General features: G+C 44.7%; 2 protein-coding genes across 2 annotated transcripts in view; both read right to left on the bottom strand.

The window, feature by feature from the left end:
- The window catches only part of LOC136579752 (proteasome subunit beta type-7-like), an 18,221-nt gene extending 1,477 nt beyond the window's left edge, over positions 1-16,744 (bottom strand). Inside the window, exons 1-7 of the mRNA XM_066579813.1 lie at positions 16,517-16,744; positions 7,763-7,856; positions 7,589-7,686; positions 7,111-7,251; positions 6,709-6,824; positions 2,428-2,486; positions 41-192 (exon numbers count right to left, since the gene is read on the bottom strand). Coding sequence (XP_066435910.1) covers positions 41-192; positions 2,428-2,486; positions 6,709-6,824; positions 7,111-7,251; positions 7,589-7,686; positions 7,763-7,856; positions 16,517-16,581 — 725 coding nt within the window. The 5' untranslated portion in view covers positions 16,582-16,744. The remainder of the gene's footprint in view (positions 1-40; positions 193-2,427; positions 2,487-6,708; positions 6,825-7,110; positions 7,252-7,588; positions 7,687-7,762; positions 7,857-16,516) is intronic.
- Positions 16,745-48,170: 31,426 nt separating this feature from the next.
- On the bottom strand, positions 48,171-115,819 carry LOC136580461 (complement C4-B-like). The gene is made up of 41 exons (XM_066581043.1): positions 115,700-115,819; positions 112,319-112,529; positions 111,893-112,079; positions 111,603-111,673; positions 106,241-106,323; positions 105,661-105,743; positions 105,185-105,272; positions 101,116-101,221; positions 100,309-100,432; positions 99,819-99,934; positions 98,536-98,688; positions 98,027-98,212; positions 94,862-95,044; positions 94,631-94,783; positions 94,399-94,522; positions 92,377-92,445; positions 91,464-91,670; positions 88,831-88,942; positions 86,045-86,115; positions 85,267-85,406; positions 84,123-84,335; positions 83,903-83,954; positions 83,632-83,721; positions 81,007-81,210; positions 80,526-80,601; positions 78,126-78,282; positions 74,345-74,446; positions 74,097-74,265; positions 71,080-71,246; positions 69,995-70,147; positions 69,448-69,507; positions 68,730-68,817; positions 66,005-66,161; positions 65,672-65,762; positions 56,126-56,200; positions 55,628-55,730; positions 54,402-54,491; positions 53,470-53,556; positions 52,283-52,366; positions 48,951-49,080; positions 48,171-48,610 (listed from the first exon to the last, which is right to left on the bottom strand). Exons 1-41 carry the CDS (start codon positions 115,771-115,773, stop codon positions 48,469-48,471), a joined length of 5,031 nt encoding a protein of 1,676 aa, XP_066437140.1. The 5' UTR covers positions 115,774-115,819; the 3' UTR covers positions 48,171-48,468.
- Between the last annotated feature and the right edge of the window lie 28,360 nt (positions 115,820-144,179).

Here is a 144,179-nt window from a genome sequence, read left to right as displayed (position 1 = left end):
TGTATGGCCACATTGCATTATCAATATATTATTATCTTACCTTGGTCCCTTGGTCTCGGTTTGTGTGTAACCCCTGAATACCTGGGCCCCTTCTCGCGTAATGACACATAGATCCACTCCACTGCCAGATCCGAGGTCGCACAGGATGCCCGCCGTTATGGAGTCTGTCACCAGCTGCTTTGCTTCCTCCAGCTGATAAAGTGGAAGGAGAGTAAATTAAATCTTACCGTCTGAATAGGAAAATCCCAGGAGCCCATACCGCCCCAGTATATGGCTATGATCACACAGATGGAAAATCTGATACGGATTTCAATGGAAATCGTGGCGATTCAAGTGCACATTTCCATTAGAGCTGCTGAGAATCTGTGTTTGCATTATCTCCATTCCATTATGCCAATATGTGTGCGGATAACCTGAAGCAGATACTACGCTCCTCAAGAAAAGTCATGTCACATCTTTTTTTTTCCCATGACGCTTTTTTCAATTCTGCATATGGAAAAATCTGCGCCATGTAGACTATGATGTAAATTCCTATTCAAATGAAAATTCCGCCAGCAGTCACTAATGCAGCTTATGATATGTGCTGTATGTTATATAGAGTGTAGTGAAAAAGACGGATCCAGCGCTATATCTCAATACTGTTGTCCTACAATAGCATACTTGAATAGAAAGGCATGGTAGCGCTACACAATGGTATGGTGCACGGACTCCTGGGGGCCCTGGTACATGGAATTTCATTTTATGTTGTGGCCACTGTAAGGAATAGAGAGTAGAACCCAATTACAAAGTTGAAAAAGAGCATCTGAGTAGCAGAAATCCACTTTCTGCATCTTTCTAAGTTCCGTGTACCCGCCATTATGTCTGATGTAAGAAAATCGTACTTGAAGTGGCCTCCTTCTGCTATTACACATGCATGGAGCTGTTTGACAGTGCATTCCATGGCTGACGCTATCATTGTGGAACCGTGTTAGTAAACGGTGGAGTCCGATGCAGTGCAAATGAAATGCAGATTACCAATAAGAGGAAGAACCAATCAAAAGACATGCATGTGTGGGTTGGAAATTGGCACAATCATTTTGGGGTTCAGCATTCTACTTGCCACGGTCACACTGACCACAACATGTAAAGGGTTAAACAGCGGGATTCGAAGGTTTCTCTGATCCCCGCTGTTTGAACAGGTACCAGGCTGTTATCCAATAGCTGAGCATCTGCTATTGAGGCAGTTTGGGCATCCAGGAGTATGAGAAAGTTGAGTGCCGGTCCGTGGTGACCATATTAGTTGCCACTGATGGAAAGGAATAATAATATCTTGACAGAAGGGGGCACTTTTTTATTTTAGGGGACTGCAAAAACAGCACATTGCACTTTGCTTCCTCTTGGTGACATGATCAGAATACAGGTGCTATTTATGACAGCCTGTATTCTATGAATGGACCGACCTCAGGAGCTGCTAGAAAGTGTGACGGACCATCACAGCAGTTTTCGCCCCTCTTAAGGCCTCCTTCACACAGGCGTTTTTGTACAGCGTTTAGCGCTGCCTTTTTTCAGCGCTGCGCTCAACGCTGTACCGCGCTTCTGTTCATCTCAATGGGGCTGCTCACACAAGAGACAAAAAGAAACGTCTTCAACGCTGCACTTTGAGAGTGATTCATGTTCTATCTTTGGCCGTTTTCAGCCCTGCGTCGCTCATTGAAATGAATGGGCAGCGGTTTTAGTGCTGCTGAAAATGTGGCACAATTTGGTACCCCTTTTAGACAGGGCTACATGCAAACGCTAGCTGCACTACCTTAAAAAAAAGCAGGCGCCGTCCGGGTCCCAGCCGCTGCTCTCCGGAGCTCCGGGCAGGCTGCCGGGCACTTGTCATCGTCGACAGAGGAGCTTTTGCTAGTGCTGAAAATGCAGCCAAAATGTTGTCAAAAATGCATGACAACCCTGCTGAAACTGCGGTAAACGCAGCGTTGAAGAACGCTGCGTTTCTGCAAATGCCTGTGTGAGGGAGGCCTAATTCTCTAACTAAAAGAACCTGAATTTGACTGACGATGCTATTGGTTATACGGGTAACAAATGTATACAGTTGCTAACAATGCAATTTCCAATATACAGTGTATCTAGATTGCGGAAGCTTTGCTGTAGGCTGTGTGCACACTAGCTGTGAGCGTGATTATCACCTAACAGGCTTGGGCGAAACTTGCATCGGACGGCACACAGAAAGCAGTCTGTGTGCTGCCCAGTTTACACGGCGGCAGCCCAGTGACATGCATTGAAGAATAATAATGGGGCCATGTGCTGTCTGTTGATTAACACGCACATCACACCGCCACAAATATGCTAATGTGAGGGAGGCCTTAGCCATAGCATAGCTCTTAGAGGTTTGCCTGTATAGGTGACACAGTACAACATACACACTTACCTATACTACACACATACCTGCATATTGGGTTTGAAGCGATCTTCTAAGATGGCGATGGCTGCGCTTGCACCGGATCCTGGAATCAGCAAGGGAGATGTATCAAAATTGGTGCACAATGAAAATGATGCATTTGCTCATAGCAACCAATCAGGTTACAGGTTTCATTTTAAAAAAGGCAATTTTTAAAATAATTGCTTGCTGTCAGTGAATATAAACATCATTGTTTACATCCAGAGATTTAATACTCATCCTGATGGAGTCCAGCTAATATATGTGCATGACTCATTAAAAGAGACAGCCCTTGTATGAAGGCTTATTCACAGCGTGCGAATTCAGTCCCTCTTTTGTATCTGTTTTCTCTAGGAAGATCTCTGGAAGGTCCTGGGGATCTCTGCAGACGGATCCGATAAAAGACACATTTCTAGACTCGGCCTGCTGGTTTCATAGACAGAACAGATGAGGTGGACCACTACGTCCTGGCCGTCATCTGAATATTCACTTATGAACATTCTTCCACTAAAGGGAATGTATCACCTATATATTTTTTACTAATATATGATAGTGGCCGCTGCAGTAACTTCCGGGATCAGTCGAGCAGGGCAGAGAGCGGCGCCGCTAAACAGAGGACGCCATTGTAAAGGAGTGTATTGCTTTTTTCTTTATTTTACACTTTTATCGTCTCTCTGTCATCCTTTTAAATCTCCGAAAACCTTTTTAACAGCATTTAGGGAGATGTTTTACAGCAGCCACATGGACCACATACACAATAGACACGAGCTGACCCATTAACGTCCATGGGAGGGTGTTGTGGGTGTGCTTTGTGATCTATGTGCAGGAAGAGGGACGAGGTGAGCTGCACTGTGAATGGTGGATCTTGTGTTGGCGCCCCTGTTGGTGGCTCCTGTGTTAGCGCACAGGACAAATGTCAAGCAGTTACGTGCCCAACAGTCGTTCCAATGATCATTGCTTATGTGCTTTCACACAGGAGCAATAATCGCTCATTGAATGGAGACAGAGCGTGCTAGAGATCTCTTCGGCCTCCCGTCTCCATTCCGAGTAAATAGGCAGTTGTTCATAGATGAATGACTACCTGTTTACATAGGCTGATTATTTTTTTTGAAATGTAGATGGTGACATCGAAAAAAAAAAAAAAAGCACCCCAAATTCTAAAAAAATATATATATTTAACATACTGTTGCAATGGCAAATATTCAGCCCCCATTGCAAATTAGATTTATTTGCTAAATCTACGAACTTTCAGCTGTTTGCAAAAAACAAACAAGAACAATTTAACCCCCAGCAGTTTAGGACGGGCTTGTTCTATTTACGTCTGTAGCTCCAGTTCTATCAGGGCTACCCACAAGCTTTTGGTGTCATTTTAAGACTAAGATTACTGGCTTTAAAATAACACCAACAGCATGTCGGTAGCTTCTAATCGAAGCTAGAGCTGTTTGAAGTGGGGTCGGATTGAGGTTGTTACAAAAAAGTAGTGAAATGATGAGGACTTGCTCATCTAATCACTCTATAATGTTTAACCCCACAAATGCTGCGATCGTTGCAAATGTAACATTTGTGCGCCTGTTCAGACGCCCCAGGCCTAGCGCATATACGCTGAGGCCGCAATGCCTTACCTCCCCCTCGCCGGCTCTCTGCCACTCTCCTCCCCTCCGGCTGTTTACAATGGTCTTGTCCGCATCTTAGCTCCACACCTGTCTCGCCCCCTCCCATTGCAAACAGAGAGGAGGAGAGAAGGGAAAGGAAGTTTAGCAGTCACGCGCTAAACTCCCTCCCACCTCCCTTCTCCGGCACTGTCATAGGCTCCCATAAGAATCTATGCGGCGGCCAACGTATTCCGGCTGGAAAGATAGTTCTAGGACTATCCTTCCTGCCCAGCGTAAAAGCACCCAACACTATATTTGCCAGCCGGGCACTTTTATGCCGCAGGAATACGCCTATGTGATCTGATGCATTGCAATCCAATGCATCAGATGGTAGCGTATATCGGCTGGTTGTGAAAACGGCGGCCAATATACGCTGGTGTGAATAAGCCCTGAATGCAATGTGCAATTGCTTTTTTACACTGCCCCAAAGCAATTGTGCGATCACATGTGACGTCTCGTAAACCGGGCGGGACTGCCCTTGTGAATATACAGAGCAGCAGAGGACCGAGCACTGGCGTGGGACAGAGCGGGTGCAGGGAGAGGTGAGTATCTGACTATTTTTTTTTTTAAACTCGTTTTATTGAAAATTAACAGCATGCCAAATCTTTCGTTCTACAAAATCACATATGGATATTAGAATCCCATAGAGAACAAAGAAAAAAAAAGGGGGGGAGAAGAGGTGGGGGAAGGGAAGAGAAAGGGGGAAGTTTCCCCTTGTCGTTATAGTGTATAGCCCTTGCAGTGTACTCCAGGGGTGCGAGAAAGGGAGGAGGGATGGAAGGAGAGATGCAGAGAGAACCTATGCAGATAATGGACATGTCATAACAGAGGCAGTACTAGACCATCCAGGTAATTGCCCACCTGTCGCTGTGATCTGACATGACAAAGTAGGTCCCGGATCCCCTCGCCCGTCTCCAGTATCTATTGATTACTGAGGTCCCCTTCGCAGAGTTGATATAACCGAGGAGAGCAGTCGCGGAGGGAACAGGGTGAGCGAGGAATCACACCATCGACCCCATACCTTCTGGAATTTTTCTGGGCATTTACGAGCCTTATAGACTAAGTTGTTGAAGGGAATGGTTGTGTTAGTGATCTTTCTCCACATCGCCAGGATAGGGCCCCTTCGGTCAATCCACCTCAGCGCAATTATCTTCCTAGCCAGGAACAGGACCTCTCGGAGAAAAATTCTATCATGGTGCTGCCAATGCTCCTCGTTCAGAATGCCGAAGAGGCAGACCTCTGGGGTGGCGGGAATCGGAATACTAAGAATCTCAGCTAGCAAATTTATAACCTCGCTCCAGTACGACTGGACCGTCGGGCAGTCCCAAATCATATGCCAGAAATCGGCAAAGGTGCATGTACATTGGATACAATGTGTTGTCGGGTTTCTGCCCATCCTTTGCAGCCGCGCCGGGGAGTATCTGACAATTTATTAATTTTTCTGCATGGGGAACATACTTTTACTAAAAAAAAATATAACTTGGACCCCCCGTTTTCCTTCAGTTATTTAGTCCCACTAGGCAAGTCACTATGCTGTGAATCTAAAACTGCAAAGCAATGTATTAAGCTGTGCTGAAGACGTCCCCTAATGGGCATACAATAGTGATATGCCTGGAGGTCTTTCCTACGCCTCTGACTGTCATAGCTACCCATCAGCATCCTGTGATTGCATTTGCGGGAGGCCGATGGTTGCTACTGACAACAGCATCTAGAGAATTAAATGACCAGGATCGGAGTTGTCTCTGATCCTGGCCATTACAGCGAGAGCTCAGCTGACAGTCAACACAGAGCCCTTGCTGTGATTATGCATCTGCAAGACCCATGGCATAAATGTCCTTCATGGAGGCCGGTCTCTGAGGTTCATTTACTATGCATTTGGAAAGTCTTCAGACCCTTTCACTTTTTTCATATTTTGTTAAGTTGGGGAAAACGTGACTTTTTTTAATTTGCTCAAGGCCCCATCATTCTACACTCAGTACTCCATAACGACAAAGTGAGAATAACATGTTAGAAATCTTTGTGAATTTTAAAAAAATAAAAAACTAACATTTTGCACTGACATAAGTATTCACACCCTGTACTCAGCACTCAGTTGCAACACCTTTGGTAGTGATTCCAGCCTCCGGTCTTCTTGGTATGATGCCACACAGTTTGCACCCCCCCGATTTGGGGATTTTCTGCCATTCTTCACTGCACATTCTTTCAAGCTCTGTCGGGTTAGATGGGGGCCGTCTGTGGACAGCCATTTTCAGGTTTCTCCAGAGTTTTTCAATTGGCTTCAAGTCCGGGTTCTGGATTAGCCATTCAAGAACATTCAGAGAGTTGTCCCTAAGCCACCCCAGTGTTGTCCTGGCTGTGTACTTGGGGTCATTGTCTTGTTGGAAGGTGAACCTTCTGCCCAGTCTGAGGTTCCTTGCACTCCGGATCAGGTTTTCATTAAGAATATCTCTTAAACTTTGCTCCATTCAGCTTTCCATCAACCCTGACCGGTCTCCCTGTCGCAGCCGCTGAAAACACCCCCAGCATGAGGGTTGAATAAATGTGATTGCAATTGTAAAATCTTGATTCATACAATAGGTCATTATTCGATGACACCTTCCCTTTAAGATATGATATACAGATCATCATGAGTCTCACCTAAAGCCGTGTAGGGAATGACGTCTGTGGATCCATGAGGGTAGATGCTGGTAATATGGGGGCCACGCACATCAAATCCCCCTATGATGATCGATGCTCCAATGTGACCTTGATATCTGAGAGGGAACACACAACACCAACCTTTATACACCAAGCATGATTTTTATATCATGGCAGATATATATTCTGGACAGATACAGGAGCACTAGCTCTCTCATAGTCTTGTACAGCACTTCACAGACAGCAGTTTGTGCTTCAGAGCTGTTTTTCCTTTTATAACTTGAAACAAGTTACAACCATTGTCAGACATTTCGAAGGTAATACAGCTGAGTTTTCTGGTCACCTGCCTACTCCCATCTATTATCTCCATTACTGACTATTCTTGCTACACCTCGTACTCACCTGAACAGCAGCTGCTTTAGCATTCGAGTTGCAGTGCACACACGAGGGGGTCTTCCTGTGGTCATAGCATGAACCGCTAGGTTGGAGGATAATAGTTGGGTCACATATTCAGCATCGGCGGCTACTCCAGCTCCACAACAACTAAGGGCAAAGAGGAAATAGGGGGTCATGTATTTCATGTAAGTGCTGGCATTACCATCAGGGCTGTAGAGGTAGCCCACCCAGTACATATCCCCTAGTAGGTTAGATCCTTTGCCTCTGTCGCCCAATGTGGGGGATTTGTCCAAATCTCAGACAGGCCCCTTTTAGGGCAGTGGGACCCTCAGTAGCGGACAATCTCAGATTCGGAGGGCCATGAATACCGTCTTTCTGGGAGTTATTGGGGGTCTAAGCTCAGGGACTCTTACTGATATTTATATGGCGTCCTACCGTAGGCGGGATATCTGTGAACAATGGCCCACCCTCATGTCATACTTACTATATGTTGTCGGAGATGTAGTGGATCTTGGCACAGTTTTTATCTGCCACAACCATGTCATCGGTGGCTCTTCTGTCTGCTCCTAGGACAACGCCATCCTATAGAACCAACCACAGGTCAGTTAGACAACAGCCTCAGTTAATGGGCAACTCAACCCCTGCCGCTCCATCCTACCGCGTATACGATCCCGGCAATGGTGGTCCCCGTCTTACGAGCTTTGGGTGGTTTGAGACCAAGAGCTGACGCATTTGCCTCTATGGAGCTGTTTCTGAGGATGTACAGAAGACACAAGGAAGTGATGCTCAGGTTTTATAACGTATATATTTTATAATCTCCATTCATGTCTGTAGGTTATTGCAAAGTTCTGCTGGTTGCCCTTGGAAAGTGACAACCGTTTGGCTACATCCGATCGTCAGACAATGACCAGTAAACTCCCACAGTGCACTGCTCTCTGATCACAGGAAATTGGCAGAATTCAATATTTAGCTTTATAGATGTGAATAGAGAAGAGAACATGATCAGTACAAGAGCATGAAAGGAAGGGATTTATAAAGTGACTGAACATCTTATGTATATTTATCGGAGTGATATTATGATTGCGGCTATAGCTTTCCTAGACTCCTGATTGGCTAATCTGCCTACCTAATCAATAATGCAGTAGTGGGAAGAAGTTGGCAGATTTGCCACTTGGGAGTTTTGGAAAGCAGCACCCAGAAGATCTAATAGGAATATTGGTTGTCCACCAGTTTTTCTAGAAATAGTCAGAGAAGGACGACTCAAGGCACATTTAGGTCTCCAGCATGTTTGGGTTCGTGTGATGTCTGTGTTAATTCATGGATAGCACATGGGCCAATTTAGCCTCTGGCCCGCGTGAAAAACTTGCATTTCATATTCTTGTCTGCATCATGGACAAGTATTAGAACATGCAATGTGCGGGCAGTCAGTGTATGGGCCAGCACACATACAGGTGTCCATGTGGTGTCTGTTGCAAGTTGCACTTGAACCTTTTGCGAGCAACTCGTCCACACAGCAAGTGTGCGCCCAGCCCTAGGGTTCTTTCACACGGGCGTCATTTTGACGAGATGTAGGCGGTCCAAAGAATTGTGTCTATTAGAACCAATGATTTCCTATGGGTTCATTCAGACAAAGGATTTTTTGACAAACCTAAAAAATTGCACGTCAAAAGATAGAACATAGGTACGTTATTTCAACGCCGAACATTCTTGGTGCGCTAAATAATAGGACATGTGGCAGTCTATGGGGAGTCATCCAAAAAGGGAGGGGGAGCGCTGCTAAACAATGACAGGTACCTCTAGTGAGGCACTTAAAGTAATGAAATAGCACTTCTGCCGACCGAGGAATTTCGGGGCAGCAGTGTTATTTCACCGCAACCAGCTGTCTGAATGGATGACAAAATCGCGAAGAAAAGCTGCGACTTGGTCGTGGGTATTCTTGGATCATCCGATTTGTGGCTGAGTTAGACATTTTTTTTAGCGCAGCTAACTCGGGGTCAAAATGACACCTATGTGAACTAGCCCTTACTGTGACTTTTCATCTATTTTTGGTAAAGTTGGGTGACAACCAATATAATCTATATTACAGCCCCCATTGTGATTTAATACCAATTCTGCCTAGCTATGCAGCGCTATATGATACAGAGGAACTCATGACAGTATGATAAGTCAGTTTTCCATTCAGGACAGCTGGGTATCAATGTTGCCTACAATTTCAGCTAAATTTATTTTAATCCAACCTTCCCAATAGCCTATAAACCAAAACTTCCCTGTCAATACAACTCCTTGAGCTGCATGTGACAATCTCTATTACAGATCTCACAAGGATCACACAACTTTCCTAGAGTCTTGAATGGCAATCTTGTCTATCACTACATGACTAGTCAGTGTCAATCCAACCATAGTTATAGCCAAACTGTTCATCATCCAGCTTTCCCAGAAACAGATATTACTAAAAAGGACCCAAAAATAAATTAAGATCTCAGTTTTGGGATATCAAATACTTCAGGGTCTGAGATTACCCCCATGATTACAATCGAAGCCCTGAAGCCACAGCAGCGTGTGAGCGGAGGCAGCAGCGTGTGAGCGGTTGCAGCAGCGTGTGAGCGGAGGCAGCAGCGGTTGAGCGGAGGCGGCAGCGTGTGAACAAGTCTATCTTCACTACTTCCACAAGTAAATTGTAGATCCCCATTAGGATGAGCTCCATGCCTGGCAATGCCATCCAGTGTGCTACTTGTGCAATGTATGCGATCCTTGATCAGCCGATCGAGGGTGCATACTGTTGCGCAAGATGCGTGCACGTCGCACATTTAGAAGCCCAAATTCTGGATCTAAATGAGCAACTGGCAACACTGACAGCCATTGACAACATGGAAAGGAGTTTGCTGCTCACTGAGCAGACACTCGCTGGGGTAGAGGTGGGGGCGGATGGTAGTACGGAAGAGCAGGGGGAGCAGGCAAGAAGCTGGGTGACAGATAGAAGGAGGCGTACAGGGAATAGATCCAGGGAGGCTGGTCCTGAACTGGCACAATCCAACATGTCTGCAACGTTGGCAGATGAGGGCGATGCCATTACAGAGCCAGCACCGCTGCAGTACGACACGCCCTCTGAACGCCAGGGGGATGACTGCTCCAGTGAGACGGGGAGTGCAGGGAAGGCTAGACAGGTTCTAGTGGTGGGGGACTCAATTATAAGGGGGATAAATAGGGCAATCTGCCATAAAGACCGGGATCGTCGAACAGTGTGTTGTCTTCCTGGCTCTCGAGTTCGACACATCGCGGATCGGATTGACAGATTACTGGGAGGGGCTGGTGAGGATCCAGCAGTCATGGTGCACGTTGGCACCAATGAACAAGTTAGAGGTCAATGGAGGGCCCTCAAAAATGATTTCAGGGACCTAGGGTCCAAGCTCAGGGCGAGGACCTCCAGGGTAGTTTTCTCGGAAATACTACCTGTACCTAAAGCCACACTAAAAAGGCAGCAGGATCTTAGGGAGGTAAACAAGTGGCTCCGGAGTTGGTGTAAGAAGGAGGGATTTGGGTTCCTGGAGAACTGGGCTGACTTTGCTGTCGGCTACAGGCTCTACCGTAGGGACGGGCTGCATCTTAATGGAGAGGGTGCAGCTGTGCTGGGGAGAAGATGGCTAGAAGGCTGGAGGAGTGTTTAAACTAGGGACTGGGGGGGGCAAAAAGAGAAATAGTGGGGTAGCCAATGTAACTAGCGACCCGGGTCCAAGCAAAGGGAATGGGGGTCGAGCAGGGGGTGGGGTTAGTACAGTTAGAACTGATAGATCAGCCATAAGTACGAATAGCAACAAAACAAATTTAAAAGACAAAAAAAACTATATAAATTGTATGACCACGAATGCAAGAAGTCTGATTGGTAAAGTGAGTGAGCTTGAAGCGAGAATGGCTGATGAAAATTATGATATAGTCGGAATTATGGAAACATGGCTTGATGATAAGTGCGATTGGGCGGTGAATTTGCAGGGGTACAATCTCTTCAGAAGGGACTGAAGGAACCAGAAAGGGGGAGGGGTATGTCTGTACATCAAATCGAACTTGAAGCCGAGGCTACAGGAGGATAAAGGGGTAGGAGAAGAACAGGTGGAATCTCTGTGGGTAGAAATACAGGGAGGAAAAAATAACAAAATCCTGATAGGGATCTCCTATAGACCACCAAAAGCAACAGAAGAAACTGATAACTTACTATTAAGGCAGATAGAGGAGGTGTCAAACCGCAATGAAGTAATTATCATGAGGGACTTTAATTATCCAGATATAACATGGGAGAACGAAACCTGCAAATCTCACAGGGGTGATAAGTTCTTGAGAGTAATTAAAGACAATTACCTGAACCAACTTGTGCAGGAACCAACAAGAGGGAGGGGCGATTCTGGACCTAGTACTAACTAACAAACCGGAACGTATAACAGGGGGTGCAGGTTGAGGGGCACTTGGGGAAACGGTGACCACAATATAATCAATTTCCAGCTGTCATTCAATAAGAAGCCTTATCAGGGAGCGACAAACAAACTAAACTTTAGTAAAGCAAAATTCGATGAGCTTAGAACTACTATCGGGAACATTAATTGGGACAACACCCTTAAAAATATCAGTACAGAGGACAAATGGGAAAAGTTTAAAAGTATCCTAATCACCTCATGTGAGCAGTTCATTCCCTTTAAAAATAAAAGAAACTCAACTAAAAGGAAACCAATGTGGCTCGACAAGACGGTAAGAGGGGCAATAAATGAAAAAAAGAAAGCGTTCAAACTACTAAAGCAACAAGGCAGCGAAGAAGCGCTAAAATCATACAGGGAAAAAAACAAAATATGCAAAGATAAGATCAAAACTGCCAAGGAGGAAGCAGAAAGACGGATCGCAAAAGAGAGCAAAAACAACCTGAAGCTATTTTTCAACTATATTAACAGCAAAAGGATTTGCAGGGAGAGCGCTGGCCCTTTAAAAAATAATGCAGGAGAGATCATTGATGATGACGTAGGGAAAGCAAATCTACTAAACACTTTCTTCTCAAGTTTATTCACAAACGAAAAGGAAATGCCACACGAGATGCAGGGGAATAAAATGAACCCATCACAAAATATCTCATACCTAATGCAGAAGGAGGTGCGGAAGCGACTAAAGAAGACTAAAATTGATAAATCGCCGGGCCCAGATGGATTACACCCAAGGATACTAAGGGAACTAAGTGACGAGATAGCTAGGCCGCTATATCTAATATTTCTAGACACTATCAAGACCGGTGTAGTACCATTGGATTGGCGCATTGCCAACGTGGTTCCAATTTACAAAAAAGGGAGCAAAAGTGGGCCTGGTAACTACAGGCCAGTAAGTCTCACTTCAGTAATGGGTAAAATTTTCGAGAGGATTCTGAGAGACGCCATCGATGAGCACCTCAAGGAGAACAAGGGAATAACTCCTCACCAGCATGGATTCATGAAGGGTCGCTCATGTCAGACAAATATGATCAGTTTCTACGATGAAGTAAGCTCTAAGCTGGACCAGGGAGAATCTATTGATCTCGTACATCTGGACTTCTCTAAAGCCTTTGACACCGTGCCACATAATAGGCTAATATACAAAATGAGGCCGCTCGGACTGGGCGAAAACGTGTGTAAGTGGGTAAAAAATTGGCCAATGATAGAAAGCGGAGGGTGGTAATAAATGGTTCGTACTCTGATTGGACCACAGTCGCTAGCGGGGTGCCACAGGGTTCAGTATTAGGCCCCACTCTGTTCAACATATTTATCAATGACCTGATAGAGGGGCTGCAAAGCAAAATATTAATATTTGCAGATGACACAAAATTATACAATATAATGAATGCAACGGAGGACAATGTGCGGCTGCAAACGGACCTGGACAAGCTGGGGGCTTGGGCAGAAAAATGGCAAATGAAGTTCAATGTTGAAAAATGTAAGACTATGCACATGGGCAGGAGAAACGGATGTCACCAATATTCGATTAATGGAGTACCGCTAGGAAAAAGTGATATGGAAAAGGATCTGGGGGTATTAGTGGATAGTAGACTAAACTGGAGTAAACGATGCCAGTCAGCTGCTGCAAAGGCAAATAAAGTCTTGGGGTGCATTAAAAGAGGTATAGGGGCGAAGGATGAGAACATTATCCTTCCATTATATAAGGCACTAGTCAGGCCTCACATGGAATACTGCGTACAATTCTGGTCACCAGTGCTCAGGAAAGATGTCACAGTGCTTAAGGGGATTCAAAGAAGGGCAACTAAACTAATACATGGAATGACGGGACTGGAATACCCAGAGAGGCTATCCAAATTGGGATTATTTACTCTAGAAAAAAAGACGGCTAAGGGGTGATCAAATAACTATATATAAGTACATGAGGGGACAATACAAGGATCTCTCCCATGATCTGTTTACACCTAGGACTGCGACGGTAACAAGAGGACATCCGCTACGATTAGAGGAAAGTAGGTTTCATCACCAACATAGAAGGGGATTGTTTACTGTAAGAGCAGTTGGACTGTGGAACTCTCTGCCGGAGGAAGTGCTGATGGCAAAATCCATAGAGGAGTTTAAAAGGGGACTTGATGTCTTCTGGAGAGGAAGGACATTATAGGATATAAATCTTAGGTTAATTGTCAATCCGGGTATACAGGCAGGTAGGAACTATTAGGGGTTGATCCAGGGAACAGTCTGATTGCCATTAGGGAGTCGGGAAGGAATTTTTTCCCCAAAAGGGCTAATTGGCTTCTGCCCTTGGGGTTTTTTGCCTTCCTCTGGATCAACACAGGAGGATAGACAGGCTGGACTAGATGGACATTGTCTTCATTCAGCCTTACATACTATGTTACTATGTCATTTGCCTACAACATTCCTATTTCTGAATCAACCACTATATATCTCAAAAATACTAATGACCACATATTCGTCCTTGAGTAAATTACATGCTCCGCCCCTGATCACATGACAGTCACGTCATTACAGATCCTAAAACATGCAGAGTCTGACAGCAGCCATGTGCTTACAAGATCTGTGATGATGTCACCGTCATGTAATCACTCACCAGGGCTCTGACCTCTGGCCCTGATCACATGCCAGTAACGTCATCACAGGTCCTTCACTTTATTAACAAGCTGCAGAGCCGGACAGTAGCCGTGTACTTACAGGACCTGTGATGATGTAAACTTGTATGGGAGGAGTCTGGGATTACATGACCAGGAGGTGATCAGTGTGTGCAGGACTCTGCTGTGCTGGTTGTGATCTCTGTTGTATGAGATAATTGTATGTAGCAGAGCTGTATGTCATGTACATGTAGCAGACCTGTGTGTGTGTGACGTGCATGCAGTAGACCTGTGTGTTTGACGTGCATGTAACAGAACTGTGTTCGTGTTTGATTTGCATGTAACAGAACTGTGTGTATGACGTGCAGGTATCAGAGCTGTGTGTGAATTGCGTGTAGCAGAGCTGCGTTTGTGACATGCGTGTAGCAGAGCTGTGTGTGTGATCTACATGTAGCAGAGCTATGTGTGTATGACGTGCATGTAGCAGAGATTTGTGTATGACGTGCATGTAGCAGAGATTTGTGTGTGTGTGACGTGCCAGTAGTAGAGCTGTGTGTGGTATGCGTGATGTGCATGTAGCAGAGCTGTGTTTGTGTGTGACATGCATGTAGCAGAGCTGTGTTTGTGTGTGACATGCATGTAGCAGAGCTGTGTGTTACGGCACTCTGCCCCCCGAGCGCCAGATGGGGTGCCCTGAACTTCCCGCACCCCACTGTCCCTGCTTACTTGCCTCAGCCCTGGCTAACCCCAGGCGGACAACTGGGCGGCGGTCCCTGTACTGGCTAGGGACCTGGCGACTACCATGATGGAACTAACTAATGGGGGACAGAGTGCCGACAGAAGAGGCAGGTGTAACAGACCAACAAAACTTACTAGGTAAATCAAGGCTGGAGGTGGAGCTCACAGACAAACGCAAGGATACTGACAAGCAACTAGGGCAGACTGGAACAGACCTGACTAGAGGCTAGCAGAACCAATAACTGGCAGTGAGCTCAGGTCACTGCCATCCTTTTAACTTCAAGCCCCCGCCCGGGGGCGGAGAGTGGGAGGAGCCGACTCTCCCACTGTGCATAAGGAAGGTGGGGGAGAGCGGGCGGCACCCTACGGGCGGACACGCCCACGCCGCCGCACACTGGCTGCCCCACGCCGCCGGGAGAGCCCCGACTGCAGAGCTCCGGGACGCCGGAGCCGACATCGGAGCGGTGCGCGCCGGTCGCAGGACCCAGCGTCGCCCTGCATGGTAACACTGTGTTTGTGTGTGACGTGCATGTAGCAGAGCTATCTATTATCTATCAAACACCGTAGAGGCACAACGACAGTGACGTCATCACAGGTCCTAAAGCAGCAGCAGGGCACTTACAACTCCAATCCCTCTCACTATAGTATATCAGTAAGTGGCGCATTACGCCACTAGAAACACTGGTACTATAATGTCCTAACAATTACTAGTGTATATATATATAAATATATATATATATACACACACACACACGGGGGGGCTATGAGGGCCGTACTAAAAGCCGGGCCGTACTCACCAGCAAGGAAGAAAAATATTCTAAACCACCTGTATAGAGGAAGAGTCACTCCAACTACATGTGTGATTTCATTACAGCAGTTAATAAAGAAGTTATGACCACTTTTGCATTACTTTTAGCACAACCCCCTATCTATCTATCTATATCTATCTATCTATCTATCTATCTATCTATCTATCTATCTAGTGAAGTTCCTTTACCTAGTGATCCAGAAAAAAACCCAGCAAATCTGGCATCAGCAAAAGTATTCCATGGCAAGATTGATAGGAATGAACCCAATAGACCTAGCCTGGCATCAGTGTATTCGGATTGTCCATAGTCCATGCATAAAGGGTACGGCAGCAGCCGCCATTACCATACATCGGCCGGTGGACATTTTGTGTGTGCAGAGAAAGTGAAACCGTTGGTAAGTGTAAAGTTCCACAACAGTGGCAGCATTATTAGTCAAATGTGCTCAAGTTTGTCCTTATGGCGTCACCTTTCTTGGTCACCTCGGTAATGGAGGGTTTGTAGGTGAGACCCTGAATATAACCAGTATTACACACGCTTCCTCTGCCGAACACATATGTGATATGTAAGCATTATGATTCTCTATTACAAGACGCTGCAACTGATTAGCTTTAAAAAGAAATTTAAAGGCAAATATAAACTACCGTATGTCCCTCCATCAGTGGCGCTCTAGACAGTCACCTACTTTGCCTACCCCTCATCCATGCCCTGTCTGTGCTCCGCCACTGGTGGTCAGTGACCGCTGTAAAGGTCCACATCACCCATAGTGGATGAAAAAAGTAACTTTTCAGGTCGAAGACTTTACCTGAGACAGTTCTCAAAGTTGAACCCTCCTTGTGGGGTGTCATATCTGGAGCTACTTGGCAGCATTTTGAGTGTTGGGTGTTCAGAGGTCTTCCGTTCGCCCCTCTTTCAGCTTTCCTGTCACTGACAGTCTTTGTTGTATGGGGTGTTAACCCTTTCTTCTACCTGAGATCCTTTCCGTGTCAGCTCTCTCTGCTCAGTCTGATTTCTCGTCTCTTCCCCCTCCGGTCTATTCTGCTTTCACTTTCATCTTCTTACCATTCACATGATAGAAGCTAAGAGTGTATGTATATTAGATGACACGCCGTGCTCCTGGACTAGGGCCCAAAGACTCTGGACTGATGTCAGAACCCAAAATACCCCCCCAATTTAGCACAGTCACCTGGGCCTGAGGCCAGAATACACAACAACTATTATTCTTTTCCTGGATGGGAATTTATCACAGAATTTTTAGAACTGTACATTAACATACTTAAATTGCATGAACTTCCATTTTTCTCAGAAGCAAAATGCCAACTGGAGGCTACACCCCGGGCAAGTCTGCCTCCAAACCCTACCCTCCCCTTATACATATTTAACCCGTTTGGACGCAGCCCTTTTCTTTTTCATTTTTGTTTTTTCCTCCTCACTTTTAAGAAATCATAGCTCTTTTATTTATCCATTAAAGGGGTTGTCCCGCGCCGAAACGTTTTGCTTTTTTTTTCAATAGCCCCCCCGTTCGGCGCGAGACAAACCCGATGCAGGGGTTTAAAAAAAAACAAAACGGATAGTACTTACCCGAATCCCCGCGCTCCGGTGACTTCTTACTTACCTTGCGAAGATGGCCGCCGGGATCTTCACCCACGGTGGACCGCAGGTCTTCTCCCATGGTGCACCGTGGGCTCTGTGCGTTCCATTGCCGATTCCAGCCTCCTGATTGGCTGGAATCGGCACACGTGACGGGGCGGAGCTACGAGGAGCAGCTCTCCGGCACGAGCGGCCCCATTCAGAAGGGAGAAGACCGGACTGCGCAAGCGCGTCTAATCGGGAGATTAGACGCTGAAATTAGACGGCACCATGGAAACGAGGACGCTAGCAACGGAGCAGGTAAGTGAATAACTTCTGTTTGGCTCATATTTAATGCACGATGTATATTACAAAGTGCATTAATATGGCCATACAGAAGTGTATACCCCCACTTGCTTTCGCGGGACAACCCCTTTAACTTAGCTGTTGGAGGACTTATTTTTGCAGGACACGTTGTATTCTTCACTGGTACTATGTAAGGTACCATATAATGTACTGCAAAATTGTAAAAAATTCAAGGTAGAGTGAAATAGAAACACAACGAAATTGCACCATCTGTGGGGGGGGGGGGGGGTTGTTTCTATGCTGTACACGCTTATGACATGATAAATTTATGACAAATGACATGATTATGTTATGCTATGGATCAGTACAAATTCTACGCTACCAAATGTATATACTGTTGTTCTGGATCAAAATTTCTCCAGCAGGAGTTGGGGTATTTTGTAGCCTCCTGATTGAAAACTGTGATTTATGTGCCTTTATGTGCTCCTTTTCAGTTCTTCCGATAGTGCAGTCAGCTTCTTAATGGCAACTGTGACTTTACCCGTGGGTCCTGTATTGTCTGGGATGTAGGTACAACAAGTCTCCCCTATCATCTTACAGACACCCCCTTTTCTGCTAATATCATATCTAGGGCCATTCTATTTTGAGAAGTCATAGTCGAGGTGGGCCCTAATTGATTGCCTAGTCTCTGTAGGGCGTCTCTAGTATAATTTATAAACCGTTGCTGATTATAAGAGATATAGTCAACATTTTTATTTACCGTAATGATTGGGAAAATGGACTCGAAGCCAGCCTCGTCAGATACCCCCCTTGTCTGTCCTATGGTGTCAATATACACCTCTGGATCAAAACTACTGCCTGGGGCCTCTCTTGTTACTCTATGGTAACTATTGGATGTAACCTCATTATCCCCAAGGTTGTCTGACAGGATGTAGAGGGGCATAAGGGCGTTGGCTAAGGCACACTCTCCTTTCCAATTACCTACCAGGCGGCTCCTCAACTTCATGTCCCCGCAAAGCCAATAAACATCTCCTAAGGACTCAACCTGGTTATGTGTCTATCCCACCCCCCCAATGTACTGTAGAAAGAGCAATATCCGTCGGTGAAGTTCCCTAAAAATCTCTGTCCACCCTGTCTGTTTGCATAGCAAGTGTAATTCCCGGGGTAGATGGAAATCCCCCTCCCCATCCCCTCTAACCAGTCCCAACAGGAGCAACGCCCACAGCATGACTAGGCCTGCTCCTCTGGAGGTGAGGCTTTCTTACAATGTAAAGCGTGGATCCAAGTAGGTTTTCCGTCCAGCTTCACAGCTGTGGCAGTAGTCAGGAGCACCTGGTGGGGACCATTAAAACGAGGCTTAAGGAGTATTGTCTAACAAATTCTTCACATAGACCCAATCTCTGGGGAGCAGGTCATGGGTCCCCGTGTCAGTCTCTGGATCTAGAAGGGAAGTAAACACTCAAGAATATACATTAGTTGTTTTATGAGAGCAATAACAGTTTGTTAAGCTACCAGGCTTCATCCGGAGATATCGTGGTAAATACAATCCTAACCTTGGGGCCAACCCAAAAAGTACCTCATATGGGCTGAAGCCTATTCTATCAGGTGTGTACGTTATGGAAAAGAGTACCAGGGGGAGGCACTCGGTCCATGATCTATTGAGCTCTGCCATGGCCTTCTGGATTGTGGTTTCTAAGGTACCATTTACATTTTTTGTTCTACCACTGCTTTGTGGATGGTACGGAGCATTAAAGGCCAGTTGTACCTCCAACACTTTCATTACTTTCTGCATCACTTCTCCCATTGAGGGAGTACCTCGGTCACTCTCAGTTGTCTCTTGTACTCTGCACCTGTATACTACCTCAGAGATCAGTTTTTGGTGGTGGAATTTGTAAGTGGGTATGCCAGACTGGCTACCCTGAAAACGGATCTACGCAGACCAGAACGAACGCATACCTGCCCACCCTTGGCAGTTGGAAGTAGTTTACTTGAAGACGTTGGAACTGGCAGTCAGGACGAGGGGTGCACTGCATGGGAGCTTATACAGACCTACCCACGTTGCTCTGTGCACAAATCAGACAGCCCTGTGTGCGTTTGGCTGCCGAGACGCTAAATCCTGTTGCAGACCAGTGACTAGCAACCACATCTGTCATAGCTGTTTTTGACAGGTGTGATTTTCCGTGGGGGCTGGAACCGTGACGGGATAGGGGCTTGTGGGAGACAAGGCTTGTTGGATACCATCCATTTATCTCCAGGTGTCTCTCTGCCCCTCTCGCTGGTTCCCATTGTTCCTTTTGCCCCCTTTGGTTGCCTGCCTTTGTAACTGAATCAACAGGTCATAATCCACTGGGGGTGACATCTGAGGGGTAACTATCGCCCCAACTCCTGGAGAATCAAGTGTGGGCTTCTGTCTAGCTGTCTTCACAGCCTGATCAGCCGGGTGATTTACGGTTGCCTCTTTTGTGCCATCCTTGGAGTGGCCTTTTGTTGCATTTTCAGGCCACTTTCTCAGGCAGCAAGCGGGCTTCCATTAGGGCTGGTACACCTTTTCTGGTTTTGAATTGCTTTCCTTTTTTTTCATTTGCTTTCAAGAATGACCTCGCTCTCCAGATGGGTCCGTGGTTATGAGCCATGCCATAGGCATAGCGAGAGTCTGTGTAGACATTAGGCACGTTCTCATGAACATGAGGTTCGGCTTTGACTACATCAAGCACTGACTGTAATTGGCTGAGCGCTCAGCCAATCAGCACAGCCCTTTCAGGAGGCGGGGATTTTTAAATCCCAGCCTGCTGAAAGTGCTGGACAGCAGTGTTGGGGAGCCAGCCGGAGGACGCGTTTGAGCGGCAAAGAGGTGAGTAAGTTTTATTTTTACTTTTTTTTAACCAGTTAGAGATGATTTTCATGGAAGGGCTTATATTTCAAGTCCTTCCCCAAAAATCATACTGTGGGGTTTGCCACAAACAACTGCTTTCAATGGGACCGGCAGCAGCGCCGATCCCATTGAAAGCAATGGGATAGTATGCTCTTCTTCTGCCACAGCTGTCACAGAGGATTCCTTTATCCCCGCGGTACCCGCGGGGATGAAGGAAACTCCTGCCACAGCTGTCACAGCTGTTGCAGAAGCCCCGCGGTATTCTCCTTATCTTTACAATAAGACCAGCGCTGCTGCCGCTGGCCCCGTTGAAAAGACTGGCTTTTTTATCACGCTGCAAGAGTGTTTTCACTTACTCTCGCAGCGCAAGAGAGAAAAAAACGCAAGTGGGTGTCAGCCCTAAGTCAAATAACTATAGTGAAATACATATAGCTGTGCAACAAACAGACATTTTACGCTGGCCATTGCTCATCTCCACCACACCATATATAGTCGAGTATAAGCAGAGTTTTTCATCACATTTTGTTGTGCTGAAAAAGCCTCCTCGACTTATACTTGAGTCAGGGAAGGGTTAAAAAAAGCAAACCTTCATATTCACCTCCCAGCCAGCGTCTGTGTCCCCAGCAGCGGTGCGGAAAGCTGCTTCAATTTCTGTGTTCCCGGTGGCGATGCTGCAAGCTGCTTGAATTCTCCCCGCTATTATCTCACTGCTCGGCTTTCAAATCCCCCGCCGTCAGGGCTGTGTAAGTAAGCGCTGTGATTGGATCGAGCACCAGCCAATCACAGCCGGCGCTCGATCCAATCACAGGGCTTACGGCGGGAAATGACAGGGCCAAGCAGAGAGGGGGGGGGGACTTGCGATGGTTTGATCGCTCCTGCAGTATGATGTAATTCCATAGTATTACATTATACTGCAATCTGGCAGGAAATCTATCAAGCCACGCCACAGGTATGGCTTGATAGGCAATCTGCATTTGCAGCCCTGAGGGATTTCAGAAGGCCCCCAGCTGCCATGGCAACCAAACGGCACCTTGCTATCTCATCATAAGGGGCTGGTCCGGACCCCTGAACATTGGTTGAGGCATTTATATGCCACTGCCAGAAATGACTGTGGCATTTAACCCTTTAACGACTGCCCCATCGGGAAACTACGTCCTCAGTAAGTGGGCTTTAATCCTAGAGGACGTAGTTTTATGCATCGTCTTTGGATTAATGCCCACTTGCCTGAGGACGTGACAGCTCCATGCTGTCGGTGCCCGCAGGTAGCCGACAGCATGGAGCTGTCATCCCCGGATGCGGGCAGTCCCCCCCGGTATTATAATCGGCGCTATCCTAGCGCCGATCGCAAAAAAGTAAATAAAACAGTGAAAAAAGTTAGATATTCAGCTGCCCTGATGGATCGGATCCATCATGGCAGCTGAAAATACTCACCCGCCTTCTCCCCGCTGCTCGCTGAAGATCTGGTCCTCCCGCACCCGCCGCCGGCCTTCTGCGCATGAGCGCCAGACGATGACGTCATGCGCACGCGCAGAAGCCCGGGAGCCCCCGGCAAATTTAAAAACTCCTGGCTCCTGAAGGTAGCCGGGAACCAGGAATTGTTACCGGGGACCGCTGTGAGCGGGCCCCGGGCACGCGATCGCCGCTATCCATTGGATAGCGGCGATCGCGAAAAGGTTAAAAAAAAGCTTTAAAAAAGGAAAGTTTCACCTCCCCTCATGGATCGGATCCATGAGGGGAGGTGAAAATACTCACCTCGGGTCCTCTGCGATGTCCCGATGTCCTGGGACCCGAAGTGCCTGTCTGCGCATGCGCGCCCGATGATTGACATCAGGCGCGTGCACAGAGGGGCTCGAGCCCCAGGAAATTTAAAATCCCTCTGCTCCAGGCTGCCATGTGTAGCCCGGAGCAGAGAGATGTCACCAGGGACATGATCACTGTCATCCAATGGATGACAGTGATCATGTAAAGTAAAAAAAAAAAAGTGTAAAAAGTAAAAAAAAAGTTTTAAAAAGTGAAAAAAGCTTGCATTTCATCTCCCCCCACGGATCATATCTGTGAGGGAGGATGAAATAACATACCTAAGGCCCGTGGATTTATCCGTGGACCTTACCCCACCTTCTGCGCACACCGCCATCGCCACAATGGCAGGCGCATGCGCAAAAGCTGTGATAATTTAAAATCTCCCTGCTCCTGGCTACAAAATTTAGCCGAGAGCCTGGAGATTTCACGGGGGCCGTGGTGAGCGGTTCCTGATCACGTGTTCGCCGTTATCCAATGGATAATGGCGATCACGTAAAAGTTAAAAAAAAGGTGAAGGTTCATCTCCCCTCACCGATGCGATCGTTGAGAGGAGCTGAAACTTTTACCGGAGGCCTCCGTATTTGCACCCCGACGCGATCTTCCTCCATGAACTTTCCCGGATTCTACACATGCGACCGCCGGCAAAACACCAAACACATGCGCAGGAGTCGGGGAGCACAGGAAAATTAAAATCTCCTTGCTCCCAGGCGACCAATGGTCGCCGAGAGCCTGGAGCAGTGACGGGTGGCCTCGTTGAGCTGTCCCCAGTCACATGATAAAAAGGTAGTGATCTACCTTAGGCCGGTCTCACATGACCGGATAGGAATTACGGATTCCGCATGCGTCTGATCCGTGGTATTACGCAGATTAATCGCATTGGATTACACAATTCCGCTCACATTAGCGGGTCGGAATTGTATAATCCACTCGCAGAAAAGAGAACGCAGCATGTTCTATTTTACCGCGGATATCCGCAACATAGAGCCCATTGTGCTCCATGATCGAGAATAAACCCGCTGCCCATACGCAACTACATTGTATACGGGCTGCGGGTACCCGCGTCATCGCTAAGCGACGGTGCGGGACATACAAACAACAAAAAAGGTGTACTGCGCATGACCGCCTGTGTGAGTAGGCAGTGATGCGCAGTACATTACACGGCCGTACGCAGGGTCACAGCCGGGCTCACAGATGGGATCCGCTGCATGCCTCCGCAAGCAGATTCCGCCTACGGCTGCGTGAGCCCGGCGTTATTCAGACCGCTACCTGTAATCCGTAATTTACAAGAAGCCCCGGGAACGCTCGCCTTCATGCAGTTCCAGGAGCAGCTTGTTGAGTGCCTTCTGTGTGAGACCGCCGCACCTCGGCAAGCTTACGGAGACTCACAGAACACCACTTTTCAGACCCCATACCCGCCACTGAGGTCAAGAAATACCCCCAAAAAGCATGAGAGGAGGGGGAATACCCGGTTTTATTGCCCCATGTACCCATCCCAACCAGCCTCCATAATTACCCCTGTCTTTGGAAATACTACACAGTTCACATTATTACTTTTATCTAAGATTTAGGGAATCCCGAAAAGAGTGCGGAGTGTGTGGGGGAGGGGATATTTTTTTAAGGTGTCAATTTTTATTCCGTACAAGTGGGCAATGGGGCCTGTAATTTATTCAGTTGTGCCCTGAAATCCAACGGGTGTTCCCTCCATTATGGGCCTAGCCATGTGTCCTGTAAGTAGATTAGGGCCACAATGGGTATGTTTTTGAACACGGGACAAACGGGGGTATCCATTTTGGGGTGAAAGTCTTCATCCCTATGTGTGCTGTACAAAAAAATAGTTTTTAAATTGATACAACTGCCAAAAAAATGAAAATTGTAATTTTTTTCCTACTGCTTTGCTTAAATTTATTCAAAAATTGTAGTGTAAAAATACACAGTACACCCCTAGATAAATTCGTTAGGGGGGTCTAGTTTTCAAAATGGGGTCATTTGTTGGGGTTCTCTGTCGTTTTGGCCGCTCAAGGGCTCTACAAGTGTGCTATGGGGCCTAAATCACCTTCATGCTAAATTTCTGTTCTGAAAGCCACCGACTACTCCTTTCGTTTTGGGCCCCGTTGTGCATCCAGACATAAGACTAGGGCCACAATGGGTATGTCTCTGAACACGGGACAAACAGGGGTATCCATTTTGGGGTGCAAGGCTTCATTCATGTGTGTGCTATACAAAAAAAGCTGTTTTTAAAATGACAGAATTGACAAAAAAACGAAAATCACAATTTTTTCCTTTTGCTTTGCTTGAATTCATTCAAAAACTGTGGGGTCAAAATGGGCAGTACACCAATAGATAAATTCGTTAAGGGGTCTAGTTTTCAAAATGGGGTCATTTGTGGGGGTTCTCTTTGGTTTTGGCCGCTCAAGAACTCTACAAAAGTGCTATGGGCCTAAAACGCCTTCAAGCAAAATTTATGTTCTGAAAGACACCGACTACTCCTTTCATTTTGGGTCCCGTTGTGCATCCAGACATAAGATTAGGGCCACAATGGGTATATTTCTGAACACGGGAGAAACGGGGGTATCCATTTTGGGGTGTAAATCCACATTTTCATGGGCACTATAGGAAAAAAATATAAATGACATATTTGCAAAAATATGAAATTTTATTTTTTCTCCTCTAAATTTAATTAATTCCTGTAAAAAAAACTGTGGGGTCAAAATACTCATGACACCCCTCAGTGGATACATTAAGGGGTGTAGTTTTTAAAATGGGGTCATTTGGGGGGGATATCTGTTATTCTGACACTAATGAGCCTTTGCAAACTTGGCTTGGTGCAGGAAAACAAAGTGTTCCTCAAAATGCTGAAAAGTAATGTTAAATTTGTACATCATCTAAATTATTTAAAAAAAACACAAAAGTTTTTCAAATGTGCATTCAGAATAAAGTAAACAGATGGAAACATATATCTTATAAAAATTTGTACAGTATGTTTGGACATATTTGAGATATTACAGTTGAAAATGTGAAAAAAATGACCAGTTTTTCAAAATTTTCCCAATTTTGGCGCTTTTAATAAATATACACAAATTATATCTGTTTTTTTTTACAACCAAAATGAAGTACAACATGTGGTGAAAAAACAATGTCAGAATCACTTGGATATGTAAAGCCTTTACGGAGTTAAGCTATGTTGAAAGACGCATGTTAGATTTCCAAAATTTGGCTCCGTCACTAAGGCGCAAACAGGCTTCGTCACTAAGGGGTTAAAGGTTTAATATCTGCGTTTAGTGGGAGCAATGATCAGAGCTATGGGTCAGAAACAGCCGAAAACCTGCTATATATGTGCAACACCCCTCAGGGGTACCCCGGACACTTGACAAATGTGGGGAGCTGGGAGGGGTAAGCGTTGGCTTGTCATGGTGGCACTTACCAGGCTCCTTTCCCAGAGGGATGACATGCAGCCAAGGCCAGAGCAGGATTGCAGGCCACCGTTGACACCCCTATGATAGAGAATGCCAATAAACAGAATGATGGGGGTAGTAGTTGTCACAGGTGACGCCACCGTTCCTACAGACCGATATATCACATGGTGGAGAATAAACATAGACACTGATTTCTAGTACCTCAGGTCCCCAGGAACGGTTAGGGCCCGGTATAAACTTAACTTGGAATAACTTCGGCAAAATGATTATTTACAGCAATTCAGGTACAATTCTTCACAGTGCAGGTACAGAAAGAAGGTTCAGATGTCAGGGAGGATACACAGAATGAAACCAGTCCTACAGTCCACGTTATCCGTCTGGTACTGCTCCTGGACTGGGAGCACTCCGGAGGAGGAAGGGGGTAAGGGTCACTCCACAGACACATTGGTAGTATTTACTTTTAGGATTTGCACCCTGCACTTGGAGATGTGTGGGTGTGACTTAGGAGAGTACTTTTACACGGTGATCCTGATTTCGGATGACCGCATAGGAAAACTTGTGAGTTTGAATTAGTACCTCTGAACTGTGTCTTAAAAAGTGATTACTTATAAAGCTCTCTCTTAGGCTTGGGGCTCACTCCACTCACATTCAAAATGCAGTCACTATGGGATATCTCTCCTTCTCCTCCATCTTCACCACAAGGAAGCTGAAAGTGTTTTCATGTGGCTCAAGGTTTTGGCACTCTCTCTGATTGAAGACCAGATGGAAGCTCCAACTGAACACAGATTGAAGACCCCTTTCCCGCTCTCAAGCACTCCTATTCATACCCTTACTCATACCACTTGACGTGACAGACTGATACATATACAGGCAGGCAATGATTTTACAGGAGTTAACCTCTCAAGCTGGGCAACACACACACACTGGAAATAACAAGACAGCTTTCCACAGTGCATCCACATGAGACAAACATGTATGACATTTATGGAGGGGACCAGGATAATGTTCTGAGACACTACATATGGAGCGGGATCGCCCCCACCCCTGATCCTCTCCATACAAACCCTAATTGGAGAGGCGAGGTGGGGGCACCACATAATTACGTAGCCCTTTCCCTGGGAGAAATAAACCGGGGGAGGGGTGACAGGGTGCCAGGGAGATAAAACAGAAGGGGACCTGTACTAAAATCTCCACTCCCTTTAGTCCGGAGCCATACTCCTGCCCTTCAAGACAATGATTATTACTACAGTCTCCAAAACTTGAAATTAGAGGGACACAGATTTAAAGGGATTGTACAGGATTAGGAAAATATGGCTGTTGTCTACCAAAAGACAGCACTACCCCTGTCCACTGGTTGTTTGTGGCATTGCAGCTCCCTTTACATTCATACTGCTGAGCTGCAATACCACAAACAACCTGTGAGCAGCTGCGACTATTTCTTGGTAGAAAGCTGCCATGTTTTTCTAATAGCCTACAACCCCATTTAAGCAAACCGCTGGTTTGGGGGCGAAATTCAGTCCCAGGATCAGAATGTGGAGGGGCTATATTACTCGTAGATGATCTTCTCAACAGTCTCTCCATTCTGCCACTTCCGGCTGTCATTTTCCTGCAGTCATGATGGCGGTGGTAACCCCACACCTTCAAGTATTTCACTTACTCTCTAGCTCTGGTTCGGCTGCTGCTGATGTAATCAGAGACTCTCACTCCTGATATCCCCATTGAGTGTCTCTGCTGCATGCAAGACATACAGGCTCGCCTCACCAGGAGGGAGGAAAGAGTCAGAGTCTCTGATTATGTCAGCAGTGGCTGGACTGAAGCTACAGTAGAGGATGAGTGAAATACTTGATTGTGTGGGTTGCTGCCTAGCTGGAGGTTAAGGGGTGGGGAGAGCACAAAGAGGGGGCACTATTATTATTATAGTGGGATACTATTAATACTGGGGCCACTAGTGGGATCATTATTGCTACGAAGAACACTAAGGTGGGGGTGGGTCACTATTAATATTGATGCCACTAAGGAGGACACTATTACTACAGGGGGCACTATTACTACTGGGACCACAAAGAGGACATTATTACTACTGGGACCACTAAGGGGGCACTATTACGATTGGGGCCACTATTACTAGTTGGAGCCCCTAGAATAACGGGGGGCAAAAACGTATGTTGTGATAAGCCATGCTTCTAACCACATGCCCAAATCACCGCCCCTTTGATCTTGGGCGGTATTTTTTTGTGACAAAGGTGGCAACACTACCTCCAACCTCCAGTCCAGAAACCTGGAGGGTCACTCTAAATACAGTTCTGTGTGGCCGACGCCCACTCCACTCGCTGACTAGAGATGGGGCGGAGGGGGAACCCAGGCTGGTGGGTCAGGCACAGCAGTCAAGCTTTCCTGATTTTAATTTGAAGTGTGTTTAATTAAAAGAAAACTCAGTCCATACTCCTCTGTAGCTCCGTGTCAGCTGCAATGGCCGTTCTATTACTCGCCGTCTTCCATGTTGTGGGATCATGTGACAAATACGTGATCACAGTAGTCAATTACTGGCCTCAGCATTGGTGAGGCTGGGAAATGTCAACACCAATCGTGTTCTTGTCACATGATCACACAACACAGAAGTCAATGTGGGACAGCGCGCTCATTACAGCTGCCGGAAAGCGACAGAGGAGGTGAATATGGACTGTTTTTTATTTTATTATGCAGCAAGCCAAACCAGACCCAGGTGTGAGAGCAGTGGAAAAGCAGCTTTTTGTCACGGTGGCGCCGCTGCTCTCCTCCCTAGAAAATATGTGTTTATGGTGCAGTTTCCACCGGTTGAAAAGGTGTACAGTCAAGTTCATGACGCTAGTCCGTATACAGACCAAATAAAATACAATGTGAAAAATTAAAACATTTCTTTCCCCTGAAGTATAGTGCGGTACTTTAGTGCAGGTAGTAAGTGGTGGGAAGGGACTCCAGGAGAATCAAAGGTGCAAAGATTGAACAGTTTATTGCTTCAAAATAACAAGAATCTTCAGCTTTCTTTAGTGTTCACTGGCCGAGGGCAGTGCTGGATTCCGTGCGAGATTCACTGCCCCGCGCGTGCCGTGGACATGAGGCCTTAGGCGGACTGCACAAGGGCATATTTGCATTGCGGAATCCAGTGTGGGCGTCTGCCTCCTCATTCCACAGCAAATACCTCCCATAGTATGCAATGAAAAACCGCTTTTTTCTGCACGCGGGCGGAAATCAATTGCAATTTTCTGCTTGTGGAGGAAAAATCGCAGCATGCTCTATTTTTAAGCGGATTTCGCGCAGACGGTTTGTATTGAACTCAATGGAAGTCGTCCGATGCGCGGCTTTTCCACAATGACATTGTTGAAAGGTCGCGGGTACCTGCGTCGTCACCTAGCGACGGCACAAGAAAAGCTTGGTTTTATGGCCTCTGCCACAATGCTGCTAGGGAGAGGGCGATCATTGGTCGTATGAATGACTTATACACCTAGAGCCAACCCTGTGGCCAGGTATTATATTAAACGGTCCAGAGGACTAAGTTGCCCCTGCCCCTCTGCAGTCAGGCATGATGAGCTAGTCACCACAAGACTTTGATTTAAGGAGAAATCATCTTTAAGGAAATGTAAGGGCATTTACACATGGGAAGGGTCCGCTGCAGATTTTCCATGTGGAGCAGCACTTACAGGAACAGCAAAATGGATGAGATTTAAACCAATCATATCTGCATGGGATCAACGCCAGAAATGACCTGCGTTGCAAATTTTAAATCCACAGTATTTCTAATTATGCTGTGGGCTTTCACCGCAGATCTTTGCAATGCATATGGTGAAATTTGCAAGACCCACAGCAATTACGCACTGCGAATTTTCAGCAGATAGGCTGTGAATTTTCCGCTAACCTGGACCCATCCCCTGTGAATGTACCTGAAAGAGGGATGGATCTGTTGCGCAGCCTTCCAGCAGATATGGTTGAGAAGCAGACAACTAAAGGGTTTTACTGGGGAAATACATTGATGGTGGGGCAGGCACGGAGTTCCCATAGGGAGACCCCGGACACCTGACATACATGGGGAGCTGGGAGGGTAGAGTGCTGACTTGCCACGGTGGCACTTATCATGTTCCATCTCGGAGGGACACACGCAGCCAAGGCAAGAGTAGCGCCATGGCCCACTCCTAGGATAGGGAATGCACGGCAAACTGGAGGCAGTGAGTAAATTGTCACACGTGACGCCACCGTTCCTACATATGCCGGTATGACCCTTGCGAGTAATAAATGCAGCCACAGACAGTATTGAGTACCACTGGTCTCTAGGAATGGTTAGAGCCCGGCAATAACTTTACATGAATGGTAATCAATTATACAAGGCAATTCAATAACAGTTTTCTCAGTGCAGGAAAATGAATACACTTCAGTAATTTCACTTGCGCACGGCTCTTATAGACTCCAAGACCCACATGTGTAAACAGAGACTATAGACTTGCAGTACCTCCACCCCGCTCTCATATACTTGCAGACGCGTGGGTGTGACAATTAAAGGGTGTACCTCTACACGGTGATCCAGGCTTCAGACAGCCATGTAGGAAAATGACAGCTTAGATAGTACCTTTGCACTGGCCTTGCACAAGAACAGTTTGACACTTAGGCCCCCTGTCTACGGGCATTGCGGTATCCCGCGGCTGATCTACGCCACAGGAGCAGGAGCCGGCAGACGGATCTCCGCTATCAGCCTATCTGATCGCAATGATTCTCCGCTTGTGGACAGGGGCCGGCATCCTCCATAGAAACGCTATGGAAAGCTTTAGATGGCGTTATTCGCCCGCGAATTACCACTGGCGGAATCACACCCGTGGACAGGGGGTCATAGAGATCTCACTCTCCCGGGGCTCATTCTCCTTACATCCAGTTTACAAGCAACACGGGAAATCTCTCCTTCTCTTCTATGCTTCAGTACATGAGGACTAAGGCCGGCTGCACACGGCCGTGACGGGCTCCGCCGCGGAATTCTGCTGTGGAGCCCGTCACGGCGCCCCCCAGAGACCCCCAAACTTACCTGCGGATCCGACGTCCTCGCTCCCGCATGACGCTTCGGCGTGACGCGCTGCAGCGTCATGTGACACGCCGGCCACCTCACATGACACGCCCACCGCATTACATGACGCGGCCGGCCATGTCATACGACGAGCCGGCTGCGTCATATGACGCGGCGGCGGTAGGCGATTTCATGCTATCTTCCGCTGTGCTACAGGTACCCCCCCATGTACTTGAACCTCCTGAACAGCACACTCCTGAAGGCATGGACTCTCTTTCCCCTCTCAAACACTCATATTTATAAACTCTTTCATACCACATGACATGATAGACTTGATACATTTACATGCAGGCTTTGGATTTTATTAAAGTTAACCCCTCAAGCGCTGCAGCTGTGCAACACACACACTGGATATGACAGGACAAGCTTTGCACAGTGCATCCACATAAGACAAACATGTATGACATTTATTGAGGGGACCAGGATGATATACTGGGTCACTGCTATGGCCATAAATGTGATTAGTGAGGTCTTTTTTCTTGTCTCCCCCACCAATCGACGGAATAAAGGGGCTGTGACTGGTACCTGCATGGGTCTGTTCTGCAGTACAGGGCACAGCCACATGTAGGATACGACAATAGACCTTCAAGGGTTGATTTGGTTTATTGGTGGCCAGAACCAGTGATAGGGCTCCTTTACATGACTGTATGCATATTTGTACGTGCCTCAGCATTGTGTTTTTATGGAACGAATGATGCTTTTTTGTGCATGTATCAACGTATTTTACTGTACTTCTCCCGCCCCCAAAAGGCATGTTCATTTACAGGTGGCAAAGGACGCACCACTTGAAATGGCTAATTAGTTCCAGATGTGTTCTTCCAGTGGAATTACACGGCGTATCATGTATCTCCTTGCATATTGCGGAAATTCACAGAGAAGGGCAGTTGAAGTCAACTAAATGAAGTGAAGCCCAATTCACAGACGTGACATACTAAAACTATAAATTTTTATTATCAGATAATTAAAACACGATTGTTGGGCACAACACTTACAACATAAATGGACCAGGTATACTAAATCACTTCTCAATATTTGTTATGAGGAGTGGTGTTCAGTGGTAGTGACCTGGAGTATGTTATGACACTCGATACGTATTTGATTTAAAATAACGAACACTCCACCAAAACAGGGTTCAAAAGACCAAAAGATAAAGAAGGTGGGGGAGTTTCAGAATATCAGACTTTTAGCTCTTTAAATCATATTACATATGAGCCTGTCAAAGTATTTTGAAAAAACTAATCCCCATTCGAAACCCGCGTTGGATCGTGTTTAGTGATCAAAGATCACCTAGAGTCCACGATTTTAGGTTCCGGTCAATTTGAACCCGAGATGTGTTATTATGGGAGTGTATTTTCTCAGGTGCTGAGTAAAAAGCAATAGATCACCTTGAGAAAATAAATACGCTGTACTTTCTCCTCTATAAGCTGGAAAGAATGGGTATCCGAGGCAAATTCTGTGTTCTCTGAAGAAGGCTATACCCCCAGTCCAGATAACATCTCGATCCGATCAATTTTCAAAGAGTTAACAAAAGCGTATAAAGAATACGTTAGATGTTGGTGGGAAATACAAGGTTTATCTAAATATGAAGAGCATAAAATCGTACCGAGGGGTTTGAGAATCTCTGTGTTTCCCCCAGTTCGCTGCTGCAACCCTGAGTTCCTCAAAGAATGGGAGACTGAAGCGACTAATTCTTCGCTTAGGCTTATTAACCTCCTGTTAGAAGAGGAGAAAATTACCCTTATAAAGGACCAGAAAGAACTGGAGGATCTAATAGAGAAATCAAAGGTCTTTTTGACGGACCCTGATTACTGCTCCCTAGAAAAAACTTTACAAGACAACATCTCTAAGTATACTCAGCATATTAAGGACAGAAAACATTCCTTGTTCATGAGAGACCTTGTAGACTTTAGGGAAAATAGGGCTTACTTTGGTACAAATAGATACTCTGGAACAGAGCCAAGCTCCTCAGAGACGGAACAGTCTGATACTGAGGGATCTAAATCTCATACATTAAATTACTCCCGTCTTAATCGAGTCCGCAATAAGACAAAAGGTCGGGGTCAGGGACGACCCAACCAACAACCACCTCAGGACTTTCCTATTTCCCAATATTTTTTACGGGGACGCAGAGATCAACCAACGAATTACTGACAATACCTGACAAGCTTGAACACAATCAAGCCACTGCTAGTAGTATATCAATTGACAAAGAAATGAAAATCGTCAACTTGTCCACACATGTACTAACTAGTCATGAAACTGCAGTGCTGAAGAGGGGGCTGTCCTTTGTCCCGACGACCCGCTACCAACCGTTCGTCTGGGCAAAGGACATCTCCCTCTTTGTCAGGAAATTACGCTGGAAAAAATACTTTTCTATCCAAGATGAGAAACTTGCCAATGATCTTGGTCTAGATAAATCCGATATTCCAGCAGTAAGGGTTCTTCAGAGTCTTGAGGATGAAATGATTACGCCCACGGCTAGTACCGATTGCAAACTCTGTAATAAATCCAACCCACCAGCCACTAATTGTCCTGAATTGGACTTATTTGAAAAACTGGTTCTAAGAGATCTGAAAAAAATTAAACCTGAGCACGGCAAAGCCCTTAATATGACAAGAGCAGAGAAGTCGGCTTTAAGGGATCTTGAAAATAATGAGAATCTCGTGATCAAACAATCTGACAAAGGGGGTAACGTAGTCCTGCTAGACAGGAGCAAATACATCCAAATGTGTATGGACCTCCTAAGTGATAGTACTACATACGCGACACTTAGAGAGGACCCAACTAATGCCTTCCATACAGCCCTCAACGGAATTCTGCTCAATGCTAAAGAATTAAAATGCATTAGCGACACAGAATTTAAATTTATGACCCCAGCAGCCCCGAGAATAGCAATCTTTTATGCCTTACCTAAGATCCATAAAGGCACTAGTCCGTTGAAAGGGCGTCCAATCGTATCCGGCATTAATAACATCACCCAGAATTCCAGTGTTTATCTGGACCGTATGCTGAGACCATTTGTCTCAGCACTGCCATCATTCGCTCAGGATACGATGGACGTCCTACGTCAAATTGAAGGAATCACAGTAGGCTCTGATACATGGGTGGCAAGTCTTGATGTCGAGGCACTCTATAGCTCGATCCCTCATCAAGTGGGATTACGAGCTATTGCGTATTTTCTGTGCCAGAGAGGAATACAGTACCAGGTCCAAAACAAATTCATTCTACAATTGTTAGAATTCGTGTTAACACACAATTACTTCCGGTTCAACAGGAGGTTTTTCCACCAGCTCAGGGGTACCGCGATGGGGACGCCATGTGCCCCCACGTACGCAAATTTGCTCCTGGGCTGGTGGGAAGAAAAATGTGTGTTCTCCACTGACAACTGCGCTTGGTCTAAATTTATCCTGTCCTGGATTAGATATATTGACGACATACTAATCCTGTGGACAGGGTCCAAATCACAGTTCTTTGACTTTGTCGCCTGGCTTAACAGCAATGATTTCAACTTGAGATTTACAGCCGACATCAACAAATCATCCATGACCTTTCTTGACATAACCATTGAAATTCGACCAGATGGTAAGGTCTCGACTAACCTGTATCGTAAGAAAACAGCAACTAATAGTCTACTTTCTCGGAACAGTTTCCATCCACAACCCCTTAGAAAAGGCATTCCCAAGGGACAATTCCTGAGAATCAGACGGAATTGTTCTGAGGAATCTACCTTTAATATTGAATGCCAAAAACTAAGGGACAGATTCCTACAAAGAGGCTACCCTACTCACATCTTGGATCAAGCTGAACAATTTGCACGCAATTGCAAAAGAAATGAGTTGCTAATCCCTAAAAAACGAAATGAGTCAACAGAAATACGTATTGTGGGGACTTACGATACTGGACAGAAAAGAATCTTAGAGATACTTCAAACCTACTGGGATATCCTTCAAAATGACAAAGATGTAAGCACTTATATTCCAGCTTATCCAAAAGTGACTTACCGACGGGGCCGGAATATCAAGGACCATGTAGTAAAGAGCTTTCTGAAACCATCAACACCACAAAGTAATTGGCTTTCACGCTCTATCCCCAATGGCACTTTTTCCTGTGCCAACTGTATGGCATGTAAATTTATCAAAAAAGGAAGTACCTTTATGTCAACTACAACAGGGATAGAGTATACCACACGAGATTTCATAAACTGTCTCTCCACCAATGTTGTCTACATCATCACCTGTGTCTGTCAGAAACAGTATATTGGTAAAACGAGGCAGCAATTTCGCCGCAGGATCCTGGCACACATTGGCAACATTGGTAGGAATTAAGCCACTTCAGTTTCCACCCATGTCTTACAACAACATGGCGGTGATGCTAACTGCCTGAAATTTCAGGGGGTGGAAATCATAAAGTCTGACGGTAGAAGAGGTGATATAGATTCCCTGCTTCTACAAAAAGAAGCAGGTTGGATCTATCGGTGTGACACGGTCCAACCAGCCGGCCTTAATGAACAACTGTTATTCAATTGCTTCCTTTAAGGAGTTCGGCTGTTGTTGAAAATTTGTGGTCTTTGCCTGTCTATCCAATTCATGCTTGTGCAAATTTTCTTTTTGGGATCATCCATATATATTTTATGACCCCATACTCATGGTTTTATTATTGTACTTTCCATTATAACATCTAATGCTTCTAAATCTAATGTAGCCTTTATCCTTATTCTATATCAACTGTATCTTCAGCAAAACTCCCAGAGTATGGTGCTCATATAACATCTTAAAGCAAACATTGGAACACACTTACATCCATTTTCTTGCATAAAAGACCTTAGTTTGCATATTTTATCTATGTCCTAACACATACTGAGCTTATTAATTCAAACAAATTGCAGAACTATTATGTGTCTGCCAGTCATAGAAGCTCCTCACTAATATTCCTCCTTGGCACAATTTAAAGCTAACTTAGTATTGTGGGAGATATCCTATATGTATTTTCTGTATTTTTGTCAACTGTGAATATACTGTATTTTGTCTATAATGGTTTAAACCTCTGGGGGAAGAAACATCGCCCCCCCCCCCCCACCTCCACCTCCACAAGAATTTAAGGAGCAGTGCCTATTGTCCCAAATACTGGTTAAACCAGTTCTAACTGGCAGAAACCTATCTAGAAATATCTTTGTCTTCGTCTTGGTCAAGCAGAGAGGAGAAACAGGATGTTCTTCTCATGAGACCAAATTCAAGAATGAACTGAGCTTGCTCACCGAAGTTCCTCCCAGATGGATGACATCACAAGCTACCCCCCAAATACCTCCCTCTGAGAAATGGCCTATCGGCTCGCTAAATACTGTAACTGTATTCCTAAATTACTTCACTTCCTGTGTTGAAACTTATTTAAGTTTTACGCGCGCTTAATAAAGGGAGACTCTTTTGGGAACACATGATGTAGGCTTGTGATCTTTGAAAGGCTCTCCAGGCCTGCACATATTATCTTAATTTGGAAACGCACAGTATATCGAAATAGCGAAAATTGCGCTAACAAATTTGGAGGCACCGCTGGGATAATGAAGATACAGAGATATGAAGATATTTCATCGTTATCCGGACACAAGGGGACTTCGAAGCAGAGACGGACAGATAATGAGCTCAAACAAGGTAATTAGTTATTCTTGTACCTGTCCCATCTCTCCCTCTCTGCTATGATCCGCCCCAGGCCGGGTGAGTTGAAATATGATAAGTCTGTATCAAAAGAACAATCAAGTAGATATACTGTGTGGTTTTAATGTTGTCTGTGAAGTAATGTTCTGAGTGTAAGAAGGTGTGAGCTATGGGGGGGGGGTTGTATTGTCTCTGTAGTAGTGAATGGTGTGAACAGACTGTGCAGGTTAATAAGGAACAAAGAAAGTAGAATAACTTGTTAAAAAGAAAGTAAAAAGGAAAGTTGATATAAGCAATTTTAGCTGAAGGTTATAGTAGTGATTAAAGTTGCTGGTGAAAAAAAAAACAGTAGAGTGTCCATGCGGTCAGAGAGTTTTCCATTGTGCAACATGTGGCTGAAGAGGTCTCCCTTTGTTATGTGGGGGGAGGGGTGCACATGGAATGCTTGCATTTGCCATGTCTGCATACATCAACTCAAGGGAATTTGGGCTTGGAGTAAAGATGTGGGCTAGCCAGAGATTCTGCTCCGATTATGGCTTGGCCAAGCAGGCTGTTGAGGTTCCACAATGTGGTGCCAAAAGTACAGATCTGTGCCATGAGGTGCAGGAGTAGAGAATCTCAATTAATTAAGGATTTTTCCAATTACGACAAGATGGGCAGGAGTGAAATTGTAAGTGCTTATTAGTGGTAAGCCAGACCTGTGTCGTGAGGTGTGGGAAAAATTAAGTATGACTCGCAAGCAAATTCAATGAGATGATGTTTGTAAACACAACTGGACACACAAAAATGGGTGAAGGAAAAAGCAAGTCAATGAGTTAAGGAAAGGGAGAAGGTTTAACAATGAACGGTGATAATGGTTGCTATCTGGAGTGGTGAATATAAGTATGTGGGTGGAAATGGGCATAAGTTGTATTGTGTTTGTCATTGGATAGCCTATTCTGAGCAAAATATGTAAAAACCGCGGTACATAAGAGTTTTTCTTATATATATACTTTGTTCAATATGGGAAGTCCTATGTACAGTAAATACAATCCCAGTTTCTACTTCACATGAGATACTTATCAGTCTGTATATGAGTGAGTGAAAACCCCAGTGTGTGTGAATTTGTGGGTATAAATGAAGGGCCCGTATGAGAGTTAGATTGTGTTATATGGTGTGTACTATCTGTAACCAGAAATGAAATGAGGCAAGAAAGACCAAACACTGAGCCAGACCACAGGGGGTGGAGCTAGGTGATGTAAGGAGATGGGAGGGAAGAACAATAGGAAGAGGTCCTGCTCCACCCTCAACACAGGCCAGCCTAGGAGAGAAGTGTGTCTCCATTTAAGTGGATGTTGGTATATAGATATGTATATTGTGGTAATGTATAGAGGGAAGGTCACTCTTAGACTCCATGTTAAGTCTCTCACTTGAACAAATGTAGGTGACCAAAGGAGGGGCATCTAATTTTATTCCTGAGAGTTGTTGTGTGAGATAATAGTCCAGGATTACCACAGTATATATATATATATATATATATATATATATATATATATATATATATATATATATATATATATATATATATATATATACACATATATATACACATATAGGTTCTTGGAGTATGTGGAGAATTTAAAAATATTGAGTTGTATTTATTTTGAATATCATTGAATTAGGATACGAAAATGAGATAGTTGTGTACTTGAGACACCTGATAAGTACTTTAGTCAAATTAATAACAAAAGTTCTATTTTAGAGTGTATCTCATTTTCCATTAACAACAGTATTTTACATGAAAATTGTTACATTTGAAAAATAAGTAAATTTTTAATGACAGAATTTGAGTATATCCCGAATGGTATCAGGGATACTAGTCCCTTAGTAAACCAGTAGTTAACCATCATTGGTGCAGTTGTCATGGTTGCAGATTGTAATAACAATATTTCCTATCCTGTTTGCAGTACGTTTTTGTGCAGGTACTGGAGGTGGTGTGGGGCCCCGTAACATCATGCTCCCTCAAGGGGTCATAAAATACTGTATAGAGTGCAAATTAAACATCTTTCAGCTTCCAGACTAACCAAGTATGAGACTGCCCTGCTAGCACCCTCACATATCGCAATCAAGAGGGGTATAGTTCCAAATGCCGTTTCATGTCTTTTACTGAATTCAGAAGGTTGAGAGGAGGGGCAACAGGCGCAGACCATGACATTAAATAGCAAGCACATGGTTGTACGATTGTTGGAAAATTTACTGCTAGGACCTTCCAAACTAATAAAATTAAAAAATACCTTTTATTAAATTCCTTTAAAAGAAGAACAAAACAAATACAAACAAATAAGGGGAAGATTAGGATTAAGAAGGCCACTAGTGACTAGTGACCAAACAGGTTGGAGTCGTATAATAGGACTCAACCTTAAAAAACGACAGCAACCGCCACTTCTGAAATATGAACAATGGGAAATCGAGTCATGTGATGAAGCTCAATTGATGTACAACATTGATCATAGATCCAGAAAAGTGATCAAATAAAGTAGAATCACTCTAAATCTGGTATCCTAATGTGCGTCGTATAGTGGGAAGGACTTGCACATAAGGAGTTTGCTCTTAAAGCAAAAATGCGCGTTACCCAACGCGTTTCTCCCAACTGGTGGGTTCCTCAGGGGTTACAATGCGCTAGTTCCAACCAAAAGGTTGGGTTGTGGCTAAATTTTTATAAAGTGTGGAAGCCACACATAGTCCAGGACTGATAATCATGGACCAGTGGTCGCCAAAATGATCTGTCTCTAAATGTAAATGCAATGCAGCGAAGAATTCCAGTGCACCGCAATTTACAAAAATCAGAAAAGAATGACCTATGACGTGGCAATGATGGTCACGGTAATGGTCATTAAGAGGACAAAATTATCCTCAAAGTACAAGATGAGATCAAAAAGAAATATATAAGCCGTCAGATGCTATCAATAACTTAAGCCCTTAAAGTCCTCAAGATAGATTTGCAGCTACCTAACTGATAAGAAACTATCTGAAGTTGCTAAATAGACTGATAATGCAACTCGAGTGAGTAGCTGAAGGGGACTAGCCCCTAGGTCAGGACAAAGAACTTAAAATCAAAGAAAATAAAGACAAAACGGCGGCATGTCAGTCCTTGTGGTGGAGTGACAGCATAATGGTGAGCTAGTCCAAGGAGCTTTAAATAGGGTTCATTAGGGAACACCTTTTGATGGGTGTGTATCCCCTGAGCCAATGAGAGGCAAAGTGGGAGGCGTACCACTCATGCTATGTAACCTAGGTAACAGGTAAACATATGTTTCATACTGAAGAAAGAGAAAAAAAAAAAAAAGGGATAACAGGTGCAAGGAAGGGGGCCAGCAACCGCTGCTGTAATGTGTGACTGATGTATCAAACCGATCGCGCTATACCGTCGCTACTAGCTCCGTAACCCGGAGGTATAGTAGATGGCATAGCGACGTCAGCGCGGGGGGCGTGATTCCGCTGACGACGCCGGAGGTCACATGACGCTAAGCGTCATCGACCGCGTCATGGTCACATGACGCCGAGCGTCACTGACAGTATCGTATGATACCCGAGGGGGCGGACCCCCCTCCTTGCACCTGTTGCTGGCCCCCTTCCTTGCACCTGTTATCCCTTTTTTTTTTTTTTTTTCTCTTTCTTCAGTATGAAACATATGTTTACCTGTTACCTAGGTTACATAGCATGAGTGGTACGCCTCCCACTTTGCCTCTCATTGGCTCAGGGGATACACACCCATCAAAAGGTGTTCCTTAATGAACCCTATTTAAAGCTCCTTGGACTAGCTCACCATTATGCTGTCACTCCACCACAAGGACTGACATGCTGCCGGTTTGTCTTTATTTTCTTTGATTTTAAGTTCTTTGTCCTGACCTAGGGGCTAGTCCCCTTCAGCTACTCACTCGAGTTGCATTATCAGTCTATTTAGCAGCTTCAGATAGTTTCTTATCAGTTAGGTAGCTGCAAATCTATCTTGAGGACTTTAAGGGCTTAGGTTATTGATAGCATCTGACGGCTTATATATCTCTTTTTGATCTCATCTTGTACTTTGAGGATAATTTTGTCCTCTTAATGACCATTACCGTGACCATCATTGCCACGTCATAGGTCATTCTTTTCTGATTTTTGTAAATTGCGGTGCACTGGAATTCTTCGCTGCATTGCATTTACATTTAGAGACAGATCATTTTGGCGACCACTGGTCCATGATTATCAGTCCTGGACTATGTGTGGCTTCCACACTTTATAAAAATTTAGCCACAACCCAACCTTTTGGTTGGAACTAGCGCATTGTAACCCCTGAGGAACCCACCAGTTGGGAGAAACGCGTTGGGTAACGCGCATTTTTGCTTTAAGAGCAAACTCCTTATGTGCAAGTCCTTCCCACTATACGACGCACATTAGGATACCAGATTTAGAGTGATTCTACTTTATTTGATCACTTTTCTGGATCTATGATCAATGTTGTACATCAATTGAGCTTCATCACATGACTCGATTTCCCATTGTTCATATTTCAGAAGTGTCGGTTGCTGTCGTTTTTTAAGGTTGAGTCCTATTATACGACTCCAACCTGTTTGGTCACTAGTCACTAGTGGCCTTCTTAATCCTAATCTTCCCCTTATTTGTTTGTATTTGTTTTGTTCTTCTTTTAAAGGAATTTAATAAAAGGTATTTTTTAATTTTATTAGTTTGGAAGGTCCTAGCAGTAAATTTCCCAAAGTTTTGACTGGGATTAGCTGCCCTTGTAAATTTACGATTGTTGGAAGATTAATGCAGAAGAAAGAGAAACTAGGGGTCCTAACAATAATGTTGTAACTGCCATGATTAATGTAAATCTTGAGTTTTACTCATAGATAGTTCCAAATATCGACGAAATGGACAAGTAAAACAGGCTATGCAGTGGTAACCGACAGAAAGAGGTAATTGTACAAAAACCACTCTTTCCCTCCTGAGACACTCAGTTACTCAGGAAATAGATGTGATGGTGCTCACTGAAATATGTAAGCTGGCTGCAGGTAAGACTGTTTGTGTCTGCACCGACTTAAGGTACACATTGGGAATCGTACACGATTTCACATCTTATGGGGCACAGTGGAAGTTTCATGGGGTCCTTGAGTAAGCCAATCCAGAACGCAGAAGCAGTGTCTTTGTTCTACAAGTTTTTAGCTCTTTCCGCACAGGTGACTTATCATCAAGTCCAGGCTTATGCCACAGAGACAACCACTGAGGCTGGAAGGAACCAGAGAGTAGGCACCGCAGTAGCCTGACTTCCCTTGAATGAGGTAACGGCTGGTAACCTGCTTGCACCTGAAACAGGTATAGATATTTCTCTGTTGCTTGAATTACAGGAACAGGCCTCAAAAGAAGAAAAAGGAGGAGTGGAAAAGCGAGCGGAATGCTACTGGGGTCTGGCAGAAAGGTAAAAGCCTGTGCCTCCCCTGCACGCTGTACTCCATGATGTCACACCTGATCCCTGAGCTAACCCATTCATCCAAGGAGGTAATGTGTGGTATGGTGTCTTCTGCTTGGCTTACCCCAGGGTTCAACACTGCTGCAATAGGGTTTGTACAGGGATGCACGATATGCGCCCGTTACAATCCAGGCCAATTGGTCAAGGTACCTTCTCGATGCGAGCCAGACTATCTGTATCAGTGACTGTAGGATGATAGCATACATCTACCAAAGGTAGGTGTTTGGAGTTGTTGGTTTGCATAGACCTCTTTTCATGTTATTTGGAGGCGTGGCTTGAGAAATAAAAAAAATAAAATGAAAATAATTTTTAACACGCCAAAAATATGACCTAAGAATATGTTTTATGAAAGTAATTTTGAATATTTAGGTACACCAGAAGTAATAATAAATAATAAAGGTAAACATTTTATTAGTCATTTACTTGGTTAGAACCACGCCTAAATATAAGACTAAGTTGAGGCCCTATGAAGGTTTTGTTTGGTAATGCTGCTGTAATAGGCCTATGCTTATTACAGGCCAAAAAGGAGGGCCTTACCTCCCAAGTGAGTGCCTTACATCAGGAGTTATATCATCTGTCACTCATAAATGTGTATTCTCCGTGTTTGCAGATCAAAATGCAAAGAATCCTTTCAAGTGCTGTTAACCACTACGATCACAGTGAAACTTCAAGAAAAGCTAATTTGGGTTCATGTCAGACATTGAATAAAGATAATCAAGGAAGGAGACAAATGTGGCCCATATCCTTCGTTATATGTAGGACCCTTGTGGTCATTGGGCTGTCATTTCTCTTCTTCCTTATAAGGGTAATAGAAGACGTACATCATATGAAGAGGGTTATACTGTTTCATATGTAATGTGTAGAGGCGTAACTTGAAGCTCCCGGGCCCTGATGAAAAACTTGGAACCGGACCCTGAACTATAATGCTTTACGCATAGTACTGGGTTCCCTATATGAAGAAGAGAGGCCTTATGGGCCCCAAAAAGGCTCCTGAGCCCGGGTGCAACTGCATCCTCTATAGTTACGCCCCTGGTAATGTGTCAAAGATCAGAAAAATGTCAACAGATGCAATAAGGTAGCAGTAAGTGTACCAATATTTCAGCCATATTGTGTAATCAGACCAATGTTAACATGTAACAAACAATATAACCTGAGATCACACTTGGAAAGCCAGTCACATTCAACATGTTGTATGTCATCTAAACTATGAACAGGGTGGCTTATGCAGAAAACGTGGAATAAAGATCAATCTTTCAGGAGCCATCTACCTAGAATACCGTTGGGAAACTGTAACGTGTTGTGAGGTATTTTCCTTATCCTGGATATCACCCAGCAGTAGGAAGGGATAAGGCAGGAGGCATTTCCCATGGCGGAGGTGACAGCTAGGGTCCCCTGTAGGCGGTAGGGAAAGGCCCGAGAACACAAATAGGAAGGAAAAACCATCCAGGAGAATGAAAATACGCACAACAAAGGAGGGAATTGTGGGAGATATCCTATATGTATTTTCTGTATTTTTGTCAACTGTGAATATACTGTATTTTGTCTATAATGGTTTAAACCTCTGGGGGAAGAAACATCGCCCCCCCCCCACCTCCACAAGAATTTAAGGAGCAGTGCCTTTTGTCCCAAATACTGGTTAAACCAGTTCTAACTGGCAGAAACCTATCTAGAAATATCTTTGTCTTTGTCTTGGTCAAGCAGAGAGGAGAAACAAGATGTTCTTCTCATGAGACCAAATTCAAGAATGAACTGAGCGTGCTCACCGAAGTTCCTCCCAGATGGATGACATCACAAGCTACCCCCCAAATACCTCCCTCTGAGAAATGGCCTATCGGCTCGCTAAATACTGTAACTGTATTCCTAAATTACTTCACTTCCTGTGTTGAAACTTATTTAAGTTTTACGCGCGCTTAATAAAGGGAGACTCTTTTGGGAACACATGATGTAGGCTTGTGATCTTTGAAAGGCTCTCCAGGCCTGCACATATTATCTTAATTTGGAAACGCACAGTATATCGAAATAGCGAAAATTGCGCTAACAGTATCTATCTAAAAGATCGTCATCTATAGCTTTACTGTTATCTAAAGATAATGCTTTATTAAAATTGTAAATCATATACACCGGGTTCCTGGATCCGCAATGATTCCATACGTCATGACGCCGCACTACTGGCAATACCAATCTAACGTAGCCCAAGACCGGGCACAAATGTAGGCACGTTCACTGACGTAATGACGTCACGCGCATCACCCCGCCCGACCAGCGGTGTGACGCGGTCCAGCCACGCCTCCAAGGACATACTCCCGGGACGTGGGCACGGAGGGAGGCACGCCCATCGACGCAATGACGTTACACGCATCATCCCGCCCTCCCGGCAGTGTGACGCGCCCCAGCCACGCCTCCAACTATACACCCCCGTCCTTTTACTTACCCGTAGCGATCCACAACTGGAAGTTAAGTATCTTGGATAGAAACACATGCAGGAACGTATATGCCGGTTATCTATTTCGTCTAGGGGCGCGTCTCTATTTAACCAATTGGTGCCTAATAACTATGAATGATCAGTCAGCCGCACGTGGCTAGTATTTACATAATCCAGCAATTTCATTGGAGGAACCCACTTGGGCCAACACCTAGGAGGTGTTATACCATATATATTCAGCTCAGGACTCAACTATCTTCACTCCCTAGCCTACCATCAAGGCGATGGGTTATGCTCTCTACTATGCTCCTGCAGGAGCTCTTTTTTTCTTTTTACTAGGGTTCTATCTCTCATTTGGGGGCGCTCTGAACTAACCTCTGTGTCTAAAAGCTATTATTGTGGGCTGTATTCCTAATGTTCATCTTACTTTCTTAAGTACTAGCCTACTTATTAGACAACTAGGTGGGGGTTGTAAGACATATACCTATGTCTCATCCCTGTAATCTCTTTTACCTATAGGGTTAGCATCGGTCTGTTATGCATTTCAGATGATAGGACTATTGTGTCGCAGTCCCTCAATTTGAGCAGTAGCCCGCCACGATCTATCAGAAAGCAGGAATTAATTGTACTTTCAGTTAGGACTCACGTATCTGAAGATAGGTTATTAAGCATTTTTTTACCTATCCGTACTGAAATTAAGACTAAGAGCTCGCCGTCTATTCCAGCTAATCTATCCTCTATGATACTCTAGGAATAATAGCCTCGTCATCTAAAGTTTGAGTACTACTGTATATCTCCTGATGATCCACAATGATTGAGTGGTGAAACGCGTAGAGTTCAAGTACTTATTTTTCATCTGAAAGCAGATACCATTATTGCATTATTATCTTGTAGCTGGTTATTATCTCCCAGCTTATGGCCGCCTGCACACGAGCGGGTCGGATCCGGCGGCGAGAATTCTCGCCGCGGGACCCGACCCGAGAGCCTGCAGTGATGAGCGCGTACTCACCCGTGCCTGGCGGCCCCGGCTCTTTCATGTGCTGGCTGCGGCGCAGCCGGCGCATGCGCAGACCGGAGCCAGCGGCCGGGTGAGTGCGTGCCCCGCACAAAAATAGGACATGCCGCGGTTTGTTTGCCGCGCAAGATTTCGCGCGGCCAAACCGCGGCCGTCTGCATAGGAGTGCGTATTGTTATGCACTCCTATGCAGGCTTTCAGCGGCGGAAATCCCGCGGGAAATCCCGCCGCGGGATTTCCGCCCGTGTGCAGGCGGCCTATAGAGGAGAAAGTACAGCCGTATTTATTTTCTCAAGGTGATCTATTGCTTTTTACTCAGCACCTGAGAAAATACACTCCCATAATAACACATCTCGGGTTCAAATTGACCGGAACCTAAAATCGTGGACTCTAGGTGATCTTTGATCACTAAACACGATCCAACGCGGGTTTTGAATGGGGATTAGTTTTTTCAAAAGACTTTGACAGGCTCATATGTAATATGATTTAAAGAGCTAAAAGTCTGATATTCTGAAACTCCCCCACCTTCTTTATCTTTTGGTCTTTTGAACCCTGTTTTGGTAGAGTGTTCGTTACTTTAAATTAAATACGTATCGAGTGTCATAACATACTCCAGGTCACTACCATTGAACACCACTCCTCATAACAAATATTGAGAAGTGATTTAGTATACCTGGTCCATTTATGTTGTAAGTGTTGTGCCCAACAATCGTGTTTAATTATCTGATAATAAAAATTTATAGTTTTAGTATGTCACGTCTGTGAATTGTCCTTGCATATTGCGTGAGCATTTGCGCACCCCCCAATGACTCTGGGGACCTTTGGTGAGTAAATGCACAGAAAAACAGAGCATGCTGCGTTTTTTGCGTGACCAAAATGTGCAGGAAAATCCATGCGTGTGAACAAACCCACTGAAATCAATTAGTTCTATTCTCTGCGTTTTGCACGTGTAAATTTTGTGTGTGCAGATATGCCCGTGCGAAGGAGCCTGTAGGATGATGCGCTATGGACAAATCCAAATTAACACCAACATTGTGTGCCTGAATATTTCACCTGTGATTTTTACATGGGACTGCAGGTCAGCCTTTTTGAAACGTGTGAGTAGCCCATAAGGAGTTAAATTACAGTTTGCTTCTGCTATATCTGCCTCTATTTGCTGGGGTGGAGATATAAATTACTTCTGGCCTTGGTACACACACTTGTCCCGCAGGGGGTTTCCAGAGAAGTTGCTTTCAGTTTGGAACTAGGAGGAAATGTGAGCTGAAGTATAAAGTCTGCAAAGTGACTGTGTGTATAGAAAGGAGTAGATATAAATGATGTGTATGAGAGGGGTGCTGTACCCCACAACCGCCAGACTGTACATAGGGAAAGTGATACCTGTATGGAGGTGTCACAGGGCTGGATCAAGATCTGTGGAGATCTTTGAGAAAAACATTATGGAGGGACATCCTTCCTGAGATGAAGTATCCCAAAAATTTCTCCATGCATTAGGCCGGCTGCACACGGCCGTGACGTGCTCCGCCACGGCGCCCCCCAGAGACCCCAATACTTATCTGCGGATCCGGCGTCCTACGTCCCGCATGACGCTTCAGCGTGACGCGCCGCAGCGTCATGTAACACGCTGGCCACGTCACATGACACGCCCACAGCGTCACATGACGCGACCGGCCGTGTCATATGACGCGCCGGCCGCGTCATATGACGCGGCGGCGGTAGGTGGGGAAGCGGTTTCACGCTATCTTCCGCTGTGCTACAGCGGAAGATAGCGTGACGGACGGCTTCCATTGACTGCAATGGAAGCCGTCCGCGCGTACACCCGCGGCAAATACAGCATGCCGCGGGTGAGGTCGGGTGATTTCACGGTGCAGAATTCAATAGAACCTAATAGCTGCGGGCAACGCAGCGGATTTCCGACGCGTATTACGCGGCGGAAATCCGTCCGTGGGAAGGAGCCCTTACCCACATAACACCGCCATACAGTGCTCACATAATACCGCCATACAGTGCACAAATGCAGAATGAATTTACGTGGGGTTTTATCACTACCCCAAAATGATTTCTAGTGGCTGGGCCTGGCTTAAAATAAAGAAAAGCATATACTCACCTCTTGACAACCTGGGACGCAGCTGAGCTGTTCCTATGGCCCTGACATAGGCTTCTGGGTGCATGGGTCGATGGAATTCGGCTGACCACTGCGGCCAATCAGAGGCCACAGCGTCAATCTCAAAATCCTGGCATCATGGCGCCCAAGATGTGAGCGCAAATGCCAAGATTGGCCATAGCAGTCAACTGACTTCCAATGCTCCATACTCCCGGAAGCCAAGAGAGCTGCTCAGCGGCGTCCCGGGCTGCTAAGGAGAGGTGAGTATATGTTTTTTTATTTTACTTCGGGCCTGCCTGCTAGAAAATATTTTAGGGTAATGATAAAATAAAGCTTAAACATCAAATCAAGTTCTACAACTTTTTAGTTTGTTGTATGTTTCAGTTCCTCATGGTGAGCTCCCCCTGGTGTCCATCTGCTGGCGGCTCACCTCCTGTTCCCATATAGCAAAGACTGAAATTTACACTTGCTGGCATAGATTTGCACTATAGTTTATGCTGATTTCTTGGTAAAGAATCACACTTAATATGTTGGGCTTTAGGAGTTCTGCCCCTCCGCTAAACCCCACCCACTTTCTTGAAAAGTAGTGATAACAGCCTAAAAGCAAAAAAACATACGTTTTTGCATGAAAACATTCACCAAAATCTGCATCTTTTTAATGATAGAAAGCTAGCACAAAACACACATGAATATTGTATTTTAATTGTATTTTACATTGTATTTTAATTGACGATAAAAGATATTTAATTACTTGATAGTTTATTAAAGAATTTTAAGTCCTTCCAAGTAAAATACTGAAGAATATCAAGATTAATACTGATATCTTACTGACATAATATTGTTGGTTATACCATACCACCATGTGGTCCTCCCATATTGTTACCTTATACCACTATGTTGTTGGATCATACAACCATATGGACCCCCCCATACCACAATTTGGTCACCCAATACCATCATGTGGTCAAACAATACCACCATATTGTTACCCCATACCAGCATGTGGTTCGATCATACAACCATATGCTCCCACCATATGGTTACAGCATACAACCATTTTCCCGGTACGTATTCATAAACTCCTTCACTTCATTGCATGCATTCCGGTTACGAGTAGCTTTACACGTTTCTGGTCCAGCCAGTTCCTCCACCCATGAGTTGCTTTCTAATAAGTATCTCATTCTGAAAGAGAAAAAAGTGATAAAAAGGCAACGAGTCAAACACAGACCAATACATATGTCCATAAGGAACTGGGGTTCCATTGTAAAGGTTAAAAATTAAGTCCCTTGAAGTTACTAACTCTAACTTCAACTCTAACCACCTGTTACAACTCTACAACTCTAACCACCTGTGCAGGAGGTCCTGATGTGTTCATCTTATCTTCCACACCACAGTGCAGGTTTTCAACCCTGAAACCTGGAATGGGCCCTGTTCTCCAGGGGCCCCATAGCAGCCACCCGAGCACTTCTCTATATTACATGGATTATAGAACCATCAGGATGACTACGAGGCCACCACTCACCGTCCTTCCTCATCCTTGGTTTGTCCATCTTGACCCATGATCAGATACTCCTTCTTACTAAGTCGCATTTTGCAGGAGGAGCGTTGATAAAAGTATCGGGTGTCTCCTTCTTCAATCTTCTCATCGGAATCTAAAGGATGGGAATCAAAGGGAATGATCAGCAGGGACAATATTTGATGACGCTCGCAACATCCTGTTGTGTTCCAGTTCCTCGTCTCTGGTTTATAGTTATTCATCAGCTCACGGGAATAAGACAGCAGCAGGAGAGGAGAAGGATTGTACACAGCAGCACAAAATATTTCAGGAGAGGAGTGTACCAATGCTGTGACCTGCTCCTTCATATGAAGAGTACTGTATAGGATGGGGACAGCGTCATAAAGAAGAGAATTAGGGAAAGGGGAGAGTCGGGGCGGTGCTGGAAGACTCCATCTACAGAGTGTTGATTCGTCACATGAGGGTAACGTTCATCTAACAGAAAAGAGTACACAAAGTTCGGCAACTTTCTAATATACTTTCTGTTTCAATTTATCACCATTTTCAAAATCTATGCTTGCTGTCAGTGAAAGAAAACATTCGTATTTATATACTGAACAAATCACCCTTAGGCCCAATGCACACAGCCATGGCGGACTCTGTCGCAGCAGAGTCTGATACGGCACCCCCCAAAGACCCTATACTCACCTCTCTGGATCCGCCACAGGTGACACATCTGACGCAACGACGCACATGCGCAGTACAGCGCTTGACACATCGGCAGTGGGCAACGACGCGTAATCACATGATAATTCTGCTGTGCTCACAGTTAGGCCCGATGCACACGGACGTATTTGCACTGCGGGATCCGGAGCTCGGGATCCTGCAACAAATACAGCCCATAGGACATGCATTGAAAAATGCATTTCCATGCCCACAAGCAGAAATCAACTGCGATATTCCACTTGCAGGATGGAAATCGCAGCATTTCCTATTGTCGTGCGAGCCTCGCCACGTCTGACAGCTTTGCACTGCGCATGCGCGGCTGTACACCAGCCGGCACGTCCGTAGAGCAGAGACAAGACGCCGGGCAAGTAAGCCGGGGGTCACTGCAGGGGCACAGGGTAGCATCCCGCTGCGAGGATCTCGCAATCGGAATCCGACCTGCCGGTCTACATTCAGTTTTAGGGTAGAGGCCACATTATCCTGTAGTCACCTGAGTTGCTCAGTGTCCCACTTCAGCCCGCTGCAGACATTACTTCTCTCTGGTACCCCTTGTACAAGAGCCCACCACACAAGAGGACCTACACGGGGACCCCTGCTATCTCTTTAGGGCGCATTCACACAGCCGTATACGTATTTCAGCCCATGAATATGCAGCGTAATCTTGGACCGAATATGCAGATACCTGCCTATTAGCAGCTTTTTTAGACATGTAAATACACAGCATATTTGCATACGTAAAAAAAACTAGATCCCATTTATTTTATACGTAAATTATGCAGTGAATACGGAGGGTTTCTGCGTACTTACACATGCCCAGTGATTTGACTCACTCTGTAGATCTGGTCTGGCCGTTGTTAATATAGTCATTGACTTTTACCCCTCCCCTTGGCGTTTGCAGTCCAGTACGCTGCTAAGATGCTGGGGTCAGAATCACTGATTACATTTGCAGTGGCCAGACGGAAGCTAAAGAGTAAGTTAAAGTACCTCATGGTGTGGTTGCTGGTGGTATAGAGGTGGGAATGGCATAAAGTGGGGTCATTATTACTACTGGGGTCACTGAGATGGGGCACTATTGCTATAGGGGACACTGAGAGGGGGTACTATTAATATAGGGGACACAGAGGGGGTACTATTAATATAGTGGCCACTGAGAGAGGGCACTATTATTATAGGGGCCACTGAGAGACGGGGTACTATTACTATAGGGGACACTAAGAGGGGGCACTATTACTATAGGGGACACTGAGAGATGGGGCATTATTACTATAGGGGACACTGAGAGATGGGGCATTATTACTATAGGGGACACTGAGAGGGGGCACTATTACTATAGGGGACACTGAGAGGGGCACTATTACTATAGGGGACACAGAGGGGGCACTATTACTATAGGGGCCACTGAGAGATGGGGCATTATTACTATAGGGGACACTGAGAGGGGGCACTTACTATAGGGGCCACTGAGAGAGGGGGCATTATTACTATAGGGGACACTGAGAGGGGCACTATTACTATAGGGGACAGTGAGAGGGGGCACTATTACTATAGGGGTCACTGAGTGGGGGCACTATTATCTTAGGAGCTACTGAGAAGGAGTACTATTACTACTGGGGACACTGGAATAACAGAGGTAAGAATCACACGTTGTGGCCTAAACCACAACCCTTTTGCTTTGGCCAGTATTTTTTTTAACTAAAGGAGGCAACCCTATCAGGGACAGAAAGTAAGAGTCTGTAGTTCCAGCCAGAAGAGTGAATGCTTGGTGGAACAGGAGTAGCCACAACTGCCTGAGTAAAGGCGACATTAAAAAACCATCAGGCGTTCATGTAAAAGACTGTCCACGTAGCGGACGAACCTGGGTCACGTATTACTGCAGGCGTGTGAGCGGGCATTACGTCCAATTGTAGAGGTCAGAAATGTTTGCAACATTTAAAGAAAAAGTGCCCTTCTATGGAGAGAAGGGATAGATATATATATATGTACACACACATACACCATGTACAGTTAAGAGGTTATGTGCTGCAAAAATTGGGTTGCCCCCATCAGTTTCCTGCCGCTCCATTACAACACCATATCCTGCGATTACACCGGTGTCATTTGGACATGATCAGTGTGGGTTTCAGACTCTGCTTGTGAACAGGAATATTTTTATTTACTAACGGTAAGCAGGCAACATGAAGACAGCAAGGAACAGAAACATGAAGCACAATAGAAAGTTACAGAACTTGTTACACACTGATTCAGCTGGAAGCACTAGATAGAGATAGAAACCTCTTCATACACTGTCAAAGTGGTTCCGCCCTTGGTCAATAAAAAGGCTCTCAGGGGCTCCATGTGTGTAGTCAGAGCCGTCCTTATCTATGTGTGATCTGTGCCATCACATAGGGCGCCAGTCACCAACTCTTAACTCTTCAGATGCCTCGATCAGCTTTTAGAGATCCCAACAGTCCCCCCACGTAATGAGATTGCAGGCTGCTGTCCATGTGCCTTGACAGTGAGGGGCTTCCTGAAAGCTCCCAGGAAAGCCACTTCTTTCTGCCCATTGAGATGTGCCGGTGGCAGGTCTTGATAGATCGCCTGCAGAAATGCCATCAGTACAATATAGAGCCCATTAATTACAGCCAGTGACTTACGTTTCTGCAGAACTTCCTTAATCTGTACCGTGTAGACAGTAAATGCGTCCTCCTCCCTTTCGCCCACCACAATCACGTGGTATCCTGGATTTTGGAGTAGACATGAAATGCTGAACTGTATTAATATGGTAAGAGTATACATAGCCACAGTCTGCTACAGTGGTCTACAAACTCTACGAGTACTATAACTCCCAGCATGCTCTGATAACTGCAGGTATAGGGTATTAAAAAATAAGTTTTCTAAACTAGAACTCTCTAATGTAATATTCTCACAGGAAGTGCTAAAGGGAATGACTAGATGTCAATTTTATGACTCGCTGCTATATTATAAATGGCACCCATATTCTGCTGCTAACGCCTGGCAAGGGAATCATTTCCAGGCAGCTGTATTATAATCCGTCATCCCTGCATGTAAGGGGATCAATTTTAATAATAACATAATAGAAGATAATAGCTCACAGTTCAATACCTAATATACACTGAATGGCCACTTTATTGGAGCCCCCCCATCAGTAGTGTGTTGGACCTCCTTTGGCCTTGAGAACTTCACTAGGTGATGAAATCGTTCTGCAGGAATATCGGCCCATACGGACAGGAAGCTTCTTGTAGTTGCTGCAGATTAGATGGAGGCACTGACATGTCCTATCAGCTGACAGGAAGGGGTCATCAATTCATGCTGCTTGTGCCAAATTCTGACCTCCCATCAGTGCGGTGCAACAGAAATCTGGATTCATCTGACCAGGTGATGTTTTTACTGCTCAGTGATACAATTTTTGGGCTCTATTGCCCACTGGAGTCTTATTTTTCTGTTTCTCTTACATACAATGGGGCTGGAACTGGTTGTGTGCTGTTATAGCCCACGCATGCTAAAAATGATGAGTTGTGCATTCAGACACATTTGTTCATTAGAACGATTCTTGACATCCTCCTCTAACGACCCGGCATCGTTGGAAGTCGCTCAGATCACTGGGTTTTCACATCTAATGTGGAATCACACTGAAACAGATCCACAGAAAACTTGTCATGTGTTTTTTTGCTGCACTCCGCGATAATTTCCATACAGGGAAGCGCTAACCATGAAAGGACCGGGGACTCTAAAGTGGCCACTCAGTGTAATGGCTCCTTACTGGTTCATAGCTTCTACTTCTAAGCTTTCAGGACTTTCCTCAATTCTACCCCCATCTCACCGAATACCACTCTAGGGTTGTAACAGGCAAAGTCTTGACGGCCGCTTCCTTTCAATTTCAGAGAGAATTGCTTTGTGGGACAGGAACCTGTTTAGTAAGAAGAAATAATGAGCAAATCTTTCACCATTCTTTGTAGAGTCTTATATTAAGTCAGCAGAATATCCATAGACTAGGGATCTTTTGAACATAAGCTTGCTCTTCCAACAGATTTCCATCACTGAGAGCCATATTATAAACTTGTTGCAGGAAACATCATGAGAAAATGCTGTGTTATTTTATTTTGCTGACTATCTACATTTAAAACAATTTAAATATTTCAGTTCTGCCATTGACCACTAGAGCAGACAATAGGCTGATGCTTCTGCTTTCTGTAGCTCACTTGTCAGCTTTGCTGTGTAGACTGGGACAACATGAGCAAAGTCATCTCATGATCATTGGAGGGTGGAAGAGGTAATAACAACTCTGCTATACTACTGGAGCCCTAGCTAAGGCAGAAAAGTAACACTTTACACTATATGCACGGACATGCCTCTGTGTGCACCTCCCCTGTACTCCATCACTTACTGTAATTTATCTGAAATTGACTCAATTCATTTTCAGCTGCTATAAAGCGGGCACAACCTGCTCTACAATCTATGCAGACCATACAGAAAGGAATGTGTGTCTTCAGAATGGCCGACCCCAGTCAGTTTTATCACAGGGTTTTCTCCACTTTTACTGTATCAAAAAGTGGTAAATTATTACGCATGCCATATTTATGCTGCAATTTGTGACTGTCCACAGCTCTCAACAAAAATGTGATTGGAGTTCAACTGGAGGGGCAGGCTCTTGCGGATCCACAAGTTGGCGCAAATTATAGTGCATATCTGCGTCTGCTAATAGCTTACAACATGGCATATTTGCAAAGTGCTGCAACTCTGCTGTACACATACCTTCTGCACACTGACACACGTCCCCTGAGCAGAGCGTGCTTATTGAGCTGGATTTATCTGGACCCCCGTAGAACAATCTGCATGCAATATCTGCAGGAAAACAATGGTGGTATATAGTAAACCTTTAGGACAGTCTGCTTGGCACAGGGTGACGGACAATAATTGCCCATAGAGTTACCTAGACAGTTAATCTCAATGGCCACTTATGAATTTTAATTTACTTCCAAACTGAATTAATCTAAACACCGAATCCACCAGCAGAATAGTGAGTGCAGCTCTGGAGTATGATACAGGAAGTAACTCAGGATCACCACAGGATTAGTAATGTAATGTAGGTATACAGTGACTCCACAAGCGTATAGTGAGTACAGTTCTGGCATATAATACAGGAAATGAAGGCTCATTTACATGCAAAGACAATGTTTCAAATGATTGAAAAATTGACAGTTTCAGCGATCATTTTGCATGACATGTTAATGGACACTAATGCCCATTAACACTTTATCAGCTTCACTTGCATCTAAATGAGCCTACAGGAGCTGCTTGCAGAACACAGCAGGTGGTCTGAGCTCTGCAATCAAGCTCCTTTATTCTCACAGGGGGTGTCAGCTGAATACAATGTAATCAGCTGCTCCTGTGGAGAACACAGCAGCATGGTCCCTGCTATATCTCTCCGCCTGAAGGATGGATTTTATGCTCACCTAAAAATCATTGTTCAGCAGAAGAGTGAAAGACGAAGCATTTACACACAACGATTATCGCTCAAAAGCCATCGTTTGAACGAATTTTGAGCGATAATCATTGTGTACAAATGGGGCTTAACTCAGGATCACTATGGGATAAGTGATGTAATGTATGTACACGGTTACTCCCCCAGCAGAATAGTGCATAAAGCTCTGGAGTATAATAAAGTATGTAACTCGGGATCAGTACAGGATAAATAATGTATGTACACAGTGACTCCAGCAGAAGAATAGTGAGTGCAGGTCTGGAGTATAATACAGAATGTAACTAAGGATCAGTACAGGATAAGTAATGTATGTACACAGTGACTCCACCAGCAGAATAGTGAGTGCAGCTCTGCAGTATAATACAGGATAAGGAATGTAATGTATGTACATTGTCACTCCATTTTCTATATAACCATATCTATATATAATCTACAGAATGGTGCTCAAAGATGAATATGCCCTTTACAAACTTTGGTTATAGAAAACTTCAATTACCTGGCTCATAGAAATCATATAAGATGGCAGAGGCTGGTTGAAGGGGAGAAATCTTCACTCTCTGGACTGCTTCGAAGGTCACACATTCTCTGATTTTGGAGACCTTCAATAAAGAAAGATATTAAAGTACAAAAAAATATCTGACCAGAAAGATGACTCGAGATGGAGAACATGGAAGCATGAAACAAGGAATGATAGGGGAGAGATCTATGTATGCTCACACTGATTTATGGTGTTATACCTGGTGCAGGATCTGAGGGGGTGGAGCCTGGCAAGGACCCTCTCATCAGGGAGTCCTTGTGCAATGCTCAGGACCCTCATACCAGGTATCATACATTGTATAAGTGTTATTTGGAGTGTTCCTTTAAGAACATGACTACAATATTGCAGTGGATTTCCATGGGCCAGAAGGAACCTTTTTAGACCATGGACATAATTGATCATTATCCCTATATCTATAGAGAACGTTCATTTTTCCTTGTAGATTGTTCTTCAGACCTTATCGAAGTACATGATGAGTCTTCCAGCCTGGATCTCATAGTGACTGATGTAATTCTCAAGACCATCCTTCAGCTGAAAGGAAGAAAAAAGAGAATGAAAAATACCTGTATACCATACAATCAGAGAGACAAGGTCGTCCGCTAACACAATAATCATGTGTCCCAAATATAAGAGGCATGAATAATACTAGCACTAATGATACTAGCTCACAGAAAAATACCCTTATTTGTATAAATAAAACTTTTATTACACATATATAAAAAAAGAAAATAGAAAAATAAGGCCCTAGTGTATCCCTATTGCACCACTACCTATATGGAGCACTTGCCCTGAATCGGGCAACCTCGACCACCAACGTATCACTGTTAACCCCTAGAAATTCCTATAATCAGAAAGGGACAAATACACAACTAGAGGACAGAGAATAATGACTACCAGATAAAGTCAAATAGTTCAATACATGCAAAAAAAGTATCTGAATACATCAAAGGAAATTGATTCCCAACAAACAGACGCAATATCAATAGTTATATCACAGTGGTAAGAACTACCCAAGATATGTAAACAGAACTTGTATTACAAAAAAGGATCACAGTCACAAGTCTAGAATACTTATAATACTTGTCCAATGTCAAAAGCACATTCCAGACACCAAATCCCTACAAGTTCCATGATAATTGTCCAATGCAGGTACCAAACTGTAAGTTCACACACATTCTGATGCGTTTTCCCCAGTGAATAACGGGTTCATCAGGGAAGCATTACAAGGACAATCCGACAAAGGTAGCAAAAAGGATAATGCCTCCTAACTAGAGATGAGCGAACACCAAAATGTTCGGGTGTTCGTTATTCGAGTCGAACTTCCCGCGATGTTCGAGGGTTCGTTTCGAGTAACGAACCCCATTGAAGTCAATGGGCGACCCGAGCATTTTTGTATTTCGCCGATGCTCGCTAAGGTTTTCATGTGTGAAAATCTGGGCAATTCAAGAAAGTGATGGGAACGACACAGCAACGGATAGGGCAGGCGAGGGGCTACATGTTGGGCTGCATCTCAAGTTCACAGGTCCCACTATTAAGCCACAATACCGGCAAGAGTGGGCCCCCCCCCCCTCCCAACAACTTTTACTTCTGAAAAGCCCTCATTAGCATGGCATACCTTTGCTAAGCACCACACTACCTCCAACAAAGCACAATCACTGCCTGCATGACACTCCGCTGCCACTTCTCCTGGGTTACATGCTGACCAACCGCCCCCCCTCCCCCCCACAGCGCACACCAAAGTGTCCCTGCGCAGCCTTCAGCTGCCCTCATGCCACACCACCCTCATGTCTATTTAGAAGTGCGTCTGCCATGAGGAGGAACCGCAGGCACACACTGCAGAGGGTTGGCACGGCTAGGCAGCGACCCTCTTTAAAAGGGGCGGGGCAATAGCCCACAATGCTGTACAGAAGCAATGAGAAATATAATCCTGTGCCACCACCATCAGGAGCTGCACACGTGGGCATAGCAATGGGGAACCTATGTGCCACACACTATTCATTCTGTCAAGGTGTCTGCATGCCCCAGTCAGACTGGTAATATGTACCTTAACAGTAACCGCGTTGGTGGTAATGTGGTGGTGACTGCGGACCTAGTAGCACGGTTGTATTTTGTTGGTTTTCGGAATGCGGCCAGGATTAAGTGGGCCGTGGCGGGGGGATGGTGTGGGGGCTCTCTTGTTGTGTCGGTAAAGGTGAAATTCTTGGACTGCCACCAGACGAACCAATGCAAAGGCATTTGCCAAGAATGTTTTCCCTGTTGGAGGAGGAGGGGGATGTTTTTGAGGCACTACGTGTCCTCTCCACGTGTCCGTGGTTATATGCACCTTAACAGTAACCGCGTTGGTGGGAAATGGCCTCGCCGCCATCATGTCTTTGGGAAGCCTCTGTTTCTACACCCCAGAGACATACCATTAGCAGCGGTATAGGCAGAGCCCAGAATTCGTAACATTTCAGCCGTAGCATTAGGACAGGCCCCACTAACATATCAGTAGCAGCATTATAGGAGGAGCGCAGTCTTCGTTCCATGTCAGCAATAGTAGCACTCAAGACAGGCCCCAGTAACAATTCCGAAGCAGCAGTATAGCGGGAGCGCAGTCTTCGTTCCATGTCAGCAATAGTAGCACTCAAGACAGGCCCCAGTAACAATTCCAAAGCAGCAGTATAGCGGGAGCGCAGTCTTCGTTCCATGTCAGCAATAGTAGCACTCAAGACAGGCCCCAGTAACAATTCTGAAGCAGCAGTATAGTGGGAGCGCAGTCTTAGTTCCATTTCAGTAGCCTTAGTATAGCCAAGGCCCAAGTTACATTTATGTAGCTAAAGTGTAGGCCAACCCCACACACCTTTCTGTACCATGAGTGCAGGCGAAGAACATACAAATTGCTATGATTACACTGTAGGTGAGGGCCCCAAAAAATTGGTGTACCAACAGTACTAATGTACCTCAGTAAAAATTGGCCATGCCCAACCAAGATGGCAGGTGAATCGCTTTGGTTAATGTGGCTTAAGTGGTAACTAGGCCTGGAGGCAGCCCAGTGTAACGAAAAATTGGTTCAAGTTAAAGTTCCAACGCTTTTAAGCGCATTGAAACTTATAAAAATTGTTCAGAAAAATTATTTGAGTGAGCCTTGTGGCCCTAAGAAAAATTGCCCGTTCAGCGTGATTACGTGAGGTTTCAGGAGGAGGAGCAGGAGGAGGAGGAGGAATATTAGACACAGATTGATGAAGCAGAAATGTCCCCGTTTTGGATGGTGAGAGAGAACGTAGCTTCCATCCGCGGGTGCAGCCTACGTATTGCTTACGTATCGCTGCTGTCCGCTGGTGGAGAACAGAAGTCTGGGGAAATCCAGCCTTTGTTCATCTTGATGAGTGTTAGCCTGTCGGCACTGTCGGTTGACAAGCGGCTACGCTTATCTGTGATGATTCCCCCAGCCGCACTAAACACCCTCTCCGACAAGACGCTAGCCGCAGGACAAGCAAGCACCTCCAGGGCATACAGCGCTAGTTCAGGCCACGTGTCCAGCTTCGACACCCAGTAGTTGTAGGGGGCAGAGGCGTCACCGAGGATGGTCGTGCGATCGGCTACGTACTCCCTCACCATCCTTTTACAGTGCTCCCGCCGACTCAGCCTTGACTGGGGAGCGGTGACACAGTCTTGGTGGGGAGCCATAAAGCTGGCCAGGCCCTTAAAGACTGTTGCACTGCCTGGGATGTACATGCTGCTCGATCTCCGCACCTCCCCTGCTACCTTGCCCTCGGTACTGCGCCTTCTGCCACTAGCGCTGTCGGCTGGGAATTTTACCATCAGCTTGTCCGCAAGGGTCCTGTGGTATAGCAACACTCTCGAACCCCTTTCCTCTTCGGGAATGAGAGTGGGCAGGTTCTCCTTATAGCGTGGGTCGAGCAGTGTGTACACCCAGTAATCCGTCGTGGCCAGAATGCGTGCAATGCGAGGGTCACGAGAAAGGCATCCTAACATGAAGTCAGCCATGTGTGCCAGGGTACCTGTACGCAACACATGGCTGTCTTCACTAGGAAGATCACTGCCAGGATCCTCCTCCTCCTCCTCAGGCCATACACGCTGAAAGGATGACAGGCAATCAGCCGGTGTACTGTCAGCAGCGGGCCAAGCTGTCTCTTCCCCCTCCTCCTCATCCTCCTCATGCTCCTCCTCCTCCTCCTGTACGCGCTGAGAAATAGACAGGAGGGTGCCCTGACTATCCAGCGGCATACTGTCTTCCACCGCCCCCGTTTCCGAGCGCAAAGCAGCTGCCTTTATGGTTTGCAGGGAATTTCTCAAGATGCATAGCAGAGGAATGGTGACGCTAATGATTGTAGCATCGCCGCTCACCACCTGGGTAGACTCCTCAAAATTACCAAGGACATGGCAGATGTCTGCCAACCAGGCCCACTCTTCTGAAAGGAATTGAGGAGGCTGACTCCCACTGCGCCGCCCATGTTGGAGTTGGTATTCGACTATAGCTCTACGCTGTTCATAGAGCCTGGCCAACATGTGGAGCGTAGAGTTCCACCGTGTGGGCACGTCGCACAGCAGTCGGTGCACTGGCAGCTTAAAGTGATGTTGCAGGGTGCGCAGGGTGGCAGCGTCCGTGTGGGACTTGCGGAAATGTGCGCAGAGCCGGCGCGCCTTTACGAGCAGGTCTGACAAGCGTGGGTAGCTTTTCAGAAAGCGCTGAACCACCAAATTAAAGACGTGGGCCAGGCATGGCACGTGCGTGAGGCTGCCGAGCTGCAGAGCCGCCACCAGGTTACGGCCGTTGTCACACACGACCATGCCCGGTTGGAGGCTCAGCGGCGCAAGCCAGCGGTCGGTCTGCTGTGTCAGACCCTGCAGCAGTTCGTGGGCCGTGTGCCTCTTATCGCCTAAGCTGAGTAGTTTCAGCACGGCCTGCTGATGCTTGCCCACCGCTGTGCTGCCACACCGCGCGACACCAATTGCTGGCGACATGCTGCTGCTAACACATCTTGATTGCGAGACAGAGGAGGAGGAGGAGGAGGAGGAGGAGGAGGAGGGTGCTTTAGTGGAGGAAGCATACACCTCCGCAGATACCACCACCGAGCTGGGGCCCGCAATTCTGGGAGTGGGTAGGACGTGAGCGGTCCCAGGCTCTGACTCTGTCCCAGCCTCCACTAAATTCACCCAATGTGCCGTCAGGGAGATGTAGTGGCCCTGCCCGCCTGTGCTTGTCCACGTGTCCGTTGTTAAGTGGACCGTGGCAGTAACCGCGTTGGTGAGGGCGCGTACAATGTTGCGGGAGACGTGGTCGTGCAGGGCTGGGACGGCACATCAGGAAAAGTAGTGGCGACTGGGAACTGAGTAGCGCGGGGCCGCCGCCTCCATGATACTTTTGAAGGACTCCTTTTCCACAACCCTATACGGCAGCATCTCAAGGCTGATGAATTTTGCTATGCGGACGGTTAACGTTTGAGCGTGCGGGTGCGTGGCGGCGTACTTGCGCTTGCGCTCCAACAGTTGCGCAAGCGACGGCTGGACGGTGCGCTGAACTACACTGCTGGATGGGGCCGAGGACAGCGGAGATGAGGGTGTGGGTGCAGGCCATGAGGCGGTAGTGCCTGTGTCCTGAGAGGGGGGTTGCATCTCAGTGGCAGGTTGGGGCACAGGGGGAGAGGCAGGGGTGCAAACCGGAGGCGCTGAACGGCCTTCGTCCCACCTTGTGGGGTGCTTGGCCATCATATGTCTGCGCATGGTGGTGGTGGTGAGGCTGTTGGTGTTGGCTCCCCGGCTGAGCTTTGCGCAACAAAGGTTGCACACCACTGTTCGTCGGTCGTCAGGCGTCTCTGTGAAAAACTGCCAGACCTTAGAGCACCTCGGCCTCTGCAGGGTGGCATGGCGCGAGGGGGCGCTTTGGGAAACAGTTGGTGGATTATTCGGTCTGGCCCTGCCTCTACCCCTGGCCACCGCACTGCCTCTTGCAACCTGCCCTGCTGATGCCCTTGACTCCCCCTCTGAAGACCTGTCCTCCTGAGTAAGCGTTGCACACCAGGTGGGGTCAGTCACCTCATCGTCCTGCTGCTCTTCCTCCGAATCCTCTGTGCGCTGCTCCCTTGGACTTACTGCCCTTACTACTACCTCACTGCAAGACAACTGTGTCTGATCGTCATCGTCCTCCTCACCCACAGAAAGTTGTTGAGACAGTTGGCGGAAGTCCCCAGCCTCTTCCCCCGGACCCCGGGAACTTTCGAATGGTTGGGCATCAGTGACGATAAACTCCTCTGGTGGGAGAGGAACCGCTGCTGCCCAATCTAAGCAGGGGCCCGAGAACAGTTCCTGGGAGTGTTCCCACTCCTGAGCAGGTGTCATTGTAGTGGAGTGAGGAGGCTGGGAGGAAGGAGGAGCAGCAGACAGAGGATTCGGATTTGCAGCAGTGGACGGCGCAGAACTGCGGGTTGACGATAGGTTGCTCGAAGCACTTTCTGCCATCCAGGACAGGACCTGCTCACACTGCTCATTTTCTAATAACCGTCTCCCGCGTGGACCCATTAATTGGGCGATGAATGTGGGGACGCCAGAAACGTGCCTCTCTCCTAATCGCGCAGCAGTCGGCTGCGACACACCTGGATCAGGAGCTCGGCCTGTGCCCACACCCTGACTTGGCCCTCCGTGTCCTCGGCCGCGTCCACGTCCTCTAGGCCTACCCCTACCCCCTCAGCATGCTGTATTACCAGTGATTTGATTTCACAGGCAGGAAATAAATTGGCGCAAGACTGCAGGCCAAATATAATTTTTTCCCTTTTTTGAAAACGAAAGGCCCCACTGCCTCTAGTGAATGAATAATCTAAGTTTAATAACTGTGCTGTGGCCCTGCTAATGTGTCACAGAACGTGAGGGTAGCAGAGTTATTATAACTCTGGCAGAGCTGGTAGTTTTTTCCCAATTAAGGAAAGCAAATGGCGAAGCTAGCAGTAAAACGTAGCTGGGTGCGTCTGATTTTTAAACGTTGCACACGCAGCCGACACGTACACACAGCCCTTAGGACGGACAGAGGCAGGACAAATAGATTTTTTTTCAGTTTTTTTCCACCAAAAGGCAGCACTGCGTATATTCAATGAACATGAGAAGTTTAATAACTGTGCTGTGGCCCTGCTAATGTGTCACAGAACGTGAGGGTAGCAGAGTTATTATAACTCTGGCAGAGCTGGTATTTTTTTCCCAATTAAGGAAAGCAAATGGCGAAGCCAGCAGTAAAACGTAGCTGGGTGCGTCTGATTTTTAAACGTTGCACACGCAGCCGACACGTGTCCACAGCCCTTAGGACGGACAGAGGCAGGACAATTCACTTGTTTTACAAGCAAAAGGCCGCACTGCGTATATTCAATGAATAATAACTGTGTTGTGGCCCTGCCTACACAATTCTTTCCCTGCAGTATCAATGGAGGGTGCAATGCTCTGCAGAGGCGATTTTGAGAAGAAAAAAAATATGCAGCACAGCTAACAGCAGCCAGCACAGTACTGCACACGGTTAAATATGGCCCTAGAAAGGACCGTTGAGGTTCTTGAAGGCTACACTCACTCCTAACACTCTCCTTGCCTATGCAACACTTCTGTCCCTAATGCCGGGTGCAACGCTCTGCAGAGCCGATTTTGAGAAAAAAAAAAATTGCCACTGCTAACAGCAGCCAACACACAGCTATCAGTGGCCCTAATAAGGACCTTTGGGGGTCTTGAAGCCTACACTAACTACCAATTCTTTCCCTACAGCAGCTCCGGTACAAACAGCACTGTCCCTCATCTAACTCACAAGGCATCTGAGGCGAGCCGCGGGAGGGGCCGACTTTTATATTAGGCGGACACCTGATCTCCCCAGCCACTCACTGCAGGGGGGTGGTATAGGGCTTGAACGACGCAGGGGGAAGTTGTAATGCCTTCCCTGTCTTTCAATTGGCCAGAAAAGCGCGCTAGCGTCTCAGGGAAGGAAGTGAAAGTAACCCGAACACCGCATGGTGTTCGTTACGAATAACGAACATCCCGAACACCCTAATATCCGCACGGATATCAAGTTCGGACGAACACGTTCGCTCATCTCTACTCCTAACCAATACTTACGCATATTAATGGGTTTTCCATGAAAATAGTATTGATGATCTATCCTCAGGATACGTCATCAATAGCTGATCGGCCAGGACAGCTGATTGGTTACCCATTGAAACACCGGTATACACTGGGGTCAGAGTGAAAGCCACTGTTTCGATCCCTGTGCAGCAGCCTGTGCTTGTGATTGCAGGTACAGCTCACACTGAAAAAAGTGAGAGCTGCAGTTACAAGCACAACTGTGATGTCAACTTTGATAGCCTATGAGTTTACACAACCTAGAGGCTCAGTTAGAGCAAATGTGGACCAATATGCCTCAGGATATCATACTGAACCTGTATGCCTCCATGCATCATATCTTGTATCCAAGCTAGAAACGGCTCAACAGGGTACTAGTGCCTTCATGCCCACCCGTATCACATCTTGTATCCAAGCTAGAGGAGGTACAATAGGGTACTAGTGCCTTCATGCCAGCCCATATTACATCTTCCACTGAAGCTAGAGGCGGTACAACAGGATAATAGAGCCTCCATGCCTGCCCATATCACATCTTGTATCCAAGCTAGAGGCGGTACAACAGGGTACTAGAGTTTCCATGCCCGCCCGTATCACATCTTGTATCCAAGCTAGAGGCGGTACAACAGGGTACTAGAGCCTCCATGCCCGCCCGTATCACATCTTGTATCCAAGCTAGAGGCGGTACAACAGGGTACTAGAGCCTCCATGCCTGCCCATATCATATCTTGTATCCAAGCTTGAGGCGGTACAACAGGGTACTAGAGCTTCCCTGCCCACCCGTATCACATCTTGTATCCAAGCTAGAGGCGGTACAACAGGGTACTAGAGCCTCCATGTCTGCCCATATCACATCTTGTATCCAAGCTAGAGCCGGTACAACAGGGTACTAGAGCCTCCCTTCATGGGGTCAGTTTTACGCAATAAATTATCCTTTTGCTCTGATATTGTATTTACTTATATCAACATTACATTTAGGGCTTCTACCCACTAGCTTTTTTTAACGCTGCAATATCGTTGCGTTTTTTTTCAATGGGACTTTCTTATGTTAAAATCGCATTGCACAAAAATCGCAAGTTTGTGCTTTTGCGATTTTTGTGCGATGCAAAAAAAATGCAGCGATATTGCAGTGTTAAAAAAATCGCAAGTGGATAGAATCCCTTACACAGAGAAAGTTTAATTAGATTTTAACAACGTCTTCTAGGTGCTTGATTTTTTTGACAATAAGGCCTCCTGCAGACGGGTGGAAATTCTAAAAGCAATCCTAGGCAGACAGCTGTGATTTGGCCGCGCGAAATCTCGTGCGGCAAACAAATCGCGGCATGCTCTATTTCTGTGCGGGGCCCGTATCCAGGGCCGCGGGAGCAGGTGAGTACGCACTGCTCTCTGCAGGGGCTCAGGTCGGGTCCCGCTGCGAGAATTCTCGCAGCCGGATCCGACCCGGCCGTCAGCAGGCGGCCTAAGTGTAGATAACAATGCTTTAATCCGACTGCTGATAATACAGAAATTCTGCAAATCTGCCAAAATCCGTACTTAGAGAGATATTTATGAAACCGTCTAAAAGACAAACTGTCTCAGCTCAGCTTTATGCTGAGGTCAAATGAAAGCTGCTCTGTAATCGATTGCTATGGACCACAAAAACAGATTTTCTTTTAGACAGTTTTCATAGATCCGCTCCATAGTGTCCAGGACTATAACATTGATGGAGTATTCTTATAATCTCCAGGAGCGCTGGTCCACCTTTATCATTTATATATGTAGAGCAGCTCGTCCCATTCCCTTACGGTGCACTGCGGCCCGTGCACTGTACTGACAAGTGGACGTCCCAGAAGTTAGACCCCAGTATTAAAACATTGATGCCCTATCCTAGGGGTATGCTATCATCCTGGAGAAGCCCTTTAACTAGCACTCATCAGTCACCTTGTTCAGATCTTCAGTACTGGGTTCGAATCCACTGAGCATAGTAATGTCTACGATCGCCATCCCAGTTGTAGCGGTCTCGGATTTCCTCCTGGAAATACAGTTTCAATAGAAACGTTAAGAAGCTACAATAATCCCAGCTTTTCATGTCACTGCATGATTGGATCTGGTAGTCAGAGCCTGTAGATCAGCACATAGGGGTACAGTACAGGCCTATAGACTACCGCTGGTTCTGCATTGCAGCTCAGTTTCAGCTGAGAGACATGTGACAGCACCATATAACTACAGTATATGTATGGAATATGACAGTAGAAGGATCACAGCCGCTCTTACCCGAGACACACTTCATACAGGACTTTCATGTCTTTTTCTTTGGGCTGAGAGACTTCTCTCCGCGCTCGGCTCCTCAGGTCATGCCAGTCAATGTTTCTCCTGGGTTCATCAGACACAACCTCGTCCTCATCATAATCATAATCATTTTCTTCATCTTCTGCAGAGACACAGTGTAGAGGAACTCATGATTCAAAGGGTTTATATAAGACAAGAAAAACGAATTACCGAAACAGCGCTTCTCTTGCTAACGGGATGTGTTTGGTATTGCAGCTCAGCCCCATTTAAGAATAACAAACTGCAATACCACACACAACCGGAGCGGCACTATTTCTAGAAGAAAGCAGACATATTTTTTATAATCTCATACAAGCCCTTTAAGAAGTCAAACATTAAAGGCTTATTTCCATCTCAGCAGGTTATCCCCTATCCACAGGTACATCTGGAAATGTGTGGAAAGCAGAGGCTTCGCATGTGTAGCTCTGCTCTATTCACTTCAATGGGACTGCCAGATATAGTCAAGTGCAAGCACTCGGCTATCTATAGTGCTCCCATTGAACTTAAAGGGGTTGTCCCGCGCCGAAACGGGTTTTTTTTTTTTTCAACCCCCCCCCCGTTCGGCGCGAGACAACCCCGATGCAGGGAGGTAAAGAAAGCTCACCGGAGCGCTTACCTGAATCCCCGCGCTCCGGTGACTTCTCTACTCACCGCTGAAGATGGCCTCTTCCTCCGTGGACCGCAGCTCTTCTGTGCGGTCCACTGCCGATTCCAGCCTCCTGATTGGCTGGAATCGGCACGTGACGGGGCGGAGCTACACGGAGCCCCATAGAAGACTGCAGAAGACCCGGACTGCGCAAGCGCGGCTAATTTGGCCATCGGAGGGCGAAAATTAGTCGGCACCATGGAGACGAGGACGCCAGCAACGGAACAGGTAAGTATAAAACTTTTTATAACTTCTGCATGGCTCATAATTAATGCACAATGTACATTACAAAGTGCATTATTATGGCCATGCAGAAGTGTACAGACCCACTTGCTGCCTCGGGACAACCCCTTTAATTTAATGGAGGCATACATGTATGGCCTCTACTTCCCACACTTTTTGATGCGCCAGGGATCAAATCTCTGGATCAGTGGGTGTTCCAGCAACTGGACCCTCACAGATCAGCAAGTTATCCCCTATGCTGTGGATTGAGGATAACTCACTTGTTTGAGGGTGTCCGACTGCTGGGACAGCCACTGATCCCCAGATTTGATCCCCGGTGCGTCCAGAAGTGTGGGAAACGGAGGCTCCCTTCTATTCACTTCAGTGGTACCGTTGGAGATAACCAAGTTCAAGTGGTTAGCTATCTCCAGTGCACCATTGGTGTGGATAGAATGGAGATGCACATGCGTGGCCTCCGTTACCCACAATTTGGGACGTGCTGTGCCTGTAATCTCAGGATCGGTTGGTGTCCCAGCAGTCAGACCCCCACGATCAGCAAGTTACTCCTTTACTTAGGTAAACTTGAATAAACAGGTAATTACAGGTATCCTTCATGGCAGCAGTTACAGGCAGAAGCTCAGAGGTTGGGCGGCAAAATACACGGGATCAATATGGCCCTATAGTCCACATTATCTATATGTCACCGGTCCTGGACATTAAGTATACTCCGGAGGAAATAAAAAGACAAAAATCTCTCCACGTACTCTCTAGCAAGAAATCACTTAGAAGAAGGCTTAGCTTAGATGCACACCGCACATTCTCCGTGTGGGTGTCACAATCACGTACCTCTGTGCGGTGATCCTAATGGCGGACGCCCACACAGGAAAAATAAATCCCTGTAGTGTGAACAGGTACCTGGTTTAGTGAATTAGGATTTGTTGCGCTCTCTCTCTGGGGGTGGGGGTGGGGGTCACTCCTATATCATCCATACTCCAGATGCTACGGGTAGTCGTTTCTCTTCCTCCATCTTCACCAACATAGAAGCTAAAGGTGCTTCCATGCGGCTCTATATTAGTCCCGGCAGCAGGTAAGATGGAACCCTACTCTAACACAGATTGAAGAAGACCCCTTCCCGCTCTCAGACACTCACTGTTAAAACCTTCCTTGTACCTCATGACACAGTAGGATAGATACATTCAGCAGCAGAGCAGACAGGCAATGATTTTAAGGGATTTAACCCTTCAGACGCCGCAGCTGTGCAACATACACACAGAAAATTGATATGACAACTTTACAAAGTGCATCCACATAAGACAGAACATGTATGACAATTATGAAGGGGACCAGGATGACGTTCTGGGACACTACACTTCCGTTACTGGCCATCCAAAATGGTCGCCACAATCTTCAGATTAGTTAGTCCCCACAGTGCATTAATAGTGTTAGATTAACAATGCACTACGCCCACTCCTTGATTGGCCACAGCTGCTCATGTGATCAGCACTGGCCAATTAGAGAAAAGTTCGTATTAGGTAGAAAATTGGACGGACGAAAATAGGGCCCAAAGCCAGCAGATTGGTGGGGCAGTACAGAAGAACAACTGTAAGTAATATACCCTTCTCCTCCTCTGGGTCCAGGACAGAATTGGTTGCTTTAACAGGTCAGTCTTGATTCTGGCACTCCAGTGTGGGGAAAACTAAGAGAGTGATGTTGTGTAAAAGTTTTGGCACCTCTAGATAATTGAGGCCAAGCTTTAGTAATAAACTAGTAATGCACAAGGTGTCGCTATAAAAAAAAACTCACCTTTAATATTACCATGGACGTTTACTGCAAGCTCAAGCTGCGAGCAGGTTGTGTTCTCCACTTGGATGATGTTATACATCTTCAGAACCTGAACGTTAAAAAGTGGAAAGCAAAACACATTATTTCCCGCAACCTTTCTAATGAGACATTTCAAGAGCTTAAGGAAAATTCTATTTTTTTCAGTCTTTACTGCAGTTCTTGCATTCTATTCCTCCTGGCTCTATCGTCTTTCAACTGGGATGTGCCACTATCAGTCCCTTGGGCCCCCACAACACGGTTGCCTAGCTCTGCTACTGTATATATGTTATGAGCTTGGTTCTGAGACTGTATTGATGTACTCAGCTTCGTTCTAGTGCTGTACTTATATTATAAGCTTGGTTCTAATGCTGTACTTATGTTAAAAGCTTGGTTATGATATTGTAACTACAATATATACCAAGGTTGGTTCATGGTATGTTAATGTATGGAATTCTGGTGCTGTATTTATGTACTGAGCTTGATTCTGGCGCCGTATTTATGTTCTGTATCATAGAATGGTAGAGTTGGAAGGGACCTCCAGGGTCATCGGGTCTGACCCCTGCTCAGTGCAGCATTTACTAAAGCATCCCAGACAGATGCTCTGGTGCTGTATTTATTCATGGAGCTTAGAAAGGGGGTGCTTAAAAAATTCAGAACATCTAAATGGACACCATATAATAGGTTTTTTTTCCATACTTACTTTTAAGACACCAGTTCCTTTCCCAGACACTTTCACCTTAAATTTAGTTCCAAATGAATTCTACAAAACAAAGAATAAACAGTGTCTCATATTGTCATATCTTACTTGTGAGCTCCTGACTCTTAAGGACCCTGTAATATTACAGACAGTATTAAGGGGTTGTATAAGAAATACGGCTGCTTCCTTCCAGAAACAGCTCCACTCTTGTTCACTGTGTTTGGTACTGCAGCTCATCCCCATTCACTTGATTAGTAACAGCTGCAATACCTGTCACAGCCCATAGAATAGGATAGGTTTTGGAAGAAAACAGCCATCTTTGTCAAATCTTATAAAACTCAGTACGGTTATCTTCAGTGTTATTAAAGGGGTAGTACAGTCAAAAAGAAATCATGAGGCTTATGGAGCGGACTATAAATTAGCAGTACATGCACTGTCCTTTCAATGAGTTCAGGCTCCTATTAAAAAAAAGGATCCTTTCCATATGAAAAATGAGCCTTATCCGCAAGCTTTTATTCTTATCTTTACTTTCTCCATCCACAGATCTCACCAGCTCCTCCTGAACGCTGTCGCCGCTCCGCAGTACGCGTTCTAGCTTCAGAGATCTTTGCAATGAGTTGATTTCCACCAGAATTTCATTCTCGTCACTTGTGTCAGTCTTGATCCAATATTCAGACAGAGCTTCCAGCGCCATCACTGTGTCCTGGAGAATAATAAGAGGTCTTATTCACGGTTAATAGGGTTATGGCTCTTTCAAAATCTTTTTTTTGTTAAGGCCCATTTGCACGCAAAGCAATCGCTCAAAACCTGCTAATTAACACTAATGTCCATTAGCAGCTTATCACCTTTATTTCCATGTAAATGAGCCTCCAGGACCTGTATGTAGAGAACAGTAGGTGGTCTGTTCTCTGCATTCAGCTCCTTTGTTCTTCCGTGGGGCTGCAAGCTGAATACAATTTAATCAGCGCTCCTATGGAGAATACAATACCATGGACAGCAAACACAGCATATGCTCTGTGTTATCTTCTCTCCGGCTGAATGATGGATTTTATGTTCACCTAAAAATCATCATTCAGCCGAAGAGTTAAAGATGGGAGCATTTACATAAAACGATTATCGCTCAAACGATGGCTTTTAAGCGAATTTTGAGCGATAAGCGTTGCATGTAAATGGGCCTATAGAAGGTTCTGTGCTGATCAACTATAATCAGTATGGCAACTTGACTGCAAGTGTTTGATTTCCCTGCAGCACCCTCAGTGGTAAAATGAAGCACTACACAGCTTTTATTGAAATCAATGAGTGGTCCAAGTGAGAAATGAGTGGTCGAAATGAAATTTTCAAATGCACGCGCAATACGTTTCGCAATTGCGCTGGAAAAAGAACACATCTGGAGCTCATTAGACAAATTAGTCATTTCAAGCGGTGCGTCTTGGTTTGCCATGCGCAAATGAACATGCCTTACGTGCAAAAAGTACAGTATAATGTGCCGATGCACGCACAAAAAAGCATCTTTCCCTCTTTTCACAGCTTTGGATTCTGAATAATTTTGTGAATACATCTGGAAATAATGACTAAATAGACTCCAATGTAAATTTTCCTCCTATTCATTAATATTTGTAATTTCTAGAAGGTAACCTGGGTAGACTTAAATCCCCCGCCGTAATTCTCCTCCTCTGACAGCCAGACGTACATCTTCTTGGCACTACGTAGGTCGTTTTGGATCAGGGCAGTAAGTAATGCGTATGATGTGGTCTCAACAGCAAGTGCCGTCCCCTTAGGTCCAAAGTGCAAATTATTTTTATCTATGAACCAAAAATGAGAATTATCAGCATTTTACATTTTGTTTTTTGAGTCCCTTTAAATGTCAGAACAGACCTTTAGGGTGCGCTATAATCCTATGTATATCTTTTTACACTGTACTTGTCTACTGTGACCAGGACAGCCATGGAAGCCATAAGTACAGAGGAAATAATCCACCTTAGGACAGATTCACAAAGCTGTACCGAGACTTGCCCCGGTGGAGCAACTTCCACCAGACAGTACATGGAGACTTGTCTATGTGCTGTCTGTTCTACATGGACATGCAGCTACTTTTTATGTGAAAAATCCTCCATGTGTATAGCCTCATGAGGTTTGCTGTCCATGGAATACACGGCTGAAAATACAGGCATGTGAACGGCCCTTACACTGACAATTGTCGCTATTGGGACTAACCCCCCTTATATCACTAGGACACTTAAGATAACATAATCACCCTCTAAACACAGCAACAACTCTCTTTTTCATGAAAATTAATGATAAAGTGGTACGAGTCAAGCTTTATTGCTGTCACTTTATGCATAGGATATGTGTCTGTGCACTGTGAGGAAAGCTGTTCTATCTGCCTCTAGCACAGCAGGAAAACCCAGCACACTTTCAAATGGCAATAAGCAGTTGGATCCTATCCAACCAATTGGCTGATTGTAAACATTATATATATATATATATATATATATATATATATATATATATACACACACTAAATTATTGCATTAGGAATACCTACTAAATAACGGGTTGGTTCACCTTTTTGCGTAATCAAGGCTTTCAGACGACAGGGAACAGATTCCACAAGGTGAAGATCATCCTACATATTCTACTAAACCCATGCTCACTGCAACAGCTCCATCAGTTGGTGTATATTTTTTGAGGATATGTGGCAGCAGATCTCGCAGTCCTTTCTACTATATCCCAAACATGTTCAATGGGGTTACAGTCTGGTGAGTTTAGGGGCCAAGACAGTGTGGAGAATTCATTGTCATGTTTCTCCAACTACTCTCTAGTGATCTGAGCTTGATGACATGGAGCATTGTCATGTTGAAAGATGGCACTGAGATTAGGGAAGACTTCCTGAAGATATGGGTGCAGATGGTCAGATAACAGTTCCCTGTTGCATTCACTATTCAAGGCTTGTGGTATGATGATCTATGGTCCTATGCCATGCCAGGAAAATGCTTCCAAGACCAACACCACTAGCATGTTGAATCCCAACAGTACACCCATGCAATATGACTTCATGCTGTTTACACCAGATGTGGACCTCGCCATCCGTATTGTTCAGCAGGGAGCAGGACATGTCACTCCAGGTGACCTTCTGCCATATGCCCAAGATCCATTGACTTCTTTCCTGGGCTCATGCGAGGTGTTGTTGGCGATGACGTGGGGTCAACAGGGGCACCCTTGTCGGTCTTCAGCTATAAACTCCAGTCAACGCAATGTGGAAATTTGTCTAACTTTCCCACAGTTGTATTGCAGTCAGTTGATCCATTGGGGGATGTTGCTTCTAGGACCAACCACACGTGGCCTGCTGCTGTGTGATCCTCTGTTATATGTCGGTCCATGGCTTAATCAGTCTTGGAACAGTCTTGGTGCAGCATCTCATAGGGGGACCCCGGGCACATGGCATATGCTGGGAAGGCAAGATGCTGGCTTGTCACAGCGGTACTTACCACGCTCCCTCCTGGAGGGATGCACGAGGCCAAGGCCAGGGCAGTGCTGGGCCTCTTCAGGACACCCCTAGGATAGGGATGCCCAATAGATGGTAGAACAGGGAAAGAGTTTGTCACTGGTGATGCCACGGTTCCAGTACCCACCGGCATGTACATCGGCAGGGAAATAATTGAGCAACATACAGTGATAGAGCACCTCAGGACCCGATCGGGGGCCTGGAACAACTTTACTTAATGTAACTTTAGCAATACACAAGGTACAGATTACAGATGTGAGAAGTGCAGGAATTAGATAAACTAGAGTACATCCACATGGCAGACACAGACTTCAGGATACCTGTATGTGACTAAATAAAGATGCGTACCTCCACTCAGCAGGATCCAGACTTCAGGACTCTGGAGTGTGAACAATGAAAGTAGAGTACCTCCACCTGGCAGTCCCAGACTACAGGACGGTCGGGTGTGAAACAATTAGGAATGAGTACCTCTGCACTAGGTCTTGGAAGAATGCACGCACTTGCTGCTTACTCTCTCACTTTGGGGGCTCACTCTCTCTTCATAGAAGCAGGCACTCTGGGAAATCTCTCCTCCTCTTCTATCTTCAACACACGAGGACTGAAGGTGCCCTCATGTGCCTCTGTGCTTTACTCTATCAGCTCCAGAAGATGACCCTGCATTAGAATAACCTTCCTGCTCTCTAGCACTCACATTTATAGCCTCACTCACACCACGTGACAGGACATATATTGATACATTTACCAGACAGTCTGCTCACACTAGACATTAACCTCTCACTTGCTGCAGTTGTGCAATACACATAACAGAATGACAAGATAGTTTTGCACAGAGCATCTACATAAGACATTACATGTATGACATTATGGAGGGGGCCAGGAAAGCATGTACTGGGCCACTATATTGGTATCATGGTTTAAGAACAGCCAACAAGTGTGACTGCTTCAGAAATACTGGCGCCACACTTCCAGGCTCCAACAATCTCCCACTGCCAAAGTCACTTGTTTCCACATTTACCAATAACTGCCAAATATTGCCTTCTGCTGCACAGAGGCGAAGACAGCACAATATCTGAGAGCAGATCAGGACATGGCCATGACCTGTTATATATAATGTGTACATCTCTGTCACAATGATTGTTCTACTTACTGAGATCTTCCTGGGCAGTAAACATGAGTTTGGTATATGCCTTATCCTTCAAAATGGAGTCACTAGAAGCAAGATTGAGGGCATAAGCAGTGATGGCCAATGGATATGGGTTTTCGATGTTCTCCAGTGTGGATCGGAGGTAGTCTATGGCTTTACCGATTCTGCTTTTCTGTAAATGATGCAGATAATATGACATACAGTACATGTAAATTTTCCTATAAAAAGCGAAGTACTGATTGCTAACATACCACTTCGATATCATCTTCAGGCATAGCATCCTTGGCATGATGGAGAGCCACCAAGACATAGGCCGTAAGGGACACATCTGCAGTCTTCCCCGCGATACCACCCTATGAAGACAGTGGTTATGACTTGAGAGCATGAACAAGCACAGGTCTCGCTCACGTCTCTTAATAAGTCTGGCACATCTTTGTATGCTACTGCAGTAGATATGCAGATTTTCTATGTTAATTATAATACAAGTGTCAGGCATTGGAGGCCACGCCTTTTTTCAACATGCCACACCCAAAAAGTCAAAATGATTGCATGACTGTAGCATGTGCTATAACTTAAGTCTTTTTTACATCACAATTGGGGTGCATAGACTGTAATAAACTGCCCCTATGTCTATGCAGGAGATTTGGACCTTCAGAAAAATGGATCTCCAACTATTTTAAAGAGTACTTGCACTTTTTTAAATATACAGAATAGGCGGTTATAAGCATTTTTGCAGTTGGTTTTATTAGCCTATGCCCTACATTTTTCTAGCGAAATTCCTTTTCTGCTATGCGGCTAGATGGAGATGGGGCTGAAAAATCCGTTTTCACCTAGCTGTATACCTGTAGAGGGCGCTCTACCCAGCTGTGTTCACTCTAGAACAGCTGCAGACACAACTGTTCCCATATTACAGTTTATTAATAAATGTGTATATTATATGCTCCCTATGTGTCACACCACCTCCGGTGTTTTACTGCTCTCCCCACTTATGCTGTAGGTTGGCATTCCCTGATGGAGCGCTGTGAAGGAGAGAAACCTTTCTATTCTGCAGACAGCTTCTCTCCTCACAGCGCCCGCTCCCCGCCAGAACCAATGCACTGACTGAGCTCTCCGTGCATCGGATGGTAACATGTAGCAGTGTACACCCAATGCACTGAGAACCTTGCCAATGCATCGGGTCTAGCAGTGAGCGAGTGCTGTTAAGAGAGAAGACCCTTCTGCGCAAGGGCGTCTAATCGGGCGATTAGACGCTGAAGTTAGACGGAGCCATGGAGACGGGGACGCCAGCACAGGGAAGGTAAGTGAATAACTTCTGTATGGCTCATATTTAATGCACGATGTATATTACAAAGTGCATTAATATGGCCATACAGAAGTGCTTAACCCCACTTGCTTTCGCGGGACAACCCCTTTAACATATTATATGTACCTAGAAAATGGTACTAATAAAAATACAGCTCATTATGCAAAAAGCAAGCTCTCATATGACCACATTGACAGAAAAAAGTTATGGCTTTTGAAAAGGGGAGAAGAAAATCCCTAAAAAAATCGTTGTATCCTTAAGTGTAAAATAGGCCATGTCCTTAACCCCTTCAAGACCAAGGAACATAAGGGTACGTCCTGAAGCGTCGGTGTATGTATGAAGAGAGGTCGTGGGGTGACCTCTTTTCATACAGCGCGGGCGTCAGCTGTTTATTACAGCTGACACTCACGGGCAATAGCTGCAAACGGCCGTGCGGCCTTTCGCGGCCATTAACCCTTTAAATCCCCCGAATGATGTTCAGGGGTCCCATACGCCCCCCCCCCCTGCGGTTAGCTCAGGGGAGCCGTGCAGGTGTCATGGCAGCCGGGGGCCTTATGAAAGACCCCAGGGCTGCCTTAACAGACTGCCTATCAAGCCATTCCTGTGGGGTGGCTTGATAGACTGCCTGTCAAAAAGCAGTATGAGGTAATGCTGTAACATTACGTCATACTGCAGGAACGATCAAAGCATCGCAAGTTGTAGTCCCCTAGGGCAGGGGTGTCAAACTCATTTTCACCGAGGGCCACATAAGCCTTATGGCTGCCTTCAAAGGGCCGATTCTAATTCTAAGACAGTATACTAAAAGTGAACCGCATGGTGGCCCGATTGGTAATAAGGTCCTGCATAGTGTCCAGTAGCACACACTATTATACATACATATATATTACATACACACAAACATGCACTATTATTATACATATGCGCATACACGCACAGGCGCACACCGCTGGGAACATATACACACAGGCGCACACCGCTGGGAACATATACACACAGGCGCACACCGCTGCGAACATATACGCACAGGCGCACACCGTTATGCGCATACACGCACAGGCGCACACCGTTATGCGCATACACGCACAGGCGCACACCGTTATGCGCATACACGCACAGGCGCACACCGTTATGCGCATACACGCACAGGCGCACACCGTTATGCACATATACGCACAGGCGCACACCGTTGGGAACATATACGCACAGGCGCACACTATAATGTGTATATACGCACAGATGTGCACACATATATATACATACAGATAATTTATATACATACACACATATCTACACAGACATATTATATTTATATATATATATATATATATATATATATATATATATATATATATATATACACACACACATACATATGCACACAAGGACACTTCTGTATTTTTATACACATTTCTATACTTACCTGCATCCAATATGGTCTCACTGGCAGGTATACCGGCCGCTCCCAGTCCTTCTTGGGGCCCTCCTGCATACTTAAGCCCCTGATGTCTCCTAGGCCTGCAGCCATGAACAGAGGGAGGGCCGGTGAGGGGAGGTCAGCGCTGACTGGCTCTCACTCTGCAGCTCCTCCTCCTCAGCGTCGCTCTCCTCACACCAGAGATCATGTTCTCTGCACTCTTCTTCCCTCCTCCGCGGCTGTTGTCAGTCTGCTATCGGCACTCCTCTATTACTGTCTGCACTAGACAGAACAAGCCGATAGAAGATCACCTACTGACAGCAGCACGGAGGAGTGACGGAACGTACTGCACAGCCGGCGGGCCACAGAAAACGAGGCGGCGGGCTGGATTCGGCCCGCGGGCCTTGTGTTTGACACCTGTGCCCTAGGGGGACTTAAGACAAAAGTGTAAATCAGAGCAATAAAGTTTTATTTATTGTAAAAAAAAAAAGTTATAAAAGTTTAAATCACCCCCCTTTTGCCATATCTATAGTTAAAAAATCAAAATCATGAAATAAAAATAAATATTTGGTATAGCCGCGTCCGTAAAAGTTTGATCTACCAAAGTAGCACATTGTTTTCCCTGCACGGTGAACGTCGTACAAAAAAAAAAAAAAGAACGCCAGAGATGCACTTTCTCAGTTACCCTGTCTCCCATAAAAAACACAATAAAAAGCAATTAAAATGTTGTATGTATTTCGGATTGGTACTAACGGAAACTACAGGACATCCTGCAAAACTACGTCGATGGAAAAATAAAAAGGTTATTGCGTGCAGACGATGCAGCAGAAAATAATTGAAAAAAATGTCTTTGAAAAAAAAAGATTAGTACAGTAAAAAAAAAACTATACAAGTTTGGTATCCTAGTAATCGCACTGACCCATAGAATAAAGATATCATGTCATTTTTGTTGCAGTTTGTGCGCCGTAGAAATAGGACGTACCGAAAGATGGTGGAATGTGTTTTGTTTTTTTCATTTTACTCCACTTAGAATTTTTAAAAGTTTTTCAGTACCTTATATGGTACAGTAAATGGCACCATTTAAAAATACAACTCGTCCCACAAAAAACAAGCCCTCATACAGCGACGTCGATGGATAAATAAAGGAGTTACGATTTTTTTGAAAGGGGGAGGAAAAAAGAATCATCCCCAGACAGGCTAAACAGTTGAAAATGTCACATTTTGTACCATGGAAGACCGAGACATGGAATGTGAGTGAAAGAAGAAGAAGCAGCCTGGAACATTGGTAGACTAGAGTACAAATGTTCAGTGTTACCATCATATCTTGGTGGATCACTGGAGAAGTCTCCAGGAAAGCTCCAGTATCAGATTGTTTAGTGGTGAGGTATGTGGCAGATTTGCGGATTTCTTCCACGTCAACTCCAATATATTTACGGCACAGAGACATGACTTTAACCACAAACGCTGTCAACCTAAGATACATTAAAAGTTGTGTTCTGTTAGGATTGTGTCACATCAATAGACAGAAGAATATGGTTTGCTGTCCTATTCTGGAAGCATGATGGATCCATTATAAGTCAATCTATTAGGATCTGTTGCACAATGCATGTGTTATACCCATCATGATACCAGTAAGAAATGCAAACCCATTACGTCAATGTGAACAGAGGCTTACTGAAGTCTACAGCCAAATAGGTCAACCATGCCTCATTATTTGGAAGGGGATGTTACCTTGAGTGTTGGTACTGGACAGGGGATGTTACCTTGAGTGTTGGTACTGGACATGTACATATTAGTTATAGAGCTGGACCTGAAAGCGGTTACTATCTGGAACATAGCGATCACTGGGATTAGTGAAAAGTTGTCCTATAATATACATTGGATGTCCACTTCATTAGAGACAACGGCCCTCTCATGATTCGAGTTTTCCTATATGGAAATTAGAGCCATGACTCCAGAGTGCAGCATGAAAGCGCATGACAAGTTTTCCATGAATCAGTTTCAGTGTGACTTCACATTAGAATTGGAAGAGCCAGCGATCTGAGCAACTTCAGTACTAGACTAGCCAGAGCCAGGATTTCACTGCTAACCTTGTGGGGTTTTCTCATTGCTAGGTCTGGCAGACGTGGGCGTCGCTCTCTGAATCTGTGATTGCCTTTTTTCCAGCACTTCCATGGTTAAATTGGTTCTGCTTCTCCCACCCAGCTGCAGATTGCTTGTTTTCTATTCACAATGATATAGATGCCTGCGACCATACAGCCTGTGCTACAGTGTTATTGTGTGAGTCCTCTCACGAATGCATGTGTCACAGTCGCTTCTACTGTTCTTCTATTTTCAGTTGGTGTTTAGTATGCTGTCAGCTTGGTACTTCCAGTTGAGATCTGAATTTGCTCGCTCACTCCTAGAATCTTCAGATGGCTTGGTGTTATCCAGTTCCTGGCATTCTGGTGACTAGTCCTAACAGAGTTAATCAGTGCCCAGGTTCCTGCGCAGGGCCGCCCTTGTCAGGACGAATTCTCTGCTGTTAATACGCAGGGACTTTCCATCTCCTGCTCCCAGCATAGGGCTAGATTCCCTAGTCACCTTCACTTTCCAAGTCACATCTTCAGCTGTGAGTATCCTGGTTTCCGGAGTCGGCTGTCAGCCTTGCCCGTCTGATCCATCTACTGGTTGGGCGACACAGTGGATCCACATTAGCCGTAAAATCCCAAACACTTGTGCAGTGGTGTGGAGAGTATAGTGAGATAAGTATGACTGAAAAAAAACATCCAGCAAAGGGGATCCTATGGATAGAAACAATGCATAGCTGAAAAGGGTCAAAGGAGGATGTCAAGAATCATTCTGACGAGTAGGTGTTGCACAGCCAAGTAAACTTCAGCTGAATACATCACTGGTGTTCCAACTAACGGGTCTGAATGCACAACTCGTCATTCTTCAGAAAGGATTGGCTATGACAGCAGACAACCAGTTCCGGCACAATTGGTGTCTAAGAGAAACAGCAAGATTCCAGTGGGCAAAAGAGCAAAACAATTGTATCACTAAGCAGCAAAAAAAACAACACTTGGTCAGATGAATCCAGATTTCAGTTGCTCCATGCTGATGGGAGGGTCAAAATGTGGAATTTGGTGCAAGCAGCATGAATCGATTATCCCTTTCTGTCAGGCTGGTGGAGGTAAAGCAGTTGTGTGGGGAATGTTTTCTTGGCACACCCTGAACCCTCTGATATCTATAGTTGGTTGCCACTGGTTCTGAAGGCCAAAGGAGGTCCAATACAGTACTAGATGGGTGTCTCCAATAAAGTTTCCATTCAGTGTATTGTGTATGTCTTGAGTTACTCTAAGACTAGCACTAACTAAATCGATGTGCAAAGTCATAGGATGTGCTATACACCCTAGATTCACTTGCAAAAAGATATTGACTTTACTAATCAGATATCCAGGTTGTGTTCCCTGGAGTATAGGTTGTAAATAACATGTAGGAATGCAAGCGGTCTAGATGTAATCAGGCATAACACAAGTCGTGGCTGAATCCTAGAACCTTGTTGCTTATGATCTGGAGCAGTACCATATTTATATATAAAACTTGATGATGTCATCAGTAACTTGCCACTTAATTTTGACCCTTTAAATACCTTAAGATTCTTTGGATGGATGTGAGCAGTACATGCACTCTGATACAGGAGGAATATAGAGGACTAGAGAGGTCCCCACCTTACCAAGTACTACTGGGCCAGGAGAGCCATGCACCGTAGGATCCATCTGGCTTCCTGTACTGCAAAATCCTCGAGTATCCTGGGGGAGAAATAACAGTCTATCTGTAGAATTCAACCATCATTTATATAGCGTGCTGTAGGTTCTAAAGATCTTTAGGTTTTCTTAAGGAAACATATCAATTACAAACAATCCAGCAAAAAACACATTTTTTGTGGTGCATCCTATCTCCAAATTAGGAATTTCTGAAGCTGGACTACTAAGAATGGCAGCATCTCTTCTTGTGTTCTCATTCTGTGATCTTGACAATAGGATGGGGAGGAATTACCAAATAAATTAGAATTTAGTTGGGGGAGTATTACAATAAAATCACCCAAAAGCGTTGGAAGAATGTTTCTGTTCACAAGTTATGGTGGCTATGGAAGGTCGAACAAGGTTTTAATTCTGCAAGATTATATCACATTCTATAGAACGAGCTCAGCATACCATTCCTCATGTTCTGAAGCCCTTCGTCCTTGCGGTCAGGTGGTAGCAGCGTCCACTTATTTGTGTGATCAAGGTAACGCAAGGCGTAAACTCCAGGAGCCGTGGAAACCATTGTTTGCTCAGCGCAGCCATATGGTACCCGGATCAGTCTACTGACCCCATCACTGCTCAGGGTGTTGTTTATAGTGTTTATCGGAGAGTCCACTGTGATAGGAAATAAGACATGAAAACATGCAAAATGTTACAGGATTAAACCAAAACAGGGGACAATAATAATATAGAAGATTGTTCAAAGTCATATTCATCGCCATGAATTAGTACATTAGGCCAAGATCTAAATGGGTCTGAGAATGTGCTCAGAGCTGTGATCATTTCTCTCCAGGTCCAGCTTTATGTTAGATGGCACCCTGTGCAAAAAAATCTTTGATCCCCCCCCATATGAAAAAACTAAATATATATTGCACTAATAGGCAGTCTGCCTGTGTTCTGTATGTGTAGAAATCAGCAAGATAGCAGCATACTCACACCAGAACAGCTCTGTGAATAAATATAGCACCGGAGCCAAGTTCATATCAGAAATACAGCACCAGAACCAACCTCAGTAGATTGATACAATACCAGAACCAAGCGCATGACATAAATAAAGCACCTGAATCAACCTCAGTACATAGATACAATACCAAAACCAAACTCATAACATAAATACAGCACTAAAACCAAGTTTGATACATAAATATGCCTGAATATAGCACCAAAACCAAACCCATAACATAAATAGAGCATAAGCTAATTTAAGTGCATACCAGAATCAAGCTCATATAATAAATACAGCACTAGAACCAAGCTTATAAAATATATACAGAATCAGAACCAAACTCATAACATAAATAGAACACCAAAACCAAGGTCCGTACATAGATACAATACCAGAACAGGGCTCATAACATAAATACACCAAGCTCTGTTTATAAAGACAGCATCAGAACTAAACACATAACATAAATAGAGCATAAGCTAACTTAAGTACATACCAGAATCACGCTCATATGATAAATACAGCACCAGAACTAAGCTCATAAAATATATACAGCACCAGAACCGAACTCATAACATAAATAGAACACCAAAACCAAGCTCCGTACATAGATACAATACCAGAACAAGGCTCATAACATAAATACACCAAGCTCTTACAGGATCAGAACCAAACTCATAACATAAATAGAGCATGACCTAACTTAAGTACATAGATACTATACAAGAATCTAGCTCATAACACAAACACAATACCAGAACCAAGCTCATAGCATAAATACAGCCCCAGAACAAATAGAGAAGCAGAACTAAGCAATTGTGTCGTGGGGGCACCGATGGGCTGACTACGGCACCTCAGAAACTTAGAAGGAATGAGACAGAACCAGGAGGATGATGATTTATGTACCTTCACAAGACGCTGCCACACAGAGCAAGAAGATCATCTGGCCAGACAGACCTAAGGTCCTATATGCGCCTGGTACCCCTCCCCCTACAGGATGGTGGTTGGCATCCTCTGTGAGTACACAGGTTGTATGTATCTAAGGCCAGCCATGATTATCTCTATAGATAGCGGCTCATATAAAGAGCATCACAACATACCATAAAAAAAACAAAAACCCGCGCATAGTCATGAGGCGATGGGAGTGATGGATAGAAAAAATATGGGAGCTTAAAAGACAGAATGAAGATTGAAGTGGTTTATGCCCAGTATGACCTTTAGAGGACTGTGGCACACCATTGAAAGGATACAAAAGTAAGCAATCTGTTATGCAGCAAGTGTGCACCTAGTGATTTGGCTTCAGGCTACTAGTGAGGGCTGTACCCAAGGGTCCCCTGGTTTTCACTTTTTAACCCCCTTTTTGAGGGATTTGGTTTTCACCTTAGGGGCCCCTAGGCCATTACCCCAAAAGTAGTCTCAGTGCGGTGGCAGCTGACAAAGGCAGGTAAGAGGCACCATAGAATGGTACTGGATGGACAGGCAGAGTTGTAGTCAACAACACAGGCCAATGTCAGGAAAGGTGGAGCTCACACATAAATGGAGAATCAGTCGATCAGGGCAGGTGTTAATCAGGAAAACGTGGTCAAGGTACTAATTGAGGTCAGGAGATGAGAAGTTGGGAAAAATGCATGAGCAGGCACAGGTCAAAACCAGGGGTCAATCACGAAACAAGAGCACCTTGGCAGAACCTAACGGAACCTATTAATCAGACACTCTCTAATGGGGAAAGGTGCCTTAAATAACCCGTGAGACACTAGGATAGGCCACGGACAGGATAGCTGGGTGTGCATGCTGGACCTACAGGCAGTACTGATAGCTAGAAGGACACTGCAGTGTCTGCCATACAGAGAGGAAATTGGGCGTTGATGGCCATGACATGCAGACAGGTAAAGGCGAAATGTGGCACTGCTGGCTGTGACCAGTAGCTATGACACAATACTTTTAAAATTTGGTATCCTCTCTTGAGAGTCAGTGACTATCTGTAGGAGGATGACAGAAATCAAAATATGACCAACACAGCAACATGCATAATGATAGAAGGTGTGAATGTAACACTGGGAATGGTTTCCAGTCCAATGACCTTCACTCACCGCTAATCTTGATACTGGAGTGGAAATGTCCATCAGGGATAATATTTGAAGGCAGCTCCTCATCGATTGTGATCTCACGTCTTTTACTGTCTACAAGATGTATGAGAATATAACGGTAATAAAGGAAGATACATCCTAAAGTTTAGGGTTATTGAAAATCTTCATGGAAACTCGTGTACATTGGTCTTGTTTGCTTTACGAAACTGCAATTTATGGGCTGGAATTGGGGAAAGTTGTGAAATTGAGCCAATACCCAATGTCCATGTCTTACCTTTTGGATCTACCATGTGAGAGTTCTCTTTTAGGACTGAGACGCCTTCCCTCTGAGGAGATGAAAATATATCATAGTTAATCTCAGTAAGGAGATACTAAGGAAAAACCTGGATAAAATTATGCATTTGCAGCTTGCTGTTTATTGTGATCTGTAACGTTGACACAAGACTCAAGGTAAAATTAATTACCAAGTAATGGAAGATAATTAATCATCTCACCAAAATTTGAAGAGGTTTTTTCACAATGTCAGCTATTCCAAATGGTCCTAGAGCCTTCACGGTCACCATAGGGTTTGACTTTCCAATGGGCACCACAACAAATGGGACAGATAAAGCGGAGTGTGCCGGCACTGTTACTGTTTGTTCTACAGGGTCTCCTTCGACTGTGACGGCGCTACATAGTTCTTCTGTCTTGTCCAGTAGTACTTTAACCTGCACCAGGACAGGGGAGCAAAAAGTTCTGTAAAACTAAACAAGGCAAGGGCCATCATGGAGAAATATACATCCCCAGAGGTGTAGCTTGAAGCTCTTGGTCTCGAATGCAAAATACCTCTTATATACCGTAGGAAGCTCCTGACCACCTAGGAGTGCACCAAGGGTCAAATGACATCAAGTCCTGACTGCTATCCACTTGATAACCAAAGACTATGTAATAGCCCACTGGATAAGCATGGAATATACATTAAACTGCTAGCTCACTAGGGACTCTACAATAACCCCGTAGTGCGCCATAAAATGTACAATAACCTATCAAATCACCATGGACTATACAATAACCCACTAGATTACCAGGAAGTATACAATTACCCACCAGATCACCAGGGACTGTACAATAGCCCCCTAAAGCATCGGGAATGTACAATAACCCACCAAATTACCAGGGACTATATATTAACCTACTAAATTACTAGAGACTGTATATTAACGCCTAGAACACCAGGGACTATACAATAACCCACTAGAGCACCAGTGAATGATGCACCAGATCACTGGAGACTTTACAACAAGTCACTCGGCTACCAGGTAGTATACAATTACCCACTAGATCACCAGGAACTATGCAGTAACTCACTAGATCACCAGAAACTATACAACAACCCACTAGGTTATCAGAGATTATACAATTATGCACTATTCAACAATGCAATAACCCACCAGATCAGCAGGGATTATAAATTAACCCACCAGACACCAGGGACTGTACAATAACCACGAGATTAGCATGAACGAAACTAATTGTTAAAATCGGAATATCACGCGTCAGCCAAAATATGCAGCATTTTCTTGACATATGACCAACCTTCTGCATTAGAAACCACATGGTTTATAACAATGATGAGCACTAGCACCATCCTGTCCTCACCTTCAGATCCTCTTCATAGTAATTATACAAGACAGGCCTGAGCTCCATCTGCTCAAACCTTTTCACAGAATATGGAACCCGAAGATGAACATGGAATTGCTTGAAGACTTTCACTTTGACGGGGTCAGCGACACAGAATCCTGTGGACATTATGAGCACATGAGAACGCCTGGAGGATCAGCGCAGCTCCTTAGGCCGCTCTCACACAGGGGTTTTTACAGTGTTCTAATGGGTGTTTGAGCCTCCATTGATTTCAATGGGGCTTCTCAGATGAGATTTTAGCGCAGCGTTTCTAACGCCACACTAAGCGAACACTGTACGTTCTATTTTAGTGCGCAACACATCACCCATTGCAATGATGGGGTGCGTTAAAAACGCTGTTAAACATGTTTACAAGCGCCTGTATGAGACTGGTCCTATAGTATTCAAAACTTCATTCATAGGGCTTTTGCCCACTAGCGTTTTTTTTTAATGCTGCGATATCGCTCCGTTTTTTTCAATGGGACTTTCTAATGTTAAAATCGCATCGCACAAAAATTGTAAAAGCACAAACTTGCGATTTTTGTGCGATGTGATTTTGACATTAGAAATTCCCATTGAAAAAAAAGTAGCAATATCGCAGCATTAAAAATAACGCTAGTGGGTAAAAGCCCTTATACATATGGCGATGTAACCAGGAAATTGAAACTTTTCCGTTTTTGGATTTTTTTGTAACAAATAGACTTAGTGACAAGAGACAAGACATGAGAAAATGGAGTGCTGGATATTATTGTCTTACCTTTTCCTTCAGACATTCCGATTCCTTGTATCTCCCATGTGGTGAGAGAGTCATGGACAGATAGAGTTTCACTATTCGAAGAGAAAGATGTATAAATCACATTATCATTTTTTCCACTTGTATTACATGACAGGTAATGATTTTTAACTTATGCATTACTATGATTTTGGCATGTAGTTTTAATCTTCTCGTGGAGTCTGTGACGGAGGTTTCAACAGAGCTTCCAATGCAAATGTGAACCTAGATATCCATTGTCTAACTGGCAGAGTTCTTCTATTAAAGAATATATCAAGTTCAAAATTGATACCACCATTGAATGACCACTGTATTAGAGATTCCCATCTAGTGGCATATTGAACCTCATTTGGCCTTCAGAAGTGCAGAAATTCATTGTAGTGTAGATTCCACTAGGAATATCGGCCCCTGCGGATAGGAAGCTTCTTGCAGTTGCTACAAATTACATGGCGGTGCTGACATGTTCTGACCAGCTGACAGGAAGGGTTCATCCATTCATGCTGCTTGTGCCTAAGTCAGACCTCCCAGCAGCATGGTGCAACAGAAATCTGGATTCATTTAACCAAATGAGGTTTTTCCGCTGCTAAGTGATACAATTTTTGCGCTTTTTTTGCCCCCTGGATTCTTCACTTTTCTGTTTCTCTTAGACCCAATGTCCACAGGCGGACCTGATTTGCAAACACATGTGCGGAAGATCTGCAATTCAAGCAGCCCATAGGTAAACATGGGCGTCTGCAGCGGAATTAAAGCATGCAGATTTTATTTGCAGATCTTTGGGTCCGGAAAACAAATGCAGCATGCTTCATTTTAGTGCGGATTCCATGCGGATGGCTTCCATTGAAGTCAATGGAAGCCGTCCGATCTGCGACCCGTCCGCAGCTGACACAGGAGTTCCGTAGTACAAAAAAATGAAGACCGGGACAGCACAGGTATGTGCAGGTAGGGTTGGATTCCGCTGTGGGATCCAGGGTCGTATTCCGCATGCGGGAGCCCACAGTGGAATCCAACCCACTCGTGGACATGAGGCGTTAGACAACAAGGTGAACTATCCGTCCACAGGATTCCCTTTTACTGTTTTTTTCCCTCAAACACACCATCAAAAAAGTCTAGCACTGATAACCAGAAGTTTCTCAGATCGCTGGATTTTCCTATGTAATGTGGATTCACACTGAAACTGTCCCCTGGAAAACTTGTCACATGGTTTTATGCTGCACTCCACACTGTAATTTCCATACAGGGATGTGCCAATCATGGGAGGGCCGGGGGCTCTAATGAAGTGGCCATTTAATGTATATTGATATTAACATGAATTACCTGTTTTACAAGATATTAATCTGACCATAAGGGCTTATGCACAAAACCGTATTATGGATCCAAGGTTTTTATTTTCCCATGGATCCATACAAAGTCCATGAAAATACAACAATGGCATGGAGAATCTCTTCCCTAGATGTAGCGCATAGAGTGACTAATGTAAAGCCAAATAAGGTCCATACAAACATTGCTGCAATGTGTGTGAGCGCTAAGAGTCATCTAACTGAAAATGGCTAGTATCCTAAATGCAGGGCTGGCTATAAGGGTGTGTGGCCTCCACCATGAGACACCTCATCAATGCCCGGGGCACTAGAAATCTGCACCCCCGATGACACTCTTGGTGCACAAATCTGTGGTTTTTTGAATGTAAAGTGTTAATTTTGCATTTCTGGGCACTGTTCTGTGGGACTCTATGGCACACAATAAGGTCACTACTCACTAGTAAAAGGTATTGCACACGGTACCATCCAACCTAAGGTCAGCCCATGCTTAAATGAGACATTTTTTTGTTCTTTTCTTGTCTTCTACATTCTTGAGATGCGTTTATAAAAACTGTCTAATAAGATGTCTTTGGTGCCCATAGCTGTCAATCAAAGCTCAGTTTTCATTTCTGAAACTGCTGTGGTATAAAGAAAGCTTCGCTTTAATTGGTCGCTATGGACAACATAGACAATTTTTCTTTTAGACACTTGATAAATAAGGCAAACTGAATCTTCTAGTTCGTTTTATATCTCCAGCTTACCTTTTGTTTCCCCACTTGTGGCCCAAGCGTGTGCCCCTCTCTTTATTCCTTAGACACCCAGCTTGGAGTCTGCTCTGTCAGTGGCTTGGAAGGTGCACGCTTTTACATGTTCGCACTCTTAAAGGACCAATGCACATTGTATTAAATATTCCCTTAGCTATATCAGACACCCTCCCCGTAAGGAGTTTTTGGTCTTGCTGAAGATGGTATCCAAGTGTGTTCTGATTCTCTGGTCTCTGACTTCAGCTATTCCTGACTGTGTTCCTGTCTCCACTCCTGGCCTTGTCTCATTATACTAACCATGCTTCTATTTGCTGCCTGCCCTGACCTCTGACCTCTTCCCTGCTGAACCATTCTGTGCATGCCGACCTTCAGTTTGTTCCATCTTCAGAAGTTCTGCTGCTTGCCCCTTCCCAGATTGTCTGATTATGCTCCCATGAACACGCTCAGCTAACGCGTTTTGGTCTGCTGCATGTGAGCAGCCATGTTACTGGGGAGTGAAACTTACATCCTGTCTGGTGGAGGAAAGGGTGAAGACTGGTGGTTACTCCAGTGTCGCCTATGGATTCGGCCCAAAGCCAAACAAGTGTGTGGCACAGCAGGTCCACATCTGCTGATCCTGAAATACTATCCAGAGTGACCACTTTTTTATTGGTCATTAGGACTAAATTATCCAGGATGAAGAATGAAAAAAATCAATGAATAAACAGCATACGTGTATTTTTTGTTGACGGTGACAGTTCTCCATAACCAGCTTTCTGGAAAAGATGAACGGATCTGCACCTCACTTTCATCTGTGAATTCGTCCTCCTCTTCCTCCTTTTGTGCTGTAGGGAGAAGGACAATTACATGGTGATCGTTAGGGTACGTTCACATGGTGGATTCTTCTATGGAATTTTCTGTGAGTAATCGGCCTGTAAAATCGCAGCAGAAATCCCTGTCAATGGTTAAATTGCATGTGGAATCTCAAACGTGTTTCCTTGAGGATCCGTGTGCAGAAGTAATATGTCACAGACCGGGCCAAATGAATAGCAGCAGATTTCTACTGCGATTTTACAGGCTGATTTCGCATGGAAAATTCCACAGAAATATTTTTGGAAATATGCCCAGTTGGGACAATGTTCGTCATGTTAGACCAGGACTTCAGATCCTTACCTTACGAGTATAAATATGCACATAGAGACAACTTTAAAGGAGTAGGACCAAATTCACCTTTTATCATCTGTACATTGGATAGAAGGTCTCACTGCCGAAAACCTCAACAATGCTGAGAATGGGAATCCCATGTCCCCTCTCCTTCTCACCGTAGCCTCACTGCAACCCCCAAAGTGAGGAGGAGACTGGAGTGTTGGTTGAGCATGCACGGTGCTGCTCCATTCATTTTCAGTGGGACTGCCAGAGATAACCAAGCACTTGTGCTCTGCTATTTCCATTAACACCATTGAAATGAATGGAGCAGCACTGCACATTCTCGACCACCACTCCATTCAATCTCCTTCTCATTGCGGTGGGTACAGTTCCTGTAAGAGCTATGGTGCATGATGGAACAGCCTGGCCATAGATAGGCCCCTGAAGTGTGCCCAGGAGTAGTACTAAAACTACATATATGGAAGCAATGCTGCAAAGGGAGAGTTGGTCTGACACCAGAGGTCTCAGCGGTGATAGGGGCCAATATTAGTTCTCAGGAAGAACAGAAGTAGAGTCTGTAGATAATCAGAAGCAGCCAAACACAAGAGCAAGGGCACCTGGTGTAGGGAGCAACTGACACAGAGGGAAGTACCTAAGTCAGCTATTGCATGCAGTTGCTATAATTTATATTCATACAGTTGGACTGCCACCTCTGTTACCCACACCTATTTCCAGAACAGGGGTCTCTTTGGTGAGATGCCCACTGATGGAGAGTGAATGAAGAGGTGATTTCAAAAGTGTGGAATGGGAGTTCTGCAAATGGGTGCGGGTCATAGATGGGGATCCTGCATATATCAGACATTTATAGCAGAAATCCCATAAATGTCTACAATTCAAATACTCATCTCAGTGTAACTATGAGTTGGATCTTGTCATAAGAACTCCAGAACTAGACAAACCAGTCTGGTCACATTTAGACGTGCAGTTGAGGTCCCATTACATGATAGAGCTATGTGCATGAAGTCTGTATGGAAAGAAAGGCTTGGCTCTGTTGACCCTTGAGCCAATTCCACACCTCCATGCTTGCAGACAACACAGTTCTTCTGGAGAGGGAAGTTCTGCACAGGTTACCACCACCCAGTAACAAAGCGGATGGGACAAAAGAAAGATAGGCCTTCTTTTTCCAGTGGCCCAATGCAACTGCATGGTCTGCTTCTTTGGGACCCCAGTGAGTAACACAGAGCTGTACAACCTCCATATGCCACCAAAGGACATCGCCATTCAGAACTATCAGCACCAATCAGTCCTATAAGACTGTTTAAGGGTGCGACAACACTATTCCTTGCAACTTGAAACTTGTACAGAGCTGTATATGCTGGTGTGCATGAGCCTATATCTGCAATGGTCTAGAAAAAGCTTGACTGTATATTATGGATCTAGTAATTAAAAGACAGGGTTAAAGTGCCCCTCCGGTTTTGGGACAAAATGCAGTTCTGGGACTGTAGGGGCGGATTGTATATTATCTGCACTTGTTCTTCTCTGCTATCTGTCTAATTTGCTGCTTTAAGGTCCCATTTTTGTCATCTGACATGTTCAATGTTATGTTCATATTACCTAACTCCCACAGTGCATAAGTAGTGTTAGACTATTAATGTACTATAGCTACTCTGTGATTGGCTAGTACTGCTTACATGATCCTGACCAATCAGAAAATAGTGCTCAGTATGCTTTTAGTTAAATAGAAAATTACAATGCCCGTCTCTCTCCTCTATGGTCTATTACTATGGGTGGGAGGGGGGTAGATTTTTTCCTGTGGATGTTTCTTGAATTGATTGTCATAAATGTTTTTGGCCAAAGTACAATTTGATATGTGTAATCTTATACTACCCTTTGACTGATTCTTACTGTTTATATTTCTTTTATGGTTATTATAACTTTAAAATTGTACAAATGAAGAATTAAAAAAGAAAAATCTCAGTGGTTCACTCGGACGGCTAAACAAATGGGACCGGAACTGATGGGGAGCGGACTGGAAGGCTAGCAGAGATAAACAAGTGCAGGTAATATACCGCCCAACCCCTCCGGTCCCGGGACAGAATTTTGTTCTGAAACTGGAGGGTTGCTTTAATATACTCTTATCATATACATCTACCATAATGTATACAACATGGAGTCTAAATATGTTATATCCATTTGGAATAAACCAGTAACATTTCTTACTTCTTCCAATAATATCCGTTTTTTTATTCTGTTTGATCTTTTTGCGCAGGTCTTCAGCATATTGGCAGCACTCAAGGAATGCTTTTTGGCATTCACTGGATTTTATGCGGTTAGCTCGAATTTCGCACTTTTTTTCCATACGAGCAGGCAGTGCCTTCATTCCAGTGATACAACATTGTTTGAGCTGCTGATTTTGGAATTGGTTTGCTGTGGATAGAAACAAGACAAAGCAGTGGAGTCAACTAAGAATAAAAAGAAAGTGCCATATAAGTGAATGAAAATGTGGGAATTTCAATTATCATGAAGGTTGCGGTTTTGGGGTCGTTGGAGACTACACCGATTTGTCAAGCGTCAACAGGTATTTATGGGGTACTTTTTCCCTCCCCATAGACATCAATGGGGAAAACACACCAGAGTACAATGATAGCATGTAGCAGAGTGCAAGCAAAGACAATGTCAGATTAGTTCTGTTGTGGTTTAGTGTGGTGGTGTACATAGAAGGGGGGCCCCATAGCAAAGATGAAAATGGGTCTCAGGTATAGTTTGCCACACAGGACAGAAGGGCTGATGTTTCTTTCCCCCTTTTCTTGCCCGCTGTGCCAATCCTTTGCCCTCTTATTTTCTAATAATGCTGTCCCTCTGGAGAGTGGAGTTCTGTACAGGTTCTCACCCAGTAGAGTAGGAGATGGGGCCAACCAGTACTGGGTCCCCACTCTACAAGGGCTCTTATAGCAACCACATGATCTGCCTCTATGGCATGTATACTCCTGGTTGGACGCTATTGCCATGTCAAAATCTGACCCTACTCTGGTGGACCAGTCCAAACCTCATCCACAAAGGCCAAGAGAGGATGTTAAAAACTGTCCATTTCAGGACACATAACTACAGCAGGACTACTGATTTCCAGATTTACCTTTCTGGTTTGCAAGTGCATTAAAATCCAGGGACCTTTTCTTCCTTGTAGAAACTTTACAGCCAAGTTCTATGAGAAAATAAAAAAATATAACCTTTGCAAGAAAATTCCTTGCTTGACATTGTCATCTTTGTAATATTTTTGCTACCTCTTAGGCTGGGGTCACACTTGCCGCAGCGAAAAACTGCAAGGTGTCCACTTCAAAACCCACGGTACTTAGCCGCATGCTTTTCTGTTGTGGCCAGCGCTCCCATAGAGAGCAGCGTGTCCACAATGGAAAAAACAAGCAAACATGCTGCGGCTGGGGATTCCGCGCCGCAGCACTGGCTTCTGCCGGCTTTGCTACGACGGATTGGCCTTCCCATGTGGACGTGATTAGTGACCGCAGGCGGATTTGCCGCAGCGAAATTTCACATGGAATTTTGCGGCAAATCTGTCCTGTGTGAACCCAGCCTAAGTGGCGATTTATATTGTGCATTGTATTAAAAGAAAATTCAGTAAATTACCTGTGCTACCTGGAAACTGTTAACAAGCTGCTGTTAATTGGTTTATGCATGAATATGCTAATCAGATTATTTGGACATAAGGTGTAAATAAACATCAGCTATTCATGTGTTCATGTGCCAGGTTGTCCTGAAAATTCATATAAAACTATAATTAGATTCATGGGCAGCCTTAGCTACTCCTTGGCAGCAGCTTGTAGCGGGTCACCCAACACTGGTCTTCCCGGCCAGATGACCTTCTTCCACTGTGCAACAGTCTCTTGTGGAGCCACATGAATCCTCCTCCTCCTGGCTCTGTCTTCTCCCTTCTGATGGTTCTGAGGTGCCGCTGTCAGCCCATCGGCGCCCCTGCAACCCAATTGCTTAGTTCTGCTCCTGTGTTTATGTTATGAGCTTGATTCTGGTATTGTATCTATGTGCTGGGGTTAATTCATGCTGTGTTTGTGTTTTGAGCTTGGTTACTGGTGCTGTATTTATGCTATTGGCTTTATTCTGGTGCTTTATTTATGTTGTTAGCTTGGTTCTGGTGCTGTGTCTACGTACTGAGCTTGGTTCTGTGGCTGTACTTATGTTATGAGTTTGATTCCTGCATCAATGTACTCAGGTTAGATTGTGCTGTATTTATGGTACAGCATTTATTCCCTTAGCTGTTCTGGTGTGGGTATGCTGCTATTATGGTGCTTTCTGTGGTGTGTATATATATATATATATATATATATATAGTTTCATTTCTTAAGACACAGGCACTAAAAAAATTCTGCATTAACCTAAGACCGGAACTTATTTGATACAGCAACAGACCTGCTGGTTGATAGTTTTATATAGCAGCAGATAGAGAAAGTGATGACTAGATATTACCATATCTATCAACCTCCCTTAATTCAGCAGGACAGTCCTGGATTTCTGGGGCTATCCCACCGTCCCAGTCGGCAGGAGGGATTTCTCACAGCCGTGACTGAGAATGGAGTAAAATAAAAAATAGCCTATACACACCCCTTTCACTCCTCCTACTGCTCCAGTTCATGCGATCAAGTCCACCACTCACTTCCAGGAAGAGCAATTTGTCTAGCATGTGATTGCTGTGGCTAATGACTGGCCCCAGACTTACCAGTAATCATGCAATCTGGAAGTAAGTGGGGGATCAGATTGGCATGGACCAGAGCGGTGAGGGGAAATGAAAGAAGTGATAAATTGTTTTTCTATTTCACTACATAAAATGGAACATAATGGAGCGGAGGCATTGTATATTATTATTAAGGGGGACTTGTCGGGGCACTATTACTGTGTGGAGGTCACTGAGGGGCACTATTACTGCAAATGAATACAAAGTGTGTGGCTTAGCATACAATAGGCATAGCCTAATGAAAAAAAATTTGCAGCAGTGTTGCAACGTGTTGCGAGAACTGTCTTTTTTTCTGTTTTTCAAAAGTTGGAGGTATGAATTATTACAACGATGTTGAATTATTCATTTGATGTCAATATTGCATTTATTCTTATGGCTCCTTAATCATGCAATTACCATTCATGTTACTGTAGCCCGCAGAGGAAACAAATGCTAATCCTGCATCCATGAAAACAGATTTATAATCCTTTCCACTTCCAGGAGAGCAGCCCAGGTCATAGGCATTCATGACCTTAAAAACCTGTAAGACATGCAGTAGATCATACTCAGCAAGCAGCTGGAATATCACATTATAACATAAACCCAACGACATCAATACAACGTGATGCTAGGTTTAGTATTGACCTACCTTGTTAGGGGTCAACTTATTCTTTGAGTTCAGTAGGTACACGGCCGTGTCTACTGCAGATAAAGCTACGGACGTCTTATCATCTGTTTCTATTGTGAGCTTGAAGGCCCCTCCCGGTTGTATACTGTCCGCCACATTTGTTCTAAGTTGCAGCTAAAAAATAGATACATTTTCAGTAAATATACAGATAATTTTCACATGGGATGGAGCACCTGAAGATGTCGGTATTACCTTGCCTTCACAGACATCAGTAACATCTATCCAAACGGAATTGGCCACAATCTCAGAGCCCAAGTAATAGTAGGCAACAATTCTGAAGGAAGGAACCATTTTGGCTGTAACAACCACATTAACCACCATGAGATTTGCTCTGTCAATGGACTTCAAATCAAGGATCTGACCTTTGTTGAGAATCTAAGAAAAGAGATATCAAAAACCAATAAATCATAAGATCTTAAAGTCATGATCAGACATGAATAGGCTTTTATGGAAGAAATAATATTAATAATCCATTATCCCAAGAGCAAGAATTGGGGTCTACATTGGGTCACAGCAGGTAAATGCAAACACATGCTCTAAAGCAGGTAGAACATGTGACCAAATGTGAAGGGTGGAATCACAGAATCATACACCTATCTACTTGTAACTCTTAGAGCAGACTAAAGTCTGGGGCAGTACCGTTTCTCCTTGTTGAGAGCACCATTGTGGGTTAGGGACTTTTATAGATTATACAAAGCTCGCTGGGAAAAAACTATGAAAATAAGTTTGTGGCCTCCATATACTCTTGTAGCACTCTCCACTCAAAATATTACCCTTTGGACACAATTATTGGCCTCTCACTTAGCCAATCAGAACTGTACTGTATACTGATGAGCGTCAAAAACCTAGAAAGCTACATGGGTACATGGAAACTGTAGTTTGGTGTACATCCTAAGGGTGCGTTCAGACGAGCGTGTTTTGGTGCGTGCATACGCAAGCACAAAAACACGCTTGTATTTACAACACTGCATTCCCTATGGTGTGTGCACATGTCCGTACTTTGCAGGTGCGTGCCTGCAAAGATAGGACATGCGTGCACCATAGGGAATGCACGCATTGTTTTCAATGAAGCCGTGGCTGCTGCCGGCGGCTCCATTGAAAACAATGACCTGCTGGCTCCCTGCATTCCTTTTCAGGGAAGGACTATACATATAAGCCCTTCCCTGAAAAAGAAAGGTTTTAGTGTAAAAAAAAAAAATGCAGGCATTCTCTTCAATGGAGCCGCTTCTGCTGCCGGCGGCTCCATTGAAGACAATGGTCTGTGGCACACCTGAATTGTTTTTCAGACAAGGGCTTTACATATAAGCCCTTCCCTGGAAATCAATTAAAAGTGATTTAAAAAACAAAAAAAATACTCACCTCCCTTTAGCTGCGGGGCACAGCCTCGTCTTCTCCTGCTGTCCCCTGCACTGTGGTGCTGATCTAGTGCTCAGCCAATCACAGGCAACTCTCCCCGAATGACAGACAGGTGAGAGTTGCCTGTGATTGGCTGACCTCAGCCAATTACATACAACTCTTTCAGCAGGCGGGGATTTTAAATCCCCGGCTGCTGATAGATCAGCAGTTCAGCACCACAGTGCAGGGGACAGCAGGAGAAGATGCGGCTGTGCCCCAGCAGCTGAAGGGAGGTGAGTACCTTTTTTAAAAAATTTTTTTTACTATTTTAAAAGGCTTTTCAGGGAAGGGCTGGTCACAGCCTCACCAATCAAAGGCAGCTCTCACTCACACCCATTCATGAATTCATGAATGGGTTAATGAGTGCTGCCTCTGATTGGCTCAGCGCAGGGACCAATCGGGGGCAGCTCTCAGCTGGCTGTCATTCATGAATTCATGAATGGGTGTGAGTGAGAGCTGCCTCTGATTGGTGAGGCTGTGACCAATCAGAGGCAGCTCATTCAGCAGGCGGGGATTTTAAAGCCCCGGCTGCTGAATACTACTCAGAGCAGTTCAGGAGAACTGCCGGCCGCCGCGGCTGAACTCTGTCTGCCGGGACCAGGTGAGTATATATATATTTTTTTATTTTTACACATTTCTGGATGAATTTCCTGGAAGGGCTTATATTTTTAAGCCCTTCCCGAAAATTCATCGTGCGATCGCCGGCAGCCCATTGCTTTCAATGGAGCCGGCTGTATTGCCGGCTCCATTGAATTCAATGGGCAAACATCGTTCTTCTCTGCCACAGCTGTTACAGCTGTGGCAGAGGAGAATGATTTGTCTAGTATATGTTCTCAATGGGGTCGGCGCTGCTGCTGCCGGCCCCATTGAGCGCATATAGAGAAGAGAACAGGAATCGCAGATCGCAGATAGGTGCAATCTGCGATTTCTGTTCTATAATTTATCGGACGAGCGCACAAAAAGCGCTCATGTGTCCGATACCATTGCAAAGCAATGGTTCTATAAAATCGCCGAACGTATGCGCATGCACAAATCGTGTGAAAAAACGTCCGTCTGACTGAGGCCTTATGGTGCTGTCCACAAATAGGAACATTACCCCCTGAACCCACATTGCTTGTCTCTCATCTAGCCAACTAGAACCCTACTGTACACTGATGAGGGGCAAGAACCCTGAAACATCGTATTCTGGTTTGACGTATATTCCCAGTCATGTTGCAAGGCCTGCTAAAAGGTTAGATATTGACTCATAGGGTAGGTGTTGTCCAATAAGTGGCACTGGTGAGGATTATTCTATCACTCATTTGCAAGAGCAGACTCATAAAGCAAAGGGTATGACTTTAGGTGATTTTAGAAGTATGGCTTACTAGATTCCAATAGGAATCCTTGCTCCCAAGATTGATCAAGAAATTATTAGTGACCTCAGAATATGTGTTTTATTACCAAAGTGGACTCACCCACAGATCAAGAGATGATCTGTAGTCCCAAAACATGTTATATGGGATCATCAATAAAGTTCTGAACTTTACCACCTTTGCTGGGAATACTGATCCATAAATTCACTTTTGAGATCTGGCACAGTAGACCGTACTCCTCAAGTATTCTGAAATTGCAGCCTCAATTGTTGATTGGTCCTAGGACCTAGATGTTGACTATGAAGAAAATAGTAATTCTTTTAATACTACCTCTGGTGACCTTATAAACTTGATACTAAAGGGAAGCTGAAGTGAGCAGAGTCACCACTAAGTCCTCTAAGATGGTCCAACAATCCTTGTGTGCCAACTGGCTTTTGGATACAATTAACAGGGATGAATCCACTTAAACAGCTATTGTCCACAAACATTTAATGTTACTGCTGTGGCAGTGCCAGTCAAGGATTTCATATTGTCCAGGAACAGGACTGAGATAAGTGGCCATTAGGGATTAGAATTTATTGTTACATGCTATGATCCATTTTCCACTCACCATATAATAAACTTTCTTCACTTTTTCAGGATCAGATGTCAAAACCATCATTTGGGCCTTTAGATTTTCTCCGGGGCTCAGTATTTGGTTTGGGATCTCCAGGTGGAGGAAACTATTTGCTTTTGAATTATAGGGAGTAAGATGCAGCGACTCCTCCTGATGGGCACCATCACCTCCTGCTGTAACCTATATTAAGTAAACGCATAATCAGGTAGTGACCAATATTACACAATACATTAAGAAATATCCCTTTAGCCAAGTCTCTCCTAGATTATGACCCTCAAACAGATCCCAGCAAAGTACCATCAATGCTATAACTATAGACCGCACTGCCTAGTAAAAGCACAGCTGGAGCACATTACATGTACCTCCTAGAACCTGGCATGTCTCTTCTAGAGTACAAGGAACTAAGCATGAGAGCCCAGGTTCTAGAATATGCACAGCACTGTCTAATACCCCTTGGACAAATGTCAGTGTGGATGAAGGATAATCTGTACAGGTGTCATTACCTTAAGTTCAAACTTATGCTTGGTGTCTATGTTGATCTGGAAGATAGTTCCTCCATTGTTATCAGATATAGAGGAGCTCTGCTCAACATTGGATATGAAGACCTTGACCAGGACACCAGGAGCCGGTGTGCCATCTGTATGAATGACCTCTGCCTGTCAACATAGGTAAAGAGATCTGAAAACCATTTACAAATGCCCCATTCTTTTCACATAAGCTTCAATTACCTTGTTGAGGTGCTAATATATTAAATTGACCAAATTTGAAGATTTCAGAAAGGACTATTCAACTATCTAATGTGTATCGGATTGGCAGACAAAGTGCTGTTGACTGAACGAGTGCTCGGATAACTAACGTGTATGGGCGCCTTTAGTCATGTGATCTAATTGTCTATTATTACTTCAGGTCCTACTAGATGAATTGTAAAGCTGGCCATGTACTTCAAATAGCTGTTGGCCAACAATTATTACTCCTAATCCAAATTCCGCGGGTTAGTTTAAAAGTTTTAATGTTACAATTACATACTTTGCTACTGTTTCTAACATGGTATTAAAGTCGTTAGAAGGTAGGGGAGGGGGGCTAAAGGGGGAAATTAAAAATTGAAGGGTATATGCATGGGCAAGGTAATGCAACATACACAGAAAACACTACACTGGAAAGCTTAAGTGGATATTTAAGGGCAAAAGTCACCAATGTAATCAAAACGTGTATTAGGTGACCAAATTTGTGAAACTGTTTTGACTTGTTCATGTATGTTCTTCTTCTTGAATGCCAATAAAAAAGAGTTCTAAAAAAAAAAATACCTGAAGCTACCTTAGTTTGTTGTTGTGTGTTGCTGGACTTTTGATGGGCATCACTGAAAAACCAAATGAGTTTAGTGTAATCCCTCAGTTAAACTGAGCATTCATTTGTTCTGCATGGGAAGAGTGCAGTAAGCCATTACCAGACTCTACTGGCGGTGGATTATCTCAAAAGCATTGGGCATGTTGAAATCCAGCAGCCCTTCTTTCCTCGGATATTTGCTGTCGGAGCAAAGTTGGGTCACCCCTACACATTTGGGGGTGGGCAGGTCCCACCAGAATCAGTGCATTTGGCCAATGTTAATCTAATGTGTATGGCTATCTTTAGTTTGGATACTATATTACTGGACTCATCCCAACCATATCATAGTTTTACATGTTTGGGTTTATGCTTTGATTTCATGTCATATTTTATCTTAGTAGACCAGTAGAGGATGACTTCACTGTACAGTAATGCATTAGACAAATAGGCTTCAGCCTCTTACCACAACCGTTACTGGCGTTCCAGGGTTAAAATATCGTTTTGTTTTGGATAAATCCAGGATATAGGGAGATTTCACAAATTTTACATAGGTGATCTCCTTCTCTTCTAAAGTTCCAGCTATGAGAATAGGGGACAAAATTACGCCTGTCAGTCAAATCAAAACAGGCTGCAGGAGACGAGAAACAACAAACACAGACATTTAGTTGAAGGGGTTGTACCAGAGTAGAAAAATATGGCTGCTTCCTTTTAAAAACAGCTGGACCTTTTCATGGGTTGTGTCCAGTTTTGCAGTTCAGCTCCATTGAAGTGAATGTGGCTGAGCTGCAAGACCACACTAACCTGTGGACAAGGGTGGCGCTATATTTGGAGAAAAGCAACCATATTTTTCTAGACGCGAAAAATCCATTACTGCGGGGAAGGGGGGGTGCAAAAAGAGATATATGTATAATAATTAATGCATGAATTCTGGGTATGCAGTAACTGAGACTTACAAGCTTTCTCCATCACGCTGACTGCAATGTATAAGATGGACCCCACTAGGTTTTCTTCCGGTTGGCTAATCTTCTTTACAATGTCATCTTTACTAACCACAACAGTGCCTTCTCCCTTTGTCAGCTGGAAGACATGAAGAACAAGATATCGACAGTCCAGAAATGGTCAACAAGCTTTAATTTTCAGAGTAACAGGGGTGGTTCACTTTCTACAATACCTTTTTATTCTAAAGGATCAATGAAAATAAGCTGATCACAATATATAGCTCACTTCTGGAACCGCAATCAGTGAGCTGCATTCTGTGAAGAAACCTGGCAGCAAGTATTTAATTTCGCTGCAGCACCCCCGCAGTAGAAATAAAGTATTACACAAGTCCCGTTGGTACTAATGAGCTGTGGTGTAATTCTTGAATGTTTTGCGTCCTATAGGGAAAGAGACACTCCTTATAGCCACTTTCTTCTCAGTGCAATACATGAGTTCCAGGAGAAACCTCAGCTCTATCAACTCAGAATTCTCAAATAGAATATTTGGGTAACAGGTTTTCAAAATCCAACATCCCCTTTAAGAATTCAGTAATATGGTTGTTAATTAAAAACATTTACAACATATGCTCAAAGTTTAGTACGGGATTTACTTTTTTTTTTTAACCATTTTAGTGTCTAAGCTATGATTAAGTTGCACGAAATTTTGTAATAGTCATTGGTTTCCCATTTGCCACAGCCTATTATTAAAATCACTTAAAAATGTATTTCTGACTGGATAATACTTTGTCGATATGGAAATAAGTTTCTGAGAACCATAATCACCTTTATATTCTGCTCCAAGCCTTGCAGTATAGTCTTCTCCCCATCCTGACTTATTATCCCCAGGCGTACATACGTGATGCCCTCCACAGACTCTCCATACACATATCTGGATCAATCAGAGACAAAAGGCGATAGTCATGAAGATAGATAAAAGTATGGTATACAAAATACAGGGCATTAGAACGCTACAGGAGATCGTGTGTATCAAATCATTATAGATGAGCTCTAGTGAGTTTTTTTTGTTCTGCACTCAATTTTTGTTGTAATCAAAATTATTCACCCTCCATTGCAAATTAGGTAGCAAAAGTTGCAAAATTTCAACTGTTTGCAAAAAGAACTCACTATCGGGATACCGCCGGTTATCACGGCCGCTCCCGTTCCTCCAGTCTCATTCCATCCTGATGAAGCAGTCTAAACTGCAGAAACGCGTCGATAGGGATGTTTAGTCTAGTGAGTTAATTACAATCAATTTCAGACAGTCAGCAGTAGTGTTAGCTGGCTGCCCGGTACCATCTGCCGGGCGACTACACCGATGCCGAGCTAGCCAGCTAGATATCACAGCAGGGACTATCATACCCATTTTATTTAGGGGAGATCTGCAGTGCGCTATAGGCAGTCAAAATAGTCTCTATTAGCGCACAGCTATTTAAAAACACACGGGGAATATTAACCCTAGGTGTGCTGCATCCCAGGAGCATAATAACCTCGGAAATGACTCTGGGGCCATGATGTGACACAGAACATAGAGCCTCGGGGGAATTAAATGTGTGCTCTTGGTAATAGCCCGCTTTTACATTATTAAACCCTTCTCTTCCGCATTTGGTTTTTATCTCACCTATGCGAGGAGAGGAAAATGAGGGTTGATTTTAGTGTGGACTAGTGGTCTTAATATTCCTACAGACACCTACTCTATTTGTGACACATGGGATATATTAACCCTTTGTGCTCTGGACATTGCAAGAAACAATTGCACATTATCTGGGAATAATTAACCCTTTGTGCTCTGGACATTGCAAATAACAATTGTACATTATCTGGGAATAAGACACTGTTGTACCCAAAAACAACAGTATGAATTATTGTTCTCCAAACCTACATTAGGGATATTAATCCCGATTTAGCCTTATCCCCTGTGATTTTTCAGTATCATTCATCTATTGGGGGCTGTCTCTGGAATTTAATAAATATTTAATAAAAGCTCAATAAAATTAATAAAATCTTTGTAAAAGCTAACACTAAGCACCTACCTCTCTATCTCCTTGTGATAAATATCTCAAATTGGGGATTTCAACTATAAATAAGGGGGTGCATTATTGTACACATCAAGCATAAGGAGTACACTATCTGTCTGACTCTCTGAAAATTAATATTATCTGAGGGTCCCTCTCATTGGGGGGACCGCAAGACTATACCTGATCATTCCTTGGAGATCACTATCTCACATACAATCCAGAGATATAATAGGTGTTTTAGTGCTCAGGTATCTGTGATAATTGGTTGGTCTCTGGAATACGGGTTTCCAATGAGGAACTAAGGGATGCCTTAACAAAGTTCCCATAGGTTCCCATTTGTTTTGTATATGTGCTGTTCTGTCCACTTTAGATTTTAAATTTTCTAATAAAGTTAGTAAGTTTTAATTTTATTCTTCTTCGGTGACTGCCGTTTGCGAAAAGAACAATCAAACTATTTAAATAGTTCAACACAACTAACATAACAAGTGGTTTTTCCAAATTCACCACAAAATATCACTTCTAATGACTGTTGCAGTGTTAGAATTATTCAACCTCCTGAGTAGAATCCCTCATAAGAGCACACATTTGCAAATCAGCTGTTTCCAACAGTTCTGGCTTGATAGGTTCATCAAACACCTGAAAAGTAGGGGTCCTAGAAGTCAGCAGTGTATCCAATAATCATATAACCAGTAACTAGACTAGTGTAGCTAGAAAATGCAAGATAAATAGATCATAATTGCCAACTTGTGAGAAGGGTCATCAGGTAGATTCCAAAAATAGCAGTGTGATATAGAGACTGGTAGGCCATCAGCCATTTTGTGTGTAGTTAGAATGTAGCTACAAGTTTCTCAGTTCACTGGACAAGAGTGGATGAGGACTTTCCCTTCTTCTTTGCTCCTGTCTTCATCTGTCTGTTTGGTTTAGAATTAGCATGGGGGATACCAAAATGTGTGACCATTTACTTGGTAATAAAGTCTGAGGAAAAATAATTCACCTAGGAGCTGGTTCCCACAGACGCTGTGGCTCCAGCATTCAAATTAGGGGAAAAATCTTTTAATAAGGATTATTATTGGTTGAGTGAAGGTCCTAGCCTGATATGGATCATATTTTTAGAACCATATGGGCCAGCTGAATAAAACGCATCTAAACTCATTGAGGTGTGGAGCCCAGAACAACCAAATGGTGTATCCACGTACTTGGTCATAATTTACGTGTCACTTTGGTATCGCTGAATAGATAAAAACATGACTGGAAATATGCCAGGCATATATATTCCCAATTGGAGGATCTCAATGGAGAAATGGGGAATTATGGTTTTTCCACAGGTCCATATACATTTAATCCACCCTTCTCTGAATGACCTCAGAGGGGGCGGGAGGAGGTGTATTCTGGGGAAACTTTAAAACTAGGGCCTCAAAGAGACCCAGTTGTCAGACATTCGAAGATACACAACAGCGTAAGGAGTTTCCCGTTGCTTCAGTGACTGCACAAATCAGAACCTTAGGCCGAACATCCCAAATCTGGTACCTTCTTTATCTCTTCTTTGTTTTTTTAAATACTGTTTGTTGTGTAAATCTATAAACCCCATCTCCACTGTAACATATATATATATATGTATATATATATATATATATATATATATATATATATATATATATATTTAGCACTAGTCTTTTTCTAGAACAAATCTGCAATTTATTAGTCGAACATTGTCTATTTTAAAACGAACCTAACTCTGAAATTTGTGTTCGTAATTCATAGTCTGGGTTCCAGCTTACCTTTAAGAGCTGGTGGTGGCAGCAAGTGTGTGTGGGTATTGCATAGAGCTGGAGACGTTAGACCAGTACAGGGGGTGATTTGAGCTTTCGTTCTGCATACGTGGGACAGCTGGGTACAAATCTACCAGTATTCTAACTTCTCAGTGCTTGCAATCCCGCTAGAGTGATTGATCGAGGCTCTGCCGTGACAAGTGTTCACAGCAGTGAGAGCACTTGGAATACTCGATCAGTGACAAATTGGTGATAGAGGCGGGATCAATCGGGGTTTCCCTATCTCTCCTCTACTGCCATCCATGACAAATAGCATGCATAAAATTTTTCCTTTATGCTCCATTCATTTACACTGGACATGCCTCATCATATAGCATATGAATCAGAAATAATAGATATGAGTCACTTCAGCATACCCAAAATGTGTGTAGGCCCTAAATCAGACCCCTAAACAAATACACATTACAACCAGACACCATAAATAATAGTCTCTTGGACATTTAGGAGACTTTGCAACTACAAGGTAGATAGACTGCTGGATAGATGACAGAATAGCCTGGGCAGGGAAGGTGCATGGTGTGAGCTGTCTAGGATCCAATATCATGCAAGTCCTAAGGCATGAGTCCCTTGTGGTCTCCTTATATATCGGGCCTTGATAGCCACCATAAGAGGAGGATGAACTTTTACCGTAAGAAACTTTGAGCTAGACATTATCACCAAAATTGGTTGCTCACTAATAATTGTTAACCTGTCTAAATACATGTGAGTCCTTATTCCAAAACTGTGTTTAAAACCTTTCCAAGAAGAGTAGAGGCCATTACAACATCACAAGGGTGGGTAATGGACTCCACATTAAAGGGGTTTCAAGCGCACCATTGTCCCTCAATTTATTGGAAGTAGGGGTTCCAACAGTTAACCCCCCCACCGATCAGATATGCCATCAATTTCTACAATGGAAAAGCCCCTCTATAATTTTGCAAACGGACAAACAGGTACATCTGGATATGATGAAAAGGTGCACTCATATTTGCTTCCATGTACTATGTAGAGTTATTAAGGAGTCGTTACCTGGCTTCAACTTTGATTTTTAATTCTTTTTTAAAGAGCAGAAAATAGGGAAATTCTGGAATGATCTTCACCTCAAAATTGGGCAGAACTGCAAAAAAATGTAAAAATCATTTATCGAAGAGACAAGTGACCCATAGACAAGTCAGCGATGGATGTATCTACTGACTATGGAGTCTTAAAATGAGTGGAGGGGTGCTATAGTGGACACAGAGAAGTATACATTGGGTGGCACCTGCCAGGGATCTCATCATTAGGGTAAGGCTGGTGACACCAGAGCTTATTCTGGCCACATTTATGCATCTATAATATGAGATGATTGGTTTGGTCTGACCGCAGGTTTCCTGACCCAAACTTTAAGCATTGTAGAGTTCAGTTCAAGAGACCCGTGATGAAGCCGGGACACGTTCACGTGTCACCAATCTAAGCCCGACCCATGTATGGCAGCAATACTCTACAGTAGACTTTGGGAAACTCACCATACTTCTTTACTTCAAATTCAGCTGAAGAGTTTGATTCTGGAGCCGAGTTATAATATGCAGAAATCTTCCACACCCCGAGTCTGAGGGAGAAAATAACACAATTCAACCAGCAGATATTTAATATATATAGATATGCTTCAGTCTGGACATTGTTTTGTTGGGATGAGATAGTTTAGGATAGGATAGACAGATAGATAGAAGTGCAGAGTCTCCACTTTCCAGAAAAGGCAACTGCAAATGCTGTACAGACACTGAGCAAGAAGGGAATCATCAGCAGCATAAAAATATTGCAGTTGTGAATTATAGTTTGTGCTTCAGTCAAGACATTGTATTACTGATATTTATAGATATATAGATAAAGAAGCATAGAGTCTACTCTTTCCAGAAAATACCAATGTGAATTTTGTACAAACATTGAACCAGAAGGGATTCCCTAAAGATGTGAGTTTAGGAGCATGAAAATACCAATGAAGTTGTGGATGAAGAAGAACTGTCACACATGAAGTAACTCTAGATGAGTGCAAGATAAGTCATGTACTGGAAAATGCCTCATATGTAAAAGAATTGGATGACTCACGTTGAGATATCCGGAATCTGGATCTTTTCTGATATTATGGACGCCATCTTTTGAAAACTTGCTACTTGTATGCCCTCGGCATTCTGGGAGATATCAGTGGCAGGAATAGAATTCAAAACATAAACGATGAGTTACAAATGTGGAAAAATGGAAAGCAAGGAAAATAGGAGGCATTTTCTATGGGTTCAAGATTAAATAAACACTGCTGATACTGGAGAATGGAGAGAAATAGGCCTATAACCAGTGTGGCAAGAATGTGCACAGAATGGCCTGCAGGGGGCTGTATACAAACCTTATTTGTACTTAATGTTTACTAATCAACAGGGACAGCTATGTGGATGTGTCTGGAGGAGCTAAAATTTCCACACACTTTCAGTCCCATGCTGCAAGTGTGGCAGCTGAGCGCTGGCCTATGTGGGAGACAGCGGGAATTAAGATGTTTTGTCAATGGCAGCTCTACTGTCCCTCCCTGGAGCACTTAAGCATGGCCCAGCGGCACACAGTGGTAAAAATACCTGAAATGGTAATAACGGCTTGCCTTGAAATGCCCACATGACTCCAGTGCCTCTTAGAGAAACGAACCATCGGAAAATCAAATAAAAGAGACCGTAACAAAGTGTAGTTTAAACCGGAGGAATACGTTTTTTTATTTCACATTTTCCAACTTTGATTTTCCAAGAATAAACTGCAACAGTCTTAGGTACAATATCCCTGGCACATGTTTTCTGGTACAATCTCCAGTACACTTGCATTAAACAGACACTACTCCCTTGTAATACAGTCGTCATCAGTCTCAGTTATCTGATGGGGAATTACTGGGAGAGCATTCCTGACACAGAGGGGAAAACCTGAACAGTCCTTCATTACTTGTTACGTTTTTCCCTCGCTGACTTAGCAGCTTTGGTGGGGTAAACTCTCATGCCAGACTTGTCCTCCAACTTGGAGTAGTGGAGCGATTCCTGTACCCCCAAATTCAGTGGTTAAGCAGGGAAGTATATGACATTCCTCGCCAACGTCTTCTCCCTGAGCTGAATCTGACTTCAGGTTCCTGGAGGGGTTGCATCCCATGGCTAATTAGGCATGTGCCCGGGTTTAGCCCAGACAGAAATGCCAGAGCCTCAGCCTGCATCACACATGTCCTCCTCTACCGACTATATCTCTCCAATCCCTCTGCCCTCGCCCCTGACCTATACCCTGACCAATTACGCCACACTGAGCAGGTTAGGGTGATGGGTGTACAGACACCATACAGATGACAAAAACCAACATCCATACAGACATATACACACAAAGGCAATCCACATATGGTAGACAAGCAAGTGTTAGAGGGACCCTTACTCTGGGTCACTACACAAGCTGGAGCTGGAAACCAGAGCAGTGCTTCTGCCAGAAGCCAGAGCTAGGTAAAGCTCTGAGAGGGAGCTAGAGTTACTCCCCGAGAGGACAGCTGTGGTACGTATAGTGACGTTTGGCCACGGTGTAGTAGTTAGTGAGGAACTACTGTTGAGTTATCTCCTTGATGGGCAAGTGTTTATTATTTTCATAGCAACAAGTATATATGCTGCCAGTGCTTGATGTGTTTGCACTGGATTTCCTTGCTACTGCTGAAAAGTCAAGTAAATAAAGCTAATCTGGCTTTTACATGGACTGAGTATACCTCTGTGCAGTCACCGATTCCAACACCCCATGCAGACATTGCCACACCAGGCAGACCACTGAACTGCCTCATGCCATCGTTGTAGCCAAAGTAATAGTAATACATAAAAGTGACAAACGATATTTTGCCCTTTGTAAATGTTCCCAACAATTTGTGCAGCAATTGCAGAATTGACCAACAAGTGAACAACAATCACTCTGTGAGCACACAAACAATAGTCAATCTTATGCTTTAGTTACTATTTCCAGTGACTACTCAGCCAATAGTTGTTACATGTAAAACCACCCTAACCCTATAGATTGTGCGCCATTGTGAAATCCTAAAAAGCTGGCTGGCAACCCCAGAGAGCTGAAACGATAACCAAACTGGTCAGCACCCGCATCACCGGGTCTTCTGAAACTACTGCTAAATTAAATTTTGAACAATGTGGCAGAAGTACACGACTCAATAACCAATGTCTACTGGTATTTTAGAAATTTTGGGCCACATGTACATTGCCATATTATGGATCTGTGTTGCACCCATAGAAACATAAGGCCCAAATGTTACCTCCTTACATATCTAAATTTGAGAACAGATATATGTACTATCACTAGCCATAATACGGAGGTGTCCTGCCTTAGAAGCATTACTTGGGACTCTCTAATATGGCAATAGGTGGACTACGTATAAGACCTTTGGCTGATAATAATGATCATGGTAGTTGGATTATATTTGGGTGATAACCGGCTCAGCGTCACTCTCTGAGCAAAAGTAAATGAGAGTAGTCTCAAAGTCAAAGTTTATTTGAGCAACAGAGCAGACAACAAACAAAACCAGTCCAAAGTCAAATAAGAGGTCACAAGATAGGAATACTCAGTGAGACAGCAAAGCAACCCACTGGTTTTGGGACTAGAACAGGAGGGGAAGGAGGCTGTACTACCTGCAGATGTTCTTCTCTGCCATCCCTTCGTTCCACTGGTTCCAGGTCCCGTTTTCGATCATTCAAGATGGCTGATGCAATTTTCAGACTATCTAGTCTCCACAGTGCATTGCTAGTATTAGAGTACCAATGCACTATACCTGCTTTGATCGACCAGAAATGCTCACATGATCAGTGCCGGCCAATCAGAGAACAATGCACAGTGTGCATTAGGTAGTTAGAAAATTGCAGCAGCCATCTTGAATCGACAAAATAGGGCCCAGATGCAACAAAGTAACTACTACAAGTAATATACTCTCTCCTACTCCTCCAGCCTTCAGACAGTATTTTATTCCAAAACCAGAGGGTTGCTCTAAAGATCACCTCCAGAATGTCTCACCATTATAACATACTGCAAGTCATCATCAGTGGGTCTGTGCTCTGATACTCCATCCTTCTCTAGGATGTAGCTGCTATAAACCTAATAGAGCACAATAGAGCTTTGGCCCCCAACTGAAGATGGTCAATAGACTATAATGTACGTCTATAGGGCATCTTAAAGGGGTTGTCCCGCGCCGAAATGTTTTTTGTTTTTTTTTCAACCCCCCCCCTGTTCGGCGCGAGACAACCCCGATGCAGGGGTTAAAAAAGAACACCGCACAGCGCTTACCTGAATCCCCGCGCTCCGGTGACTTCTTACTTACCGGTTGAAGATGGCCGCCGGGATCTTCTACCTCCGTGGACCGCAGCTCTTCTGTGCGGTCCATTGCTGATTCCAGCCTCCTGATTGGCTGGAATCGGCACGTGACGGGGCGGAGCTACACGGAGCTACACGGAGCCCCATTGAGAAGAGAAGAAGACCCGGACTTCGCAAGTGCGTCTAATTTGGCCATTAGACGGCGAAAATTAGACGGCAACCATGGAGACCAGGACGCCAGCAACGGAACAGGTAAGTGAATAACTTTTGATAACTTCTGTATGGCTCATAATTAATGCACAATGTACATTACAAAGTGCATTAATATGGCCATACAGAAGTGTATAGACCCACTTGCTTTCGCGGGACAACCCCTTTAAGTTCTCCTAACTGAAACTAAGGAAAGTGAACGGAAGCTAAAGCTCTATGGAGTACATCAGAAGTCTTGTCCTAGCAAATGATAGGAATCTCAGAGCCTGGACCCCAATCATGAAGACTTCCAGTATGTCTCTATGATATATCAGAGGTTATCTGGAACTGGAGGGATACTTCAATGTGTCTATTATATGTTGTACTCATTTTGTTAGGAATAATTTGGGTTGTTCCAAACCACATCAAGTCATCTCATCACATCATTGCTGCTCTTCCTGTGATTCTATCAAATGTATAAACTTAGAAAACCCACCAATTCTTCAGGAAGGTTCCTCAAATCTGTTCCAATCAAGGTAAGAACTCTAAAACATCTGTCTACAGATGTGTGTCTCTTCCTTCTGGCTTGATTAAAATCCCTGGTTCTTCCATTTATTTATAGGGCAGCTACCTACAGGTGGCGCTAGACAGACAGTTTTTTTCCTTTTAGAGTGGATCTAATTTGCATACCTTTTTCCCCAGAGAGCACTGCCTGGCCTATATAACTCCATACATCCAGCTAGTGGTCTCCCAAATGAGAAACAGTTCCTTCCAAAAGCTAAAATCTGCTCAGTATGAAGAGGCTTAAAGGAGTTGTCTGAGTTATAGATTATAGATAAAAGCCTTTCTGTATGCAGTAAAATAAATAGTTACATAGTCACCTCTCCCCCTCCTGCTGGGTCCCTGCGGTTCTTCGGGTCTCCCCTGTGATGTCACGTTTACAGGGTTCCCCAGTCTGTTTACTGGATGTTACAGGCGCTGCAACCAATAACAGAGCTCAGTGATCGATCGCTGAACTTTGTTATTGGCTGCAGTAGCTGTGACGTCCCGTAAATTGGGTGGAACTGTAGGCTGTAAAAAACACAGGCGCAGAGGATCGAGCACAGGCGTGGGACAGTGGGGAGAGGTGAATATATCGCTATTTATTATTTTGCTGCATGCAGAAGGGCTTTTACCTATAACCTACAACTCGGAGAACCCCTTTAATCACTTGACAAATCTTTCCATATGCAATAGCCAGATATTTAGAAGTAATTAATGGTCTCCAATCTAGAGATGGCCTCATATATCTCAGTATATACAGTTAAAATTTTCACATTGTTTTACTTTTCCACATTAAAGGGGTTGTCCCGTGAAAGCAAGTGGGTCTATACACTTCTGTATGGCCATATTAATGCACTTTGTAATGTACATCGTGCAATAAATATGAGCCATACAGAAGTTATTCACTTACCCACTCCGTTGCTGGCGTCCCCGTCTCCATGGCTCCGTCTAATTTCAGCGTCTAATCGCCCGATTAGACGCGCTTGCGCAGAAGGGTCTTCTCCCTCCTGGTCGGTCCGGGCACGAGCGGCGTTCTGGCTCCGCCCCTTCTACGCGTCATCGCGTAGCTCTGCCCCGTCATGTGTGCCGATTCCAGCCAATCAGGAGGCTGGAATCAGCAATGGACCGCACAGAGCCCATGGTGCACCATGGGAGAAAACCGCGGTGCATCATTGGGAAAGGACCGGCGGCCATCTTTAAAAGAAGAAAAGAAGATGCCACGCGAACTGGGAAGGAGGTAAGCGATTTTTGTTTTTTAAATTACAAACGGTATTGATTTTAACGGGGCAGAATGCGGGGGTAGGTTGAAAAAAAAAATTGCATTTCGCCGCGGGACAACCCCTTTAATGAATGTTCTAAATCTATGACTACTCACAGACACGGTGAATGTGGTCAGCTCCACGGTGGGTCTCATGACGTGATCCAGAGTAAAGACCCGAAATTTAACTAGAGAGAAATCATAAAGGTATGAAAAATACATGATAGATATGAGATAGATATTAGATTACTAGATAGATAAATAGATAGATAGATAGATAGATAGATAGATAGATAGATAGATAGATAGATAGATATGAGATAGATATTAGATTACTAGATAGATAGATAGATAGATAGATAGATAGATAGATAGATAGATAGATAGATAGATAGATAGATAGATACCTGTTTCCTTGGGAGTATATATACTCTTTTCAGTCTGGATGAAGATGTAGCCTTTCTTGTAGGATACAGGTATGGAAACAATTTGAGGTTTCGTAAAGATAGCGTCGCTTTTTACTACCAGCTGAACATAGCGGCCGCTCTTCTTCTGCTCATTCAACTTACACAATGCGGCCATCTGAGGAGTGAGCTATAGACACAAGGCAGGACTGAGTGATACTGGAGACATACAGTGCATATAGCTGCCTAGACATAAGAAATCCCACCTAAAGCCTGGGAAAACTGAAAACTGGTGACCACAAACCCTATAGGATCTATACTGGTTGTCACCTGGCCAGCTCAATCCTGTGATATTTTACATTCACGAGAATCAGATAGTTTCCCTCATGTACAGACAGCAGACACGTCACTAGTAGTGGTTGTCTTTACCTCTATTGTCTGTTTGGTGATGTAGTTGCTCCTTTGGTTCAGATTTACAGTATATCGCTTGGAACAATCTATATAACTTATCTGGTCTCGCAGGTATATTTCCACTTGGACGTCACTATTGGCAGCTGGTGCGCCCTGGGGCCACTCCACTTGCACCCACACATCTTCCCCCACACCTAGGTGCAGAAGACGAGGGGCAGTAATCAAGAACCTGCAAATCAGATGGAGACAAGTATTACCAGTTTGTTTGTTTTTTTGAAACATTGGGTTTTTATTAAGTTTTAACAGAATAAATGCTAAGTAAAGTTGAAAAAGAAAAGAAAAACTGTGGTACGATTCTAGGTAATGGTATAGGTTGAAACCATTATATAGCGAGCAAAGTTAGTAATCTGGGTGTTAGATATAGATGGTCAAGAAAACATTCCGTCCTGTGTTTAAGAGTAAACATCGGGCTATCAATTTAGGAAAACAATAGTAAGAACTTTTTTAATTAAGGCCAAATACATACGGCGGAAATTCCGCAGTGGGATTTCCCGCAGAATGACATAGGATTGCATTAGATAATGCAATCTGATGCAAACAGCTGCGATTTGACCGCGTGAAAACTCACACGGTAAAGAAATTGGGGCATGTCCTATTTCTGTGAGAGCCTCGTACAGGCCCACACAGAAACGTCACTGGTGACACGTGGGCTCTGGTATGCGCAGCTGTGCGACAGATGGTGCAGAGCGAGATGCCGGAAGGTGGTGAGCGCCAGGTCACTGCAGGGGCACGGCTCACATCGGAATTCGACCCGGCTGTCCGCAGGAGGTCTAAAGGGGGTATTGTTGCTATTAGGGCTTGTAATGTGGGGTATCTTTCTATTTGAGGCTTCCCTCTACAAGAAGACAAGTGCAGACCAAACATAAGTCACCAAGACAATCAGACTACTCTACAGGTCCACTTCACCCTCTTACAGTCTCTCCAACAGTTGGGTAGCCTTGTGACACTGTTACTATTATTGAGCACTATGTGATACTTCTTATTCGGCACTGTATGACACTTTATTATTGACTAGCTTGTTACCTGCGACTTTGTCCGCGTGGAATTTGTATTTTTTTAATCTAATCTGTGTTTTCCTGTATATTTAAACATAAAAAGTTGAAATAGTGAAAGGAATGTAACTGCAATCTGCTGTCAGCACAGTTCTTTACACAACATTTTGGTCTTGTCATCTTTTGCTAGGATATAAAGGTTTTGTGGGCTGTATACACGTGTGGACACCCCACACAGTTGCACATGAGAAAAACATGTTTTTTCTAAATGTACACCTGCTACCTTAAGTGTTTGCCCTTGAGCCTTATTGATCGTCATCGCAAATGCTATTTTTAGAGGGAATTTGTTATACTGCTGATGTAAAATGAAAGCTGCGCTGTGATTGGTTCCTAGAGTTCAGCTTTCATTTCTTACACAGTTGTGGTAAAATAAAAGCTGTGCTGTGATTGGTTGCTATGGGCAACACAGATTTTCTTTAAAATCTCAATCCATGTAAATGTGTCTTTGGTTAAGTTTTTAATCCCAGGCAATTCCAGGAATCCCTGCCACCTTAATAATCGCATACGTGCAGCAACAACGTCTGCCCCTACATGTTTGCCCGTTTGGGGGGGCCTGGCTTGTGATGTGCGCCCCCTTCCCTTCCATCGCACTTAATAATCGCATACAAGTGGCAACGACGTCTGCTCTCACGTATCTGCTCGATTGGGGAGGCCTACCATATGATGTGCACCCACTTCCCTCCGCCTCGTCGTACAGTGCGATGCCGGTGGTAGAGTGGAGGTGTGCCTGCGAATCACCAAATAAATCTGTCTTGTCACGTTCCTTAGAGGACTCTATACATTTTTGGGATAAAACGTAGCCGATGTCCTTCCTCAAGATGCAAGCATCTCCCTGGCAAATTTCATCACAATCGCTTCAGCCGTCTAGCCGTGAAAATGTAACAGACAGACAAAAGTGACTTCTGCATTCATAATATTAGTATGGATTGCTACATTGACACTGACATCACTGGGCGTAGTGTGATACTTTATTATTGGTCAGTGTATTTCACTGTTATTATTGGGCACTGTGTCACTCATATTATTCAGCACTCTATGACACATTATTAGACACTATATGATAGGCTGGGCTTACACGAGCAGATTCCAATTGTGGAACTCGCAATCGGCACCTGCATGGAGGATCCGAGACAAAATGTGGGCATTGAAAAGCATGTACTTTCGCTTTTTCGCTCACACTTGCAGATACGAATTGTGTATTACGCGAGCAAAGGAAAAATCGCAGCATTGTCTATTTTGCCGCAGACGGCCTCCGTTGAAGTCAATGGAGGCCGTCTGACCTGTAGCCCATACGCAATTAACATTGCGTATGGGCTGTGGGTACCCGTGTCATCACTTAGCGACGACGTGGGAAATACAAACATTGGAAAAAAAAAAATGTATTGCACATGACCAACGGCAAGCCACCGCGGTCATCCGCATTACAGAAAAAAGAGGTACGCGGGCTGACCGACTGGGCTCACACCAGATGCGGGCATCCCGCATGCAGAATCTGATCCGCCCATGTGAGCTCAGCCTTCCTCTTATTATTGGGCACTGTATGACACTTTTTTATTGAGCACTATATAGCACTGTAATTATTTGGCACTGTATACACTTATCACTATTGGGCACTGTATGTTACTACTATTATTGGTAAGATGCGACAGTTGTTATTCAGAACTGTATCATGCTGTTATTATTGGGCATTGTATGACACCTAATATTGGTCACTGTATGTCACTAATCTTATTGGGCACCATATGACACTTTACTATTGAGCACTGTATGAAACTGTTATTATTCAGCACTGTATGTCAGTGTTATTATTGAGCATTGCGCCATACTGACATTATTGGGCACTGTAAGTTACTATTATTATTGGGTGCTGTATGACGCTTATAATTGGGCAATATATGACACTTATTATTGAGCACCGTGTGACACTGTTATGATTGAGCACTATATGACACTGCTATATGGACGCTATTAGACTGACTTTCTAAACAATGCTTTGTTTCTCTGTTTCCAAGGAAAGGGTAGAAGTGCTGCTTCCAGCCAGGGGTCCTGAGATCAGTTCTCTGGTACTGAATTGTAACACAGTTTACATTGTAAATTGTGAGCACATTTATTAGTAGAAACCTATTTACTAGAACCAATAGAATCCCCATAAAGAGATAAAGTAACATGAGGGAGGAAGAAGATTTGTAGGGAACATGAAGAAAATGCATATAGAAGAACGCCATATGATAGTTAGCACATGGTCAGATAACACATATATAAATGATAAAACATATTTAGGACTTACGACGGACTTTGCGCGTCACTGATAGAGGATATGGTCGCCCATAGGAGAAAGCACAGCAGAGCAGATCTCCCCATGGTGCCGGACCTGGGACTGAGGCAGAGAGAAGAGCAGCCAAATATTTCAACAAGGGAGGATGGGCTGAGATAAGAGAAGATGAGCAGAACTTTGATAGGAACTAAATAGAAAAAGGGAAGAAAGAAAAAAAATCCTAAAAGTAGAACATGCTGAACCTCCAGATTCTTACATCGGATGGTGCATACTGGCCACTTCTCATCTTCGTGTTGTTTGCTTCCCTATATAGATTTTGCAAAAGCTGCATAAAGTGAAAATAAGTATTTCTGGCTGGAAGATCTATGATGGTTAGAGTATGGCACCAGGGGCACAGAAGCAATCAGGGGTCATGGTCATGGGGTATATGAGCACACCCTAGGCACAATAAGGAACCATTGGGCTTCAAAGCAAAACTTGTAAAATTGTCCCTCTCTATCTGACCGACATCAAAAGAAACAGACCTCATGACATGATGAAAATTATTATGGTCTTTACTTTTCTTCCATTACTTGACCTCTCTATGCATAGTGATCACTAGCTCTCTCACATGTAAAGCTTGGAAAGGGCCCTTAGCTGCAGGTCCCATAGCAACTGTTGTGTTGTTGCAGGAGGAGGTGCAGGAACAAAGGGATCCGACTGAGCAAGAGAATGAAATGAAAAGTAATTAAACTTTCCCTTAGATTCTCTAGACAACATAATTATTCCTTCTTAACGATTTCTCTAACATTTTACTAATGTCGATGCAGTTCTTTAGAAATACAGATTATAGAATATAACTTGCAGCATGTCTATATAGCTCCCACACTCCCCAAGTGGCTATTTTACCTTCCCCTATGAATATATCCTAGTCTGTAATCAGAAGCATGAACAACAGATATTTGTTAACGGTCCAATGCCCCTGGTGCAGCTCCTAACTCCTGCAGCAGGCCTGCTGGCTAACTATTGCCAACTCCCTGTGTGCACACATACAGTGCCAAAATCTGTTCAGAGGTCGACATCACTTACAGTTTGTTGTTTGGAAATTACTATTTCAACCAAGTTTAGCAATTCCACAGCATTGTCTGGGAGGATAGGGGTAGGGGTGTAAGTGCTGCTCTCTGCTCCTCTCTCCGTCCTAAGGCTGGTGTTGTTCAGTTCTCCAGGCAACAGCTTTCTTGTATCTGTCTAGTGCCTTCTCTCCTCTCAGCAGCTCCTGTAGCCTTCCTTTCAGTCCCTGTGCCCCATTATGCAGAAAAAATTGTCTCTTTTGTAGCAAAGCATCAGCCAATCAGCTTGTGTGCATTGGGCATCTACTGTTGTGCCAACATTTGGCACAAATTTGGTGCACACTGTGATTTTGGTGCAATTTTTGGCGCACTTTAACAGTCTACCTCTATGACATCAATAGCCCTTTAGGGCGAGTCTTTTACAGTGTCTCCTACTCTGGTAGGTAGGTTGCAGTTCCACACATGACCTGTGGAGGCTGTTTAGTTTACTTTTGGCCTTGCTAAAGTAGCAATAGATCCTCTCGAATGTTATGGTACATTCACACATAGTGGGAGATCCACAATAAAACCTCAAATTCTGCATTAAAATTTGCACTAATGCAGATTTTCTTGCATATTCACAGAAGACTTCTCCTTTTCTAAAAGTGAAAGGTTGAAATCTGCTGCAGATCATCATCAAAATCCGCTATGTGTAAATGTATCCTCATGGTCTTTTGACATGGGGAAATCAGAGCATAAACGAGACCGGCAGTCGAAGAACAAGTTTGCTCTTTCGTCAGCTGATTGTTGAAACATTTACACAGCCGATAGGTACATTAGTACTGGTGTCTAATTATGTTGGCCCCCTAATTCATGTGTGTGATAATCCAGAGTATTTGATAATCCAGTATTTAACAGGTCCTATTGGTGCTGGATTAATGGGATTTCTGAAGGAAAGAAACACCTGCAGGGAGATTGTGGTATTACAGGGCAGACATTCAGCTTAATTAGGCTGTTTAGGACTTCACTCTTGCGGACTTATCCTCAGGATAGATCATCAATAGTTGATCGGCGGGGGTCTGCAACCTGGGATCTCTGACGGTCAGTTGATAGCCCCAATGCACAGTTGTATCTCCGGTGCATGTACTCTATAGAGAGAAGACTAAAGCAACGCTCTTCTGACATTTATGTCTTGCAGCAGGTGCAGGATTTTGGATCTTGGGCAATAGTTCTTAGTTTATTTTTGGTTCTGCATTGGAGGAGTTTCCAGAAAGGTAAACAGATTAGTTGTGTTAGGATTTCTCTGTCTATGCCAGCTATGCCAAGTTCAACACCCTGCACCCCCAATGTGTGTGTACACACTGCGAGGAATTTACAGGAACTGCTGGTCACGTGATTGGCGAGAAATGAAGACTTTGGAGAGAAAGAAAAACATTTACATCAGTCAGATGGAAAATGACCAAAACACCATCCCTTCCAGACATGATAGAATATACAGGTCAGGTGTACAATTGTTGTAGTCTATGTGCTACCTATGAAACAGATGAAAGCTGCGAGAAATGACTTTAAATAGAAAGCGTTCATTACACAGAGTAAGCAAGTAAACAGAACTTTACTGAAAATTGGATGATGAAATTACTCCACGGATAACTGGTATTCAAAGAGCTCTAAACAAGTTACACAGTTTTCTATTACAGGAATTAAACCATATATATATATATATATATATATATATATATGACAAATAGTCTCTTAACAAACCGCAAGTAGTAGATGTACACCATATAGTTGCCACTAACTATTGTACAGTCCAGCCTGGCCAGGAATAGGGATCCAATGAGTCTGGAATAAAGTTGGAGAGGCTGTTTAACAAGAGAATCGATAAACTTTTGTAAGAAGAGTGAGTGGTGCCCCGCTATCCCACTTACTATACTGGCGCTCAGCCGCACTAAGCCCTGTCCCCTCGATGCGGCCAAAGCAGAGAACGGAAGCTGACAGGCGCTCTGAAGTGCCAGAAAAAGAGGTGCTTCAGGCGCTGTGTGCTCCGTCAGTGGAACAGCAGGGAGATGGGAGTAGTGTTGCACTAACAGCACTGAGCAGATGGGAGGCTGCGAGTCACAGAGCAAGGGCCTCCTTTTGGGATGTCAGAGATGATGTGAATAGCGAATTACTACAGTAAAGAACTGCCCCATTTCCGAACATACAGGAATTGTCGAGGCACCTCAGGCACCCTATGAAAGGTTTAAGAGCTGCGCCACAATTTAGGAGCGCAGCACAAAGTGGCACAGTAGTTTAAGCAGCCAGTGAGAGTCTTAAAGTGGTAGAGGCCTAACTTAGGGGAGCACAGTAGCAACTTTCTCAGGCAGGGGGGCTGCCAAGAGGAAGAGACCAGAGGGCCCTGATAACCAGGGGCCGAAGATGGAAGACTGACCTGACCACTAGGACAAAGAACCCCGGAGCACAAGGGAGGCGCGGGAGTCTCTCTCCCAGCAAATGCCGACACAAAGGTGTTGATGTCAAAGCTGAAGTGCGACCGAACCATTACTGTGGATCAAGCACTCTGGGAGGGCAGATGTTCAATGAAACAGATACCGCAAGGTCATAAGTGTATGCTTTACCCTGTGAATGATACGTGCCACTCGCTGGCAGGGCTGTGGATATGGACTTGTTGGAACATGTGAGTGAGCGTGATTAGAGTTAGCGCCACGGTATAGTAAGGTGCAAGGTCTTTCAATGGTTAACCAGTTATGTTGCAATGCAATATGTTCATGATGTAAAGTGTAATGTGAATTATTTTTTAAGAGTGCAGCAAGGCACTGGATAAGTGTATATGTGGAACTGTATGTAATGCAGGGATAGAACCGCACGTGTTGTGTAAAAGACCCGAGTGCTAATGGTGTCTATGATATCAGTCGTACTGTGAGGAAAGGACGCAGCCACTATGGAATGTGAAGGGTCAGGTTGGAGAGTGACGCAGGTATTGGTCAATGATTACAGAAGGCCTGTCAGGCATGTGCCTTGCTGCCGCCACCTGGAGGAGATAAATTGGCACATGCAGAGATAAATGTCAGATTATGAGAATGCACCACAAGTAGTGGTTACTGTCACTTTAAGAAAATCTTGTGTTATGACACTTGAAATGATAACTTGTTACATCTCCTTTGTACTCAACCAACTGGAGTGTAATACACAATTTCAATAAACTTATACATGTAAGTCATTACAGTTATCTTGTATGTTATAACTGGGTGAAGAGGCGTTAACAGGGAGGAAGGAGGAAGAGGAGGGGATGGGGGGTATGACATTACCGCTTGCTAGTGTTACAGTAGTAAATACTAATTCCCTACTCTGCAGTGCTGCCTATTATTGTGTCTTCCTATTGTAGTAGTTTATCCATGGTGACCAAGAAGCCTCATAAATGGGTATTTTGTTGTTCGTAATAGCTTGTATTTTTTCATAAGTTCAGTGTTCAGACATCCTGTCTATAATATTTTGAAAGGAAAGGCGGCTTTGTGGTCTTTCAGTTCCTTGCTATGGCTAATTTGGCATTAATCAGTAATAGGTGGACAATTTCTATTTTCTGCTTCCATCAATGTTTAAGTACACGAACCCTCCTATGGAGTGTAATAAAGTTTATACTGTTACTGTTCATTGAAGTTCTTGGAACTCTTCATCATGGCCTAGACCGATCATGGATGCAGCTCCGTCGGTTGCACAAGCAAGTACATTTGTTTTTCTTGCAAAAATTCTTCCACTCTTTTGTTAATAGAGGAGCCTTTCGGCGGTTACATTTCTGTTAAACAACAGTTCCTCCACTACCTCTTCATTCAGATTAATGAAACGAATGTAAGCTAGCAGCAATGCTTCATTGTCTCTCACCATTGACTTGTCAATTTGCATTACAAATTCTGTGTTCTTTAACACGTCCAAAAGCGTTTCTTCCACATCAGCAGCCACCACGTCAATTCTTATTGAAACTGTGTCAATCATTACTCAAAGGAATGGATTTCACAATGGCACACATGTCAGGCCTCAGCATAGTACTGACAATCTCTTTAACTGCGGCTAACACAAGTATTTCCCCAATAGTGTGTCATTTGCCACATTGTGCTATTAATAAAGAGACTTTATAGGAAGCAAGGATGCCTTTGTCAGCATTGAGAGCAGATTTTCCAAATAGCTTGCCTACAGTACTGCGGTTCTCAAACTTTGACTTTAAACCTTGGAAAATGAAATAGACTTACCCACTTTATAGCAGGTAGAAACCAACAGCACTCACCAATAAGACCAATATGGTGAAATAGATTTGGATGTGATGCGAGCCAAGATGAGACTAGATCCTTGGTCTCCAAAATCAGTCCAATGTATTCACATATAAGGCAGCATCACACAGTGCATTTTCCCAAAAAGTAAAAGACCTTTATTCCCTGTGGCCATCTCAGCAACGTTTTGACCCTCAACAGATCTTTGTGAAGCTAATTTAACATACTAGCAGCACACCTTATATACACCTAAAACACACCCACTTACAATTAAAATGATTAAAACCACCTATGCAAGTTCTCACCTGTTGGCCGCCATTCTGGATAGTGCATTGGTATCGTAGCACCAGCTTGGCTTTCATGTTATTGACTGTAGTATCCAGCGGCACTCGCTGCGCACGCACTCTGGGTATTATTGTAAGTTGTTTTCTGTTTTTCTTTTCAGTGACTGCTACTTTGGCAGATGCCCGTCTATGTGGTTGTTGCAGGCTCCAGATCGGTTGTGAATCACATGCACACATTTAAATTCTGTATCTGCAACACAAGATGTGCCTTTAACCTTTGTTTCTTGGTTTCTCCTTCTCTCTTTCCCCCTCTTCCCCCCTCTTCATGTTTCTTTTTTCCTCCCCCCCTATGATTCCTTCTGATGTTGGATGCCATCTAACTCTGCATCACAGCCGGCTGCTGCGGGATTAGGAGAGAGGCAAGTTTCTGGGCTCCCCAGCTTCATATCACAATTTACGGGTCCGCGTGGTAGACCTTTATTACAAACAGAGCAGTGTGAGCAGGTCCTGTCGTGGATGGCAAAAAATGCATCCAGCAATGTATCGATGACCCAGTCTTCTACGCAGTCCACTACTCCCGGCCTAGGGACTGCAACTCTGAATCCTCTGACTGCTCCTCCTTCCTCCCAGCCTCCTCACCCCATGAAAAGGACATATTCTGAGCAGGCAGACTCCCAGGAACTGTTCTCAGGTCCCTGCCATGAGTGGGAAAAAACGGTTCCTTTCTCACCTGAGGAGTTTGTCGTGACCGATGCCCAACCTTTGGAAAGTTCACGGAGTCCGGTGTCAGGGTTATTATATTCTAAGTACAGCACCAATCGGGCCCACCCCACTTGCCCCATTGCCGGCGGTAAGAAGAGACACCACACAGGGAGGTCTGGTATAATTCCTCACACGGGGCATGGCTGCGCTTTGCCGTCGTGCTTTATTACAGATTACATGAGATCTTATACCCTTTGTCCCATCACCAATAAGGGGTGATGGGCTTATAACCATATATGGGAAGTCCGGATTTCCGGCCTAAGACAGTGAAAATTATGTACATGGTTGAACATCTTGATATCTTGTTTCTGGGAAAACGGCCAAGTACACGCGTTCTTCATGTCTGGTTCGGTATCATCTCTGAATTTCTAGAACATCTCTCAGCCTTGCAAAGCCTTGGAATATCTGATGTAAGGCGACATATATAAGTTTTTTTCTCATTTGGAATTGAATAAAACTTGCATATAGGTATAAAAGTATAAAGAACATATGGCAATATATATATATACCCTCACAAACCCCCCTAAAAAACTTAATATGGAGATCAAGCATCAGACCTTGCACTCTTCCTTGGTCGCCTCTCCCTTGCGTCAGGGTTTCTCCACTGCCCGTAAGTCCCTACTCCTAAAAGGGAGGGATCCCTACCTCACCTCAGAAGGAGGCCATGGATTCCCTGGGCTTATTTCCGGGCATCCATACCCTCTATCTGTACGAGTTAACACCCCACAGGGTGTGCCCTCACCGGAACCTAAGGTCTTCTGCACTGTCCCTAGGCAAATGGGAATTCCACTGACAGTCCATCTTATGAGACCGAGGCAGGCGCAGTACTAGTCCATCTCTCCATTTTTCTGGTAACGTATCTGGTTGGCATTATCGGAACTGGCTCTTCATCTTTTTTCAAACAAGGGAAATGTTGGTGTCACATTGTCCAGTCCCTTACTCATACTCTTTTTGATCACAGGGATAATACACATACAGGAAGTTACATACCCAACCTCTTTCTGCTAAAATCATATCCACGGCCACTCTATTTTGGAACGCCATGGATGCAGTGGGCCCTAACTGGTCAGCTAACCCTTGTAAAGCATCTCTGGTGTAGTTTACAAACCTCTGCTGATTGTAATAGATATAATTCATCCAATCTACATTATTATTAACAGTGACAATAGCAAATAAGGACTCAAAACCTGCTTTAACCTGATCTCTAGAATTAAATTCATCTGGCACCCCCCTTGGCACTCCTATTGCATCTATGTATACATGTGGATTAAAGTTACCACCTAGAGTGTCAATGTCTCTCTTAGGACGATGCGGTGTTGGATTCTCACCCTCAGTGTAGGCTTCATATTGCACATTTGATTGTATTAATTTGTTCTGAAACAGGGGGCTAGTGTACAGTAGTCAAAGGTGTGTGTTAGTGAAATTGTACCACATTATAGCATGTAAAGGATATACAGGATCATTAGTTTTTTCAGTGCGAAGTGTGGATCCAAGTGCGCTTTCCTTCGAGCTTGACTGCAGTTGGGGTGGTGAGCAACATCTGGTAGGGACCTTTAAACCGGGTTTCTCTCAAACTTTTTTACATAGACCCTGTCACCTGGTTTTAGATTGTGACACTCATCTGTAGGACCTGGGAGAAAAGCAGAGACTGCAGAATGCATTATTGACAATTCCTTGGAGAGGCCTATGACAAAATTAACAAGAAAATCATTCCCCAAACTCTGATACTGTGGCATGTATCCTCCGGAGAAAAAGAAAAACTAATGGAAGACACTCAATTCAAGATTTGCCCATTTTCTTCATTGCCTTTTGTATCTACTTTCCCCCTACTCCGCGGACGGTAGGGTGTGTGAAAAGCCTGAAATATACCCAAAACAGACATGATGTGTTGCATTATTTCACCTGTGAAGTGTGTACCTTTGTTTGACTCAATCACTTCCGGTGCTCCGTATCTGCGGATTACCTCATTCATGAGCTTCCGTGCGGTTACCTGCTTATTTACTTTGGTAACAGAGTAGGTCTCCAACCTGAAAAGAAATCAACAACAACAAGCACATATTCATGCTTCCCAACAAGTAGGAGCTGAGTGTAGCCAATTTGCAATCCCTGAAATGGGTAGAGTGGTCCCGGCAAGTGTTATGTGGCAAATTTACTTCTGCCCTGTTGCTTACAGCAAAGATCATGCAAAATTGGACAAATGATGCAGCAGCTACAGAAAACCAAGGAGCCACCCGTCCTAGTTCAAGCGTCGACATCATTGCTGCTTTGAGAGGTTCGTCTTTCCGTGCGTCAGCTGGGCCATCATGGGGCACAGGGACTATGGTAGGCAAGTGCTGTTGACTGTTCACCCTATGCCGTCCCTTTTTAGTCCATTTGTCTTTTCTTCCTTGCTGGCTCGTAACTGTAAAGTCTTTAGCATATCAAAGTCCAAGTTTTTATCAAAGTCCAAGTTTATGGTTAAAGTCCAAAATTATTATCAAAGTCCAAGTTCATATCAAAGTCCAAGTGTAGTCAAAGTCCAAAGTTATTATCAAATTCTTCTTTTCTTCTGTCTTCCACGGCTTGAGGGCCGCTGCCTTTGCTGTGTAGTCTGTGATGGCGTTGCCTCTCGCTTCTCCGGTGTAGGAATTGGTGTGAGCTTTCCACCTTGTCAGGTAGAAGTAGAGCCTCCGTGAGGCTCTGCACCGCTGCAACATTCTTAATTGGTTGTCCTGCTGAGGTAAAAAACTGTCTGGCCTTCCATGTTGGGCCGTAATCATGAGCTATGCCAAATGCATACCGGGAGTCAGTGTAAATGTTTACCGTCTTACCTGTGGCCACTCTACACGCCTCAGCGAGTGCTTTTAGATCCGCTTCTTGTACTGCGACATGCGGAGACATTCTGCTTTTAGGACATCTTGTTGTGCGACCACTGTATATCCAGTGTGGAGTCGTCAATCACCCTGGGTACCATCTATAAAAAACAACTCAAAATATGCATTATTAACAAGGGCTTTCAGTAACTTTTTAAAACTTAAATTTTCTTGTTGCATCACTGCTAGACAATCAGGCTGGTATTCTATTTCAAAAAGATCAGAATCTTGTTGGAAAAAAATTTAAAAATTTAAAAATGGCTTGCAAAAAATTTAAAAATGGCTGAATTTAAAAAATTTAAAAATGGCTGATTTGCAATACCTAGATCACCTATGCCTTCTCCTCCCCCCCTTTAAACCAGGGTACTCAATTGGAACAATAGTACCCCGTTTAAGGTAGTACAACATTGTAAAAAGATTTGATGGAAGCAGATAAGGCCTGTAAGATGTTAGCTCCTATAGCAGACATGAGTTACATTGGGACAGAATAATCTACAAACACCTATTAATATTTGAAATGTGAGATCCCTTTAAGTGAATTCATTATTAGTCTGTTCCTGCCTGCAATGTCTTAGACGGGAGAAAGAAAACAAAACAAAAACTTTTACTAGCTGCTCAAGCTCCTCACCCCTCCCTTGTGCAAGAGGGATGAAACATTACGTACTATTACATCATCTAGCTCCACCCCTTCGATATTGGCTCCGTGCGTCCGTCTTCTCAGCTCATTTCAGCTTAACAGTCCAAGCATCCACATCACAACCAAGCAAAGTCCCATGCATGGGGAGGACTTTTATCCCTAGTCATTACCTGCATCACACATTCACCACACAGCCCGAACACGGGTCACTAACTCACATCCATCCATGCTCTCAAGTCTGCTCCGTCACCCCCCTTGAAGGTGTACCAGTACATACAGATGCACAGACAAAAAAAGTTTGACAAACATACATACATCAGTTGAAAAACACCGAGGTGAGTGCTATAATTTTATAAAGTACATGATTCTATTGAGATGAGATTGTGAATGAGCGCTATCTTTGACAAATTATGTGAAAGTTTGCTGAGTGACTGAGATATTCTATATTTCTTATCTACTGAAGCTATTATATGCTGTATTAAACGCTGAAGTATTTTAGAATGCGTGACCCTGAATTTGGAGTGAATTCTGAAAGCCCCCACCTTTTTAAAACAAACTGTTATCTCTCCGCGAATATGAAACACAGACTGAATTGTTTTTAGCTTAACTATTCCCTGCATTTTGAAATCATAATTACAGCGCAACATGTTCTTCATTTTCAACCCCTGTATAAGTAAGAATATACCTTAGAATGCTAGGTTTCCTGCCTACTAAGACGGTATAATTAATTAAATTCATTTCAAGCCTTCATTCCTTTACAGCAAGCAGAGATATTATCCAGGGTTATTATTGCATTCTTTCTCTCGCTTCGTTATCTCTTGACCTTGAAGACTAAACACAAGCTTGCAGCTACATGTCAACAAAACTCTTCTCCCCTAAAAGCAAGCTCAGTTAACTATTTGCACATACAGTATATACACATATATATCCATATCTATTATCTATCTTGTATTATACACATTTTCTTCTTTCTTTGCCAACAAATCACATGCATTGTAACTTTATCGACTTGCTTGTTTCTCATACTTCTCTCCCTTACCTAACTGCCAATATAACCTTCAATAGACACTCTCCTGACGCCCTCTTGATCACTTACTGTACTTTTCAACATTTCACTTACGGATACTTTCTTAAACAAATAATGTGTACATACGTAACTTTCTCTGACTGTCTCTCTGCTTCTAGCAAACCTTGATCTTCCAAGGCACCTCTCGGTCCTAAAGACCTCCTCCCAGACACCATTTTGTAATCTGCCGTGCGGGTCGGTGTCACACATTTTCATTAGAGTTTTCTTACATTCTACAAATTCATCCACACGGCGGCAGCCCTTGAGGGGCTCTGTCTTCTTTAATAAGGTCTTACGCATATTACAACAACAACAATAAAAATAACACGCTCCATAGAGTGCATCCCTCTTAATTTTCAAATTGTCAGCCCCTTATATACCGGCAAAACAACCGAGGGCATCTTCTTCCATGGAACCAGTCCCATAAAAATGCATCTCTCTGAAATCAAATCGTTAGCCCCATATATAAGGCAAAACAACCGAGAGTCCCTTTTTCTATGAGACTTATCTCATAGAGTGCGTCTCCTCCTCAGCTAAACCATTAACTAACTAAACTAAACCCGAGGGTCCCTTCTTCTATGAGACAAAATAAAAAGTAAGAGAAAAAAAAAACTTCTGCAGATACAACAATCTCCGCTATTATTAAAACGTTAAAACTTCAAAGTAGAAATAGACTACAGACTAGTTTCTGGGTGACTGATTGGTGCGCATATCACGGTCAGTGGTCCATGACGGCAAACCCGGAGCCCACACGAGTTACCGTGTAGAACTCTTAACCCAACCCGTCCGGTCACAAACCACAGATAGTCAGTCCTGCTGCAAGACTCGCAGTGTAAAACACAACATAAATATATGCTGGCCTTACCTGGAGTTCTAAGTGAGTTGATCAGGCTCGGTTTGCAGCAGGACGGCTTCCCCGTGGCGTGGATCCGGGTGAATTGCGCTGTAAGCTCCTGGTTTTACCGCCCCACAGTTCGAGCGCCATTTGTCAGGGTTATTATATTCTAAGTACAGCACCAATCGGGCCCACCCCACTTGCCCCGTTGCCGGCGGTAAGAAGAGACACCACACAGGGAGGTCTGGTATAATTCCTCACACGGGGCATGGCTGCGCTTTGCCGTCGTGCTTTATTACAGATTACATGAGATCTTATACCCTTTGTCCCATCACCAACAAGGGGTGATGGGCTTATAACCATATATGGGAAGTCCGGATTTCCGGCCTAAGACAGTGAAAATTATGTACATGGTTGAACATCTTGATATCTTGTTTCTGGGAAAACGGCCAAGTACACGCGTCCTTCATGTCTGGTTCGGTATCATCTCTGAATTTCTAGAACATCTGTCAGCCTTGCAAAGCCTTGGAATATCTGATGTAAGGCGACATATATAAGTTTTTTCTCATTTGGAATTGAATAAAACTTGCATATAGGTATAAAAGTATAAAGAACATATGGCAATATATATATATATACCCTCACACCGGGTGATGATGCTGGGGACTTCCGGCAACTGTCTCAAGAGCTTTTTGGGGATGAGGATGATGAGACACAGTTGTCTGTCAGTGAGGTAGTAGTAAGGGCAGTAAGTCCGAGGGAGGAGTGCACAGAAGATTCGGAGGAAGAGCAGCTGGACTATGAGGTGACTGACCCCACCTGCTTTGCTGAGCCTACTGAGGACAGGGCTTCAGAGGGGGAAGCAAGTGCAGTAGCAGGACAGGTTGGAAGAGGCAGTGGAGTGGCCAGGGGTAGAGGCAGGGCCAGAGCGAAGAATCACCCAACTGTTTCCCAAAGCACCCCCTCACGGCAAGCCTCCGTGCAGAGGGCTAGGTGTTCAAAGGTGTGGATGCTTTTTAGTGAGAGCGCGGACGACCGACGAACAGTGGTGTGCAACCTGTGTCACCAAGATCAGCCGGGGAGCCCCCACTACCAGCCTCACCACCACCAGCATGCGCAGGCATATGATTGCCAAGCACCCCACAAGGTGCGATGAAGGCCATTCACTGCCTCCAGGTCACACCACTGCCTCTTCCTCTGTGCCACAACTTGCCACACAGATCCAAATCCCCTCCAAGGATACAGGCACGAGCGCCTCCCGGCTTGCACCCACACCCTCACCTCCACCGTCCTACACTCCATCCAGCAATGTCTCTCAGCGCAGCATTCAGCTGTCGCTAACACAAGCGTTGGAGCGAAAGCGCAAATATGCCGCCACCCACCCGCATGCACAACCTTTAAACATGCACATTGCCAAATTAATCAGCCTGGAGTTGCGGCTGTACAGGCTTGTGGAAATGGAGGCTTTCAAAAACATGATGGCGGTGGCGGTCCCACGCTACTCGGTCCCCAGTCGCCACTATATTTCCTGGTGTGCCATCCCAGCCCTACACCAGCAACATAAATCGTGCCCTCACCAACGTGGTTACTGGGAAGGTCCACTTAACCACAGACACGTAGACAAGTACTGGCGGGCAGGGCCACTATATCTCCCTGACAGCACATTGGGTGAACTTGGTGGAGGCTGGGACCGAGTCAGAGCCTGGGACTGCTCGCGTCCAACCTACACCCAGAATAGCGGGTCCTACATCGGTGCTGGTATCTGCAGCGTTTTATGCCACCTCTTCCAAACCCTCCCCCTCCTCCTCCTCTGCCACCTCTACCTCTCAATTAAGAAGTGTGAGTACGTCGCCAGCAGTCGGTAGCACGCGGCGCAGCAGCACAGGGGTGGGCAAGCATTAGCAAGCCATGCTGAAACTAATCAGCTTAGGTGACAAGAGGCACATGGCCCCCGAGCTGCTGCAGGGTCTGACAGAGCTGACTGACCTCTAGCTTTCGACGCTGAGCCTCCAACCGGGCATGGTCGTGTGTGACAACGGCCGTAACCTGGCAGCAGCTCTGCAGCTCGGCAGCCTCACACATGTGCCATGCCTGGCCCACGTCTTCAATCTGGTGGTCAGCGGTTTCTGAAAAACTACTCCCACTTGTCTGACCTGCTCGGCAAGGTGCGCCGTGTCTGCGCACATTTCCGCAAGTCCACCACGGATGCTGCCACCCTGAGGACCCTGCAACATCGGTTTCAGCTGCCAGAGCACCAATTGCTGTGTGACGTGCCCACACGCTGGAATGCTACGCTGCACATGTTGGCCAGGTTGTAAGAGCAGCCTAGAGCAATAGTGGAATACCAACTCCAACATGGGCAGCGTAGTGGGAGTCAGCCTCCTTAATTCTTTACAGAGGAGTGGGCCTGGATGGCAGATATCTGCCAGGTTCTTGGAAACTTTGAGGAGTCTACCCAGATGGTGAGCGGCGATGCGGCAATCATTGGCGTTACCATCCTGCTGCTTTGCCTGCTGAGAAGTTCGCTGCAAAGCATAAAGGCCGTCCCAGCCCTGCACGACCACGTCTCCCGCAACATTGTATGCGCCTTCACCAACGCGGTTACTGGCAAGGTCCACTTAACAACGGACACGTGGACAAGCACAGGCGGGCAGGGCCACTATATCTCCCTGACGGCACATTGGGTGAATTTAGTGGAGGCTGGGACCAAGTCAGAGCCTGGGACCGCTTACGTCCTACCCACCCCCAGAATTGCGGGCCCCAGCTCGGTGCGTGTATCTGTGGCGGTGTATGCCACCTCCACTAAACCTTCCTCCTCCAACGCAACCTCTACCTCGCATTCAAAACATGTCAGCAGCAGCACGTCGCCAGCAGTCGGTGTCGCGCGGCACGGCAGCACAGCGGCGAGCAAGCGTCAGCAGGCCGTGCTGAAACTACCACAGTAATGCTAGAGGGGTCTGACTATAGTTCTGCAACAGAAATGTAACTTCGGTCTGCCGATACTTCTGCTCCTGAAATGTTACCTTGGTTGGTGTATACAGTTACTACTGTAAGTTTACTAATACTGGGCTCTGCCCATACTGCTTCAACGGAAATGTTACTGAGGCATGTCTATACTGCTATAACAACAAAGTAACTAATAGTGGGCTCTGCCCATACTGCTTCTACGTAAATGTTACTGGGGCCTGTCTATACTGCTACTACTGAAATGTTACAAATACTATGCTCTCCCTACAGTGCTGCCAGGGAAATGTTTTTCTGCTGCTTTGCCCATACTGCTTCTACGTAAATGTTACTGGGGCCTGTCTATACTGCTACTACTGAAATGTTACAAATACTATGCTCTCCCTACAGTGCTGCCAGGGAAATGTTTTTCTGCTGCTTTGCCCATACTGCTTCTACGTAAATGTTACTGGGGCCTGTCTATACTGCTACTACTGAAATGTTACAAATACTATGCTCTCCCTACACTGCTGCCAGGGAAATGTTTTTCTGCTGCTTTGACCATACTGCTTCTACGTAAATGTTACTGGGGCCTGTCTATACTGCTACTACTGAAATGTTGCAAATACTAAGATTTCCCTACACTGCTGCCAGGAAAATGTTTTTCTGCTGCTTTGACCATACTGCTTCTACGTAAATGTTACTGGGGCCTGTCTATACTGCTACTACTGAAATGTTACAAATGCTGTACTCTCCCTACACTGCTGCAAGGGAATTGTGAATCTGCTGCTTTGTCCATACTGCTTCTATGTTAATGTTACTGGGGTCTGAGTATACTGCTACTGCTGAAATGTTAAAAAAAATTTGCTCTCCCTACACTGCTGAAAGGGAAATGTGAATCTGCAGCTTTGCCCATACTGCTTCAACGTAAATGTTACTGGGGCCTGTCTATACTGTTATTACTACTGAAAAGTTACTGCACTCTGTCAATACTGCTGCAAATGAAATGTTACTGGGCTCAGCCTATACTGCTGCAACGGAAATGTTAAAGGGGTGTGTCTATACTGTTACTACTACTGAACTGTTACTGGGGTCTGTCCCACTGCTGGAACTGAAATGTTACTGGGGTCTGTCAATACTGCTGTAAATGAAATGTTACTGGGGTCTGTCTATACTGTTGCTACTGAAATGTTACTGGGGCCTGTCCCTAATGATACTACTGAAATGTTATTGGGGTCTGTCTGCACTGCTGGACCTGAAATGTTACTGGGGTCTGTCAATAATGCTGTAAAGGAAATGTTACTGGGGTCTGTCTATACTGTAGCTACTGAAATGTTACTGGGGCCTGTCTCTAATGATACTACTGAAATGTTACTGGGGTCTGTCTGCACTGCTGGAACTGAAATGTTACTGGGGTCTGTCCGCACTGCTGGAACTGAAATGTTACTGGGGTCTGTCTAGACTTATACTACTGAACTGTTACTGGGGTCTGTCTATACTTATACAACTGAAATGTTACAGGGGTCTGTCGATACCGTTACTACTGAAATGTAACTGATACTGTGCTCTGCCTATACTGCAGCTACTGAAATGTTACTGGGGTCTGTCTATACTGTAACTACAGAAGTGTTAATAGGGTCTCCCTAGACTTCTGCAGCATAACTGTTAGTGGGGTGTGCGTATACCTTAGATACAGGAGTATTACAGGGGTCGGTGCATACTATGGGTGCACTAAGTGTTCCCAACGGTTGTGTACCACGTACATGGCCCCCCCAAAAATTACCCAGTCTGACTAGGGCATGCAGTGTGGGCCGAAGCCCACCTGTATTTAATCTGACGTTACCTCAGCTGTGCAGGGCAATGCAATGGGATTTATTTCTGTACCGCGGTGGCTTCCTGGGACCCACCCATGCTGTCGGTCCACACGGAGTTGTACCTGCCTGTGTCTACTTATAAAGAACCCCAGTCTGACTGGGGCATGCAGTGTGGGCCGAAGCCCACCTGTATTTAATCTGACGTTAGCTCAGCTGTCCAGGGCACTGCAATGGAATGTATTTATGTACCGCCGGTGGGTTCCAGGGAGCCACCCATGCTGTGGGTGCACACGGAATTCCCATTGCGGAGTTGTACCTGCCTGTGACTATTTATTAAAAAACCCACTCTGACTTGGGCATGCAGTGTGGGCTGAAGCCCACCAGTATTTAATCTGACGTTAACTCTGCTGTCCAGGGTACTGCAATGGGATATATTTATGTACCGCCAGTGGGTTCCAGGGAGCCACCCATCCCGTGGGTCCACACGGACTGCACATTAGGGAGTTGTACCTGCCTGTATATACTTATAAAAAAAAAACAGTCTGACTGGGGCATGCAGTGTGGGCCGAAGTCCACCTGTATTTAATCTGACATTATCTCTACTATCCGGGGCACTGCATTGGGACAAACTACAGGAGCAATACAGCGCTAATGAGACGTGCACAGCTACGCTAGCATTGGAGTCTGCTGTAGGCACGCGATTGCTGAGGGTTTGTGCAGAGGCCTATGTCCTGGGTGCAGTGAAAGTCCGCTTCCTGCCTAGGATTGCTGAAGCTGTGGGCCGAGGCCTATGTCGTGGGAGCGGTGCAAGTCTGCCATGTTTGGCCGCTCAGATCAATTTTTTGTTTATGTCTTGGGTTTCCTAGGACCCACCTATGCTGTTGGTGCAAACTTAGTTCCCATCGCGGTGTTTGACCTGTCTGGCACAAAGACACTGACTGACTTGGGTAGGGGGCAGAGCGCAGACGGCTTTCCCCTTGCAGTGTCGATTGAGCTATGCGACACCTTGACAGAATGAATACTGTGTGGCACATGGATTCCCCATTGCTATGCCCACGTTTGCAGCTCCTGGCGGAGGTGGCACAGGATTGGATTTCTCATTGCTTCTGTACAGCATTGTGGGCTATCGCCCCGCCCATTTTAAAGAGGGTCGCTGCCTGGCCCTGCCAACCCTCTGCAGTGTGTGCCTCCGGTTCCTCCTGATCACGGACACACTTATAAATAGACATGAGGGTGGTGTGGCTATGAGGCCAGCGTGTGGCATGAGGGCAGCTGAAGGCTGCGCAAGGACACTTTGGTGTGCGCTGTGAACGCTGGGTCGTGCGGGGGGGTTGGGCAGCATGCAACCCAAGAGAAGAGGCAGGGGTTGTCCCGCAGGCAGTGCTTGTGCTTAGTTGGAGATAGTGTGGTGCTTAGCTAAGGTGTGGCTTACTAATGAGGGTTTGTGTGAAGTAAAAATTGTTAGGGGGGGGGGCACTCTTGCCGCTATTGTGGCTGAATAGTGGGACCTGGGAACCTCAAATGCAGCCCAGCATGTTGCCCCTCGCCTGCCCTATCCGTTTCTGTGTCGTTTTCATCACTTTCTTGGGTTTTGCAGATTTTCACCAATGAAAACCTTAGCGAGCATCGGCGATATACAAAAATACTCGAGTTGTCCATTGACTTCAATGGGGTTCGTTACTCAAAACGAACCCTCGAGCATCGCGGAAAGTTCGAATCGAGCAACGAGCACCCGAGGTTTTGGCTTACAAAGACTGATGCTAAACACTGACCAGAATACTGCATTGTGAACATGGACTTCAGGGGTAAAACAAGACTGGCATCGCTCTATAGTGGTATGATCCATAATAACAGCCCACTCTAATGCTATAGGGTGTATGTTCAGGGATAGGGAGGGAGGCAAGAAATTTAGGAAGCATTTCAAAAACTTTAAATAAGATCTTTGAAGGAAGAACAGATGAAATTTTGGTAAATTTATATTGCCTTTTAAATGTGAAAATTTTTTGTTAAAATCTGCAAAATTCACAGCAGATTTAAAAAAGGGTCACTACGGCTCCAAAACATGTTGCATTGCAAGCATAAGTACGTTATACATTTTATGTTTATTTTGTTTTTGTTTGTCTATTTAAATAAATTACTGTCCACTACCACGAGGAGTTGTGACCTTGATATACCACGGCGGTGATTCAAACGGCTCATCTTTCGTTAGAGGGGGGTCTCCAAGGAGGGGACCCCCCAAAGAAGTAAGTGCTTCTTTAGAGAAAGAATATATTCTATTTCATTCCAACAAGGAGCGTGGAATCATTTGTTTTCTGTTTTCTTTTTCTCTACATTTCCCCTGGGTCCGCGATTGGATTCCGGTGTTGAGATCCTGCTGCTCACAGGTGACTTTGCCTGGTTCAAGGGAAGGAGTCCGGCTATACGTGTTGTGGAGGGTCGATTCCTGAGGTCCAGCAGTCAGCTTCCTATATGGGGGCTGGGACCCCTAACACCAGGTGAGTCGCCTTCCTATGTATATTTTTTCCCTCAGCTTACAGTGCTACAAATCCCATGTATGTGAAGCCCATGCTTTCCAATGGGTTCCTTTACATTATTGATGCTTTGTACGCTGCTACATAGCGAGAAAAAAAATTGCGGGTTGCTGAATATTGCTGAGATTTGCCTTGTTTTGTAGCCCATATTTTCCTATGGAGACTTCTTTTCTGTTGAATCACGGTTTTCGTGTGGTGCAATGCAATTTTTACCATAGAAATTCCTCCTGTCTTCCCTAAAATAGGCCCTGGCTGCCTGAAACCCCTCCCTAAAAAACCAATACATTACCTAAGTGGCGCAGTCCGGCTCCGCTGCACGTCTCCTCTGCATCTCCAGCACTTGTTTGAAGTCCTCCGGCAGAGCTTCCTGGTCAGGGGTTTGAAAAATCATGACTTTGTACCACTATGAGCGACTTTGTAGTGACACAAAGTCGCGATATCACCCAGGAGCTTTAGGTAACACCTCTAATTATTTTGTAATTGTGAGGGATGATATTTCAATACTATGACAATAATATATCTAGAATTGTAATTAAAAGGCTTTTCAGGGAAAATCTGCCCTGCCTTTCACATACTTTACATCTAGGTGTTGCATATGGTAAGCGTGAACGCCATGGAACTATTTAGGGACAAAGCTTATGGGGAAATTAACATAAATAAGATAAAATATCCTCAATAACTCTATTTTACTTCACAGATGTGTTCCCACCTCTCTTATGTGTCATATCAAGATCCAATCAGAAGATTAAAGGTCGCCTGAAATAAAAAATAACAATTATCCTGCAGTTTGTTCATTCTACTAAAATTATAAATCAGGCAGAACACATATGAGCCCGTTATAACGTGCACTGTAGCGGGGAGGCCATGTGATGACCCCTCCTTCCTCAAGTGCCATATGTGGAACTGCCATTCTGATTGGCATCGAATTGTATGGCGCTGCTTTCACACTAACGTTAGGGCTTAGTTCAGGGTTTCCGTCTCTCTGCTCAGTTTTTGGAGGAGAGAAACTGAAATAGAAAGAGAAAAAAAACTGATCCGATTTCATCCCTGTGGATTTCAATGGAGTTAAGAAAAACAAATGAAAGGCTTCCATTCCATCAGGTTTCAGCTTTTTTGGACAGAAAAATAACGTTACAGACTGCACTCTTGAAAACCCTGCCATGAGAGGAACACATGTGGCTGTAGGATGTCCTGAACATATCGCTCATTGCCCCTCATACCACTACTATAGCTTACCGACTGTCAGACCTTCGCAGCAGCAGTGGGGGCAGTGTGCTGCTCCACAGCAAAGACAGGGCTAAGGCGCTCAGCAATTGGTCTTCAGACATGAACTTGGCCATCTTCAGTGCCCAAACTAAGTCTCATATCATTGCTGAAGACAATCCAATTCTACTACATAGCAGTCCAGTTTCATAATTCATGATACCACTGAAAATGGAGGTGATGGTGAGTGGGTGTCAAAGGCAGAACACATAATAGGACTGTGAGACCAAATATCCTTCTATCAAGTGCCTGTAAATGGTTCCGACAGACACAGGGGTGTAACGATGGTGCCACATGTTTCTTGATGGTGGACACGAAAACAGGTGGAGTTGCTTTTGCTTGTGGGGACGATGAGATGATCCTCTCTACTGGTGGTATGTTGAGAGCATCCTGAGCCCGGTCCCCTTGTGCGTGTGCCCTAATGTATGCACTGGTCACAATACCTCCTTACAGTCTGGTCAGAATGGCCCAGATGGTGGGCAATTCGACGACATGACCAACCAGCTTCTCGTATTTCAATAAAGTGCCCCCTCTCAAACTCTGTTAACTAGGTGAAATATCTTCAGGTACGTCATATAGGCGTCTAGTGGTTAACAAGCTCTACACAATTGAAAAAAGTGGTCCGCTACACATAGGTAGCCTCTAATAGCTTTTTTCATAGGCCAAGTGTGAAACCACTTTTAGAGCCTTAGTTGGTAAGACCATTCATCTAATCATACCACTGCTCTAATCATCTGCATAACTACCTGAGATGCAACTGCATGCTGAGTTATTCAGCAAAAATGAGAACTCCTTCTAGGTGCTTGATTTTTTTTTGACAATGAGTGTAGCATGAACATTGCACGAAAACAGTCAGATTTTACACTGACCGAAATCGCAATCCTCGGTGTGAATACAGCCTTAGGCCGCCTGCACACAGGCGGAAATCCCGCGGCGGGATTTCCACCGCTGAAAGCCTGCATAGGAGTGCATTACAATACGCACTCCTATGCAGACGGCCGCGGTTCTCGCAGAGCCTCGCACAGAAACGTCACTGACCCGGCCGCCGGCTCCGGTCTGCGCATGCGCTGGCTGCCTGGCAGCCGGCACATAAAAGAGCCGGGGCCGCCAGGCGCGGGTGAGTACGCGCTCCTCCCTGCAGGTGCTGGGGTCGGGTCCCATGGCGAGAATTCTCGCCGCTGGATCTGACCCGCCCGTCTGCAGGCGGCCTTACACCACATGTCCAGTAAAAATGAGCCATTCCAGCAGCAGGGATATTCTACATTTTCCTTCTCCTAGCAACACGCCATCCTCTGCCCACAACAATATATTCTCTCATGTATCATTATCGATATTTACTAAGATCTAAATCTCACATCATTTTAAAGGGTTATTCCCATCTTTATGATCGGTGAGGATGTGACTTGTGGGTATAGCACTGCAACCCTTTTATTCTCAGGATCAGCCAGGCTCCCAGAAGTCTACACCTCGCTGATCATAAAATAATGGCATATCCTAGTAATATTCCCTTTATGCCCTGCTCCATTCTGACTAGGAATTCCCCTCTCAGTACAAATGTGTATAAACCCTAACCCCATTTATGGTTCAGTTTGGGGCATTGCTCCATGAAATTAAAGAGGGCTGTCAAATCCTCACTCCTCACATAGGAGAAATCTGCTTCTCACTCCCCATATCTTCCACCACTCCTCCGCCAAATAAGATCATTCTTCCCTTACAAGACCACATTACTCACCAACTTTCCCCTCTATCAGTAGAATATGAAACTCATTCCCACAACTAGGGCACACTTTTCTTCCACCCCCCCCCCCCCCCCCAATTCTCCTTTCCCCTTCCTTTCACAGCAGCACAGAGTAGCAGACCCTCTCCTACACGGCAGTACAGAACTCTCTGCTCCAGATCAGCAGACTCCTTTCTCCACAATGGCACAGATGCCACTTCTACAATGGCACAGACCCCTCCTCAACTGCAGCACAAAGCACCCCTTCACAGCAGCACATTCCCTTCTGCAGCAGCTTATGAGCTCTCCTGTCTCCTCTCCTAGTTTTCCAAGGTAGTGGCTGTCCAGCAGCCAATCAGAGTGATATTAATTAATTCTAGTTTATTGTAAGTGAAAGGTCTCCCCATTGGCCAGTTAAGCAGCAAATCAGAGAGCAAACTGTTCACTCTGGTAGGTGATTGTGCGGCACTGACAGTGGACAGATGGAGGCAAGACACTATTCATGCACCTACAAAAACTAAACGGACATGCAGTAGCCTTCAATAGTTTAAAACTCACAAGATAGAGTTTCGAAGACTTAACACATGTGCCTAGTGCCCACCGCACAACGGTTTCTTAACCAAAGCCTGCCGCCTGAAGGGATACACTCTGCCTCCATCTTGGCAGCAACAGAAATGCAGGTGGTCTCTGAATGGCATTTGGTCTGAATGGCTCAATAGCATCTCTGGAATGTTTGACTTGATCTCTGGTGACGATCAGCACCACACCACAATCCAATTATGCCACGTTTGTCACGGTCAGCAGTTCCTTATGTCCAGAACTCAGTCTCTGTACAACCATGAAGGTGTCACAATGTCTATTTTCAGTCTGTACTGAATAATAATAATCTAATAAACCAACTACTAATGATTTTGTAGTATTCAGGATTAATATACAAGTTATTTATCCAGTTCAGACAAGGTTTCAACTAAACTGCTATGTGGAGCAAGTCCCTACACACTTTGTGTTCCAGCAAAGTCTAGCCATCTTGAAAAGGAGTAAATGTGACATCATAGCACTTCTGTTAACAGAAACTATTCCTATTCTTTAAATGAGAGGTAGAGCCATTAGTGAGGTACTTATTATAGAGAATCTTCCACATCTTTCCATCACTTAGCACAACAATATACAGCTAGGGCGTAGGAACGCTTTAGGATACTGAGCCCTAGTCCGGCCAAGAGGCCGGGGTATTTTCTTGCTGCAAGGCCCTCAGGTGGGGAAAGGTGATGCCTGGGACCATGGGAGGCCATAACAGCATGATTCCAGCTCAGGGCAGTGGAGAAGCAAGGCATGTCAGAGAAGCAGACAAGTGCATGAGTCAGTTCCATTGGGGCCTGTAGACAATAGGGCCCAGGGAGTGGCTATGGCTGAGGTTATGGCCAGGACACAAGCGAGCCATTCTTTATAAGGACTGCACAGGGGTTGTTGCAGAAAAGTACCTGTAGTAAGCAGTGATGAGAGGGAAGTTGGGGTTTTTGAGGATCCAGCAGGTGCTCATTCGGCGTCACCTGTATTTGCTTCCATGGCCCCTGAAATAGAAAAAACGGTTTTGGACAGTGGAAGCCAAGGCCACAACTCAGAGGGGTTGGTCTGCAGTAGTTTTGCAGTATCAAGGGGACTATCCAGTTCTTGACTTCACAGGTGTGATATCTTGGATAGTGAGGAGAGGGCATTATCCCCCTTCAGTTTTTACCCTCCGGAGGAGAAAGGATGGCTGGATGAGCCCTGGAGATCCTTGACATGGACACTCATCAGGGACCGTAGTGGAGGCGGTACACTATCAAGGGTGTCCACAGCATCGAGGCATGCCCCAGGGAGCGACCATAAGCAAGAGGGAGTTGGAATAAGATCACCTTATTTCCGTTGGACATAAACCCGATCTTGGTGCTCTCCATTAAACTAGCTTCTCAAACTTGCCTTCTTCTGCTATTTATGGCAGACGCGGGCATCATCCTGCTTTCTCTGTAACTTTAACTGCTGCATGCTTCTCACTAGCACTGCTCCCAGCTCAACTGTAGAGCTTGGGCAATTACCTCCCTATTTAGCTGAGCTGGGAATCCTCCCTCATTGCCTGAATTTTGGTGTGGGTATGCCTCAGACACCCAGCACGGGTCTTGTCTCTGACTATTTTGCCTGCACTTATCTTGTACTTGTTTCTGTATTTGTTTGTCTGCTGCTCCCCTGTTGTTGCACAGTTCCCCAAAATGGGGAAACAGCAACTACACATAGTATGTGTGTTAGTGGCCTCAGATGTTACTCAAAGTCCAGCCAATACAAATTATTTGCAGGCATTACACAGCTACCTGTAGATGTGAGGGGAATTACCACAAAACAGGAAGAGTTCAGAATATACAAAATATAACTCTCTGGCCTTCTGTTCTCACATATTGAGCCACCCCGGGATTGGTAGTAGGTGCAAAAAGACAGTGTGTGTTTTTGCATCCCCAGAAAAAAATTTGCTAATCCAGACAATACAAGTTACTAGCATCTGTGACACAGCTGCTAGTAGTTTTCTGCAAACTACAAAGTTAGCTGAAAAGTTAAGCTTAAAGTCCAAACAACCAAGGGAGAAGACTAAGACATTGTATGCACTGATACTGAACCCTTTTTTGCCTCTGAAGTGGAAGATGAGGGAAAGTCAGGCAACGTATACTCTATGGAATGCAAAATTGGAGGTGCCAGCTCCCAATGCTCACCACTTAGGAGGAGAAGGATGACGAAGAAGAAGAGGAGGTGGAAGACGACGACATACTTGACCTAACATGGAGACATTGGGAAAGTCATCCCAGCAGCTCTCAGGGGTGAAGAAAGAGGCAGACTTGTGGAGCACCACCCTGCCAAGACATATTATTTTATATATAGTTTATGAATCGATTTTTTTCATCTCTTGTTTCATTTTATACATCTGTGAACCATTACTTTTTCTAATTTAACATAAACTTGTGTAAGATTTATCCTTATGGTAATTGTTTTGTCATTCAAGGATTGCTTTAACAAAGTTTAGCTTATAGCAGTGTCCACCGGTAGTGGCATGCACCTCCATTGTGTTTACACATCACACAAGATGTCAGTGCTCCTAAGGATTTCACACACCGGTTCCAAATAGTGGAAATGATGGTGACCATGCTCACTCATGTGCTTGGCACTACTTCCAAATTTTCGAATGTACGGCCAGCTTGGTCCTTCCTGCCGAGCACAATGTTGAATCCTCATGATGTCCTGATGATTACTCCCATTTTCTCAGGCTAATTTGCTAGGGATTATTTATGTATAATAAATAATATACCGTATATACTCGAATATTAGCCGACTCGAGCATAAGCCAAGTCAATAAGTTTTACCACAAAAACTGGGAAAACTTATTGACTCGAGTATAAGCCTAACTATACTCGAGTATATACTGGGTAGAAAAAAAACCCTCCATACTTACCTCCCAGCCGGCATCTGTGTTCCCCTGCGGCGTTGCAGCAAGCTGCTTGAATTCTCCTCGCTGTCCTCTCTGCTCAGCTCTGTCATGTCCCGCTGTCAGTCTGTGATTGGCTGTGAATGATCGAGCGCCGGCTGTGATTGGCCGCCACTCGATCCAATCACAGTGCTGACATCGGGGGATTTGAAAGCCAAGCAGGGAGATGATAGCAGGGAGAATTCTAGCTTTAGAATTCTCCCCGCTGTCATCCCCCTGCTCGGCTTTCAAATTCCCCTCCATCAGCACTGTGAAAGTAAGAGCTGTGATTGGATCGAGCGCCGGCCAATCACGGCCGGCGCTTGATCATTCACAGCCAATCACAGCCTGACAACAGGGGATGACAGAGCCGAGCAGAGAGGGCAGCAGGCGATGACAGCGGGAAAATTCAAGCAGCTTGCCGCACCGCCGACGGGAACACAGGAATTCAAGCAGCTTGCCACACCGCCGCTGGAGAAATAGACGTAGGCTGGGAGGTGAGTATGGAGTTTTTTTTAAACCCTTCCCTGACTCGAGTATAAGCCGAGGGGGGCTTTTTCAACACAAAAAATGGTCTGAAAAACTAGGCTTATACTCGAGTATATATGCTATATAAATAATCCCCAGCAAATTAGCCTAAGAAGAAAAAAAAAAGGAGGGAGGGAGAGAGGGATAGAGGGTGAGAGGGAGGGAGGGAGGGAGAGAGGGAGATAGGGAGAGAGGGAGAGAGAGAGAGATTCTTCCATTTATTATGCTTGAGAAAGGAGGAGCATTAGCCCGGCTATTCATTCTAGCTGTTTGTCGGTTTGTATTCTTTATGTATGTTTGTCCATACATGTTAGCACCCTTAAAGAAAATCCTTTACTACACCACTGGCTTGGACCCATTGATTTCAGGGCCAAGTACATTGCGAATGCATCCTTGGATCATCAGGGGAGTTGTGGATACACAACATACCCTCCCTCCAAGTAAATGTCTGTTTATATTGTTTCAACATTACTCATTTGTCATTTTTTCAGATACTATGAGCGCAGCAGATTTTTCTTATTCCATTGTATACTTTCTTGGCCTGAGACCCCTAGAGTAGTGGTGGCGAACCTATGGCACACGTGCCAGAGGCGGCACTCAGAGCCTTCCTAGCTGGCACTCGCAGCCCTCGGCCGCTCACCACATTAGTAAATACCGGCAGGGGTGCCGCAGCTCCCCTGCTGGTATTCACTCAGCAGCGCTGCTAGAGGCGCTGATCCCGGCGCACACTGTGATGTCAGTGTGTAGCTGGGATCCTCCTCCCTCCTCCTCTGACGTCTCCTACTTGGTTCCGCGAGAGCAGGGGAGGGGAGAAGGTGTCCGGCAGCACGTCACATTGTGCTCCTGGGATCAGTGGCAGCAACAGGATCAAGCAGAGGAGGTGGGGTGGGGGGTGGGGTGAGGGATTTGGGTCTCAGAGGAGGGGCGCTATTACTACAGGGGCCACTATGGGATGTCGCTATTACTACTGGGGGCCACTGTGGGATATCACTATTACTACTGGCTACTGTGGGATGTCACTATTACTACTGGGGACGCTGTAAGGTGACACTATTACTATACTGGGGGCTGCTGTGGGATGTCACTATTACTACTGGGCTGATGTGCGATGTCACTATTACTACTGGGGCCACTGTGGGATGTCACTATTACCACTGACACCCCTGTGTGGTGTCACTATTACTACTGGGGGACCACTGTGGGATGTCACTATTACAACTGGGGCCACGGTGCAGTGTCACTATTACCGCTTGCGTCGTTGCTGCCTTCGCCTACACTCTTGGTAACCAAATTTTTTAAGGTGTTCGCCTATACTCTTGGTACACCAATGTTTCAGGCATTTGCCTACACTCTTGCTACAGAAATTTTACAGAGGTCTGCCTATACTTTTGTTACAGAAATGTTATTGGGGTCCGCCTATACAGTTTCTACTGAATGGTTTGAGGGGTTTGCCTACACTTTTACTACCGAAATGTTACTGGGGTCCGCCTATACTCTTGCTATAGAAATGTTACTGGGGTCCACCTATACTCTTGCTATAGAAATGTTACTGGGGTCCGCCTATACTCTTGCTATAGAAATGTTACTGGGGTCCGCCTATACTCTTACTACAGAAATGTTACAGGGGTCTGCCTATACTTTAGCTACAGAAATGTTACTGGGGTCTGCCTATACACTTGCTACAGAAATGTTACAGGGGTCTGCTTATACTTTTGCTACAGAAATGTTACTGGGCTCCGCCTATGCAGTTTCTACTGAATGGTTTGAGGGGTTCGCCTATACTTTTGGTACAGAAATGTTACTGGGGTCCGCCTATACTCTTACTACAGAACTGTTACTGGAGTCTCCCTATACTTTTGCTACAGAAATGTTACAGGGGTCTGCCTATACGTTTGCTACAGAAATGTTACTGGGGTCTGCCTATACTGTTGCTACAGAAATGTTACTGGGGTCTGCCTATACACTTGCTACAGAAATGTTACAGGGGTCTGCTTATGCAGTTTCTACTGAATGGTTTGAGGGGTTCGCCTATACTTTTGCTACAGAAATGTTACTGGGGTCTCCCTATACTTTTGCGACAGAAATATTACAGGGGTCTGCCTATACTTTTGCTACTGAAATGTTACTGTTATCCGCCTATGCAGTTTCTACTGAATGGTTTGAGGGGTTCGCCTATACTTTTGCTACTGAAATGTTACTGGTATCCGCCTATGCAGTTTCTACTGAATGGTTTGAGGGGTTCGCCTATACTTTTGCTACAGAAATGTTACTGGTTTCCGCCTATACTCTTGCTACAGAAATGTTACTGGGGTCTCCACATACTTTTGCTACAGAAATGTTATGTTACCATGCAGGGCGGCGCTGGGTCCCACGGCCGGCGCACGCCGCTCCGATGTCGGCTCCGGCGTCCCGGAGCTCGGCAGTCGGGGCTCTCCCCGCGGCGTGGGGCAGCCAGCGTGCGGTGGTGTGGGCGTGTCTTCCATATGCAA

Source organism: Eleutherodactylus coqui, chromosome 10, assembly GCF_035609145.1.
Source record: "Eleutherodactylus coqui strain aEleCoq1 chromosome 10, aEleCoq1.hap1, whole genome shotgun sequence".
In the NCBI taxonomy this organism is placed as follows: Eukaryota; Metazoa; Chordata; class Amphibia; order Anura; family Eleutherodactylidae; genus Eleutherodactylus; species Eleutherodactylus coqui.
This window is presented reverse-complemented; position numbering and strand designations above follow the sequence as displayed.

What these genes read in the sequence shown, in the direction of transcription:
- LOC136580461 (XM_066581043.1), bottom strand. Translation starts at nt 115,773, where the DNA reads ATGGGGAGATCTGCTCTGCTGTGCTTTCTCCTATGGGCGACCATATCC. An exon ending in GAACGCCAGTAACGGTTGTG is followed by an intron (nt 98,689 to 99,818) that starts GTAAGAGGCTGA and finishes CTATGTTGACAG; the next exon opens with GCAGAGGTCATTCATACAGA. An exon ending in ATAAGTTGACCCCTAACAAG is followed by an intron (nt 94,523 to 94,630) that starts GTAGGTCAATAC and finishes CATGTCTTACAG; the next exon opens with GTTTTTAAGGTCATGAATGC.